The 123130-nt window shown below is 38.6% G+C and overlaps 3 protein-coding genes across 12 annotated transcripts; 2 read left to right on the forward strand and 1 right to left on the reverse strand.

The window, feature by feature from the left end:
• Nucleotides 1–475: 475 nt before the first annotated feature.
• Nucleotides 476–4916, forward strand: LOC127454689 (potassium channel subfamily K member 13-like). Its single transcript, XM_051722062.1, has 2 exons — nt 476–812; nt 4021–4916. Exons 1-2 carry the CDS (start codon nt 476–478, stop codon nt 4914–4916), a joined length of 1233 nt encoding a protein of 410 aa, XP_051578022.1.
• Nucleotides 4917–11828: 6912 nt separating this feature from the next.
• LOC127454687 (homeobox-containing protein 1-like) lies at nt 11829–39464 on the forward strand. 7 transcript variants are annotated; one of them, XR_007899594.1, is made up of 10 exons: nt 11829–12049; nt 29651–30196; nt 30334–30419; nt 31495–31605; nt 32134–32290; nt 33206–33288; nt 33395–33490; nt 34457–34578; nt 34747–34831; nt 36106–36196. XR_007899594.1 is itself a non-coding variant. In XM_051722052.1 (10 exons), the coding sequence occupies exons 2-10, from the start codon at nt 29652–29654 to the stop codon at nt 36247–36249; spliced, it is 1401 nt and encodes a 466-aa protein (XP_051578012.1). In that variant the 5' UTR covers nt 11829–12049; nt 29651; the 3' UTR covers nt 36250–39464. The 7 variants fall into 7 exon arrangements, 5 of the variants coding, with proteins under 5 accessions (XP_051578012.1, XP_051578013.1, XP_051578014.1 ...); XR_007899595.1 differs by having other exon boundaries at nt 34460–34578; XM_051722052.1 differs by having other exon boundaries at nt 34775–34831; nt 36106–39464.
• Nucleotides 39465–49658: 10194 nt separating this feature from the next.
• Nucleotides 49659–114648, reverse strand: LOC127454683 (kinesin-like protein KIF13B). 4 transcript variants are annotated; one of them, XM_051722038.1, is made up of 40 exons: nt 113466–114648; nt 108757–108841; nt 93958–93973; nt 93774–93834; nt 92055–92147; nt 90582–90762; nt 90402–90489; nt 90109–90243; nt 75660–75772; nt 74853–74964; nt 74202–74414; nt 73991–74101; nt 73744–73878; nt 73212–73342; nt 72256–72342; nt 71950–72137; nt 71360–71618; nt 71004–71166; nt 70772–70918; nt 68988–69137; nt 68601–68726; nt 68057–68230; nt 67296–67453; nt 66661–66793; nt 66198–66344; nt 66075–66104; nt 65642–65741; nt 64416–64542; nt 64051–64106; nt 63586–63710; nt 63297–63473; nt 62532–62624; nt 61167–61319; nt 60159–60236; nt 59993–60046; nt 59783–59903; nt 57815–57948; nt 56223–56288; nt 55072–55801; nt 49659–51931 (listed from the first exon to the last, which is right to left on the reverse strand). In XM_051722038.1, exons 1-40 carry the CDS (start codon nt 113533–113535, stop codon nt 51723–51725), a joined length of 5529 nt encoding a protein of 1842 aa, XP_051577998.1. In that variant the 5' UTR covers nt 113536–114648; the 3' UTR covers nt 49659–51722. The 4 variants fall into 4 exon arrangements, with proteins under 4 accessions (XP_051577998.1, XP_051577999.1, XP_051577997.1 ...); XM_051722039.1 differs by having other exon boundaries at nt 57815–57912; nt 61167–61322; XM_051722037.1 differs by having other exon boundaries at nt 61167–61322.
• Between the last annotated feature and the right edge of the window lie 8482 nt (nt 114649–123130).

Genomic DNA, 123130 nt, shown 5'->3' on the forward strand with positions numbered 1-123130 from the left:
GGCACAGCGAGTTCTTCCACCTTTTACATTAAAAGTTTAGCCTAAACTGCTCTTTAGCGCTTACTAAAGTTGTTTTAGCTCATGCACAGATGCAATGCCAAATTGCATATTGTAAGATCTTAAGCTTTTAACGCAAGCATCCACATACGTGAAGCCTCTTGATGGATATACCAGCGATTGAACTGGATTGTGAACCTCTGAAACAAGCTGAGACCCAGCGAGATGCATCACATGAGATGAGCTGAAGTACTGGATCCACCTACAATCTCATCTATGAAGATTTCAACTCGCAGAAACCTCATTCTCAGAGGATGGCATGAACATATCTCATCATTGCTTGTATGCAGTACATGTTTTGTACATGCATTCCAAGAAAGATGGAAGACGGGGTAGTTTCTCGAAGTTGCATGCCCACCACCGTAAAATGTAAGATGTGGAGACTTTATTACCAGTCGTGTCCAGCAGTAGTCACATAATGGCATGTAGAGGCGTGTGCTGCTGTGGCTTTGGTCCTGTAAATGAAGATAATGCCAGGTTTATGATGTTGATGCTCCTCATCATCCTTTACCTCCTGTGTGGGGCCGCTGTCTTTTCAGCACTGGAACATCCCAAGGAGAAACAAGCGAAGGAAAGATGGGCTCAGAGGTTTGAGCTGTTCAGCCAAAGGCACAATCTCAACAAAAGTGAACTGGAGAAGTTCTTGAGACATTACGAAGAGGCGAACATGGCAGGGATCCGGGTGGACTCCCTCAGACCTCGGTGGGATTTTACAGGAGCGTTTTATTTTGTCGGAACTGTCGTTTCCACTATCGGTAAGGACAAAAACATATTTAAACGACTAATGAGAGTCTAAGAACTATTCTTAAATATGTGATGTAAATCAGTGTCTGTTAAAATTGGGTAAATGACAAAGCTATCCTTAAGCAATCATTAAGGCAAGTCAAATAAGTATTTTTAAATATGAGATATAAATGTATATTCTTTTAATATTGAGTATGCAATGGAATAACAAAACTATCTCGAAAGCAAGTAAAATATATCAATTTAGAGGCTTAACATCAATGAACAGTAATGTGCAGTAAGTGAACGGTATTCTTATCAATCTTTTACTTATTCTTGACTAATGCAAGTCCACCAGGTCATTTATTCGAATTGCAGTGTTAATGTTACAATATTATTGCATAAGAGTAACTACTGAGTAATACAAGTAAACTACATGTACTTAGTTAAAGGTATAGTTCCCCCAAAATGAAAATTCTCTCATCATTTACTCACCCTCATACCATTCCATATGTGTATGACTTTCTTTCTTCTGCTGAACATAAACGAAGATCTTTAGAAGAATATATCAGTTATTTAGGTGCATTCAATGCAAGTGAATGGTGTCCAGAACTTTGAAGGTTCATAAAGCACATAAAGGCAGCATAAAAGTAATCCATATGGCTCCAGTGGTTAAATCTACAGTATATCTTCAGAAGCGATATGATAGATGTGGGTGAGAAACAGATCAATATTTAAGTCCTTTTTTACTATCAATCTCCACTTTCACATTCTTCTTTTGTTTTTGCCAATTTGCATTCTTCATGCATATCGCCACCTATTGGGTAGGAAGGAGAATTTATAGTAAAAACAGGACTTAAATATGAATCGGTTTCTCACCCAAACCTATCATATCTCTTCCGAAGACATGGATTTAACTACTGAAATCACTGAAATATAAATGTATATGAAAGTATAAATGTACTTGCATTGTATGGACCTACAGAGGTGAGATATTCTTCTACAAATATTTGTTTGTGTTCAGCAGAAGAAATAAAGTCATACACATGAATGGAATGAGGGTGTGTAAATTATGAGAGAATTTTTATTTTTGGGTGAACTATCCCTTTAAATTAACTTTCTTGTAGATACTTTATTTTGGTTAGCCGCCTGTTGAATTTTATTATAACGGGGTTGTATATAACAAGTGGAATATGTGTAAATAATTATATTTAGGTTAGATGTGGTATGTAAAACATGGACATATTGCACATATTGCAGCTCACTTTATGTTTAGCCACATAGTCACATAGTGTAAAGTTATTGTTTATGTAGGCAACAGGCCCCTTGATCTTTTATTATAAAGTATTTGGAGTGTGTATTGAGGGCTTAGCCTCAAATCTGACAGCACTGAAAACTTTGTCTCTGGCACAATGTCAGATCTGGACACCACAAGAACTGACATTTATACAGTGTGTTAAAAATGTAAAATACCATTTCCCATTTGCAGGTATAGAATTTGCCATTTGTCATTGAAAACCTGTTTTGTATGATCAGCATTCCATGTTGGCAAATTTTGCAAATGAGATCAGCCCTAAGACTTAATAAAGATGCTGTATATCCACATCGAATGGTACAGGATATGCAATTAAACATTTATTTACACAATTTTCCAGTTCCCTCTGCCTGTGTTCCTCACTAATTCCAAGAAAATTGCCCAAGTGGTTTACAACCCACAATCTCACAAATCCAAGAATGTTAGTTTTTTCTCTCCAAATGATGAACCATAGAAAACTATAGCTTATTTTGTCTTGTTATTTAGCACATTAAATTCTTCTAAATTGTTGTTTATCATTTTAATTTGTTGTATCTCTCATTTATCAAGTCTGGCAAAACGGATTACCAAAATAACTTTTCTAAGTTGCTATTGAGTTGGATCTTAACATAGTCTACAGACCCATGTTGAGGAGATGCATATGCTGTTGTCTTTACGATGTCCTCTCCAGTAATGGCTTTTATGTGGCTGATAAACATCCATGAGAATAATAACGACACGCTTGGTATTTGCATTTCAAACAGTGTGACAGAGGAAAGGTGGGAGTTGGATCAGGGTGTGTCACCAATGGCAACACTTTGTTCTCCAGCGTGGAGGAAGAAGAAAATAGTTTTTGGTGATTTCAGAGACAAACAACATTTGCACTGACCTCACTGAAGAGCCTTTGGCAAAGAATGCTCGCAATCAGGATACTGTTATAGGGGAGACCAGGACATGTTGTCACACTTTTTACATTAATAAAAGTTATGCTTAATCGACACCATTTGTGGCATAATATTGATTACCACAAAAATTCCTTTCGACTTGTCCCTGTTTTTCTTTAAAAAAAAAGCACAAATAAAGGTTACGGTGAGGTACTAACAATTTTTGGAGGGTTTAAAGGGAGAAATGTGAAGCTTATAATTGTATAAAAGCACTTTATTACATTACATTAATTCTTTTGTTAAAATGGATGTATTAGTTGAGCTGTAAAGTTGTTTAAATCGTCACTTTTACAGTCGTTTTAGGGTTTGTTGACATAACATCGTCATGGGAACGAAGTTGTAAAATTGGCTTTTACTTTACACAGAAAAGGTTAGTAAGCAATTTTCTCACACTAAAATCATGTTATCACGCATATTGTTTACGTGTTGTGGCTGTACTTTTAAAACAGCGAGTTTTATAACGTTTACACATTGGCCCATTCACGTCCATTGTAAGATTTTTGCTTTTTTAAACAAAAGGAGGGATGAGTCTTTTTCAACATGCCACAATTGCTGTCGATTGAGCTTAACTTGTATTAAACCCGAATATTCCTTTAAGAACAGGGTTCAATCTTTCAGTTAAAGTCTACCTTAATGATATAATTGACCCTTTTCTGAATCAGTGTATGCTAGAGTGGTTTTATTGTGTACACTTGGCTACCTAAGAGCTATATTAGAAATATTATGATACTGGAATTTTAGTCTGGAGCATAGAATTCACAAAGAATATTCTAATTCATGTTAGTTTTGAATCAGGTCTTTGAAACCAAAACACAAAACCACTGCTAGAGAAAACAAGCATTTGTGTAATTGAAGTTTTGAATCAGAACCTTATATTTATTGAGATATAGCCTTTGAGACAACTTCCATCTAGCCTCAGTCTCCCCTACAGTATGTCTGTTTTGTGTTCCAGAGTGTAGACAACCTAATAAATGAACTTGTTTCTTCTCATATTGCTTACAGGGTTTGGAATGACCACACCTGCCACTGTTGGTGGCAAAATCTTCCTCATATTTTATGGCCTCATTGGCTGCGCAGCCACCATTTTATTTTTCAACCTTTTCTTGGAGAGAATAATAACTGTGTTGGCAGTTGTGCTCAAGTCCTGCCACAAAGTCCAACGTCGACGCAAAGGAGTTTTACCTCATGACAGCAGACAAGACTCAAGCAACGTAATTCTAAATCGTGGAGACAGTCTTGCTGGATGGAAACCGTCAGTGTATTGTGTGATGCTGATCCTTTGTCTGGCTGCAATAATCATTTCCTGTTGTGCTTCAGCCATGTACTCCTCAATAGAGGGATGGAGCTACATGGATTCTCTCTACTTCTGTTTTGTGGCTTTTAGCACCATTGGTTTTGGAGATATGGTCAGCAGTCAGCGAGCCAGCTACGAAAACCAACCGCTCTACCGAATTGGTAATTTCTTCTTTATTTTAATGGGCGTCTGCTGCATTTACTCATTATTCAACGTAATCTCAATTGTCATAAAGCAGGTGCTCAACTGGCTCCTGAAAAAGCTAGAGATTACTTGCCGTCATTCGAGGTCTCTCCGACCTCGCAGGAATGCAGTCATGCCAGGCCATCTCCGAACACGTGTTCGTAACATATCTATAGACACGGACGCAGTCATTGAGAGTGAGACGGATGGACGTAGGATGTCTGGAGAGATGATCTCCATAAGAGACTTCCTAGCGGCTGATAAGGTCAACTTGGCGATCATGCAGAAACAGTTGTCTGAGACGGCCAATGGCCATCCCCGGCCATGCGGCTCAACTAATAGGCAGAATGGATTCTCTGGTGGGGTTGGAGCTCTGGGCATAATGAATAACAGACTTGCAGAAACCACTGTGGATAGATAAATATAACATTTACAAACACACAAACCAACAAAATGACTTTATGACAAGCCACATTGCACTGTCCATAGTTTAGCTATTTATTTAACTCACAAAACCTGTCAGAAACATGTCCAGTTCATATTTGACCCCATATTTCAAAAGAATGAAATAAGAAGTAACTTTTTTCTTGACGAAAATGAAGCCTATTTTTAGAAGTTTTGCATTGTGACTTTATTTTTGTGACAATTAAGCACAACTTCCCCTTGAATTCTCAAGACAAAAAATGCAAAAAAATGCACATTTTCATTACTGTATTGCAAAAAAAAAAAAAAGAAGAAATTTTAACTGTATCTGTTCTAAAATTTGTAACAATTATTTTCTACAAAGGCACGCACACAACGACAATGCTCAGCGTCAAAATTCTGCAGTGCCATGGAGCGCAACTTGCATAGTTTTCAATTCAATTCGACCCAAATCATTATCAAAGGACAAAGATTGTTTACTCTAGCCATCACTGGATGGTATATTGTTTATATGTATCTTTCATAGAGCCTATGCAATGTATTTTCAGTTACAAGCAGGGTTGGGAGGGTTACTTTTGAAATGTATTCCACTACAGATTACAGAATACATGCTGTAAAATGTAATTTGTAACATATTTCGTTAGATTACTCAAGGTCAGTAACGTATTCTAAATACTTTGGATTACTTCTTCAGCACTGGTAGATTTTTTTCACTTGTTTTGACTATAAAATCACTGCGAGTACAGTAAGACAAAATACACGTTAAAAATACATTCTCTGAAAAACCTAAATATATTATGCAGTGTTGTTTCTAAAATAAGAGAAATCAAATTGATCTTGTTTTAAGGATTTTTTAGATATTTTTACAGGAAAACAATACAAAAATTATTATCAAGAATACGATTCTCTAATATCAAAGGTCTTACTAGAAAAAAAGAAATTATGATCCAGCATGAATTTTTTTGATAAAAAAATAAGATCGTGCCTGGTAACATGCATGTAAAATGGCTATAAATAAAAATTTTAGCTTAGAGTAAAGCTGACAATTAAAACAAGGTTTATTTCTATTTCTTCTGCTCCAAACTTACTTCAAACTTACTTCTCTGTCTGCTCGTATGAATGTAACGCATCATAAGAAAGTGTTTCACCGCTGTTTAAATGCACTTTGGATTGCATCATTTATATGTATAAATGTTTTCTATCTGAAAGGACTAAATATTAAATGAAACAAATGACAATAAAATGCAAAGTAATCTCTTCAGTAATCAAAATACATTTTGAATGTAACTGTATTCTAATTACCAATGATTTAAATTGTAACTGTAGTGGAATACAGTTACTTATATTTTGTATTTTAAATACATAATCCCGTTACATGTATTCTGTTACTCCCCAACCCTGGTTACAAGTATGTCGTTTTGTGGTTTGACAGCTTGAATAAAATACCGATTCAAGTCTACATACAGAGAAACTGCATAATAAATGTCGCCATTTCTAATCGTTCAGTTTGCGCCGTTACGCCAGTTTCATTCATTAACCTGCAAATTCATCAATGTAACTTTGTTAATTCTTGAAGAAGTATAAAAACTTTTGTAACTTTGGACTGCCATCTGCTGCGCCGTATCAGTTCATCTTGTGTGTGTGATACCAGTGCCTTTCTTGTTTCCGAGGCGTTGGGAATCGAGAATCAACTCAAAACGTTGGAATCGACTCCAAAGCTGGAGTCGATTCCTTCCGGGGAACCCGGTTGATATTTTCGGACTGTGTTTATTTCCTCGACCATTGAACTACTACACATTTTAGAAGCCTAACAGCGCTAATACAATTTACAAAATTATTATAAAATGACTGCATCTTAACGATCATCAATCTGACTCTTGAGTCAAATCCTCTCTGTTTGTTCATCTGTATGAAGTAATCACACAAGCCCTTCAACACATCTGCTTTCCAGACCTGGATAGTCTGCCAGTATTTCACTTTGGATTAAACTAATAATCAAGTGACATGGCAAATTTGTGACAGTAAATTAGCATACAATAATAACCCCAATGTTACAACACAAGTCTGCAACAAGGAGATGGCAGAGTTGAGTCAGCTTCCCAGTTCACATCAATAAATCTGTATGTTAAAGTTTAAATGATCAATGTGCTGCACTTATAAAAGCGAGAATGAGTAGAGAAGCGCTAGATTCTATATATATATATATATATTCATGATGGTAGTATTTGTTGTTTTAATACAACAAATGCCTTTAATTTATTCTGATTTTAATAAAAATATTGTATTTCAGGAATTTTTTACTGTAATACATTAAAATGAATCTAATGAGAATCACACACACACACACACACACACACACACACAAATGTATTACAGTAATAAGCACATACAAATGTTCTTAATTGTCATAAAAATAATGTTACAATGCAAAAAATCTCAATGGTCCTAACATTGGCTTCATTTTCTTTATGCAAAATAGAATTTCTTTCTTCCTTTTTTCCTTTTGATTTTTGGGTAAAATTTGACCTGGACCTGTTTTCATGAGATCCACCCACAATTAACTTTATATTACAGATACAGATATAAGTAGGCTTCTCTAGTCTCTTATATGTGTGTATGTAGAATGCTGTAGTTAAAATATCCAATGTGCTCTGAAGGTAAGATTATGGAGAACTGAAGCTCAGGTCTGTTTTCAAGATGGAGGTCCCAGGAAAGGCTTTGCTGCACCACCCTTTGACTCTCTTATGATTGCAGTTTTCTCGATTGGAGGACATATCTAACGATTATCATAAAGATTATCATATTAGTTTGCCAAATTAGCACTTTTTATTATGACAGGAAAAAGAGAGGTAAAAGAGAGGCCATTTTGCACAGAGTTTGCACAATGGTAACAATACTTAAAACAAAGTACAGTGGGGTCCAAAAGTCTAAGAATACTAGTGAAAATGATACTATTTTGCACACATTTCCTATTTAAAACTAAATTATACTCATAGCAATTTGAGTGAAAGGTTTATTTGAAAAATGTAGGCTTACGTGAATTTCTGAATTTCTTAGTATTTGGTATGTCCCCCTTTTGCTTTAATGACAGTATGCACTTGATCTGGTATGGACGCCACACATTTAGGAAAGTATGATTGTCCATTTTAACCTAGCATGATTTGAGAATCATGTGCTGATGTAGAGCATCTTGTGTGCTTCAATGGATAATCTGACCTTTTGTACAAATCAGTTAACATGTTCAATGTCCCCAATTTGCAGTTTAAAAAAAACAACAAAAAAAAAACAGAACTTTGTGTTCATTTCCAGATTTAAATAAAAAAATCCCATATTTTCAATGAGGTTCCAGATTTTTGGACCACACTGTATTTCTATTGTTGTGTCTTTCTTCCTTTTTCTTATTTCTTCCTTTTGGATGGCTTCTGACACTTTCTAATGGAGTATTTTTCAGGGTCTGCAAGGTGATGCAAATTACATTCCCAGTAGCTTTTATCCTTTTCACTGTGCAGGTATGTAGATAATGGCATGAGACAACGAATACAACCACTATAGGAGCTATAGACATCTCACATTCCATCTGTTTTATGATGCTAATACTGCAGATACTTCAGAGTGTCTAACAGCTGTATAGAATTCATGGCTCAACAGCATATTGATTGCTTGAATTGCTTATCAGGTATTTAAAATGTTTCTTACATAATTAGAAATGCACAGAAGGAAACGAGCAAGATCATTTTGAACTCTTCATTAAAACATTTGCAATGCCAAAATGGGTATGATGCAGGACATCAGATCATTTTCTCGAGCACTTTGAATCTAGAACTTTGAAACCTGCTTACTTTATTTTGACATGAATGACTGTGTAGAAGTGTAATGCATGAATAATGAAAATATGCTTTGCCAGTTTTACTGGGAAATCTGACAGATGTCATTGTGTCTGATGTTTTTGTGTTTCAAACAAGCAAGTGCTTTTACATTCAACATTTCTTTGATTTTGATTTAGAATGATCATTTTTGAAAATGTATCTCTTGGTTTATACTAGAGATGCATGACACATCAACATATTTGTCATTATTGTATATTGCTGTTGGGCAATTTTGGGCAGTTTTTTTATTTTTTATTATCTGCCTGATTTCGGCAATATTGGAAGAATATAATATCAAGGCTTATTTTCAAACAGAATATTCTATGTCTTTTCTATAAATGGGACAGTTTAGAATAAGGTTGTATTTGTTAACATTTGTTAACTACATTCATTAACATTAACTAACAATGAACCTTCTATAGCACTTAATAATCTTGGTTAATTTTAATTTCAACAAATACTAATACAATTTTAAAATTAAAAGTTTTATACTGTATGTTAATATTAGATGAACAACCAACAGTCTATAGCACATTAGAATGTTTCCATGTCCAATTTTATGTAAAATTCTAAAGTGGGGGATTTATTGTGTACATTATACATTATTCTTTTTTCTCAAATGGTTATGTGTGGTTAGATACAGTACATACCTGTATACGTATGTATGTATTTTATAATATTATTTTCATTTTTGTATTTTGGACATTTGTGAACACAAAATCTGCTACAAAAAAGCTCTGAGATGATTATAGTTGTGCAAATGAATAACACTAAACAATGAAGGCTGTAGGGTTTTTTTTGTTTGTTTGTTTGTTTTTTTCTTCAACTGCAGGTACAATATCTACAGGGTGATTATGCCTGTCGTGATTCTATGTGTGTGTGTGTCATGACATACCCTCTATAAACTGTCACCACCGGACTTGTGGCCCTCACCAGCACTCACACCCACTTTTGTTGACAGTCAGCACCTGCTCTCACAACCTAGAGAGTGCTAAATTCAGAGGCAGTGCAATTTTAAGGATTATCAGGGAAGTTTAGAAAGGGAGGTTTCTAAACAGAATATATTTATATATTCTGTTTATCCTCTGAAACTATACTGTAGATTCTTTCCACCCACACTGTTCAAACCTCATTATTTGCTCATTTGTGCATTCTGTGCTTGTATTATTAGTGAGTGGATCAATGCACAAAACAAATCAATGATCCAAACCAAACATTGTGCCTTATCCTGATTTGCACAATTATAATAGAGCATATAGGGGAGACTGGGGCAATTTGTCACACTTTTTAGTACAGTGAATATTTATCAAAGTAGTTTAAAGTTAATTTCTGCATAGGCACATACATTAAGGTTTAAAACAAAAATGGCCAAAAAAAAAAAAAAAACAACAATAGTCATAAGAATTAAAACTATGTAAATTTTTTAATAACAATTATTATATTTCTCCATAAGTTCCCTTGTCTTGACCAAAAATACATAATTTATTCAAGTGCAAGGGTTTATGGATTTTCCACACAGCTGCAATTCTGTACTTGGTAATTTTGAGTTAGAAGTCCTCAAAGCCAAAGTTTAAAGAACGTATATATTTGAGTTATGATTCCAAAATGTGACATTTCAAGTACTGTTTAATTAGGACCATTTGATTGTTTTTATTAATGACAACTTTAAGGTTTAGAGAGTAACGGTAACTTAATTACAACTAGTGAGAATAGTAAAACATAAAGCTAAAGAGTCAAAAAAAAAAAAAAAAAAAACTACAACAACAACAACAAAAAAAGAAATTCTAGATAACTAGTATTTACAGTGTAGCAGGGCATGTTGTCACAATGGAGCCTGACATTAAATAGCTTATTATTTGCTTTTCTTTTTTGGAAAAAATGAAAGAGTAAAACTATTATAAAATAAAATAAAAATAAGTATTTGTCTTCTTGGACTTTTGACTCAAAACCTTATAGTGACTGTGACAAGTTCCCCATGACACAACAAACCCCAGTCCCATCTATGGACGTGTACGTATCCTTTACAAAAAATGTTTACCATGGTACACATAGTTTCAACCAAAATACTATAGTCATTACAATTGTTGTCAATAGACTGTAGGAACTTGGAATTATAGCCACCACTCAAAAAAGAAAAGACAGAATTATTTTGAAAGCATATGAGACTTTTTGAAATTAATGTTTTATTATTTTTTTATAGTGCCAACATAAACTGTAGCCTAGTACATTTGCTGTTTTGTTGGACAGTGGTTACCATAAAACATTTTTGTAAGGGAGTTTGATCAACTGGTGATGATTGCAGTAGATGTCCACTAGAGAGCACCACCATCAAAGAAGACGCATTCAAATTCGCCAATTGTACAAGGGTGCCTGGATTTGTTCCTGTCAGGCATCAGATGTCCTAACCCCGCTCCCATCATAATCCTAACCATATGGAGCCTGTAAGAAGGAGTAGCCTTCCAGGAACAACGTCAGGCATCTTTCTCCCATCGCGGCAAAATAAAATAAAATAAAAAATATTTTTGCAGGTGTCCAGAGAAAGTTGTTGGCAATTGAAGACATTTAAGCAACGTTTAAAAAATACATAAATACATTTTTTTCCCTTGTTTTCCTCATGCAAAAATTAAATCTCATAAATCTGACAAAAACAATCTAAAATGGAGAGTTTTCGGCTCTTTCTATACGATAACTTTTTCAATAATATATAAATAAGTGACACATTCGCGTCAACAATCTTTCGTTGTTTGAAATACGCAAAATTATTTGTATTAAAATAAGATAATTTAATCTTATTAATAAGATTAGTCTTAAAATGAATCCCTTTTTAAATAAAAGCAAATCCAACATTATGTCGTCAGCGAATAGGAAAAGTCAGAAAATACATTTTTATCTATGCAGCAGCTGGTGAAAAATGACCGAGGATGAAACTGTGCCATATTTCACTGGATTTGTAGTCCTGCGCTAGGCGAACTCCCGTTCAGTCCCAGGTTTCCGCCCGCTGTGGGGAACTACAACTCCCATGAAACCATAACAGCGCTTACCGTTAATATCAATATGGCTTCTGTCAGTCAGACAAAGGCGAATTAGTTTTTGCCTTGAAATGATATCAGATTAGGAAAAGGTAGCGGCAGAGTCGGACGCCGTCCTGTTTTGCTTGTTCATGTCTGGTAACGGGGATTAAAGGCAATAGCTGCGGGACTCAAACACTGTCAGTTTAGTTGAATAAATGCTGTGGTGCACGGAGGCCCCGCACGCGCAGAATAAGGTAAGTTTGTAATGCCAAATTATAAGAAAGGCGTCGTTTGTCCATATATGTTGGATCTTTAGGAAATTGAAACATGCATTTACATGCATATGACGTTTAAGATGGAAATAAGCTCGGTTCGATTATACTTTGCATGCAGAGTGTCTTATCTGCTCTCATACTGTGGTGGAATAGGGATTTAGAAAAGAAATGCACGCGTGCAACAACTGAGACTGTGTTGACATTAATGAAATGAACTAATAGAGCACTCTTTTCATTTTAACTTTTGTTCTTATTAGTATTAATAATATTTTGCACAATAACTGGATGCTTCATTAATCGGCCACAGAGACCATGCAATTACTTTTCTATATTACTCTAAATAATTCATTGCCTTCACCCTTTTATATGATTAAACTTGCATATTAAGCATAACTTATATGTGTGTAACCTCTAAATCCATCATTCAGACTTGCGTTCGTGGATATTATATAGTGAGGTTATGGATGAAACTTTCATTTTGGAACCACTCTTTTTGTCGTTTAGTTTAAATGACATGAAAGGGCTGTATTTTCATTGGTTAGTGGGCATGAAGGTGTTACCTAGGGCCCGACCTATATGGGATTTTTGAGACCGATACCGATTTTAGAGGGGGAAAATTCACCGATTACCGATATGGTGGCCGATATAGTTAATTTTTGACATGGAATGAAAACAGACCTTTTCTATGTGGATTGTTCACCGTTTTTGCACCGAAATATGACTATGCAGAGGTACTCAGAAGGCTGCTTCCTTAAAGAGCACCTATTATGTTTTTTAAACGTGCCTAATTTTGTTTTAAAGGTCTCATACAATAGATTTACATGCATCCAAGGTCAAAAAACACCTTAATTTGCTCATAAATTAAATTGCAGCATTACCTTTTTTTCCAGTGTCAAAAACAACTCCGTCAATGATCCCTTCATTTTAAACTCCTCCTTTCAAGAGCCTACCTTGCTCTGATTGGTCAGATGTCCCAGTCTGTTGTGATTGGTCTATTGCTTAGTGTAGTGTTTGAGGGTGGGTCAAAGCTATTTGCGAGCATCCAGTGAAGACCAGAGGCGGGTTTTTTGTTACCAAATTATGTAGGTTAGTACAGGAAGTAAGTCTGGAATTACTAACGACTCGTTACAGGTGTTCAGAATCGGTTCTTTCTTGGCTGTGTCTCCTTTGGAAGGATGCGTTCTCTGGAGGTAGCATCCTTTGAAGGCTGCAGTATACCGAGTGTCCTCCTTTAAACAAGCCTCATTTAAACGAGATGGCCATCGTAGGACGAACAGAAACGGAACGTTACATGGTTGCTATGACAGCACGCCACTCTTTAACAAGCGGAGCGCTTTGAGTGAGAAGGTAACAAATTCCCTCTTGAAGGGAATGTATGAGGTACATTTTAGGAGAGTTATGATGTAAAGAGAAAAGAACATTTATTTTACAGGTGTAGTTTTAGTCTTATACTTTATTCTAATGATATATTAATATAATTATACATATTATATACCCTGCACCCATCTACTGAGGTACTTCAACTTGGGAATTAACATTCCTTGCATCTGAACATCATATTTACGGGGAAATTGGCATCATTTTTTTTTAGTAGACATTTCCGTTGAAGCAAAGAATTGTGGGTTGTGAGTGCCCACGAAGGATACACCTCATGCATCCTCCTAATTCCCGTGAAAGATGGTCGCATTCGAAGGTCGCATTTGAAGTGTCCTTCTCGCTTTTATGAAATGAGACAGCCTTGATGACGTATGCGGCCGACAAATGCGATCTCCGGAGGACGCATCCTTCCAAACGAGACACAGATATTTGGAAGGATGTGTCCTCCGGAGGTCGCATTTGTCGGCCGCATACGTCATCAAGGCTGTCTACGTCAAACGAGACACAGCCAATAACTCCATTTTGCACTTTGGTTTTTTGAAACTTTTCAGACTTTTTTACATTCACAAACAGCTATATAACACACTACATGAAAGGTAATATTTGAAAAACCATAATAGGTGCTCTTTAAATATTTTTTTATCAAAGAATATTTGACATTATTATAATACATTGTCAACAAATTCTAGAAATGAACACTGAGAAAATAAAGACTAAAAAAAATATAATAAATAGCTTAAAAAACATCAGTACTGTATGTTTAGAATCAGTCAGTTGCTGACTATTAAAATAAAGAATAAATAAAAATAAAATAAATAGCTAAATAAACATTAGTACTGTATGTTTAGTATCAGTCAGTTGCTGACCATTAAAATAAATTAATTAATATAAAACAAATAGCTAAATAAACATCAGTATTGTATGTTTAGTATCACTCAGTTGCTGACCATTAAAATTAAGAATAAATAAAAATAAAATAAATAGTTAAATAAACATCAGTACTGTTTAGTATCAGTCAATTGCTGACCATTTAAATAAAGAATAAATTCAAATAAAATAAATAGCTAAATAAACATCAGTACTATTTAGTATCAGTCAACTGCTGACCATTAAAATAAAGAATAAATAAAAATACAATAAAGAGCTTAATAAACATCAGTACTGTTTAGTATCAGTCAAATACTGACCATTAAAATTAAGAATAAATAAAAATAAAATAAATAGCTAAATAAACATCAGTAGTACTGTTTAGTATCAGTCAAATGCTGACTATATTAATTCTGCCAGTCAATTATTGGCAGGTTGTAAAACAAGAAGCATTTACACCTGCCGAGACAAGAGATAAACAGCGGCAGCGGTGTTACACTATATTCTGCTATACAAGTTCAGGGGAAACTTTCAATGGTGGAAAACCAGACTTTTAAATATTACATTTTATAAATGCAATGACTGGAATTGTTCGGCTGAAGGGAGTACCAAACTGTGAATCCTGAAGAAAACAGTTTGATGAATACATGTTTACACATTAGCTTCCACTCAGCTGACAAGCAATGAAAGTAGCTGCGTGATTAGCTAGTTAGCTATAAGCTCGTTGTCACAGAGATTAAAAGATGGACCAGCATTGTGTCTCACCAACTAGGTAATAACATAGTGTGGAGGGAATGAGATGTTGTGTCGATTTAGTGACACTAGGGGTCACTCTTGGGAGCCCGAGACACCTCTGGTCTTTGATAAAAGGCCAATGAAAATTGGCGAGTGGTATTTGCATGCCACTCCCCTGGACATACGGGTATAAAAGGAGCTGGTATGCAACCACTCATTCGGGTTTTATGCTGAGGAGCCGATATAAGGTCTGGCCATTTCAGCGGGTAGTTCAGCGTTGTGGCAGGAGGGACACAACATCTCGTTCCCTCCATCAGGGAATGGAGGTTACACAAGTAACCATGATGTCCCCTATCTGTCACTCACTCGACGTTGTGTTGATGTAGTGACACTAGGGTTCCCTATATGAAACACCACAATTGGCTGAACTGTGTTACGTGAACTGGCGGTGTGTGGTGGGCAGACTACTGTGTGCCTCATAGCCAGGACACCAGGTCGACACGTAACCTCCCCAACATAGTTATGAGTGTCGAACGGCCCTTTGGGGACAAGTCGACTACCCAAAAGATAGAGCCAGGCTAACCCAGTCGTGGCCTCTTTCCCCTTCTTTTTTTCCACTCCCTAAAAAAGAAGGGGGATTATCTGACTGGGCCGCCAGGTCTAGTCGGGGGGTGTCCCTCCCAAGGGGAAGACACCGCGGAGACCACACCTCGCCCAAAGAGAGGGGGGGATGTTTAAGTGGAAAAATACATCACATGGTCTTTTCAACCATGTGGAGAGTCTTCAAGGTAGATCCTAGCCAAAGGGGGAGGAGTTACTACAAACATGGAGACTGGGGCAGAGGGGCTCTGCCCAAGGAAGACGCAGTTTGCCAACAGGGAAACGAACTAGCGGAAGATATATATCGCATGGGGTTAGCCTAACAGGGAACCGCCACATGCGGAGCACCTACCCCAGAACAGGACTCTTTGCATGTGTACTGGGCCGGCAGCGAGTCTCTCCAAAAACTCGACTACCACAGGGCTCAGAGGAAGTCAACCAGGGAACAAAGTTTGTGAACACTACTGGGAATTAATGGCACACGTCTTCAGCTCAAAAGGAGGTGGAAGGCACTATGTGCAAGCGATACACCCGGCCGGCTATCCCGGGCTTATCTGCTTGTATTGCATGCCACTACCTGGGACGAAACCAGTTCCACCCGGAGGTTGTAGAACCTTGCAAAGGTGTTGGGTGTTGCCCAGCCTGCTGCTCTGCAAATGTCTGTTGGAGAGGCACCCCTGGCCAGGGCCCAGGAGGCTGCTACACCCCTGGTAGAATGGGCTTGTAACCCTACCGGAGGCGGCATGTCCTGGGCGTGATATGCCATAGTTATGGCATCAATGAGCCAGTGGGCGATCCTCTGCTTGGAGACAGCGCTTCCTTTCCGCTGTGCACCAGAGCAGACAAAGAGCTGCTCAGAGATCCTAAAGCTCAGCATGCGATCCAAATAGATGTGTAAAGTGCGCACCGGACACAGCAATGACAGGGCTGGGTCTGTCTCCTCCTGGGGCAGCGCTTGTAGGTTCACCACCTGGTCCCTAAAAGGGGTCGTGGGAACCTTGGGCACATAGCCCGGTCGGGGTCGGGACCAAACTCCAGGCACGTTTCGCTGACAGAGAATGCTTGCAGGTCTCCTACCCTCTTGATGGAAGTGAGCGCAGTCAGGAGGGCAGTTTTTAAGGAGAGTGGCTTAAGCTTGGCTGACTGCAAAGGCTCAAAGGGGGCTCTCTGTAGACCCTGAAGAACTACAGAGAGGTCCGATGAGGGAACGAGGCGCGGTCTGGGGGGATTCAGCCTCCTGGCGCCTCTTAGGAGCCTGATGATCAGGTCGTGCTTCCCTAAGGACTTACTGTCGACTGCGTCGTGGTGTGCTGCTATGGCGGCAAAGTACACCTTCAAGGTAGAAGGGGACAGCCTCCCTTCCAACCTCTCCTGCAGGAAGGAAAGCACTGATCCGACTGCGCATCTCTGGGGGTCTTCCCGTTGGGAAGAACACCACTTAGCAAACAGATGCCACTTAAAGGCATACAGGTGCCTCGGAGAGTGATCGTGTCTACCACCTCAGGTGATAGACCGCTTAGGTCTTCCACGTCCCGTCCAGGGGCCAGACATGGAGATTCCAGAGGTCTGGTCGTGGGTGACAGATGGTGCCCCGTCCCTGAGAAAGAAGGTCCTTCCTCAGGGGAATTTGCCGGGGGGGCTGTCACGAGGAGCGTGAGGTCCGAGAACCACGTCTGGGCCAGTAGGGTGCTACCAGGAAGACCTGCTCCTCGTCCTCACTGATCTTGCACAGGGTCTGTGCAAGTAGACTCACTGGGGGAAATGCATATTTGCGCATGCCAGGGGGCCAGCTGTGTGCCAGCGCATTTATGCCGAGGGGGGCCTCGGTCAGGGCGTACCAGGGTGGGCAGTGTGGAGGATTCTTGGGAGGCGAACAGGTGCACCTGTGCCTGTCCAAATCGACTCCAAATCAGCTGGACAACCTGAGGGTGGAGTCTCCACTCTCCCCTAAGGGTAACCTGTCGTGACAGCACGTCCGCTGTAGTGTTGAGGTTGCCCGGGATGTGGGTGGCTTGCAGCGACTTGAAGTGCTGCTGACTTCAGAGGAGGTGACGGTGGGCGAGTTGTGAAATACAACGAGAGCGCAGACCACCTTGGCGGTTGACATATGCTACCATTGCTGTGTTGTCTGTCTGAGTGCTGAGTGCTGAAGCGGTCTCATATGCATCAACACGAACAGAGTGGCCACCGCTGAGGATGCCATATGCCCCAGGAGCCTCTGAAAAAGTTTCAGTGGAACCACTGTTTTCTGTTTGAATGCCTTCAAACAGACCAACACCGACTGGGCGCACTCATTCGTGAGGCGCTGTCAAGGAGACTGAGTCCAACTCCAAACTGAGAAAAGAGATGCTCTGAACCGGGAGGAGCTTGCTCTTTTCCCAATTGACCCGAAGCCCTAGTCGGCTGAGGTGTGAGAGCACCAAGTCCCTGTGTGCACACAACATGTCCCAAGAGTGAGCTAAGATTAGCCAGTCGTCGGGATAGTTGAGAATGCGAATGCCCACCTCCCTTAGCGGGGCAAGGACTGCCTCTGCGACCTTCGTGAAGATTCGAGGAGACAGGGACAGGCCGAAAGGGAGGACCTTGTACTGATATGGCTGACCCTCGAATGCAAACCGCAGGAAGGGTCTCTGTCGAGGAAGGATCAAGACGTGGAAGTACGCGTCCTTCAGGTCTACCGCCGCGAACCAATCTTGATGCCGGACGCTCACCAGAATGCGTTTTTGCATCCGCATCTTGAATGGGAGTCTGTGTAAAGCCCGGTTCAGTACTCGCAGGTCCAAGATCGGCCGCAACCCACTGCCTTTTTTCGGTACGATGAAGTAGGGGCTGTAAAACCCCTTCTTCATCTTGGCCGGAGGGACAGGTTCTATCGCGCCCTTCCGTAAGAGGGTAGCGATCTCTGCGCAAGGTAGCAGCGTTTTCGTCCTTCACCAAGGTGAAGTGGACACCGCTGAACCTGGGCGAAGGCCTGGTGAACTGAATCGCATAGCCGAGTCGGACGATCCGGACCAGCCATCGCGATGGATTGGAAAGCGCAAGCCATGCGTTCAAGTTCCGCGCAAGGGGGACCAAAGAGACAACGTCGTCAGATGTACCGGCAGGTGGGGCCTCGCGGCGTGGCGACACTCGAGGTGCCACACCATGTCGTGGCCGTGCTGAGTCTAAGGACATTGAAGCACTTACCTGGCTCCTTGTGACCACCCCCGGAACAGCCTGGGATGGGGAGGAAGAGGCCTGTCCTCGTGACCCTTGGAGACTGTCACATCGGGGGTGGATTTGTGCCACAGCTGGGCGCTCAGGGGCGGGAGACCGCCGCTGGAGCACCAAACCTGCCAAATAGAGTGGTGGACGGTGGTCGTGATGACGACCGTGCACACCGGATACATGACCGAGGGAACAAGGAAACCGCTCTTGCTGAACTCTTGAGTACTGTAGCCACTTGGGCATGCAGCGCAATTAAATGCAGAGGTAACAAAAAGATGGAAAGGTCTGCTTACCATCTCCAGAGCAGCGGGTTTCGTCGTCCCTGGGTCGCCTGTCTCAAGGGCGCTTTGAAGCCTTTCATGGGTTCTGGGTGGCCGCCAGACGGGTGGCGTCTGCTTCCTGCGGTGGGCTCCACGCCAGGGCCAGGCCAAAGGGGCGGGCTGCGGCGGAGCCCGTGCAGTCACCGCAGGGGATGCCCTTGGCAGGATAGCCTCCCTCTACTGCTCCACCGTCGAGAACTGCTGGGCAAAGTCCTTGATGGTGTCGCCGAATAGGCCAGCCTGGGAGATGGGGGCAGCAAGGAATTGTGTCCTGTCGGCCTCACCCATCTCGACCAGGTTGAGCTAAAGGTGGCGCTCCTGGACCACTAATGTGGACATCGTCCGCCCGAGAGACTGCGCCGTGACCTCCGTCGCTCGGAGAGTTCCTTTAGCGCCTTGGCGGACTTGCAGGAGAGCCATGGCGTGCAGGGCGGAGGCGGTTTGTCTAGCGGCACCATAGGCCTTGGCCGTCAGAGATGACGTAAACCTACAGGCCTTGGACGGGGGCTTTGGGCACCTGCGCCAGGTGGCGGCGCTCTGCGGGCATAGGTGCACTGCGAGCACCTTTATCCACCGGGGGATTGCCGAATAGCCCTTGGCCGCCCCACCATCGAGGGTAGTGAGGGCGGGGAAGCTGAAAAGTTCGGGACCGGGCAGTAAAAAGTGCCTCCCACGACCTTGTCATCTCTTCATGCACTTTTGGGAAGAAAGGAATGGGGGCGGGGCGTGGCTTTGAGCGGCGCCGCGAGCCCAGGAACCAATCATCGAGCCGCGAGGGTTCAGGGAAGAGTGGAGGGTTCCACTCTAGCCGACGCTCGCGGCTGCCCGGGAAAGCATGTCGTCATCTCCGCATCAGCCTGTGACTGGGCAGTCGTCCCCGAAGGGAGGAGCCCAGCTGAGGCTTCCGCGTCCGACTGGACGAGCCCGCTCTCCGATGCTGCGCTCGAGAGCTCATCACTTTCACGGGCTCCGAATAAGAGGTTAAACTCGCCGCGAGACCAGCCGGCGGACTCATCCGGAAGCCCGATCGGGGCAGACGAGCGTGCTGGGGAATGTGAGGTCCGCGAGGGGATACCCGGCGGAGGCGGTCCCATTGGGGTCCCCAAATCGCCCCCAGTGCTAGCCGCACTGGCCTCATACCCGTGGGTAAAAGGACCGAGGCGGGGAGCCTCTGGGGTGGCTTGCTTTCTTACGAAGGCGAGCCGCGACCGCATCGTTGCCATGGATATGTCCTCGCAATGAGAACATGACCATCCACGAACGCTGTCTCCACGTGAGCAGTTCCCAGACATGCAAGGCAGTGATCGTGACCGTCAGAAGGCGAGAGATAACGAGCGCAACCACGAATAACACACAATCGGAAAGGCATCTTTAAAAAGACGCGTCTTTAAAAAGACATTCCGTGTGTGCCGCTCTTTTAGAGAAATATACTCTTATTTCTGCCGAAGCGCCCAGGGGCATTCTCTGCAGTGCACCAGTGCAGAGGGGGGAGAAGCCGCTGAAATGTGCTGTCAGATCCAGCAGAGGTGAATGAACAGTCGTGGGAATTCAGCTCAGTGAGCATGACCGTTCGGCTCCGAAGAGAAAATCTGAATGTGGTTGCATACCAGCTCCTTTTATACCCATATGTCAGGGAGAGTGGCATGCAAATACCACTCACCAATTTTCATTGGCCTTTTATCAAAGACCAGAGGTGTCTCGGGCTCCCAAGGTGACCCTAGTGTCACTACATCGACACAACATCGAGTGAGTGACAGATAGGGAATGATGGGGTCATTGCTTATTAACTTTCCAGTATGTATTTCACAGACTAGTTTGCAACTTACCGCTTGACTCCGCCCTGTCTGCAGAGCCACGGTCAGCTCAGAGTCAGCTCTGTAAACAATGGAGTCGAAGCGCACTCTGCTGGACAAACTACATAATGACACCAATTCTAAAGCATTGTTTTCTGCATTATATGTTCTGAAACAAAGTGTTCATATCTGCGCATATCGGTAAACATTTACGCCGATACCGATATATCGGTCGGGCACTAGTCTTAACAATTACCTTCTGTCCAATAGAGGTAAAATGATATTTTAATGATCACCAGAAGTTACAAATGAACCAAATTTAAACTTTCTTTTAATGATGAAGAACAAGTGGCATATGGACAAAATCAACTTTGATCATGGTGCTCTGCAAAACAGATGAGCTTCTCAAATACATCTACTCAGTGGAGTTAGGAAAATATTCAATTCTATAGCTTAGTTCTTATTTTTCCATAACTATATCGATGTTTCTGTGCTCCATTCATGCCAAGTTATGAATGTGCAAGAAAAGACTCAAAACAAATAGACAATGAGTGACTTTGGAACTGCAACTCTGATAATTAAAATACTATCAATATAGAATGCATATTAGGAGACTTGCATTTTAATGATATTTTAAAAACCTTGATATTGCAAGATTCCATGTTTTAGTGATTGTTATTTTAATAAAATAGTGATGAATTTTGCATTGTTAAACATTTAGTTACTTGTCTTCAGAACAAAAAGCATGCTAGTTGCAAACCTGTGAGTTTGCAGTTAACCGAACTAATTTGTCATCTAGTGACAGTTTAATCTGAGGGTGTAGAGGCTCTTCTGCATGCATGTGGTTAAATACATCTCCATATGGGTGATTCAGAATTCCTGAGTGAGTTACTGTGGTTTATCAGCTAGCAGAGTAAATCTCAACTGGTTTTGCTTCAGGACCCAGATTTTACACTGGACATCGTGTGACGACCCAACACAGTACCAAAATTGTTTATTCTACAAAAGTAAACAAAAATTTCTTTAAAATCAAACATTGAAATTAATATTAATATAAATTGCATAGGCCTTGCAATATGCAAAATTATTCAAATGACCTAGACTGAATAGGAAAATTGTTTAATTTAGAATATGATACATGTATAAATGCACAGACAACAGCAGTAGAGTGAAAGTGCAGTTTTGTTCATGGTTTTCGAGGATGATGGCATTAGAGGTCGACTGATAGTGGATTTTGCAGATACCGATAACTTAGGTGGTGGAAAAGGCCAATAACCGATTAATCGGCCGATAGTTTTTAAAATCGATTCATAGAATGTTACAACATTTTCTTAGTCAGCACAGACATAGAGGTCAGAGTCCAAAATGAATACAATCCCAGATTAAGTTTATTTTTCAACCAAAATCCCAATGATAATCAGATAAAAAAGCTGATAGGGTGCATAACATGGGACTTTTAACACTAAACAAGCCTGAAACACACCTGGGACTTTTATTTTGAAATTAAGTAGACTTAGCTCCATTACAATGCTCTATATTAAGCTTTTTATAGCCTATATATATTATTATTATTCACAATATGAAGTTGGAGATACAGTGTATGTACTGATGAGGGACGTTTCTATATAGTCACATTTTTCTTTGCAAGCCCTCATTTCAATTTAAGAAGCTAAGTTTTCAGAGGAACGTGGAGAAATAAAAAAAAAATTATCAGCATAGTTTCTTGCCGATAAAGATAGTTCCGAAAAGCAACTATAGGCAACGAATAATCAGTAAAACCGATATATCGGTCTACCTCTAGATGGCATGTCATGCAACCTGTCCATGTTGGCATCTACCTAATTTGTCTAGCTTCTACCAAATGACAAATAAATTAGCCTTCACGCGTTGCGCAGCATTTGAGCACTACTCACGAACAACATCTCAGATGTAGATGCTCAGTAGCTCGGTTCACTTATAATATGCAGTTAGAACGGTGCTGGAGGTGCATTTTACCAGAATTTGAATAAGAAGCGAATTAAACTACTGTGAACTTGCTTACAAACAGACACATACAGGACATCCTGGAGAGTTCAGAATGTCAAAATAAAAGCCTGAGGGTTTTAAAATTAAGGTGCACGATTGAAATATATTACTGTTGTATTTCAAATTCTAAAAGTCAATAATAATAATAATAATAATTATTATTATTATTATTTGTTTAAAAATTAGAACAGTTTTTAAGTTTAATGGGTTCCAAAAAATGTGAAAGAACAAAAAAAGAGATCTGAATCCTTTAAAGTCCAGATACAAGTTGAATGTTTTTTGCAAAAACAAACAAACAAACTGCCTTTTTTTCTACTGAAAACTGAGACAGGAATTACTGTTAATTTTGCTCCTACATTATCCAGTATACTACTTAACAACAAAGTTTTTCTTAATAGGCTATACATTTATATAGAAATAATGTGTAGTTAGAGGTTTGTGTTTCTTTACATATAAAAGAGTACCCACAATTAGTTCCACACAATGAGGTAAAGATATTCTAAACTGATTATGCAAAAAAAAACAACATTGGTATCGGATCAGTATCGGAAGATACTGAGATTTCAGATATCTGATCGGAAGAGAAAAAGTGGTATCGGTGCATCCCTACTGTGAATACTAAATTTCTACAATGGCATCTGAAACGGAAAACTGTTGATTTTAAATGATGCTGCAACTAAGCTGCTAGGTGTCAGTGTAAGTCCAAGATGACACAAAGACAAAAGTTACTGAGTGCACCTTTAAACTGAAGCAAGGGCATGCAAAGAAAAATTTGACTATTATTGGGATTTTTAGTTGAACAATAAACTACATATGGGATTTTATTCATTTTGGACTCTTGTTTTAAATTGAAGTGAGGGCATGCATCTCGTATATACAACTTTATATCTTGTTAATAGTAATAAACCTTATTCCTCAATAAACCTCATCTTGTGAAATATATATATATATATATACAGTTCATTCAGTAAGCATTCAGACCCCTTCATTTTATTCACATTTTGTTATGTTGCAGCCTTATGCTAAAATGCTTTAAATTATTTATTTTTTTTACATCAATGTACACTCCATACCCCATTAAGACAAAGCAAAACCAGGTTACTGAAATATCACATTGACATAAGTATTCAGACCCTTAACTCAGTACTTAGCTGAAGCACCTTTGGCAGCGATTGCAGCCTCAATTCTTTTTGGTTATGATGCGACAAGCTTTCCCTGGTTTTGGGGATTTTCTGCCGTTCTTCTCTGCAGATCCTCTCAAGCTCTGTCAGGTTGGATGGGGATCGTTGGTGGACAGATATTTTCAGGTCTCTCCAGAGATGTTCGATTGGGTTCAAGTCCGGGCTCTGGCTGGGCCACTCAAGGACATTCACAGAGTTGTCCCTAAGCCACTCTTGGCTTTGCATTGTGTTGGCTGTGTTCTTAGGGTCATTGTCCTGTTGGAAGGTAAACCTTCGGCACAGTCTGAGGTCCTGAGTGCTCTGGACCAGGTTTTCATTAAGGATATCTCTGGATATTGCAGCATTTAGCTTTACTTAATCCCTGACCAGTCTCCCAGTCCCTGCCGCTGAAAAACACCCCCACAGCATGATGCTACCACCACCATGCTTCACTGTTGGGATATTGGGGTATTGTGCAGGTGATGAGCAGTGCCTGGTTTTCTCCAGACATGATGCTTGGAATTGAGGCCAAACAGTTCAATCTTCATTTCATCAGACCAGAGAATCTTGTTTCTCACAGTCTGAGAGTCCTTCCAAGCAAGCTTTCATGTGTCTTGCACTGAGGAGAGGCTTCCATCTGGCCACTCTGCCATAAAGCCCAGATCAGTGGAGTGTTGCAGTGATGGTTGTCCTTCTGCAAGTTTCTCCCATCTCCACACATGATCTCTGGAGCTCAACCAGATTGACCATCATGTTCATGGTCACCTCTATTACCAAGGCCCTTCTCCCCCGATTGCTCTGTTTGGCCGGATGGCCAGCTCTAGGAAGAATCCTGGTTTTTCCAAACTTCCATTTAAGAATTATGGAGGCCACTGTGCTCTTAGGAACCTTCAGTCCAGACAAAACAATTTTGTAGCCTTCCCCAGATCTGTACCTCGACACAATCCTGTCTCTGAGCTCTGCAGTCAGTTCCTTTGACCTCATGGCTTGGTTTTTGCTCTGATATACATTTTCAGCTGTGAGACCTTATATAGACAGGTGTGTGCCTTTCCAAATCATGTACAGTCAATTGAATTTGCCACAGGTGGACTCCACTCAAAGTGCAGAGACATCTCAAAGATGATCCAGAGAAATGGGATGCACCTGAGCTAAATTTGATGTGTCATAGCAAAGGATCTGAATACTTATGTCAATGCGATATTTCCATTTTTCTTTTTAATAAATTTGCTAAGTTATCAAAAATCAGGTTTTTGCTTTGCTATTATGGGGTATGGAGTGTAAATTAATGTGAAAAAAATAAATAAAAATAATTTAAAATGTTTTAGCATAATGAAGGGGTCTGAATACTTTCTGAATGCACTGTATTAATCTGGTGAATATGTAGGCTATTAAAAGCTTCATATGGTTCATACTTAAATAGAGATCTTTTTTTACGAAGCCAAGTCTTTGTCATTTCAAAATAAGAGTTCCACATGTGTTTTGGGCTTGTTTATAGTTAAAAGTCCTACGGTATGCACCGAATGTTAATTTTTTTAATTAATATTAGGATTTTTGTGTTGGCTGGACACACATGCATAAAATCCGTGTTGGGACAGCCGCATAGGATCTGTACAGAAAACAGAAATGATTAGTTCACCTCCCGAGTCGGTCTTCGGGTTCGAGTGTTTTGTTAATTATTCATGTGAGAGCCGGACAGGATCTGTAAATGAAACAGAATTGATTAGTTCACGTCACGAATGGGTCTTCGGATCTGAGTCTTTCTTTCTTTTAACAAGTGACAGCTGCATAAACTCCGTGTTGAAAACAGAATTTATTTCCAACTCCCCACCTTCCTTAAATATAAGCGATTAGTTAGGTTTTATCTTTGTCCTTGCAGTTACACAAAGCGTTTCTGGTCTCAAATTTTAGCATCTTTCTTGCAGTTCGTAACTTTGTGAATATTTCTGTAATGATGGTAACATAACATTGGATCTGGTAATAAAGTGTTATTAAAGCTTTACACTTTATCTATATGATAGGAAAATATAAGATGCTTTAAATTCAAGCCCAGTCCTAAACTGTTTATAATGGTTATACAACTTTTATCTTATCTTAGACTACAAAAGCTATTAGAAAACCCCATATTATTTACTTGACTATTTAATTGATTTAATTTGAATCAACTGTAATTTATTTTTCTCTCATGATGCATCCCCTTGTTGTAGGATTTATGTTCTTCGTCCTTATTGTGAACTGTAGACCCAAATCAAGTATGCCTTAAATAATTTCCCTTTGAATTTACTGATAGTCATCTAAGACCATTTTACTTTAATTTTACACTTGGCAGACAGTATCTTGTAAACACTTCCTGCATTAAATACATAAAAATAATTCATCATGACAATTTTTGTGATTTTAAAATGTAATTTATTGTCACACTACATGTTTTGATCGTGATACAAACAACTGCAACACAATGAACTGTAAGCTGTAAAGAGAAAAAATTAATGCAAGACCAGTAGACTAATTGTCTCTTGTGAATGAATTGTTTGTTTTCTATGCGGAACCTAGTAGTGATCACGTGATAAATGAACGAAAGATTCAGACCCAAAGACACATTCGTGAGGGGAACTAATCAATTCTGTTTCCTGTACAGATCCTATGGGTACCATATGGCTGTCACGTGAAAAATGAACAAAATGACTTGAATAAATATTAGTTCATTTTGCTGAACGAGATTCAAAGATTCAAGTCAGTAAAAGGATCCGATCTTCCCATCACTACTACAGTAACTATCCACGATTATGAGGCATTTTTATTATTTGCATTTTGCATATCAGATCAGACCTTCAACCCATTTTTGGCTCACGACCCAACAGTTGAGAACCACTGAGTTAGCCTGTGATATTTATTTTAATTGGCTATTATCTTTAGGATGATTTGTCAAATTTAGATTAAAATAGATTGACACCTTTGCCAGCAAATTGTACTGTATGCTAAGTTTATAAAGGCTTATTTATTTCAGTGATAATGTATAGATCCTCTCATAATCTGCATACCCAAATTAATCCTTAAAATAAATTCCTCACTTTCAGAATGAGGCTTTTTTTTTTTTTTTTTTTTTGTACAGAGAACGCTCCTGGATTTATTGTTATTGCCTCTGGACAATTAAACCTTTTGAAGCTTTTTAAGGATGCTTAAGTGAGCAGAATTATATGCCGCACATACCCTGGAGACAAAGCTGGCTGGGACTTGATCTTCAGCAGAATTTATTAGTTATTTTAACTATATTTCACAGGGAAGTTTATTCGGATGCTTAAAGTGAGTGGTTATCTTTTACGTTTGCTTTATTTTTTTTTATGATTTAACTCTAAGTAAGCCAATGGTAGGTTTATTCCCCTGAAAAGTGTAGACACTTTGGCTCAAAAGGTGGTATTAGGTGGAGGGGCATTCTTATTCTAGAGAGCAATTGATAGGACAAAAAATGGGCGCAGTGCAATGTGAGTCATCAATATTTTGGTCTGTTTTCCCAAAGAGAAAGACCATAATTTTTAAATTCATATGTCTGCTAAAAGTTCATTTTGGCAACTTTTTAGGAGTACACTAGCATATAGATGGCTTCAGAGATAACGGACATGTACTTAAAGGTGCTGTAAGTGATTTTAGCTGTTCTACTTCTACTAGACTGAGCTGTTGAAATAGCCACGCCCCCTCTTTCCAAAACCCTGCACATCAAAAGTCTCTTTTCCACCACTGGGTCGAACGGTTCTGAGCACAGTGAGAAATGGTTACATTAGCTTTTCCATCTGGGCATGATTCTGCACGGCAGGATTAGAAACCGTTCTCGGCCCGGAATTCTCAGCACGGTTAGACGGCCATGCTCAACTGTGCTGGTGGAATGCCTGTAGTGATGTCGCGACTCACGAATGGTCACTTGTCAGTTGCCAAGGTTACTCGTTTTTTTCTCTGTAGCTGGCCAAGCGCACTATTTGGGCAAAGTAAACACAATTCTCACGTGGTCCTTAAACTCTTGCATTACCAAGGTAATGACTGACGTATTTCTTGTGTACATTCGAAGTCTGTTTTCAGCACCACAGTGGGAAAAAAAATCTGTAACTGTGCCAGCTGGCCTGGATCATCACAGAATAGAACGGTTTCGCAACAAGAACAGTTCGGCCACATGGTGGAAAAGAGACTAAAGACACTGGTGAGACAGTTACTGAACAGAAAAGTTGCATTTGTGCGTGCTCCCACCATTGTGGGACCATGTTTTGTTTTTTTATTTCTGAAGTCTCTTCAACTTAACTGCATTGCTGGTTTCCAGAATGCACATTGCATTAGCACAAGTTGAGTGTGTGTGTGCTTGTGCATTGTCTTTTATATTTAATATAAAATATAAAGACAATACAAATGCATGCATGAACACACACACTATTACTGAATTGTTATACTGAATCATGCCATTTAAAATTCAGTTGGTCAGTGCCTGACTTTAGAATGTAAACAACAACCTGTACACCTGAATTGTGAACAGTATGCTCAGAGACTATTTAGCAGAGATGGGCCACTTCCATTTAAATGAATGGGAGAAATTGTAACGCCCAACGGCAGCCAACGGTCAGTGGATGTAGAAAGGAAGTCTCACCTAACAGGTAAAAGAGCCAATTACCTTTTAAATACAGATGTCGCCTGTCAATCAACTTGAGAATGTGCATGCACATTAGCTATACAAGCTGGGAATATTGCGTTTTTTTAGCATAATCTGAGGTAAAGAAATACAATTTATGATACCAGTGTTGTCAGATTTTACTGCTGCTTTGAAATATGTTCTTTGATCGTAATCTTGACCGAAAGATTTCGGTCTTTCCCCAGTAGATAGGAGCTGTACTGTCAAGACCGGAAATAGCTTCCCAAGAGCGTTCCAAACTTGGCCAACAGTGGACTGACTTGCTAGAAAGACTTTGGTGTGCTTCAGTATAATAATTCAGTAATAGTGTGAGTGTGTGAGTGTGTGTGGGGGGGAGGTGCATTTATAGAACTATTCTCGGACAAAACACCCATAATGAGTGATTCATCCTCAGTCTCTTTTGACTGAAAGTAGGTTGGCCGCCTTGGACGGAATTTTTCTTGGCAGTTTTCCCTAAAGTTAACCTCCTTCCCCCCACCTCATGTGTTTCAGCTCTCTGCTGTTTAAAGTCTATTAAAAATTCTGTGGTAATGCATGCAGTGTCTTTGCGTTGACCTCAGACTGGCTCCACACTTCTGTTTCAATGATTGGTCGATAAAGATCCGGTGACTTAGAGGTTTACTTAGAAAAACATAGCTTTAATTACAGCTTCTTCACTGTAGCTTTTCTCTGCCTACAACATTCCTCTTTCTGTGTATCTCTTATTATTATTACTTCTGTATTAGTATTCACTGTGCAACTGTGTCATGTTTCATCAGAACGACTTTAAGGATTTTATCTGACATCAATTCACTAATGCGCTAGCTCTCTCCCTCTCTGTCTCTTGGCAGAATGTCCCATTATACAGATGAGCCTCGTTTTACCATTGAGCAAATCGACTTGCTGCAGCGGCTACGTAGAAGTGGGATGACAAAGCAAGAGATCTTGCATGCCCTGGACACCCTTGAACGGCTGGACCGCGAGCATGTCGAGAAGTTTGGGCACCGACACGCCCACGGTGGAAATGGAGGCGGGGCCACTACCGTCGGCAACGGCAACAACGCGACCATTTCTTCTGACTCCTGCACTATCTCCTCAAATAACCTCTCAGCCTCATCTTCGAAGACCTCTATGGCCACGCAGACGGGTTTCCGTGGCAACGGCCTCTCCCCATCCCCTATCAACAGCTATGATACCTCTCCACCCCCGACAGTCCCTGCCCCCTTGCCTGTAGTAGCTGCAATGGTGCAAAATGGGCAGGACGGCCTCGCTGCTATGCCCAATGGGAAGCTCTCTCCACCCCGTTACGCTGTTAGCAACGCCTCTTTGCGGGCCTTCGGGTTCGAGCCCCCTGATGAGGAGATGGACATTGACGATAAAGTCGAGGAGCTTATGAGGTTAGTGAGGTCAATCACTCAGAATGGATGATGTCACTGGGCTCTTGAGGTGGAAAGTAAATGAGACCAGTTGTTTTTCATTACATTGCTTTATTTCCTGTAATCTCTCTCTCTCTCTCTACTGTCCTGCTCTGCAGAATGGACAGTGCTATAATTAAAGAAGAGATTAAAGCTTTCTTGGGGAACCGGCGGATATCACAAGCAGTAGTTGCCCAAGTTACAGGTTAGCATGCTCCAATGACACCGACTTTTTATGTTATAGATTGAAGAATTAAATGTCTATTATTTCAATCAATGATGCCATATAATATAAAATGTAAAAATGTTAAGGGATTGTTCAACCAAAAATGAAAATCTGTCATTATTTACTCACCCTTAATTATTTTCAAACCCATTTGCTGTTGGGTTATTCCATGTCAAATCAACCACATTTCAGAAACTTCCCTGGTTGAAATTTTAGATTTTATTCATACTTTTTCTGAAGAAAAATAAACATAAATGATGATAAAAGCCAAAATATTAGTAATCTATTACTTTAACTTTATACCTTTATGCATTTTTAGTCTGAACATTATTTGCACTTTAGACCTTTGTTTTGTTGGATAAGAATAACTAGCTTCATACCATGTGACCCACATTTGGTTTTCAACCATGGGAAATGGGTAAAATGTAGCAATTTATCCATAAAGCCTCATTGAAAGCCCCATATCTCTGGGATTTAACCATATAAGGCTTTAAAAATGAAGGGACAAAAATGAAATTTTGCTCTGAACCAGCATGTAAAAGGATGTTACGATATCTTTAATACTTCTGGAGTTATAGGCACTCCAACTTTGGAAAAGCACGAAAAAAGCAACACAATACTGGCATCTGATGCAGCAAGGGGCGCTCTGTGAAAAAGATAATAATAATGACGTTGCCACTTCTCTAAGGTTATTTTTTTTTACCTGTAGCTTTGCCCCTAGTGAAAACTGTCATTTTGAACCCTCTCTGCAAAATAATTGATTACTCAGAAAATATTGATCCATGGCATTTCATATTTTGGCTTTTTTTTTTTATCATTTATGTTTATCTTTCACCTCTGGTTGAGTTGACAGGATCACCATGTTATTTTTTTGTGTTATATTTTGTTCTTGCTAGGATGTTGCAATATTTCAGTAACATTCATACAGAAATGTCAGTTTTATGTCTGCCTTATCATTAAGGTTTGAGGATTTGAGATGCTAAGCCTTAGAAAGAACAATAAGGCATATGCAAGTCAAATTTTGCCCTCATATGCAGTTTGTCATTCTCCGCAGGTATCAGTCAGAGCCGGATCTCTCATTGGCTGCTTCAGCAGGGCTCAGATCTCAGCGAGCAGAAGAAAAGAGCCTTCTACCGCTGGTACCAACTGGAGAAAACGACCCCCGGTAATTTACATATTGCATTTGGCAAGATACATATTATATCAGTATTTGCATTCAAATCCATTGCTGTAAACCTTAAACCTATCCCTAAAATTAGAAGAGACTGATTGGTTGAAGGAACCTTTAAGCGGTTGGTCATCAAATACTTGCAGTAGGTTAATACTTAGGGTTAGGGGTTTAGAACAAACCCTTACCACAGTGTTTTACAGCGCTTCCTTACAAGTGCAGTAAAACACTGAGGTGGTAAATAGCTCATAAAATATTTATTCATTTTGGCCAATATTATTTTGAGAATGGAGGGCAAAACGAGAACCTTTTGTGCTCAATGAAGTTCATCTATGCTGATCTAAGAGAAGATATCAGAATAAGGTCACTGAATAGATTATAAGGTAATGGCACAATCCCCAGAACACCCATTTTCTCATCATCATTCTTCCACAGTGTACAGGCTTTGGTCTACCAGAAATTATTTTTGTCTTCAGAAAAATATAAACTGTTCCCCTGAGATGAAGAGATATGTTTGTGTCCCAGGTGCAACACTAGCAATGCGGCCCACCCCGATGGCCCTGGAGGACATTGTAGAGTGGCAACAAACTCCCCCTCCCATTAGCAGCACTCCGGGCAGCTTCCGTCTGCGGCGCGGCAGCCGCTTCACCTGGAGGAAAGAATGTCTGGCGGTGATGGAGAGGTGAGAGTGAGTGGGCGCTCAAGGGGAGGGTGGGTGAATTGTGTGAATGGTCAAGATGGTTTACTTTGGGTCATTCTATGTATGAAATAGTGTTTTCTATTTTAAATTGGTGATTTAAAAAAAAAGATTTTAGACTTTCAAGCTATCAGACAAAGATGTTTTTTTTTTTTTTTAGTTAATTGCACTATGCCTTCTCAAACTAAATTATGCAGTATATTTAAGGAATGTTCTGGGTTCATTTTTGACATGATGTTTAGTACCACAAAAATAATTTGACTCGTCCCTTGTTTATTTAAAAAATAAATTAGCAAAACTCATGGTCGTACAATGGAAGTGAATGGGGCCAGTCTAAAAAACACTAAAAATGTACAACGTTTCAAATGTATAGCCACAAAACAAACATTATGTGTTAACATGATTTTAGTGTGATAAAATCAGGGAAATTCCACAGTTACAGCATTTTACCAGGTTACAGGGTTTACCACCATTATGTTGTCATGACAACAAAGATGTAATATTGGATGTAACTTTACACAGATAAGGTTAGTAAGAAATTATATCACACTAAAATCATGTTCACACATATAATGTTTACATACTGTGGCTATACTTTTGAAACTGTTTTTTTTTTTTATGTTATGGACTATCCTTTTAATATACAGCGGGGTACAAAAGTCTGAGTTCACATTGAAAATCTATGGTTTATAATATAATTTAAAGCTAAAAATAAACAGTTTTAGATTTTTTATTTATTTAAAAGACACAATATGAAATATGTAAGATTATGCGCTATTTCTTATGTATAAGAATGTCTTATGTCTTATGTAACAAACTCAACAAATAAAGTGATAAAAAGTGCAGAGATCACTTCCAGTTATCTAACACATTTTCGTTGCTGCATGTTGATCTTTTAAGTTATTTCAATGACAACCAGTATCCTGATGAAGCCAAACGTGAGGAAATTGCCAATGCCTGCAATGCAGTTATACAAAAACCAGGTAAGACCTTTAAACACTAACCCCATAAACAAGAAGGATGCACGTGTAATTGTCTGTTATCGTGGCCTCAGACATTATTGATGAGTGTGGCTATTATTTGATTAAGGGAAGAAGCTGTCAGATCTTGAGAGGGTCACGTCACTGAAAGTTTACAACTGGTTTGCCAACAGACGGAAGGAAATTAAGAGAAGAGCCAACATAGGTAATGTTGAAGCCCTCTGGGGACAGAAAAAGCTCAAATTACATGCAACAATGCATTTTGAAAATGGACAACACAATTATTTCCATTGCATTGTAATTGTCCAAAATGTGCAGAAAATACTTAATATATAGTGAAATGTCTTTGAGTAAAACTGAATTCCATCATGTTGTGTACATTCAGGATTTCCATGGTCATGGAAAACATGGACATATTTGGGAATTTTAAAATTGTGTTTAAAAAAATAAATATTAAAAATAATGGACATTTCTATATAATGTTCTGTATACATTAAAATATTTTACAAATATTTGTATCACCATATTATACTGTATATAATACAAATATATATATATATATATATACACACACACACACACACACACACACACACACACACACACACCAATCAGCCACAACATTTTTTCCATAACTGCTGATCTCCTGGGATTTTCACGCTCAACAGTCACTAGAATTTACTCCTAATGGTGCCAAAAACAAAAAACATCCATTGAGCGGCAGTTCTTTGGACGGAAATGCCTTTTTGATGAGAGAGGTCAATGGAGAATGGCCAGACTGGTTCGAACTGACAAAGTCTACAGTAACTCAGATAACCGCTCTGTACAATTGTGGTGAGAAGAATAGCGTCTCAGAATGCTATTTTGAGATGCGGGTTGGCGCTGTTTTGGCAGCACGAGGGGGACCTACACAATATTAGACAGGTTTTTTTCATTTTGTGGCTGATCGGTGTATATGCTGTATATATGAATTGTTCTTTTTAAGTTTTGAGAATTCTTTTAAGTTCTTATCAATGAAAAACAATTGCAACTTTGTCTGTATGATTCATTCAGACCAGTTATCAAAAACAACTGGTAAGGCAATGGAAATTCATTGGTCAAAAAGTTTGAAACCCTGTACGTTGTCCTTCTGGGCTCAGATATGTTATGGCAAGGTCTGTTTTTTTCGAAGAAGCAGCAATCCTGGAGAGTCATGGGATTGATGTCCAAAGCCCAGGAGGTCATTCCAACAGCGACGAGATTGACGGCAATGACTACAGTGAGCAAGTACCTGCCGACCAAGTGTTGGGAATGGTAAGGAACCATGTTCATTATAATTCTTATTATCAACTATCTCACAGCATGTTTTTTTCTAGGATGGCCTAGTTTTTGATACATTGTGAGATGTTTAGGCAGGACCTTAGACCATTACCATAACTACCTTGCCTGAACATAAATGACTGCAAATTCAAACTATTACAGAGCTGTGATGTCATCTTTTTTTGAAAAGAGAGCAGTGGCCAGAACGTTTGGTTTCTGCAGAGGTGACCTGTCATCCACCATTCAGGTATGCAGACACACACAATTGGCAATATAGACAGGGATACAGTATGTTTGTGTGAACAAGGCTTTTGACACACTTCAAATTCATCTTATTTGTGATTCTACACTAATTTCTACCAATGACAAGTTTATTTCCTACCTACACTGACACTATGAAATTTAGGTCAGTAGATTTTGAAAATTACACACACATTTAAAAGGATAGTTCACCCAAAAATGAAAATTATCTCATCATTTACTCACCCTCATGCCATCCCATATGTGTACATTTTCTTCTGCAGAACACAAACAAAGATTTTTAGAAGAATATTTCAGCTCTGTAGGTCCATACAATGAAAGTGAATGGGTACCACAATTTTGAAGCTCCAAAAGCACATTAAAAGGCAGCATAAAAGTAATCCATTCGACTCCAGTGGTTAAATCCATGTCTTCAGAAGTGATGTGATGGGTGTGGGTGAGAAACAGATCAATATTTAAGTCCTTTTTTCTATAAATTGCCACTTTCACATTCTTCTTCTTATTTTGTTTTTGGCAATTCGCATTCTCCGTGCATATTGCCACCTTCTGGGCAGGGAGGAGAATTTAAAGTAAAAAAAGAACTTAAATATTGATCTGTTTCTAATCCACACATATATCGTTTCTGAAAATTTAGATTTAACATTTTTATGCTGCCTTTATGTGCTTTTTGGACCTTCAAAATGTTGGTACCCATTCGCTTTCATTGTATGGTCCAACAGAGCTGAAATATTCTTCTTAAAACCTTTGTTTGTGTTCAGCAGAAGAAAGTCAGTCATACACATCTGGCATGGCATAAGGGTGACTAATTCATGAGAGAATTTTAATTTTTGGGGGAACTATCCCTTTCAGCAGGAATTAATATGCACATGTGCAGTGAGCATGTTGTCTGATATACTGTAGAAGGCAATTAAAGTATAATGACACAACATAATGTCAGAAGACATGCTTCTGTTTATTACAAAGGTGGTCGTATACCTTTGTGGGATGTGACAGCACACCACTGAGTTTCTAAACAGTTTTCAGCCAAACTACACAGCAAATACATATATTTGTTTGGAATTATGCAAGTTTAAAAGGATTGTCCAGCCAAAAAAGAACACACTGTCATAATTTACTCGTGTTGTTCCAAACCCATATGACTTTCTTTTTTCTGTGGAACACAAAAGGAGACATTTTTAAGAATGTTTACACTACTCATACAGCAAGAACACTGCGGAGAGCTTCAGACCAATCAGCTGTCCCCTTTTTTTGTACTTCTAGGATGACACAACTGGCCCAAGTGAACACCAGGACCCCATCGCTCTGGCTGTAGAGATGGCCGCTGTTAATCACAGCATCCTGGCGCTGGCGCGGCAGGGCGGAGCCACCAGTAACATTAAAACAGAGGTGCTGGATGACGAATGAGAATCCATCGTGGTGGAGCGTGGAGGGAAATAAATGTGGGGTTACGAAAATAAAGCCAAACAGTTTGTGAACTGAGATTACAGAGGAATATTGCCAGGTCACATGACCAACGTGAATGCAGAGGTTATAAAGACTGTTAACCCAACATTCCCTCTTTCCACCTCCCTCCTATATGTGATGCCTCAGTAGTCTTTAAATTAAAGGGATAGCTTTCCCAGAAATGAAAATCCTGTCATCATCTGCTCACAAAAAGGAGATAAAGAAGATACAGAATTTAAAGATTGAAAGTCATATGGATTTGGAACAACATAAGGGTGATTATATGTTGACATAATTTTAATTTTTGGGTGGACTATCCCTTTAACACAGTTCTCACACAGAGTTTGGGAGAGAAGCTGCATTTAAAGGTGCTGTAAGTGATTTTAGCCATCCTGGAACTTCCACCAGATTAGCTGTTTAATTAGCCATGCCCTGTTTCGCGGGAGCAGGACACTGTACCGCCACTTATATGAGCATATTTGGGCTGCCCAGTGTCTTCTGATTGGCGAAACAAACGATCTGACGACAGCCCAACTGTTTACCCAGCCTAGGACTGTTACAGAGACAGGTGTGATATTTCATGGGTCCTATTTCAGTGATATCTGACAGGTAATAGATACGTTTTCTGCATGTCATTTTATTTAAAAAAAAAAATCACTTACAGCACCTTTAAACTGTTGATGAAACATGTTCACTACAAACTCTGTGCATACAACATACAGTATCACTCTGCCATTTCACACTTGGATAACGAACTTTGCCTCAGTTTTTCCTTCTTTCAGGAAGTCTTCTTTGCAGGATATAAGAGGTCAGTTTTATACTAAATGTTCACTGCCTCTTTCTCTCCAGGGAAAGTGTGTAGGGAAGCAGATTCTCTCTCACTTCTTAACTTATTTCTTTGTTATATAGGTGCAGTCCAACATTGCAGAAATTTGTGTTTGAACTCTTACTGTCACCAGGGGCCAAAGTTAACATTTGCCAAGCGCCAAATGCTAGTAAAAATAGGCTTTTTGAGTAACTTGCCAGTTGGTAACTTTGTTAGAAACTGCAATATAATACAAGGTTTAAGAACAACAGCCTTCCCACTTGCCTGATGAAAGTGATATTAGCGATTCCATTCAAAGCAATACAAATGGTAAAACACTGACGCACGTTATCAAAAATGTTTTCCTCAGTGTAAAATTTGACGTAAAATTTTTAGTTTGTCAGAACTTGTTCTAGGATGTCTGGTTAAAAGTTATTAGAAAAGTTAGAATAGTTGCTTTATTTTAGAACTCGTTGTGACATGTACACTGGCTGCCAGTAGTTTGGAATAATGTACAGATTTTGCTGTTTCGGAAGGAAATTGGTACTTTAATTCACCAAAGTGGCATTCAACTGATCACAAAGTATAGTCAGGACATTACTGATGTGAAAAACGGCATCATCACTATTTGAAAAATGTAATTTTTATTCAAATCTAGACAGGCCCCATTTCCAGCAGCCATCAATCCAACACCTTATCCTTGAGTAATCATGATAATTGCTAATTTGGTACTAGAAAATCACTTGCCATTATATCAAACACAGCTGAAAGCTATTTAGTTCCTTAAATGAAGCTTAACATTGTCTTTGTTTTTGTTTTTGAGTTGCCACAGTATGCAATAGGCTGGCATGTATATATTAGGTCAAAAATGGCAAAAAATAATCGTCTTTCTCTAGAAACTCGTCAGTTAATTCTTTTTTTTTTGAGGAATGAAGGCTATACAATGCTTGAAATTGCCAAACAAATGAAGATTTCATACAAAGGTGTACACTAGTCTTCCTAGACAAAGGACAACTGGCTCTAACAAGGACAGAAAGAGATGTGGAAGGCCAGACGTACAACTAAACAAGAGGATAAGTACATCAGAGTCTCAAGTTTAAGAAATAGACGCCTCACATGTCCTCAGCTGACAGCTTCATTGAATTCTACCGGCTCAACACCAGTTTCATGTACAACAGTAAAGAGAAGACTCAGGGGTGCAGGCCTTATGGGAAGAATTGCAAAGGAAAAGCCACTTTTGAAATGGAAAAACAAAAAGAAAAGGTTAGAGTGGGCAAAGAAACACAGACATTGGACAACAGATAATTGGAAAAGAGTGTTATGGATCTTAACCCCATTGAGCTTTTGTGGGATCAGCTAGACTGTAAGGTGCGTGAGAAGTGCCCGACAATACAGCCACATGCCACAGGAAGGGTGGGGTGAAATGTCACCCGAGTATCTGGACAAACTGACAGCTAGAATGCCAAGGACCTGCAAAGCTGTCATTGCTGAATGTGGTGAACTCTTTGAAGTAGTTTAAGAAGTTCTGAAATTTTTTTTCAAATTGTAATAGTCATTTTTCATGTTATTAATGTCCTGACTATACATTGCGATCAGTTGAATGCCACTTTAGTAAAAGTACCAATTTCTTTCCATAAGAGCAAAATCTGTACATTATTCCAAACTTTTGGCCGCCAGTGTGTGCAAAATATATTCCTTGAATTATGCCTCTAAAATCTCAAAAATCACAATGTCTCTCAGGGTCCCCATGTTCATTGAAAACCTGGAAATATCAGAGAATTTTAAAATTGTGATTTCCATGCCTGAAAGAGTCAGGAAAATAAATACAATTTAGTTATTTCTGCTACATAGCGATGTCCGATTTGTGAGCGATTTGCTATTTTGAGTCGATTCTTTTTAATGAGTTTATCGAATATCACGTATGATGGAATCGGCAACATATCGGTCTGAATGAAGCATTAGCAAAATGATCTGAAAACTACGGAGCCCCTTAGAGGATAAGGTAGGAATTTATTTTCTGAAATAGTTTTGCGTTCCCTCGCAAGAGATTTTGCTTTCCCTTGCAATAAATTTAACATTTGAACCATTCGTATTGAAACATAGTGACAATACTGGAAAACGTTACTATGGTACCATACTATGGTAATAAAAATAATAATTTTGTGGTTATTATGGTTTTGCTATACAAATACCATAGTTTAAAGGGATAGTTCACCCAAAAATGAAAATTCTCTCATCATTTACTCACCCTCATGCCATCCCAGATGTGTATGACTTTCTTTCTTCTGCAGAACACAAATTAAGATTTGTAATAGAATATCTCAGCACTGCTAGTCCATTCAATGCAAATGAAAGGTGATCAGACCTTTGTAACTACAAAAATCACATAAAGGAAACATAAAAGTAATCCATATGACTCCAGTGGTTAAATCTGTATCTTCAGAAGCGATATGATAGATGTGGGTGAGAAACAGATCAAAACTTAAGTCCTTTTTTTTTTAACTCAAAATGTCCACTTTCACTTTTACATCTGAAAGCCACATGAGCTGCCTGTTTAGTTTCACTTTCACATCTGAAAATGAAAGTGGAGATTTAGAGGAAAAAATGGACATACATTTTGATTTGTTTCTCACCCACACTTGGGGTTACTTTTATGTTCCCTTTATGTCATATTTGGAGCCACAAAGGTCTGATCACCATTCACTTGCATTGAATGGACCAAAAGAGTTGAAATATTCTTCTAAAAATCTTAATTTGTGTTCTACTGAAACAAGAAAGTCTTACACATCTGGGATGGCATGTGGGTATTACTATGAATATCAAGGTTAAAATTTGGTTACAATAGTAAAACTATGGTAAATTTATTGCAAGGAACGCAAAACTATTTCAGAAGAAATTCCTGTGCTCTCCTCTAAGGGGCTCCGTAACAAACAGCTGGAAAGGTCAGGGAAATATATCGGTCAAAAAGTATGGGAACCCCGGTGTATTCATGTTTTTGACATGGAGACTGGCTCTTCTCGTAATAGATTCTGCATTAAAAAAAAAATAAATCTGTGCTTTTTGTCACATTTGCAAGATTTTTTTTTTTTTTTTAATAAAGTAAATCTAAATATAGTTTCATGACCGGTAGTACATATACTCAAATAGATATTTTTAAGATTTAAGCATTTCAATCTTTAATAACATAAAAAAAAAAAAAAAAAAAGATATTTTAAGTTTTAGAAAGTTTGTTAAAAATTACACGGTTCGGGGGCCTGGGTAGCTCAGCGAGTAAAGATGCTGACTACCACTTCTGGAGACCTGAGTTTGAATCCAGGGTGTGCTGAGTGACTCCAGCCAGGTCTCCTAAGCAACAAAATTGGCCCGGTTGCTAGGGAGGGTAGAGTTACATGGGCTAACCTCCTCGTGGTCGCTATAATGTGGTTCACTCTCGGTGGGGCACAGGGTGAGTTGTGCGTGGATGCCGTGGAGAATAGCGTGAAGTCTCCACACGTGCTATGTCTCCGCGGTAACGCGCTCAACAAGCCACATGATAAGATGCACGGATTGACAATCTCAGACACGGAGGCAACTGAGATTCGATCTCCGCCACCCGGATTGAAGCAAGTCATTACTCCACCATGAGGAATTAGAGCGCATTGGGAATTGGGCATTCCAAATTGGGGTGAAAAAGGGGAGAAAAAGAAAATTACACAATTCAATTGGATGGAAATTTGTTATGAAATTAAAATGCATAAATCTTAAAAAAAAAAAAAAAAGGGTAATATATATATGTACAAATAAGCGGTTAATTAAACAAAACAGTTATTATAGCCACAAATTATTGCCATAGATTTGCAGCAAACCTTTGGCAACAATGGACAATTTCCCAAACACTTCTGTGGCAAACCTGTGACAACAACGGAAGAGTTTGGCGCAAAGCTCATTTGCATGTGAAAATAATGATTGGCAATGGGCATATTTGCCACAGTGCTTTGCCAAGACTCTACTTTTTATTTTTTTTGTAAGGGAAAGAGTTAGTTTTGGACCTGGTTTTTGCGGTATCAAAACTGGCCTGCTGGCTTCAGCAATTACGAATCACACTTTTAATTACTGGCAGCAGTAAATATATATCTTGTTCTTGCCGCAACACAACTGTGCATCTCTGCAGGGAGGAGTGAAAAGCTCGCTGGAAATTTTTCCTACTTGTGAAGATTGTGCCATTTATATTTCAGCATTAGCAGACTAGAAAATCAGTTTGGTTCTCCTGCAGTTCTTTCTAAAAGCAATCTGACAAACGGCAGTCTATTTGAACATATATAACCTCATAATATTCTATTAAGCCAGTTATTGTGCAAATGTATTCAGCAGCACAGGGCTGGAAATTATAGTAGCATTGGCAAATTCTTCATCTCAGTGAATGGGAAAACACTTGACAATCAGGGTCAGAGTTTCCAGTACAAAAACCTGTTGGTGTTTGCCCGTGTCCAAATACAGGGGTTGTTCTGGAAAGTGATGCTAGTCAAAAAGTCCTGTTCAGAGAGATTAATGGCCATTTTTCAAACCTAAAGTGGATTTAACCACTATAATAAATATCCCATGTAATTTCTTATTTTGCGTACTTAATAAATAATTGTGTTAAATAACTTCTTCATTTTTAAAATGTCACTTTAGGGAGGAGGGTTATGGTGCTTTGGGTTCTTTACCCCAACATATGTTTTTTTGTTTCCTTTCTTTTATATGGTACTGTTTTGAAGAAAGACAAGAGAGATGGACTAGTTCAGGTTATTTTTATTTGTGCTTCAGGATTTAAAAGGGAAGGAGATACTAAATACATACCCTCTCCCACCTTTTAGTGTCTTTCCTCTTCCTTTTAGGAAGCTTGTCCATGTGAAATGCACATCATTGCAGTCACAAATAAGCTTTTTATACTTTTGTTGTTATTAAAATAGCTATCGGATGACTGACAAGCTAATCTGTGAAAAGTATATGCTGCTTCAAAAAAGTTATCTTGAAATGTCTTCAAAAAACTCAGAATAATATCTTTCTTGACTAAACTTCTCTGTTAATGAGATTGCAATTAACAAACAAGGTCATAATGAAAACATTGTCACAGTGAATTTTTAATATATACTCGTGTTGATTAGGCTGTCGCCTATAATCTATATTTCGACACACGTTAACGAGAAGTTGCAGAATGTGTATAATCTGGCAACGCATGATTTCTGTGAAATGTAATTATTGCTGACTATGTGGTTAAGTGCTTTATTCCAAAAATCTACATAAGCTGAACGTTAACACACCAGAGGTCTACTTGGTAAAATATGTATCTTAATACAGAAATGTAATCTTGAAATTTCTTGCCTTAGAAAAATTCTGCCCAGCAGATAAACCCATCAAATGAGAACTTAATATCATTTTTTCCAGCCATGCCTTGCAGTATTTCCTCTTTTTGTCTTTTGTGTTCTTAATTGAAACAAATACCCTTTCTGAGCAAAAGAAATCCTATATATCACATAAAAAATACTGAAAAGACTGACTGCATAACTGTAGGGAATGAAGAAATGTTCCATTGCAATTTCTGCAATTAAGAACAACTTAATCTTGTGTAAAGACAGTAAGTGTCAATGTTTCTGTTGGTCTCATCCAAATTAAATCATAAGGCATTAGATTAGATTTTAGATTTAGAGGTTGTGTGGAAAGACACCTATTATAAACAATAATAGCAAAACAATAAACAGTATTGCAAACTGCCAATCATAGATACAGTGCATTCAGAAAATATTCAGACCCCTATATATATAAAAAAAAAAAAAATTCACATTTTGTTAGATAAACATTTTTATGCAAAGACGAACTTGACGATCAATTTGATATATGACTGATAAATGCCCCCTATTTTTGACCTAACATCCCCCTCCCTTCTAATTTGCTCTCAGCACCCCCTGGTGGGCGGTTCCGCCCCTGTTGAGAACCCCTGTGTTACAGCCTTATGCTAAAATGCTTTACAAAAAAAAGCTCTACACTCCGTACCCCATAAAGACAAAGCAAAAACCAGATTTTAAAAAGAAAAAACTGAAATATCACATTGGCATAAGTATTCAGACCCTTTGCAATGACACTTGAAATTTAGCTCAGGTGCATCCCATTTCTCTGGATCATCTTTGAGATGTTTGTCCACCTGTGGCAAATTCAATTGGTTGGACATAATTTGGAAAGGCACACACCTGTCTATATAAGGTCTCACAGCTAAAAATGCATTTCAGAGCAAAAACCAAGCCATGAGGTCAATGGAACTGCCTGCAAAGCTCAGAGACAGGATTGTGTCGAGGCACAGGTCTGGGGAAGGCTACAAAAAATGTTTGGCTGCATCGACGGTTCCCAAGAGCACAGTGGCCTCCATAATTCTTAAATGGAAGAAGTTTGGAACAACTAGGACACTTCTTAGAGCTGGCTGCCCGGCCAAACTGAGCAATTGGGGGAGAAGGCCCTTGGTAAGAGAGGTGACCAAGATGTCCCTTGATGGTCACTCTAGCTGAGCTCCAGAGATCATTTGTGGAGATGGTAGAAACTTGCAGAAGGACAAACATCACTGCAACACTCCACCGATCTGAGTGGCCAGACAGAAGCCTCTCCTCAGTGCAAGACACATGAAAGCATGCTTGGAATTTGCAAAAAAGCACCAAAACAAGATTCTCTGGTCTTATGAAACAAAGATTGAACTGTTTGGCCTCAATTCCAAGTGTCATGTCTGAAAAGAAACCAGGCACCGCTCATCACCTGCGCAATATCATCCCAACGATGAAGTATGGTGGTGGTAGCATCATTCTGTGGGGGTGTTTTTCAGCGGCAGTGACTAGGGAACTGGTCAGAGTTGAAGAAAAGCTGAACGCAGCAAAATACAGAGATATCCTTGATGAAAACCTGGTCCAGAGCGCTCAGGACCTCAGACTGGACTAAAGGTTTACTGTCCAACAGGACAATGACCCTAAGAACACAGCAAAGACAACGCAAGAGTGGCTTAGGAGGGGGGCCTGGGTAGCTCAGCGAGTAAAAATGCTGACTACCACACCTGGAGTCGCGAGTTCGAATCCAGGGCGTGCTGAGTGACTCCAGCCAGGTCTCCTAAGCAACCAAATTGGCTTGGTTGCTAGGGAGGGTAGAATCACATGGGGTAACCTCCTCGTGGTCGCTATAATGTGGTTCTCGCTCTTGGTGGGGCGCGTGGCGAGTTGTGCATGGATGCCGCGGAGAATAGTGTGAAGCCTCCACATGTGCTACGTCTCCACGATAACACGCTCAACAAGCCACGTGATAAGATGCGTGGATTGACGGTCTCACTCAGTCAGGCAACTGAGATTTGTCCTCCACCACCCGGATTGATGTGAGTCAGTACGCCACCACGAGGACTTAGAGTGCATTGGGAATTGGGCATTCCAAATTGGGGAGAAAACGGGAGAAAAAAGTGGCTTAGGGACAACTCTGAATGTCCTTGAGTCTGAGCCCGGACTTGAACCCAATCAAACATCTCTGGAGAGACCTGAAAATGGCTGTCCACTGACGGTCTCCATCCAACCTGAGGATCTGCAGAGAAGAATGGCAGAAAATCCCCAAATCCAGATGTGCAAAGCTTGTCGCATCATACCCAAAAAGACTTGAGGCTATAATCTCTGCCAAAGGTGCTTCAAGTACTAAGTTAAGGGTCTGAATACTTATGTCAATGTGATATTTCAGTTTTTTCTTTTTAATAAATTTGCAAAGTTATCAAAAATAAGTTTTTTTGCTTTGTCATTATGGGGTATGGAGTGTAGATTGATGTGAATTTTTTTTTAAAGCATTATAGCATAAGGCTGCAACATAACAAAATGTGAAAAAAATGAAGGGGTCTGAATATTTTCTGAATGAACAGTATAACTAAAAACTGTAGATTTGTCTCTGAAAACTAAAATAGTGCTTTTTTCCTTTGCCAACTGGTTTTGCCAAACAAAATGTATGTGTGGGGGGTATCATCACTCCAATTTATGCCCCTGCACTGCAATCTTGTAGTCTGTATATTTTATTATAGAATACAGACAGTCCAATCTCGTCCCCTCGTTAAACTTTTTCTTAGAAAAAGTATTAAGTTACAAAATAATGTATTATTGCCCTGTAAATTAAGAATTCTTTCTTAAAGTAGTGTTGAAAGGATCAGATGTCGGCCTTGAAAGAATGAGGGAACAGTTTGACTGTGTTTTTAAATCTGTCCATGTTCAATATGTGAATATATGAAATATATATAAATATATTCTATGAGTATAAAAAAATATATCACTGTTGTATTAACTTAAAATAGTCTAATCATGTATCTCTTATTACAGAATTTAGTGCCTTTTTTGGACAGTAGACTGTTCTGTAATTAACATGTAGTATAAAACAGATATGCTTTGTTACTTTTTTAGGTTTTGTTTCGAGACTTTTGGTTGTTTTCAAACTTTGTTTTTAAGCTGTTTTATTTTCAACTGTACCTTCTAGAGAATAAAGGCCTAATGAGCAGAAACAACATTGGTTAATTGCACTACTTTTTTTATACATTACTCAAGAACCATCTTGAAATTACAAAAAGTGGCACAAATTTCTGCATATTAATAATACTAAAAATTACAGATATTATTTTTTTTAATTTTTTTTTTACTCAAAATAAAAACCTTTGAAGACTTAAACAGGAACACATTTTAAGAGATTAGTTATGTCTTGTTGTATGAACTTAAAATTATGCCTATCATACCTATTACACATTTTCTTTTTTGTTTTAACAAGCACCTGCTATGGATTTATTTATTTTTTTAGAATAAATAACCATATTTTCATTTAATTTAGTACAGTACTAATAAAATGAACTACATGGAAGGGATATGTTGTACAGACATTTTTTTTTTTTAATCCAATGTGTCTGTGTCAGTCTGAATCCTGATTTCTGTACATCCAGTTAAGGCCTAAGAAAATTACTCATGTAGTTAATGGATCAAGTAAACTTCCATTTTGCAAGTTTAAACTGGTTGCACTTATGTTGATAAAATGTTGTGCATTAGCATATTTTAATGAACCAAATTGAGCCAGACAAATGTGTACATCAGTTCACTTTGTATTTTGTCCTTTACAGCCAGATTATTGTACAGTCAATATAAAAGAAATTATAAATGAAATATTATACACGATTATTCTTTGGATATCAGCATATAATTGCAGATAATTAAATTAATCAAACCCAACCTTGTGCTCAGATTGAACTCTAAAGATGCAACTATATACAAAATACACACATACACACACACACACATATATATACTCTGGTCCAAATGCTCCATATAATCAACAAGTGAAGACATATTTAATAACATAAAATCATCAAAAGTCTAGGATGAGGCACAAACCATTGCTACTCGATGCAAAGATGAAGACCTCTTACCAACTGCTCAGAAAGAGGGAGAAAAAGGAAACAAAACAGAAGTGAAGCAGCAACTTCCTGCCAAGAGCTTCTTCTGACATCTGTGTAAACAGTGACAGCAGGGCCCATAGATCCTTTCAAAACCTTTTTCTCATTGTGCCCTGAACGGAAAGGTTTCCAAACAGGTGAAGAGCACTAAAATCCACACCTGTATTAAGTCAGAAGAGTCATGCTTCGAACAGACTTCAAAAGGCCACTGTGTGGTTGCTCTGATATGGGTTTGGATCTATGCCACTTCAGGAATCCACATGATAGATAATTTTCTCATTAACACTACTGGAGACCTACTGACATTGACCACAATGTGTGTCTGACGTATTGACATGGTAAGAGAAATTATAAATTGCACTTATTAAAAAAAAAAAAAATATTAAAAACACCTAGTACACCAGTACATCTACAGTCGAAGTCAGAAGTTTACATACAATTAGGCTGAAGTCATTAAAACTCATTTATTAACCACTCCACAGATTTCATATTAGCAAACTATAGTTTTTGACAAGTCGTATAGGGCATCTACTTTGTGCATGACAAGTAATTTTTTTCAACAATTGTTTACAGACTGTTTCACTTTTAATTGACTATCACAATTCCAGTAGGTCAGAAGTTTACATACACTAAGTTAACTGTGCCTTTAAGCAGCTTGGAAAATTCTAGAAATGATGTCAAGCCTTTAGGCAATTAGCTTCTGATAGGCTAATTGGAGGTGTGCCTGTGGATGTATTTTAAGGCTTACCTTCAAACTCAGTGCCTCTTTGCTTGACAACATGGGAAAATCAAAAGAAATCAGCCAAAATGCAGACCTCCACAAGTCTGGTTCATCCTTGGGAGCAGTTTCCAAACACCTGAGAATACCACGTTCATCTGTACAAACAATAGTACGCAAGTATAAACACCATGGGACCACGCAGCCATCATACCACTCAGGAAGGAGACACATTCTGTCTCCTAGAGATGAACGTAGTTTGGTGCAAAGTGCAAATCAATCCCAGAACAACAGCAAAGGACCTTGTGAAGATGCAGGCGGAAACAAGTATCTATATCCACAGTAAAACGAGTCCTATATCACTAGTCATTTTTTAAATCTTTAAAAACATATTTTTATTCTGTAGCTTTTAAATAGATCATTGAATGGTTTAAAATGGATAAATACATGATGCTGTATTTAAAGGTTTTTATTTATTTTATTATGTTTTATATTTAACTTTAAATCAATCTGTTTTTATATCACTGTCATTATTTATTTATTTGTTTGATCTGTAAAGATCTGTTGTTTTTAAATGTGCTCTATAAATAAAGCTTGACTTGACTATATTGACATAACCTGAAAGGCTGTTCAGTAAGGGAGAAGCCACTGCTCTAAAACCGGCATAAAAAAAACAGACTACAGTTTGCAAGTGCGCATGGAGAAATAGATCTTACTTTGAGAAATTTCCTCTGGTCTGATGAAACATAATTGGCCATAATCACCATAGTTATGTCTGGAGGATAAAGGGTGAGGCTTGCAAGCCAAAGAACACCATCACAACCGTGAAGCATGGGGGTGGCAGCATCATGTTGTGGGGGTGCTTTGCTGCAGGAGGTACTGGTGCACTTCACAAAATAGATGGCATCATGAGAAAGGACATTTTGTGGATATATTGAAGCAACATATCAACAGCTCAGCTATTAAGTTAAAGCTTGGTCGCAAATGGGTCTTCCAAATGGACAATGACCCCAAGCATACCTCCAAAGTTGTGGCAAAATGGCTTAAGGACAACAAAGTCAAGATACTGGAGTGGCCATCACAAAGCCCTGACATCAGTCCGATAGACAATTTGTGGGCAGAACTGAAAGCGTGTGCGAGTAAGGAGGCCTACAAACCTGACTCAGTTACACCAGTTCTGTCTGGAGGAATGGGCCAAAATTCCAGCAACTTATTGTGAGAAGCTTGTGGAAGGCTACCCAAAATGTTTGACCCAAGTTAAACAATTTATAGTCAATGCTACCAAATACTAACAAAGTGTATGTAAACGTCTGACCCACTGGGAATGTGATGAAAGAAATAAAAGCTGAAATAAATAATTCTCTCTACTATTATTCTGAAATTTCACATTCTTAAAATATAGTTATCCTAAATGACCTAGACAGGGAATGTTTTCTATGATTAAATGCCAGGAATTGCAAAAAACTGAGTTTAAATGTCTTTGGTTAAGGTATATGTAAACTTCTGACTTCAACTGTAGCTAATAGTATCTATTTTCTGAAATGCAAGGGGATCAGCTCTTTGAAAATGTCTCAGATAAGACATTTCCCCTTTTATGGTGTTACAAGTAGTAGGTTCAAACTTAAAAACCAATGTTGTATGACTTCCTACAAGCATTTAGAATCATTATTGCTACTACAGAAATGTATTACACCAATAAACAGACATCGTTTGAGACTTCTGATTCCAAATAAAATGACTCCTCCAGCCCTGGTATCACTGAGAAGTTGACTATGGATAGGAAAGGACCAAGAATAGAGGACAAACAAGCACCCCAGAGCTCTTGTCTTACAAGAATAGTTTACCCAAAAATGAAAATTCTCTCATTATTTACTCACCCTTAAGTCATACCAGATGTGTATGATTTTCTATCTTCTGCAGAACACCAACATTTTTAGAAGAATATTTCAGCTCTGTAGGTCCATACAATGCAAGTGAATGGGTACCAAAATTGTGAAGCTACAAAAAACACATAAATGCAGCATAAAGGTAATTCATATGACTCCAGTGGTTAAATCTGTATCTTCAGAAGTGATATAAGTGTGGGTGAGAAACAGATCAATATTTAAGTCATTTTTTTTACAATCAATCTCCACTTTCACATTTTTCTTTTGTTTTTGCCGATTCGTATTGTTAGTGCATATCACCATCTACTGGGCAGAGAGGAGAATTTATAGTAAAAAAGGACTTAAGTATTGATCTGTTTCTCACCCACACCCATTATATCACTTCTGAAGATATGGATTTAACCACTGGAATCGTATGTATTACTTTTATGCTGCCTTTATGTGCGTTGTGGAGCTTCACAATTTTGGTACCCATTCACTTGCATTGTATGGACCTACAGAGCTGAAATATTCTTCTAAAAACAAGATAGAAAGTCATTCATATCTGGGATGACATGAGGGTGAGTAATTGATGAGAGAATTTTCAGTTTTTGGGTGAGTTATCCCTTTAAATTTACTAGGACAACTAGTCACTAATATGACCAGCAGGCCAATCTTCTTGTCTGAAGCCTTTGTGGTTGCTAATAACAGCAGCAATGGTGAAGTCGTGCTCCATGTGTGCGTTTCTTTTTTCCATGATGAATGAGGCACAGATCGAGATACATTAAAATATGGGAAGACCTCAACTCTACATCTGAACACACATCTAGACACAACTCTACAGGCAAACACAAATTAATAGGCAACTTGAAACTCGTTGTGCGGTTGTGGAAAAATGCATCTTTTCTTAGATCAAAATTTCAAAATGCTTTTGACTTTTGAGCACCAAATCCAGTGAAATGCAGATTTACAGTGGATCATCAGTTAGTTTAAGTTAATTTACAATAAAACTACTGTAAGTACCCTTTGGGCACATAAGCTACTACAAATCAAATGTGCAAATTAATTTTCCATTCATGGGATTGTTTTTTTTTTTTTTTTTTTTACACTTTATAAAATCAATATACATACCTACAACCATTAAAATATATTTTAAGAATTTGATATTGCATTAGATTTCAGAAATCACAAGAGGACTTCCACGAAAATAGAATATAAAAATGGAATAACGCGCCTTTTTTTCCTCCATCATGAAGTTCAGAGCATTATATGGAATCATGCTCCTTTTTAAAAACTCTATAAAATGCGCCCCCTTTATGATACAGTATGCTAAAAAATGAAATTAAATGACTTTTTTAATATAAATTATAAGATGTGCATATTGCCAGTAATCGGTTCAACACATACTACTTTAGCTCCCAAGCTAAAATGAAATCTGGAATGTGCTGTTGCTGTGACCTTGTCATGGAAGAACTTTCAAAACCAATCAAACAATCGAACTGAGCTACTTTTCGATAAATTGCAGCACAAATAATTTAAATTTGGCCTTTGTTTTTAAGTAATTGCAATAACAAAATTCCAATTAAAAGGCTGCTTACTAAAATGCACCCCAACCCAACAGATTGCATTTCAGTGTTGTAAATAAGCCCTTCTAAAATAAGTTTTTTTCAGTCCATCATCAGAACCATTAAGTGGGAGTCTAATTAAACTAGTTAATTAACCCTGAATGTGCCAATTCAGTCACGTCTAAAAATTCTCCCCATACAATGATGGATCCAATGGCCAGATCCATCTAGAATATAGTGTTCCAGTGATGCCATACTAAAATAAAATATTCTGGCGTGTGGATTTTGTCCTCTAATCACAATCCAAGTAATAGTAGCACTTCACAACATGAACAAACTGACATCACCTGCATTTACCTGCTCAGGGCAATGCCCAATTTTTTTAAACCAGAAGGATGCACTTAAATACACGCATACCCCCTCAATAGTGGCTTTGAGCTGAAAACCCCCCTGGACATCTAACACGTAATGTGTATCCAATAACTTTTTCTGATCCCTGAGATAATCTCTTACACACAGACCATAACCTTCATCACTACGTTCTTGCTAGTGTTACGAAGGACCAATGGGGGGTGACAAAAAGAGTTGGCTCAAAAGGCACATTCAGGAAACTTAAAATTGATAACTGACTAAGCAGGGAAGAGCATAATCAAGCATAATTTAAAATATCAGTCCAAAAATGGACTCTTGTTAAAACTAGGGCACAACAAGAATGATGGGTTGACCCCATAGAAGAGGGAGCCTCATTCACTCTGAATGACTATTTACGATCATCAAGACAACCCCTGATATGGCATACAATTTATAACAGTCATACCCCTCCCATATGCTACACATAGCACATAAATTATGTAAAGCCATAGAGGGGTGCGTGAAGGAATGTTGTACCACTTCCATGCAAATTTGGGTATCAGAAAAAAGATTAGCCCAAGCACAGTGATGAATTAATGTCAACTCCTCCATTAGATGAAGATTCTGGAGTTGAAGCTCAACTAACATTTTAGTTGTATCCAGGTCAACTCATTGTCAATTAGCTGGTCCAAGATTTGCGATTCTCCCCTTTCTTAATGGCAGTGCTAGCACCTCCCCGAAGTTGCTGAGTGAACTCTCCACTGCGGCGATTTTCGGCATGCCTTTTGGAAGCTTCCCGTCGACTCAACCGATCTGGACGTACTAGCACTCCGTAACAAGGGCTGCAACGGAAGTATTGGTGGCCCTCAATGGAACCATCATTTTTACCTGGTAGACAAAGGACACAAGGGGACAAGTTAGTCCTTGTCTCACCAAACAAACATCTCAGAAAACTTAATATATAATGGACCATTTTCATACAGTATGTTTACACGCAATTAAAAATTCCGATTTCCTTCGGATTAAAACAAGAATTTTTTGTTTTTAAAATGTCATGTATATGCTTTATATTGTACCGAATTTCCCAGTCAGTCTAACAGACCTAAATAATGCAACAGTAGCTTAGCTTCGTCCAGCATGTGTACACGTTAATCGGACTGCAAAAAGACTCGGCATTGTGCGCATACTGTACATGCTCCAAAAGACAGAGTTTATTTGCGATGTGTATTACCGGCACTTCAGCTGATGTTCTTCCACCAAATTTTCGATTACGCCTTGTGTCAAGTATACTTGGACAGACAAATGAAGACTGCAACTCGACTATGCAAAACCCCACTGTATCTAGATTATAAATGTAAGTGTAAGGACACATTAATCCAGATACATTTGAAAACTGCTTTTTTGTTAGTCTGCTTTCTCAGTCCACATTGCCGTTTTCAAGCGTTTTCCAAAGTTTCTTGTCCACACTGAAACGTATGAAAACCCTTAAATCCCCTTACTGCGCATGCAAAAAATCATTCCATGTACAGTCTGAAACGCAATTGTCCTCGTGTTCTATGCCGAACAGCAATTCCAAATAAATTCCTGTCATATTTGAAGGAATGCAATGTGAAGGTTGTACAAAGGAACATTCATCTTTAACAACGCTATCAAAGAGAATAGCAGGCACAACAACCCTGCTACAACATGGGCCGCCATCTTGATTGTTTTGGGTTGAATGGATCACATGACTGCATCGCATGACAACAAATACATCAACGTTTTCAGGGGCCGTTTACACGACAAAGTTTTTAACTAAAAATGGAAAACTTTTTAATGCGTTTGGGCTGTTCGTTTGCACGACAACAGCGTTTTGGGGCGTGAAACGCAACTTTTGAAAACGGGTTTCAAAGTGCAAGTTTTTGAAAACGATGCCGTTATCGTCTCCGTGTAAACACACAAAAACGCGAATTTGTGAAAACGACGACGTCATGCGCAAGCGTATTACGTGTTCGGTCTATAGGCATGCGCGCGACATTCAAAACTACAATGGCGGACTACAGGACTGTGTTTGTGCTGCTCAAGATTTTGAGTTTATTGACGCTTCTCCAGCAAAGTGTAGATTTACTGCATCACTACTACGACCAGCAATCGCCATCTTCATTGTTTGTATTCACCGCTCTGTGGAAGAATGCTTTTATGCGCAAGCGCAAAGAGTTTCTTTACAAAGTGACATCGACAACTACTGGCCTGGCATGCATAATATAGCATTTTTAGTCATTTTTGCAGATCCGTGTGAACGGGGATCGTTTTGAAAACGTCGTCATCTGTACGAGAAACGTTTCAAAAACGCAAAGGAAAAACTTTTCAGTTTTTAGTACATCGTTGTCGTGTAAACGTACCCTCAGATATCTCAGTTTTCCCTGTCCACACTACAATACGAAGACGCCGTTTTCAAATGTATCCACTTGGGAGAGCATTTTCGATCAATGGTAGTTTACACGACAACGTTTTCAACAAAAAAACTGAAAACTTATGCATTTTAGCCATTCGTTTACACGACAACGGCGTTTTGGGGCCTGAAAACGCAAACTTTTGAAAACGTGTTTCAAAGTGCAAGTTTTTGAAAACGATGCCGTTATAGTCTCCGTGTAAACATACAAAAACGATGAGGTTAATTTGTGAAAACGATGATGTTATTACATGTTATATAAAGAATGATGGATTGATAGGCATCAATTTTAGATGTATAATTATCAATATGAATACTGGTGTCTGTGCAAATAAAAATAATCAACAATTTATTCATTTGGAGTGTTTTGTTTGGAGTGTGAACATTGTTCAGTAGGCAGAACCTGCAATTTGAAAATCTTGAAATTAAAAGTATGGATTTAGATGGGAAAAATGTATTTGTTTTTAAATGTTATTTATTTATTTAATTTTATTTGATGTACCTTTACCCTGCAATTCATTCACCCACCGCTTATGTATATAGCCTATAGACAGAGATGTAATGCCATGTACAGTATTCAGTGATATGCTTAGAATATGAAAATGCATGTTAGATCCAGTGTACACAAGACATCTCTCTCCGTCAGAAGATATCCATATATCAGAGTTCTGTCTGATATCCAAAACCAGTTAACATCAACAGCTTGATATGTTAACTTACTCTCCTACCAGCCCAAGTGTCAGAAGGGGGAATACAGAAGACGGCAGGACATGAAGTGATGGAAAAATTAGCAGAGTTTACTGAATAATCTTGAGAGATCAGTCTATAGGCATGCACGCGAGTACTTCAAAATAACGGGCGAGACATTCAAAACTACAATGGCGGACTACAGGACTGTGTTTGTGCTGCTCAAGATTTTGAGTTCCATCCAGACAAAATTGCTGGATGCTTTCGTCATCATCATTGTTTGTATTCACCGTTCTGTGGAAGAATGCTTACGTGTGCAGGCGCGTAGTGTTTCTTTACAAAGTGACATCGCCAACTACTGGCCTGGCATGCATAATACAGCGTTTTTAGTCGTTTTCACGGATCCGTGTGAACGGGGAATGTTTTGACAACGTTGTTGTCTGTATGAGAAACTTTTCAAAAACGCAAAGGAAAAACTTTTCCGTTTTTAGTACATCGTTGTCTTGTAAACCTACCTTTAGTATGGAAGTGGCCTAAATGTACTAACAGACTGTAATGCTGCATTTCTGCCTTATTTAGCAGTGTAAATGTAGCAATTTTTTATATTAACAATGTTATTATTTAATGTAAAGTTCTAACATTCTTTGTGTTACATTACCATGATTTTTTTTTTTAAAAAGGTCAACACTGCTGCAATTAGGTTTCAAATACAGCTGCCAAGGGAGGGATAGACTCTCTTGGAATGTCACGGAGACACAAGTGTTTTTTCTTTTGCCGTTGGAGCAAATTGGAACGCAAAAGTAATATTTGCTTCACTCTCCCATTCACCACTGCAGTTTACTTCCACTTTCCAAACTCTGAAATATGAAGAGAGTCAATGGGAGATATGACAAATATCAATGAGACTAACCTGACGGAGTGTCTAGTTCCACCCCGACCCAGATGCCTTCTGAGAAGTGTGTTGGGCCGATGTAGCGGACAGTGCCGGACTTGCTTGTTCCCACGGTTACTCTTCCTCCTACCTTGAGCCAAGCCAGTTCCTTAGGTTCCACATCCTCATCAGATGTTATCTCAAGCTTTTCCAGACTGTTCGTTTGCGGACCTTGTGTTGTGGTCGCATTTCCTCCACTGTCTCCTTGTTCCTGACCAAGAATGCTAGTGAAAGACCTGAGTTCATTGGTTTTGAACTTCTGGAAGGAGAAAGGGTTGTCCGTGGTGGTACTTAACACTTGGGGAGGGGTTGTGTTTAGCTGTGCCTCTTGCTTGGAGGTGGTGACACCATTCCTGTGAGCTGCCTGGGTATCTTTAAGGCTTAGAGGTTCCTCAACAGGGTCGTATTTTAGCCCAGCTTCTACAGGAGCAACAGAAGCATTAACATGGGTTGGTAGATGTTCTTCATTGTCGTCGCCTCTTTGTCTGGATGCTATAGGGCCCACTTGTGTATTGGGGGTATGGGTAAGGTCCCCGCAAGCAATGGAGACGTCGGAAAGGGTGGCAGTGGAGACGCTAGTAGAGAAATAGCCACTGGAGGCCTCGCTGATGGGGCTCAGGAGCAGGTCATGCGGATCATGCATAGAGGATTGGGCATCAGGGCCATCTTGGTGTCTGTCTGAAGCAGGACTCTTCCCTACTACTGTAACCTATGAGGAAATGTGTCCAAAACCACAAGGAACATTTAACTACACCTCAATCTACCATCTGACTCTCAAACAGAGAACACATGCTTGGAAAACCACAGATTTAATAGCATGCAATTTACATCTCATGCAGGAAAGATAGACAGGGATCTCAAAATATCTTCCAAGTCTATACTTTTGCAAAATAAGTAAACATTTTACAAAGTTTGTAACATTTTATTCTTCATATTTATTTAAAGGGGTAGTTCACCCAAAAATGCAAATTCTGTCATTATTTATCATCTCCTATTGTGATCCACAGATGAAAAAGTTATACAGGTTTGAACAACTTGAGGGTGGGTAACTGATGACAGATTTTTCATTTGAGTGAACTATCCCTTTAATTTCACCAAAGACAGAGCATGTCAGTTTGAGATCTACTTACCGGTTCTATTCGTACTCTTCCTTCATCAGGGCTGCTGGCCATTTGCATCATTATTCGTGGCATATGCTGGAGAGATGAATGGAATGTATTAAATTAGTTTTTACGATTTCGGTAATGGTTTTCAGAGAGGCAGCACAGAGCTTGATTTAAGTGTCACAGGTTCATTTTTTTTTTATGTCGGGAGCCTTTGGATAGCGTTTGATCTAGAGCACTGACAGATCAAAATTCTGTGTGCGGGGAGGGGGAGTGGTTGGAGTGATATACTCGATGAAATATCACTGTCAGTGTTTTTTCCCTCTACGCCTCTATCGAAAGTATGCTGGGAAATATGATGAAATGGTACGACTTGACAATTAATCTTGGGGAAATTAAACCCTGGAGTTTATGGACTCCTGCCTAACATATAATCAGGTTTCCCTGACATGATTTATTTTGACAAAATGAGGACACTGTTTTAATCATAGAAAACCAAAAAAAGCCTGTTTTTCCCCTCACAAAAATCCACCAAGTCTTAAATTTAAGACTTAATTTGCCTCATACAAGGGGGATAACATATCATGGATATATTGGCAACGTAGTAGCATATGGAATTTCTGTCTATATGGAAATGAGGGAGCTAGGAGACAGAACTACATTAATCTAGTATCTAAAATTGACTGAAATTAAACCAGTCAAAAGCATTTGCATCCCTCTTCGATTACGTTGTGTGATTTACACATCTAAAGCTAGTGCACTTCTGATAGGCTTTGCAGGCGCTAAATCTGTGATTTTATAGCAGATGCTTCAAATCAATTTTTGTCATTTATGCATGAATCATCCTATTGAAGTACTGTCACTATGCTCCTTGGTAATTTACATACAGAAACATTTGCAAGCAAAGGTATTGCTCCTCTGATGAATAAAATTATTCATTCAAAAGCTTGCTGGAGCTTTTTAAAAGGAATGACAAATAATGAGTGGAATAAAATGTCATTTTTCACCCCAAAATCAAAAGAAAATGATATTTTGCAATAAGAAAATGAAGGCAAGTTTTAGGAACATTTAGATTTTCCATTAGAAACATTTAGAAAGCACAAATTGTTCCACCAAATTCTCATTACTGTAATGCAAACTCAATCTGATTCACATTACTCAAACATCCTGTCTGCATACAATTCTGTATTTTTTTTTTTTTTTTTTTTTTTTTACAAAAAGCAGCATTAAAGTATAACAAACACTACAATAATAATATTAAATTGTCTACATTAGTAGAAAAAATTATCTATAATTTTCACCTTAATGAAAAATAATGTATTATTATTATTGCATTAAAGCAGGTAATGCTTACTGATAATTGGAGGATGAGGGTTTCAATGTGTTTATTTTTATAATGTCACAGCTACAAATTTGCAACAAATTTTAATGGCCATAACATAAAATAATTATCTTCATGCAAAATATAAATGTCTCATTTCTTTGTTTTGGGGTGAACAAGGACCTGGATATTTCTTGCCAGTTTCATGGGATTAACGCTAAGCAAGCTCCATCAACTTTTAGACATTTGCATTTCTCATTGAAATGGTGACCAATAGAAGACAAATATGAAGCCAGACCTGTTGGGAGTGTGGAGAGACTCTCAAATCTTTCTTGTCATCGCGCACTGGGAACAGGGACTTGAGCAGTTTAGGCATCTGAGGCACCAGGGCCTTGACTGGGGAGATATAAGAAGCAGCAAGCCCTGATAAACCTGTGGGTGGGTCAGGTAGGAGGCAAACAAGCAAAGTAGAGGTGTGGAGAGAGACGACAGACAGTGAGAAAGAACAGATATGAAAGAGATGAAGCATGAAGTTGAAAGATAATGTCACAGTGGCAAAAATGTCACATTGACATTTCTGACCAATCACAAAGCGACATGGTGGAAAGAAGCTATAGTGAAACAAGACTGGGAGAGTGTGCTTTTATTCCAGTTTTATTGTGGTGCCGGTTTTAATCCTTTTTAGTTTTGCTAATTTGGCATCAGTAATTAACAGGAGTGAATTTTATCAATTTGGAATTTTTTGGATAATGAAAAGTGGGTGTTCCATACCGGAACAGCTAACAGGGCGTGGCCTTTATAATAGTGTGTTTAAAGAAATAGTTTACTGAAAAGGTTTTCTAATCATTTAGACAACATCGTGCCATCCCAGATGTGTGACTTTCTTGCTTCTGCAGAACACATACAAATGTTTTTTAAATAACTTTCCAGCTCTGTAGGTCCATACATGCAAGAGAATGGTGACCAAAATTTTGACGCTCCAAAAAGCACATAAAGGCAGCATACAAGTAATCCATATGAGTCCAGTGTTTTAATCCATGTCTTTTGAAGCAATCCAATCGGTTTTGGTTGAGAACAGACCAAAATGTAACTCCTGTTTTTTCACTGTACATCTTGCAATTTTAGTCTCTAGGCATGATCATGATTTCAAGCTCGCTTACACTTCCTAGTGCTTGATGCATGCGTAGAGCGCTAGATGGAACTAGGAAGTGTAATCGAGCTTAAAATCATGATTGCAAAGGAGACTGCAGATGTCAAGATTTATAATGAAAAGGAGATATATTTTGGTCTGCCTCACCCAAAAACTGATTGGATCACTTCAGAAGACATGGATTAAAACACTGGACTCATATGGATTACTTGTATGCTGCCTTTATGTGCTTTTTGGAGCGTCAAAATTTTGGTCACCATTCTCTTGCATGTATGGACCTACAGAGCTGTTATTTAAGTTATTTAAAAAACATTTGTATGTGTTCTGCAGAAGCAAGAAAGTCACACATCTGGGATGGCACGATGAGTCATATGGATTACTTTTGTGTTGCCTTTAATGTTTTTGTCACCATTCACTTGCAATGAATGGACCTACCGCGCTGATATATTCTTTTAAAATCTTTGTTTTCTGCAGAAGATAGTCATACAAATCTGGGATGGCATTAGGGTGAGTAAATGATGAGATAATACTCATTTTTGGGTTAATGTTTCCTTTAATGATGTCAAAAAAGGTAAAAAGTTGTTTCAGTGGTGGAGCAAGTTATTGCATTTTGATAAATTATGAAAACCATCATGCTTTTCTTTGTAATAATATGCAATAAAATGCACAAAAAGATTGAGAACATTTGTTTAAAAATACATAATGTCAATTTTGATTTAATGTTTATAGTAAAGATCCATGGCTGGCTCAGATATAAAAAAAAAAAAAAAAAAAAAAAAAGAGGGTTCAAATCACACAAGTGCCGATTCTTGAACTATCACGTTACATTGAGCAGCATCAGGTTAAGAGTACAGTACATCAATTCAGGTAAAAGCATCAGCTAAACAACTAATTAGTAAACCAGATAAGAAATGACAACACAAAATCAGGCGGAAATGAATCCAACACATTTCTGTACATATGGCATATGCAGAAAAGAACCCGGAAAGTTGAAAGGATAGTTACAGTAAATAAAGAATGAGTCATACTGGAAATGGAAGTGGAAAATTATTTCATTGCAGACGAACCTTACCGCATCTCGTATCGCTCACTTTATGAATGGCTATTGTGTCATACCTTGCTCAGGGTCTTGATTCTGACTCGGCATAGGAGGTGTGGGAGATCTGGATGGTCGTGGCAGTGTTTTGCTGAACTGGGAGGATGTCATGAAGATATCTTGCTGACTTTCCCATTGAGTCTTACATAAGCAAATTGGATACAAGATGTTATGCAAAATGAACAGTTTTCTGTGGTGATCCATGTCTTATCAGCTTTTTTTAGTCTTACCTTGTTGTCATCCAGTACAGAGTTTAGAGAGAGATCCTGCCTGCTTCCAGTTAACTGCAAGAGGGAGGCGTTTTGAGTTTAGAGAATGTGCCAGACTCTGATGTTAAATGTTCTTAACATTTCTCTCTCCTAAGATGAGCTTTTCAAGGTGTAGATGTAGACTTACACGGTGCACACTGGGAGAGCTGAGACTGCGTCTGCTGCCTTTGCCTTTACCTGCCAAATGCTCCTTCACTGCCACCTCCTGTTACGCATAATAATAATCAAAAATCTGAATTACAAGATTTACTTTTTTTTTTTTTATTTCTCCCCTTTTCTCCCCAATTTGGCATGCCTAATTCCCAATGTGCTTTAGGTCCTCATGGTGGCGTAGTGACTCGCCTCAATCCAGGTGGCGGAGGACGAATCTCAGTTGCCTCCGCATCTGAGATCATCAATCCGTGCATCTTATCACGTGGCTTGTTGAGCGCTTTACCATGGAGACATAGCGCGTGTGGAGGCTTCACACTATCCTCTGTGGCATCCACACACAACTCACCACGCGCCCCACCGAGAGCGAGAACCACATTATAGCGACCACGAGGAGGTTATCCCAACGTGACTCTACCCACCCTAGCAACCGGGACATTTGGTTGCTTAGGAAGCCTGACTGGAGTCACTAAGCACGCCCTGGATTCGAACTTGCGACTCCAGGTGTGGTAGTCAGCGTCTTTACTTGCCGAGCTACCCATGACCAAGATTTACTTTATTTTACAGAATTACTATGCAGAAAAAAAACAAAAAAAAAAACATGGAGGAATGTGATAAGAGAATTGAAGTGAGAAAGCTGTGCAAAAACACCGGGAAAGACAGATTCAGTCTGAATCTAGTGAATTTTTTATGGTTAGTTTTTTGCAGTGAAATACGTTTTTAATTAAATGCTGCAGTTTATCAGTGTTTTCTATAGATTAACTTACAGTAAATGTCATGTTTATGGTTTTAACAAATCACTCACCTCAAACAAAGCTCTCCCTTACATTTGAGTGTTTTAAAAAATGCTGTGTGAACAATTTTTAACTAAAGAAGCTTCTGCCTTAACTAACATCCAAACAACCGTATATTAAGCCCTTGCAAATTAATTTGTATAATAATAGCAAGCTTATAATAAACAATGTTGTGGAGATAGCGGTGTGACCTGTCTCAGTCGATCCAGCGTGAGGATGTTCTCCACAGCCAGGACGCTCCGCAGGTACTTCTCAATAGCAGCTTCATTGTCTGAGGATTTGGGGTTCTCTGCACTGGCAGCCACACGAGCCAACATCTCTCTGTCCTCTGAACTCTGACTGTCCTGCTGACAAACACAAACAAGACAGAAATGTTGAGAGTAATCAGGACAGCTTTAGACAACAGTTGAGCATCTTTACAAAAGCAAAAAGGCACTTTTGCTGAATACATTTTAATATACAGTACATAAAGTATAATGATTACAGATTCTTGTTTAAAATGGCCTGCAATCATGACTATATATGACAGTATCTTGTATGAGCTTTAACATGCATCACTTAGAGTCATAGACCCATGGTACTCAACAGGCAGCCCGTGGGCCGCATCTGGCATGCAAACCATCTTTTTGTGGCCCGCGTGATGTTGTCATCACATAAAATTAGTGAATGAGTATGAATTTGAAGTGTCATTTTTCTAGAGCATTTACGGTAATTCTCTGCTGAACCATTCTAGAGGAAAAGAAATGGCAAACGGATAAAAACAATTAATTAAACTAGAAATTCACTAATATAAATCTGATTATAAGCCATTTTATATAACATGGCTGGCGCCAGTCTGCTCATGCGCACTGATAACAGTTTGTGCGTGCTCTCTTCCACACCTTTTCATCACTGCCACAGTGCGAATCAGAGTGTTGGGTGACAAACCTTGTTGCGAACAGTAATAACAGGAAAAAAAGGGGTAATCCTGCAATAACGGCGTTGAGACATCTTCTCTCAAATGCTTAACTTTAGTCATTTGCGTTACTTACCTAAAATAACTAGATAGATAATGATGCCTCGAAGCGCTTTTGGAGCTAGTAGTGGATATAAATGTCTTGTTTTGAGGGCACTGTATCTCTAGTGTGGGTGTGGTTTTGGGTGGTTTACAAGGACATTTTTTTAGGTTACAAACTGGTAATTACAAGGGTTATTATGCTATAAGCGTGGTTTATAAGGATATTTCTAGTGTCCCCATAACTCAAATCACTTAAACTAAACGATGTTTTTTTTTTGTTTTTTTTTTTTATGTAAAAATGCAGAACGTTTATTGCGAGGGTTAGGTTTATGGGTAGGGTTAGGGATAGAATCTATAGTTCGTACAGTATAAAAATCATTATGTCTATGGAGAGTCCTCATAAGGATAGCCGCACCAACGTACGTGTGTGTGTGTGTGTGTGTGTGTGTGTGTGTGTGTGTGTGTGTGTGTGTGTGTTCACTAGGTGGCCAGTGTCTTTCCAAAGATGAGTACCCCTGACTTAGACTGTTGATGTTACTGGCACATATTGCATGCTTACCCCTGGGATGTTGGAGACCACCTCGAAGGTCACACCACAGCCAGGTATCGTGCTCCTGGTAGACATTCTCCTCAGGAAGTTTTGAGCAAATCCCTATGCAAGTTAGAAAATAAACGTATAAAAATTGAATTTTTTGAAGGAAATACCAGTGTTCGCAAGTTATGAGTGATTAAAAACAATCACAATTTAGTGTGCAAATATTACAATGACATCACTGCCACAAGTTACATATTGCATGTCAAATATTCTGTCAGTGTAAGTCAAATTTGAGGATTTAAAAAATAATCTTCAAAAAGTTTGAATGGCTGAATAATTGTTGAAGTTTAAATAATTGCAGAAAAGTGTGAGAAGACAAAAATCACAAATGAGTTCTTTAAGTTCTGATGATAGTGTAGGTTCCTCCCCTCTCTCCCCCACCCCCCTTACAAATAATAATGTCTGCAGCCATCCCCATGCAAAGAATGCAAATCATCAAAAACAAAAGATTCTGACTTTGAATGTGAAAGTGGAGAATTATAGTAAAAAAAAGGAATTAAATATTGATCTGTTTCTAATCCACACTTATCATAATCGCTTCTGAAGATATGAATTTAACCAATGGAGTCTTACGGATTACATTTATGCTGTCTTTATATGCTTTTTGGACCTTCAAACTTTTGGCCACCATTCACTTATTTGGACCAACAGAGCTGAAATATTTTTCTAAAAATCTTCATTTGGTTGGGAACCACTGGTGTAGGTCATACAGAACAGATTACGCCGCACCTGTCGTCCAGTGAGGTTCACACAGATGCGTTTGCGCAGGACTAGCTGCATCTCTGCAGGGTGGCTGAGCTGCACCACAGTGCGGATGATCAGATACACCCTCTGATCTGGGGCAGTACCTCGACTCAGCTGCGGGCACTCGTGAACAGTGGAGTCCCAAGAAGCTTCGGCTTTCACCTGGAAGAAAGAAGGTTTTAACAATTCATTCCTCCTTTACATGGTATTAGGCAATGGATGCAGCCTACAAGAGCCCTGAGGGTTATGACTGGAGTGTGTGACACATTCTCACCTCTCCATCATAGTGTTTGACAATCTGAAGGTCAAAAAATTCATCCTCATCCTCTGCGCTAATTGTGGCATCCCAGCCGCCTGCCTCTGGAACGTCCAGGTTATCCTGAGAGCTGAAGTCATCGGCTGGGGGAAGGAAAAATCAAAGGCCCTGTTTACACCTGGTATTAAAGGAATAGTTCATCCAAAAATAGACACAAAATGAAATATTTAGCAGATGGTTTTTTAAATACAAAAAAGGTGGATAGCGACCAGGGACAGCCGTGGCCACCATTCACTTTTAATGTATGGAAATAAGCAACTTGATCATTCTGCTAGATAATTCCTTCTGAATATATGCATACAGTATTTAAGACTGTGAAAATGAGCGTTAACAAGATAAATAGAAGAAATGTGCAGGGGTCACAGAGGACATTGCACTTCTGCAGAGAACATTGCTGTTCTTCAGCAGGCAGTGAAAACATACCGCTCAGGTCGAGGAAGAGTACAGGAATGTGAGTTTCCATCCCAGGCACTGGTACCCTGCCAAGAGAGACATATCAACCCAAGACCCAAATACCTACAACTAAACATTAGTAATACTGTTTAACGGGTACTGGCATCAACTAACAATGTCACAAATGTAAATATCAATCTATCAAAACACATAATTAAAACATTATAACAACCTTCTTCACTTTAAACACAAACTACACAGAATTTGAGATTGAATTGAGATTAAATTTCTTTAAAATCCTGCACAAGATATAGCTGGAATCTGTACCCTTAATTAACTCTTCAGATTAAACTGAAGTTAGCATTATTGTTATAGGTTTGTTAGAGGCTTCATACCACTCAGCAGGAGCTCCTGGTATTCCACTGCCAGCAGAGGGCACCATCACTGCATTTCTCTCCTCTGTGAGCGTCAGACGCCCCTCAAGTAGCTGTGCCTCCCTCTCCACGTCATCCTCTGACTTATCTAAGTGAAGAGAACAGACTCATCACCATCACACAAACACACATATATATATATATATATATACACATACAGTACTGTGCAAATGTCTTAGGCACATAAGATATTTCACAAAAACATTTGTCTTAAGATGGTTATTTATATCTTCAGCTTTATTGAGTCAAAATGAAATATACATTTTAGACTCCCAAACATTCCTTTTACAAATAGAAAAGAAGAACAGGGAGCCCTGCAACAGATTGCATAATCCCCACAAAGCCCCCCACTGAACATCAAGTCTGGGATTACATGAAGAGACAGAAGCAACTGAGACTGTGGCAAATTCTCCAAGAAGCTTGGAACATCCTATCTGCCAACAACCAAGAAAAACTGTGTCCAGGTGTACCTAGGAGAAATGGTGCTGTTTTGAAGGCAAAAGTGGTCACACGAAATATTGGTTTAGTGTTTTTTTTGTTTACTGGTTTTGTATAACGTTAATTTATAAATGAAAACTATTCATGGCATTATTTTTGAAGAAATCCTCACTAGGCAAAAATTTTCACAAGTGCCTAAAATTTTGCACAGTACTGTGTGTGTGTGTATATTATATATATATATATATATATATATATATATATATATACACACACACACACGTTTCTTAAGCAAAATATCAGCTCTACTAATGAAATATTCATGAAATAACTGGGCATGTCACAAGTAATCACAACTAAAAAAAGAAAAACACTGCATGAAACAATCACATACATTCTGAACATATTTTATGCTCCTAACTGATGGGCTGAAAAAGAAACCAAGTAACTTAGAAATATATTCTCACAAAATGCTTTTAGTCATCACAGGGTGTTAGGACACAGTGTAACAGCTAAGAACCCACTACACACAAAATAAACTTACAGAACACAGAGTAATATTCTCTCTTTTTCTGTCCGCTCCATACATTAATCAGTTGGTTTCACAAAGATTGTGTTGTTTAAATGCCTTAGTTCCCGCTCAAGGACAAAATGTCAATATGTAACAAACTAAAGAGGACAACACTGTTCTGTAGTCCATTTCTTAAGCTGAAGGATACAGAGCAGCAAATGGTCTGTTTGGGCTTTACCTGCTTTGCTGACCAAGCTCTGAAGATGCTGGTCCAGATACTCTTGTCTTTTAGTGAGAGCAGTGAGCCACTGACGCCTCAGGCGCTCCAAATCTCGCTCCTACAAGATAAATCACAAAATTAGTTGACATTGACCAATTTAAGGCATTTGTTGTGTTCATTTTATTTTATTCATTTATGGGCTTTAATGCCTTAATTGACAGGACAAAGGATCAGAACTAAGAAGATGCAGGCTGGATTGATCTGAACCTGCAAGAGCACCATGAGTGCTGACTATTTTTTGTTTTTTGTTTTTGTTTTTTTATGCAAGAGAAATATAACAAAGTAGTGATATAAAGGTACATTAAAGTTTAGCAGATTTGTCATCACAGTCTGTGAGCAGGGTCCATTGAAAACAAAAGTCAGATCCATATTATGTTAAAATCAAACATACCTGATAACTATCCATTTCATCACCCTCAGGCTAAAAAAGAAAAACAATCAGTAAACATCAGTTACAGACTCTCAACCATTGATGGACATTATCTCACATCATATAAATTCATTAAGCTTCTACCTCTTGTGGGTCATTGGCTTTGGTCATCCGCGCCTGTCTGATCTCCACACAGCCGATGGACACTCCAAGAATGATCTCTGCAATCAAAGGCATCGTGCCGGAGTCCTGCACGGAACGCACCTCTACCTGCACCCGCCGGGACTGGCCCTGTAACACACACCATAAATATACATACAGTACCTCATTACAAAAACCTTAAGGTGAAATGTTAAACACACTGCTTTGATAGAATAGCAAAGCACAAGTGAAATTCAAAGCTCACACAAGCCTAGGAGCCATTATTAAAGATACAAAAAACAGCAGTCAAAAACATTACATTATCCATTCTTGTTAAGCATGTGAACAATTAGTCATAAGGTATTTCATGCCATGCATTTTTCTGCTAAGAAATAAAGCCATCACACATGTGCAGTGGTTTATTTCAAAACTGCACAGAAACATGTGGAATTTATGCACTGCTCACCTGTTTAAGTTGGAAGATGCCTCCCGTTCGAACATCTCGCGCAGGTACTACTTCAACAGACATGTACTCTCCATTCTCATTCAGCTCCAGAATCTGCACCCACATTTCCAGTTTACGTGTGACCTCACTCCACCTGGGAAAGTATAAGAGTCAAAATAATATCAAAGAATGTGTCAAAGCCACTACTACAACTATGTGTGTAGCAATTTCAAAAATGACTTATGGAGTGTTCCCATACATTTTTATCAAATGATTTCCATAACTTTTTCAGGAGTTTGTGATTAATGGAAAAGCATTTTTAAAAACATTTTTGACTGGATTATGAATCATTCAGACTAATTTGTAAACCAGCTCATTGAAAAGAACCAAATCAAGAGAACAATTCATCACAAAACAGACATCAATATGGCTTGCCAACAAGTTTTACTGCACATAACAAGCAATATTTAGCCAATTAAATGGTTTCGAGCTGAGCATAACAAGAAAAATGTCTCCACAATTTCCATGACCACACATTGAAAACACACATTTTAAATGGCTTGATATTTCTAGGTCTTATTTGCAGGTGGGAACCCTGGTTATATCAGGATAATAAGACGTTTGAAGAGGGTTGAGGGCTGGATTTTACTCTGCACCTATCACGTAATGTGCGTGTTTTGGCCTGGATGATGCTGAGATCCCACAGTGCAGGGTTCCTGCCAGGATCAGCCTGCCTGTGTCCGTACACCTCGATGGCCATTGCACCCTCCGTCAGGTACTCGATAAAATCCTCCGTCACAGTCACAGCATACTCCTATCATAGAGTAAAACCCATGTTAATGAACTGATCACTCATTGCAACCACCATTACATGTTCCTTGACTTTCTTTTTTTTTTTCACCCAATTTGGAATGCCCAATTCCAAATGTGCTTTAAGTCCCCGTGGTCGCATAGTGATTCGCCTCAATCAGGGTGGCGGAGGACGAATCCCAGCTGCCTCCGCGTCTGAGACCGCCATCCCACGCATTTTACCACGTGGCTTGTTGAGCGTTGCCACGGAGACATAGCGCGTGTGGAGGCTTAACGCTCCATCCACGCTCAACTCACCACGCGCTCCACCGAGAACAAACCACATTATGGCGACCACGTTGAGGTTACCCCATGTGACTCTACCCTCCCTAGCAACCGGGCCAATTTGATTGCTAAGGAGACCTGGCTGGAGTCACTCAGCACACCCTGGGACTCGAACTAGCGAACTCCAGGTGTGGTAGCCAGCGTCTTTACCACTGAGCTACCCAGGACCCCGTTCCTTGACTTTTTTGATAGGAATGTTGTTCCTGGAACAACAAATGTTGTTCCTACATCACATTGTGTTAACTCACAATAAGATTGTAAGGACACATGGCTTGACTCGTACCTTACAGCTGTCAAACACAACCATGCAGTGGGGGTCTTTGCTGTTGGAGAAGGAGGCTGAGGGATCTACTTCCGGTGCGACAATGATGGGCTCTGGCTGATCCCAGAATGAGTACTGACAGAAGACAAAATTGGACAGGTACTGCGGGAGACCTGTAGCCTGTAGGATCTTAATCTGTTAGAGAGTCATGAGAAAAAAAAAGCATATATTGTGAAAATATAACTAACATCTAAGCCTAACAGAGCTGCTTAAGATGACTGAATCCTATCCCAAATATCACAAGCCAAAGCATTGCTTTTAAAAAGTGGACAATTTATTGCCTCTCTGTGGAATTCTGTATTCAAGAATTATGTAAATTATTTCATACTTGGGAACCTTTTTTGACATATTGTGAACACAGCAATTAATATTTTTCTGCCATTGTAGAAAATAACATGCCATTGTAATAATAGTAATAAACATACTTTAAATACGATAAAAGAATGAATACATAAAAACAATAAAATCATTTAATGTAGGTGGCCCATAAAACTTCAATCCTCACCATACAGACCAGCTTGCGTTCCTGTACTTCACCCTCTGGGCTTCCATCACTGTCGTCTCCTCCGGCTATGCTGTCATCAAACCCCCCACCCACTCTCATCACCTCCACATGCAGTCGCCCGGCAACCTGACACCAGCAACAAATGAACACAACACTTCAGTGGACCACTGGAGATAAACTGTACATCTGTGCTTTACATCATGACTCTATTAGATCCAGTTTCACGGGTCATATTGCAGTTGATTTAATTTATGCACCATTTCATCGCCATGAAATGGAATTTCCTTGAGGAATGAAATGAGTCAGTTATGAAAAACTCATACCTTATCAAAGCACTGATTTCATTTAGTTGACTGCTGCTGGCAAATCTGAACAAATCATTCTCACCTCTCCTTTCTGATTGATTATGGGAATGGCGTATTGTAGTTTCACGTCGTAGAAGAGGCAGGAGAGGAAAACGTTGGCCACGCCGATCAAGCTGTGGTTCACTTGCTCATCGAAGAAAGGGTCTGCTCTCTTGAAATATGACCGCATCACCTATGAGACAGAGAGAAAGACTATGCCTTTAGCAGCTCTTTTTCATCTCTTCCCTGATAAAAATGGGGTTTGCAGCCTGAAGACCAGCTTGGCCAAGCTGGCAGACCAGCTAAACCAGATTGGGAGACCAGCTTAAACGAGCCTGGCCAAGATGGGAGACCAGCTAGACCAGAATGCGAGACTAGTTAGACCAGGTTAAACTAGCTTGGCCAGAGAGGAAGACCAGCTTAAACCAGCTTTGCTAGGCTTGTAGACCAGATAGACCAGACTGTGAGGCTAGCTTAAACCAGCTTGTCCAGACTGGTCTTACCCCCCTACACACACACTTACACCCACACAAAAATGAACTGGTGACACTATAACACAGAGCATTTTTTTTTTTTTGTAGTTTGTCAAAATAAAATCTATAAATCAGCCACAATGCAGAACACACACACACACACACACACAAATGAGGGGGTAAGACCCTAGCACACACACAATGCAGCGCTCACACACACACACACGCACAAAGAAATACATGGGTGGGACTAAATCCCAAAGTACACTTCGATTTTGCCGCGAACGCTCAGTGTTTGCGTACAGTCGAATGTGGGCCTGTCAAAGTATACGCCATTTGACAGTGCGCACATAACAGGCTTTTGCAGCATGCGTGCTACGACTGCTGTGAGAAGCCAGACAATTTCTCCTCGGGAGTTTAGCCCATAAAGATTTCTTTATATTCCTTAAGACTCAAGTTATACAAATGCAGGTATCTCCTAACCTCCTCACACACACGCTCTTGACGTGGATATCTACTGTTGTTGTTTTAACCTTTGTCTCCTGTTATTTACCGGCGATTATGTCTTCTAGCGTTTCTTCGTGACAGCAACGGCTGTGGATCCATTTATTCGTGCAAATAATTCCAGGCGCATGTGTGGTAAGAAAAATTGGGCTGCATGCGTTCAGTGCTCGAGCACTCTGCTGATGACGAGATTTGCGTCACACATCCTGTACGTGAACGCTCAGCTACTTTGGGCTTAACACAGCCAGAAAGCAGAATGCAGAACACAACACACACCAACACACATGCACACAGAGAACAAAGAACAAAGTCTGAGACTTCTGTTTTATACACTAATTGAATTTTCCAGTCCATTGTTGTTCATTTCTGTTTATTACTGTTCATTTTCTTGACATTATTATTAATTTACTTTATTACATTTTGATGTTTGAAATAAATTATTGGCAACAAAATGATTTTGTCTTCTCTTTGTACCACCAAGTCAGGTTTGAATGTAAACATACTGTGACATTATTGCAAAAACTGACACTTCACAACAGTTAAAACAAAGACAAATGCTAAACTGCTAAATTTTACTTAATCAAAATAGGAGGGTTAAACCAGCTTGACCAGACAGGAAAATCAGCTAAACCAGACTGCAAGATCAGCTAGACCAGCTTGGCCAGGCTGGGAGAACAGCTGTGCCAGCTTAAACTAGCTTGGCCAGACTGGAAGATCAGCTAGACCAAACTGCGAGAACAACTAGACCAGCTTAAACCTGCTTGGCCAAGATGGGAAACAGCTGCTTCAATCTGTTTTATTTCAGAAGAGTTATTAAATAGTAAAACATATATGATGAATAGGAGCTTACAGGGTTATCCTCGTCACAGTCCTTCCACTCCTGATAAAGCTCTCTCATGTCCACCAGCCGGTTTTCCATCTTCTCAAGGGCCCAGATCTGCTTCCCTTTGCCTTTCCTCCTCACTTGAATGGCAGGTTCACTCAATACAGCATCTCGCTACACACAAACACACAAAATGTCAATGAAACACATAGTGGCTGATGCTGGGAACTGATGGTTATTGGTCTAAATAGTGACTTACCTTTCTGTTGGCGTTGAGGTTTGCAGCAGGGATCTGCAGGGTAACTTTGTACTCTGTCCTCTTGTCCAGCTCTTCAGCAATGAAACTCGCCTCCTGCACTATCATATTAGCCCTCACAATCTGCTCCCTCAGCTTTCTGAAACTCCGCGTCAACACTGCCTCTCTGGTGTCAAACAACAGTTGTCATTTTCACAACGTACCATCAAAATTACTACAAGATTTCACCTTTGGAGAGTAATAAATTCTCTTATTTTCTATCTATGCATCCGTCTATCCGTCCGTCCATCAGGTAAACCCTGAGATATACATAATTATTTCTCTTTCAATGCTTCTTTTAACAGGGTAATATTCCTCACCTCTCCTCACTCCACTGGCGCAGGCGATGCTGGGCACTGGGTGATGAAGACATCCCTCCCTGGCTTAGTCTCTCCAAGCTGCGGTAGTGTGGCTGCAGGGGCTGTGACTGCGGTATCTGCATGCTCTGCCTGTCTGGGGTGAGCTGTCTGCGCAGCTGCTGCAGTTCCTGCTCGTACATGAGCCGCTGGCGCTCCAGAGCAGTCCTCTTCTCCTCCTCATGCTGCCGCTCCAGAGACTGAAGTACAGCTTGCATGGGGTCTGAAATATGGTGGAAAAAAAGTGTTAGTAAAAGGTTTGTTTCGGCAAAACAGTTGTCATTTAGATTTACATGTATGTTTTTGTTACTGTACCTTTAAGACTTCAATATCCAAAATATCTTTTATAATTAGCTAACTTATTTGAATATGAAATGAGTAACAAAACCTGGGCCAAGTTGCTGAATCCTGTATTCCATGCTATATCACCTTTGGCAACATGGAAACTGTTTTCTGATTATAAGAGCTAAATGAAATCTTTTCCTTTTACATAAATGAATATTTAATTCGTATTGTGTTTTTAATGCAGCAATGCTCATGTGTCTAAAACTCACCATTGCTCCCTAGAGCCTTCATCATGACTTCAGTCTGAGCAAACTCATAGCTGAAGCTGACCTCACTAGACACCTCACTGGCTGTGTCTCCCTCTCCATCCAGCTGCTCGCTGCTGTTACTATTCTTCATGTTCCCTCCCTCACCCTCCTCTTCCTCACCCCGCAAGCGCCGCTTTGGGAGGTTTATCCTGCATAAGACATGGACTAAGAGTCATCATAAAAGCAGACCCACAATGCTCCTTCACAAGGAGCAAGTTTTGCTAAATGCAGATTAGCACAGATGTTCTTAAACTCTGCAACACTGACCTGAAAAAGTGGTTGTTTCCCCATAAAACACGATCACCATGGTGAAGCTGTTGCCTACTTGTGACTGGAGATCCATTAACACAAGTTCTGCCACAACAGACACAACAGAAGGTTACTTTAGCACACAGCTACAACTTGAAGGGATTGTTCACCAAAAAATGTTCATGCTATCCCAGATGTGTATACATTTATTTCTTCTTCTGAACACAAAAGAAGATTTTTAGAAGAATATTTCAGCTCTGTTGGTCCATTCAATGCAAGTGAATGGTGGCCAGAACTTTGAAGCTCCAAAAAGCCCATAAAGTCAGCATAAAAGTAATCCATAAAACTCCAGTGGTATAATTAATATATTAAGAAGCGATATGACAGGTGTGGATGAGAAACAGATCAATATTTAAGTCCTTTTTTTTACTATAAATCTCCACTTTCACTTTCCTAAGCGCTCTTCTCAGAGTTCTTCTTTTATTTTTGGCCATTCACATTCGTCGTGCATATCACCACCTACTGGAGAGGGAGGAGAATTTATAGTAAAAAAAGGACATCAATATTGATCTGTTTCTCACCCACAACTATCATATCGCTTCTGAAAATATGGATTTAACCACTGGAGCCGAATTGATTACTTTTGTGCTGCCTTTATGTGCATTTTGGAGCATCAAAGTTCTGGCCAATATTCACAATTCTTCTAAAAATCTTTGTTTTAGTTCAGCAGAAGAAAGTCATACACAACCGGGATGACATGAGGGTGAGTAAATGTGAGAATTTTCATTTTTGGGTGAATTATCCCTTTAACAGTCTAGTTAATTAAAGAGGACGATTTAGATGATTTATATGTTATTGAACAGAAAGCTATTATTCAAAGTGATTTAAACTGCCCCCACTGGTATTTGAACCCAAGACCTTTAGATTACCAGCCCAGATCTTTAACCATTATGCAACCACCACCATGGTATTACCTTGAGTTTCTGTAAGGGTTGAGAAAGACAGCTCCCTCAGGAGTGATGTTAATTACACAATGCTCTGCCTGGATGCCCATCCCACAAAGCTGGATGTCCTGAGAGTCTGCCGATCCAACCTTAGTGTGTTCCTGCAAAACATGCCAGCATTAACTGCTGTTAACACTATTCAAGGTATATCCATACAGGCTTAATGGAATTACAAGCACTTAACACACGCCATATTGTCAAGCACTTAACATTTAGCAAATCTATCAAGACAGGCTGCATGTACATTATAATGTCCATGACATCAGCAATCAGAAACAAATTAGTACATTTAGATTTCAGCCAATTTTGCCACTTTTATTGATCATAGAGGGGAGAGGATAGGAAATTATGGAAAGAGGATGAAATGTTGCAAGCCAGATTTGAACTTGCATAGCCCACATGCGCACCAAAGGTCAACGTGTCTGAGCATGTGCGCTAGGCCACAGAACTGGCTCAAAACACATCCCATGACTAAGCCTTGATATTTCTAGCTTGTTGTTACCTTCAGGTAATAAACCAACAGTTCATTGAGAGCAGGGTCAGCGTTGAGGTTGACCAGGAAGCACTTATCTTCACCAACCCTGATGCCAGATGACTGCAGAGAGATGCCAAGACTCTCCAACTGTTTCTGCCTCTCCTGAGAAATAAAGTTTTTTTTTTTTTTTTTTTTGACTGATGGTGTTATGAAGTTACAACACAAATGTTGCATTGTAAACAACCCAAGTGAAAAAAATGATTGAGGCTATTACTTGTGCAATTTCCTCAGTCTTCCTCAGTTTCTGTTCCCAGGTGACCGTCATCTCCTGGATCAATTTTTCAGACTCTTCTAACCTCTCCTTCAGCTCAGGCGCCTTCATAGACTATGGATGAGCACAACTGTTTATTTATTGCACCTTTGACCATTTGCAAGGACACAATATCAATACAGCATTAACCAGGAGTCTAAGTTGTAATGTGTACCTCAGCCTGCGTCAGCTGATCTCGCAGTTTCTCCACTTCCTCCCGGAGTTCTCTGATAATTCTTGCATTGGGGTCTTCATTGACGACGGCATGGTTGACTATGCTCTTTGCTCGGTCTGCATAGCGCAATGTGGACAGTGTCTCATCGTAGTTATCTGCCGCCGGGCTCACAGTGGCAACCATGGCGGTCCGACTGTTTCCGCCTAAACTGTCCTACAGTTACACAGTGGGGAGATGTACATAAGCCATAAATGAGGTCACTTTCAACAGAGCTGACCACTAAAAAGTATTTTGTGTGTAAACTGCTATAGCTTAGTATATAGCTAAAGTTTAAGGACAAAATTGTCCCAAAAAGTTAGCCAAATCTGATATAACCTCCCTCTGAGGACATTCAGGGACATCCTCAATTGGAAAAATTTTTTTATTATAAATGAAGCACATAGGGTTTGGGTTAGGGTTAGTCTATAGAAATAATCATTAATTTTTTATAAAAACAATGAAAGTCTATGGTATTTCCACAATTTAGATAGCTGAGTAAACATATATACTGTATGTGTGAGTGTTGGAGTGGACAGAGGACTGGAAGAACTGTAAAAAACACTGTGGAAATTCCCCTTTCACATGTTTACTGGACAGAATGAGTGTCCGTACCTTGAGCAGCCATGTGAGCACTGAATCTCTGTAGGGCACAAACTTGTTCTTGTTCTTTCCAGCACCCTGGTCTGCCAACGCTGAGATCACCAAGCCCAGAGTGGTTAAAGATCTGTCAATGTGTGGAGAGGGAAGAAAGAGAGAAAAGGAAAATTTAAATAGCGGAAAACAGACAGAAGAGGAAAGAGCAACACATCAAACAGAGAGGTATACAACGACAGGCCAAAAGCCTTCACCAGATTTATAAAGCTTCTTAAAAAACAAATTGTGCCCCTAGATTCCGCCTGATTTTCCACAACCTCTTTTAGCCACATAAATAGAAACACTGCAAATAGAAATAAATCGTCGTAAGGTGACTCATACATTCAGAGACACTTTTTAAAGGAAAAGTTCACCCAAAAATGAAAATTCTGCTATCATTTATTCATTTTCAGATTGCTCCAAAACAGCATTACATTCTTTCTTCTGTGGAACACAAAAGAAGATGCTTGGCAGAATGTTAGCCTCAGTCACCTCTCATTTTCATTGCATATTTTTTTCCATACAATGAAAGTAAATGGTGATTGAGGCTAACATTCCACCTAGCAAGTCCTTTTGTCTTCCACAGAAAAGGGAAAGTCATATGGGTTGGGAAAGACATGAGGGTCTGAGTAAAAAATGACAGTAATTTCAGTTTTGGGTGAACTATTCCTTTAAGATGCCTTTCTCACCACCTGAAAATAGGACTAGGACCAAAACAGATACATCAACACAAATGGAGGTACAGGGAGGAAATCATTTTGCAGAAAGAGTTCAGAGCTTGCATACTTGTTGATGTTGCTGCCTTCCTTGAGCCGCTCGCCTGCAGCACCCGTCTTAGCAGCTCGCTCACTTCCTGCCAGGTCCACCAAACTCAACTTACTAACCTTTTCCCCACTTGTCTACAGAAAGAAAGGGAGTAAAAGAAGAGAAATGAGAGAAATTAGTGGCTACGTTCGAAACTGAATACTAGCGGACTGCTTATTGAATAATGCACAGTAATGAATAATGCACAGTATACAATAAATACTTATTTGTAAAAAAACAAAAAAACAAACAAAAACAAACTGGCAGAACAAACTATGCAACTAAAAACATTTCAAATAGTATGGTACACTGCGGTGTCACATGACCCATAGCATGCGTGTTTAATTCCAAGAGTAGTATCCAGGTTATTTTGCATTTTTAATCTTAGCACTTTAAACATTTTCTTAGAAATGTGAAGGGTCATACAGTATATTGGCAAAGTAAGTACATTTAAGCGCATTGTAAGTATACAGTTGTGCTCAAAAGTTTGCATACCCTGGCAGAAACTGTGAAATTTTGGCATTGATTTTGAAAATATGACTGATCAAGCAAAAAAAAAAAACTGTCTTTTATTTAAGGATAGTGATCATATGAAGCCATTTATCATCATATAGTTGTTTTGCTCCTTTTTAAATCATAATGATAACAGAATTCACCCAAATGGCCCTGATCAAAAGTTTACATACCCTTGAATGTTTGGCCTTGTTACGGACACACAAGGTGACACACACAGGTTTAAATGGCAATTAAAGGTTAATTTCCCACACCTGTGGCTTTTAAAATTGCAATTAGTGTCTGTGTATAAATAGTCAATGAGTTTGTTAGCTCTCACGTGGATGCACTGAGCAGGCTAGATACTGAGCCATGGGGAGCCGAAAAGAACTGTCAAAAGACCTGCGTAACAAGGTTATGGAACAGGATATAAAAAGACTTCCAAAGCTTTGAAAATGGCAGTCAGTACTGTTCAATCACTTATTAAGAAGTGGAAAATTCGGGGATCTCTTGATACCAAGCCAAGGTCAGGTAGACCAAGAAAGATTTCAGCCACAACTGCCAGAAGAATTGTTCGGGATACAAAGAAAAAACCACAGGTAACCTCAGGAGAAATACAGGCTGCTCTGGAAAAAGACGATGTGGCCATTTGGGTGATTTCTGTTATCATTATGATTTAAAAAGGAGCCAAAAAACTGTGATAATAAATGGCTTCATATGATTACTATTCTTAAATAAAATAGTTTTTTGCATGATCAGTCATATTTTCAAAATCAATGCCAAAATGTCACAATTTCTGCCAGGGTATGCAAATTTTGAGCACAACTGTAAGTAAATACACTGGCAAATGTAGAAGATCATCTGGGTATTTCATGCCAAAAGAATTCATATATTCTGCACAGTATACATACTGCAGAATTATTAATAGTATGGAAGTATGCAATTCTTAACATAACCAGAGAGGCAGACAGGAAATGGTTGCACCATCAAAAACATGGGCCAGCCCGATTAGCCAGCGAACTAAAGGTGCCTTGAGCAAAGAATTAGAGGTAAAACCAGCATTATCTTCTCTCGCTTATGAACATTTCCATGCTTGTCAAGCCTGCCTGTGCTTGTTCTTTAAAACACGGGGAAATGGCTTTAAACTTTAAATTTGTGTATGAATGACCATGCTGGACATATTCTAGTGGGCTGTCCTATATTACGAAGGAACAATGGTAAGAGAGACTACTGCAGGCCGTAAAACAAGCATCCATTGTTCTCCTCTCTATTGCACAGCACCGGAACAGTATGTGGGGTGGGGCTCCTTTATAAGAACCAGCACCAGACCTTACTGTACACAACCCCCCTGTTTGAGCATCACATATTAGGTTTAATTGAGAGGAGAGGCAGAGAGATGTGAATGAGGAGCGGAGAAGAGGATATGGAAAGACGTGTGTGGGGGGCAGGGGAGCTGGACTGAGATTGCAGTGCATTAGAACAACAAAGAGAGCCCTTGTGCAGCAAAGGCTTCAGGCTCCACATGAGAATATACAATCATATAGAGCCATAGTTAATTCTTTAGCTTTTAAAAGGGGGATAATTAACACTTTTGTTTTGTTTTTTTACATAGAAACAAAAATTCTGTCATTATTTACTCACCATTCTCTCTACATTCCAAGTTCTCTGAAGCTATACACTCACTGTGCATTGAACAGAATGAAATTTAAGTAGTTATTCACTCTCAAATCAAAAGATCAATAAAGTGCTTAAATCAAATGTGGTGGCTGCGTTAATAACATCAAACATCCGATAAAGAACAGTAAAAGCAATTGATATGACTTATGCACTATTTTTAAGTCTTCTGACACTATACGTGACCAAACATCATGACGTCATGTCATACGTTTGATCACATATCGCTTCAAAAGTCATGGTATATAGTGCAGTACTGATTACCTTTACAGTGCTTTAATGTTTTGTTTTTTTTTTACTTTTAAAACATTTTTGAAGACCTGAACAAATAAAGTTAGTACCATATGTCCATACCAGAACATACCTACACAACCTCAAAAAAAAATCATGTATCACAGATTATTTTACTTTTACAAGGCCTTAGAACTTATAACACTATTTATCAACAAAACAGGGTATTTGCAAGTATAAAATGTAAAAATACATGTTTTCCATTTACAGTTTCACAAAATTAGTTAATGGAATATATATATATACAGGTGCATCTCAATAAATTAGAATGTCGTGGAAAAGTTCATTTATTTCAGTAATTCAACTCAAATTGTGAAACTCATGTATTAAATAAATTCAATGCACACAGACTGAAGTAGTTTAAGTCTTTGGTTCTTTTAATTGTGATGATTTTGGCTCACATTTAACAAAAACCCACCAATTCACTATCTCAAAAAATTAGAATACATCATAAGACCAATAAAAAAAAAACATTTTTAGTGAATTGTTGGCCTTCTGGAAAGTATGTTCATTTACTGTATATGTACTCAATACTTGGTAGGGGCTCCTTTTGCTTTAATTGCTGCCTTAATTCGTGTGGCATGGAGGTGATCAGTTTGTGGCACTGCTGAGGTGGTATGGAAGCCCAGGTTTCTTTGACAGTGGCCTTCAGCTCATCTGCATTTTTTGGTCTCTTGTTTCTCATTTTCCTCTTGACAATACCCCATAAATTCTCTATGGGCTTCAGGTCTGGTGAGTTTGCTGGCCAGTCAAGCACACCAACACCATGGTCATTTAAACCAACTTTTGGTGCTTTTGGCAGTGTGGGCAGGTGCCAAATCCTGCTGGAAAATGAAATCAGCATCTTTAAAAAGCTGGTCAGCAGAAGGAAGCATGAAGTGCTCCAAAATTTCTTGGTAAACGGGTGCAGTGACTTTGGTTTTCAAAAAACACAATGGACCAACACCAGCAGATGACATTGCACCCCAAATCATCACAGACTGTGGAAATTTAACACTGGACTTCAAGCAACTTGGGCTATGAGCTTCTCCACCCTTCCTCCAGACTCTAGGACCTTGGTTTCCAAATGAAATACAAAACTTGCTCTCTTCTGAAAAGAGGACTTTGGAACACTGGGCAACAGTCCAGTTCTTCTTCTCCTTAGCCCAGGTAAGACGCCTTTGACGTTGTCTGTGGTTCAGGAGTGGCTTAACAAGAGGAATACGACAACTGTAGCCAAATTCCTTGACATGTCTGTGTGTGGTGGCTCTTGATGCCTTGACCTCAGCCTCAGTCCATTCCTTGTGAAGTTCACCCAAATTCTTGAATCGATTTTGCTTGACAATCATAATGCTGCGGTTCTCTTGGTTGGTTGTGCATCTTTTTCTTCCACAACTCAACTTTCTGTTAACATGCTTGGATACAGCACTCTGTGAACAGCCAGCTTCTTTGGCAATGAATGTTTGTGGCTTACCCTCCCTGTGAAGGGTGTCAATGATTGTCTTCTGGACAACTGTCAGATCAGCAGTCTTCCCCATGATTGTGTAGCCTAGTGAACCAAACTGAGAGACCATTTTGAAGGCTCAGGAAACCTTTGCAGGTGTTTTGAGTTGATTAGCTGATTGGCATGTCACCATATTCTAATTTTTTGAGATAGTGAATTGGTGGGTTTTTGTTAAATGTGAGCCAAAATCATCACAATTAAAAGAACCAAAGACTTAAACTACTTCAGTCTGTGTGCATTGAATTTATTTAATACACAAGTTTCACAATTTGAGTTGAATTACTGAAATAAATGAACTTTTCCACAACATTTTAATTTATTGAGATGCACCTGTATGTATAATATATATATATATATATATATATATATATATATATATATATATATATATATATATATATATATAGACACACACACACACACAGTTGTGCTCAAAAGTTTGCATACCCTGGCAGAAATTGTGAAATTTTGGCATTGATTTTGAAAATATGACTGATCAAGCAAAAAAACTGTCTTAAGGATAGTGATCATTTGAAGCCATTTATTATCACATAGTTGTTTGGCTCCTTATCATAATGGTAACAGAATTCACCCAAATGGCCCTGATCAAAAGTTTACATACCCTTGAATGTTTGGCCTTGTTACAGACATACAAGGTGACACACACAGGTTTAAATGGCAATTAAAGTTTAATTTCCCACACCTGTGGCTTTTTAAATTGCAATTAGTATCTGTGTATACTTATTAAAAAGTGGAAAACTCTGGGATCTCTTGATACCAATCCAAGGTCAGGTAGAGCAAGAAAGATTTCAGCCACAACTGCCAGAAGAATTGTTCAGGATACAAATAAAAACCCACAGGTAACCTCAGAAGGCTGCTCTGGAAAAAGACAGTGTGGTTGTTTCAAGGAGCACAATACTTGTTGACCCCTCTCCAAACATAGCGCTTATGGTTGTGACCATAAAGCTCTATTTTGGTCTCGTCACTCCAAATTACAGTGTGCCAGAAGCTGTGAGGCATGTCAAGGTGTTGTTGGGCATATTGTAACCAGGCTTTTTTGTGGCATTGGCTTCTTTCTGGCAACTCGATCCATGAAGATCATTTTGGTTCAAGTATCGTCGTATTGTGCTCCTTGAAACAACCACACCGTTGAAGTCAGAAGTTTATATCCACCTTTCAATTCCTGACATTTAATCTTAGAAAACATTCCCTGTCTTAGGTCAGTTAGGATCACTACTTTATTTTAAGAATGTGAAATGTCAGAATAATAGTAGAGAGAATTATTTATTTCAGCTTTTATTTCTTTCATCACATTCCCAGTGGATCAGAAGTTTACATGAACTTTGTTAGTATTTGGTAGCATTGCTTTTAAATTCTTTAACTTGTGTCAAACATTTTGGGTAGCTTTCCACAAGCTTCTCACAATAAGTTGTTGGAATTTTGGCCCATTCCTTGAGACAAAACTGGTGTAACTGAGTCAGGTTTGTAGGCCTCCTTGTTTGCACACGCTTTTTCAGTTCTGCCCACAGATTTTTTATCAGACTGAGGTCAGGGCTTTGTGATCGCCACTCCAATACCTTGACTTTGTTGTCCTTAAACCATTTTGCCACAACTATGGAGATATGCTTGGGGTCATTGTCCATTTGGAAGACCCATTTGCAACCGAGCTTCAAGTTTCTGGCTGAAGTCTTGAGATGTTGCTTCAATATATCCACATAATTTTCCTTCATGATTTTTTTTCTGAGGTCTTGGCTAATTTCTTTTGATTTTCAACTGATGTCAAGCAATGAGGCACTGAATTTGAAGGTAGGCCTTAAAATACATCCACAGGTACACCTCCAATTCAAGCTAATTGGCTAATTGTCTAAAGGCTTGATATCATTTTCTGGAATTTTCCAAGCTGCTTAAAAGGCACAGTTTAGTGTATGTAAACTTCTGACTCACTGGAATTGTGATATACTCAATTAAAAGTGAAACAATCTGTCTGTAAACAACTGTTGGAAAAATTACTTGTGTCATGCACAAAGTAGATGTCCTAAACATCTTGACAAAACTATAGTTTGCTAATATTAAATCTTTGGAGTTGTTAAAAAAAAAAAAAAAAAAAAGACTTCAACTGTGTGTGTGTGTGTGTGTGTGTGTGTGTGTGTATATATATAAATAAAAAAAAATAAAAATAATTATATATATATATATATATAAATAAACACACACGGCCAATAGTTTGGAATAATGTACAGATTTTGCTGTTTCAGAAGGAAATTGGTACTTTAATTCCCCAAAGTGGCATTCAACTGATCACAAAGTATAGTCTGGACATTACTGATGTAAAAAACAGCATCATCACTATTTGAAAAGTGTCAATTTTGATCAAATCTAGACAGGTCCCATTTCCAGCAGCCATCACTCCAACACCTTATCCTTGAGTAATCATGCTAAATTGCTAAACTGGTACTAGAAAATCACTTGCCATTATATCAAACACAGTTGAAAGCTATTTGGTTCGTTAAATGAAGCTTAACATTGTCTTTGTGTTTGTTTTTGAGTTGCCACAGTATGCAATAGACTGGCATGTCTTAAGGTCAATATTCAGTCAGAAATGGCAAAAAAAGAAACAGCTTTCTCTAGAAACTCGTCAGTCAATCATTGTTTTGAGGAATGAAGGCTATACAATGCTTGAAATTGCCAAAAAACTGAAGATTTCATACAAAGGTGTACACTACAGTCTTCAAAGACAAAGGACAACTGGCTCTAACAAGGACAGAAAGAGATGTGGAAGGCCAGATGTACAACTAAACAAGAGGATAAGTACATCAGAGCCTCTAGTTTGAGAAATAGACACCTCACATGTCCTCAGCTGACAGCTTCATTGAATTCTACCTGCTGAACACCAGTTTCATGTACAACAGTAAAGAGAAGACTCAGGGGTGCAGGCCTTATGGGAAGAATTGCAAAGAAAAGACACTTTTGAAACAGAAAAACAAAAATAGAATAGAATCTTTATTGTCATTTTACATGTACAACGAAATTAAATGCAATCCGATCAGTGCAACATTAAATAAAGTGCAGTAGGTATAGAAATATAAAAGAGCCTCTAAAAGTATCTTTAAAAAATATATAAAAAGAAAAAAATTCTAAAGGAAATGAAAACACATTATACCACACATACACAACAGTTCATTGCACGATACATCTCCTTAATATTCAAGTAGTGTTTAGTGCTGCTATTGCTTTTAGATAAAAACTGTTTTTTAAGCTATTTGTTCATGTTTTCATTCCTAAAATGTCTGCCCGAGGGCAGCAGTTCAAATAGTGAATGTCCGGGGTGAGATGGATCTTTAAGTATATTCTGGGCTTTTTTGAGGCAGCGGGAACTGTAAAGATCTTCCAGGGAGGGGAGAGGGCAGCCAATAATCTTCTGGGCGGTGATGACGACCCTCTGGAGCGCTTTCCCCTCTGTTTCTGTGCAGCTGGCAAACCACACACAGATACAATAAGTCAGTATGCTCTCTATGGAGCAGTGGTAGAAGGACAGAAGCACTTTTTGGGTGAGGTGGTTTATCATAAGGATCCTCAGGAAGTAAAGTCTCTGCTGTACCTTCTTTACCAGAACTGTGGTGTAAGTGCTCCAGGTTAGGTCCTCCTCTATGTGCACGCCCAGGAACCGGAAATCCGTGACCCTCTCCACACATTCTCCGCTGATGAAAAGGGGATGAATGTCCATTTTATTTTCCCTTTAGTCTATTATCAGCTCCTTTGTTTTGGTGGTATTAAGGACCAGGCTGTTATCCGTGCACCACACAAACAGCTGCTCAACCTCGTCCCGATAAGCGGACTCATCCCCCCAGAGATGAGCCCCACTACGGTGGTGTCATCCGCAAATTTAATGATGCTGTTGCTGGAGTGGGTGGGGGTGCAGTCATGGGTGTACAGGGTGTAGAGTAGGGGGCTCAGCACACAGCCCTGTGGGGAGCCAGTGCTGAGACTAAGGGCTGAGGAGATGTGGGGGCCTACTCTCACCCTCTGGGAGCGATCTGACAGGAAGTCTTTAATCCTAAGGCAGATTTAGTGAGGTAGTCCCAGGTTTACTAGTTTGGTCACCAGTATGTGAGGGACTATGGTATTAAATGCAGAGTTAAAGTCCACAAAGAGCAGCCTAGCATAGCTCCCCCGCTTCTCTAGATGGCGTCCTCTGTGGACCTATTAGCTCTGTAAGCAAACTGGTATGTGTCAAGCGTGGGTGGGAGGTTTGAGATAAGTCTGGACCAGTTTCTCAAAGCACTTCATGATGACTGGGAGTAAGTGACACTGGACGGTAATCATTCAGGCAGCTGATGTTGGTCTTTTTTGGCAGTGGAACTATGATAGAGGACTTCAGGCATTGTGGGATAGTGGACTGGAATAGGGACCAGTTGAAGATCTTGGTAAAGACCCCAGCCAGCTGGTCCGCACAGTCCATCAACACCCGTCCCAAAACAGCTTTCCTTGGGTTCACCGCCCTCAGTATGCGTCTCACCTCATGCTCCTCCACAGTGAGGATGTGGCTGCTGTGGACTGGTGGCTATGATGTGGTTGCCTCCGGTTGCTCCACCTCGAACCGGGCAAAGAAGTGGTTCAACTCCTCCGCCAGTGAAGCACCATCTACCGCAACTGAGAGGTTTTCAGATTTGTAACTGGTGATGTGCTGGACCCCCTGCCACACCTGCCTTGTATTATTGAAATAGTCCTCAATCTTCCTTATATAAACAGCCTTGGCCTTCCTGATGCCTCTTTTCAGGTTGGCTCTGCCAATGCTGTATTGTGCCCCATCACCGGACCTGAAAGCGGTGTTTCTGTCCCTGAGCAGGCACTGGACTTCTTTAGTCATCCAGGGCTTCTGGTTGGGATTTACCCGAATACACCTGTCCACAATGACAGTGTCTGTGCAGTGCTTAATATAGCACAGGACAGTTGTTGTGTATTCCTCCAGGTCCTGATGCTCAAAAATGTCCCAGTTTGTTCTCTCAAAACAGTCCCGCAGCTGATGAGAGGCACCTTCGGGCCACATTTTAACAGTCTTAGATGTGGTAAGAGCACTTTTCCTGAGGGGGGTGTATGCCGGGATTAAAAGCAGGGACATATGGTCAGACTGGCCCAGGTGTGGTAGTGTTTTAGCCCTGAGCCCCTGTTTGATGTTAGAGTAAACCTTGTCCAGTGTATTTGCTCCTCTAGTAGCACACCTTACATGCTGATGGAATTTAGGGAGCACTACTTTTAGATCAGCATGGATGAAGTCCCCCGCTATGATGTGAACAGCCTCAGGATACATGCTCTGTTGCCTGCTAATGATGTTATATAAATATCCAAGAGCCGAGTTAGCATTAGCATCCGGTGGAATATACACAGCAGTTATCATGACCACAGTAAACTCTCAGGGAAGATATATCGGCCTGCATTTAACAGTCACAAACTCCAGATCCGGGGAGCAGTGACTGTCTACAGTTTTAGTGTTAGTACACCAACTGCTGTTTACAAACAAGCATAACCCCCCTCCTTTGCTCTTACCGGAGTCTCTGGTCCTATCATGCCGGTGTACTATGCGGTCTGCTAGCTCGATAGCTGAATCCGGAATGAGTGAATGAAGCCAGGTCTCTGTGATTAACATAATGCAACTGTCCTTAAAAGAAAAGGTTAGAGTGGGCAAAGAAACACAGACATTGGACAACAGATAATTGGAAAAGAGTGTTATGGATCTTAACCCCATTGAGCATTTGTGGGATCAGCTAGACTGTAAGGTGCGTGAGAAGTACACGACAAGACCGCCACATCTATGGCAAGTGCTACAGGAAGCGTGGGGTGAAATGTCACCTGAGTATCTGGACAAACTGACAGCTAGAATGCCAAGGATCTGCAAAGCTGTCATTGCTGCACATGGAGGATTTTTTGATGAGAACTCTTTGAAGTAGTTTAAGAAGTTCTGAACATTTTTTCAGTACTTTTTCACATTATTATTGTCCTGACTATACATTGTGATCAGCTGAATGCCACTTTAGTGAATAAAAGTACCAATTTCTTTCCATAAGAGCAAAATCTGTACATTATTCCAAACTATTGGCTGCCAGTGTATGTATGTATGTATGTGTGTGTGTGTGTGTGTGTGTGTGTGTGTGTCACTTGTATGTGTGTGTGTGTGTGTGTGTGTGTGTGTGTCATATGTCACTTGACTGAAATGTTTCTCATGATCTTAAAAACTTTTAGATCTGAAGGCGTATTCTTTAATGTCTCAAATGAGTTTCGTAGACAAAAATATAATTGTGCCAACATATTAATTGATTTCATTACAAAACTAAAATTGTATATAAAATAAAAACAATTTTTTTTTTTTTTTAAATGGATGACTTTGACTGAATAATAAAGAAAAGTAGCCAATAAGCGCCAGGCATAGATGGGAACTGCATCAATACTGTTTAAAAAGCATCCCAGGCTCGAATTGGTTGAGAAAATGCCAAGAGTAAATTTCTGCAAATTCTAGGCAAAGGGTGGCTATTTTGAAGATGCTAAAATATAACACAGTTTTGATTCATTTTGGATTTTTATAGTCACAACATAATTCCCAGTTCCATTTCTGTTATTACATAGTTTAGATGACTTTACTATTTACTATTATTCTAAAATGTGAAGAAAAAAAATGTAATTAAAGAATAAGTGACCCTAAACTTTTGACCAGTAGTGTGTGTGTGTGTGTACACACACACACACACACACACACACGACACACACACACACACACACAGTACTGTGCAGAAGTTTTAGGCACTAGGAAAAATGTTGCATAGTGAGGATTTCTTCAAAAATAATGCCATAAATAGTTTTAATTTATCTGTTAACTTCATACAAAGTCCAGTAAACAAAAATACTAAATCAATATTTGGAGTGACCTCCTTTGCTTTCAAAACAGCATTAATTCTCCTAGGTACACCTGGACACAGTTTTTATTGGTTGTTGGCAGATGGGTCGTTCAAAGCTTCTTGGAGAATTTGCCATAGTTCTGTTTATTTAGGCTGTTTCAGTTGCTTCTGTCTCTTCGTGTAATCCCAGACTGACTTGATGGGCTTTGTGGGGGCCATACATGCCACCTGTTGCAGGGCTCCCTGTTCTTCTGTTCTATTCTATTTGCAAAAGGAATGTTTGGGAGTTTAAATGTATATTTCCTATTGACACACTAAAGCTGAAGATATCAATAACCATTCTAAAACAAATGTTTTTGTGAAACATCTTATGTGCCTAAGACTTTTGCGCAGTACTGTGTGTGTGTATATGTTTATATATGTTTATAATAAGAGTCCCCAAATTTTTCAGGCTTGTTTATCGTTAAAAGTCACACATAACGACATTTATTTTTCATCTGGTTATCATTGGTATTTTGCTCTGTTTATATATATAAACAGAGAAGCTGCGCCCTCTCAGCTGCTTCCTTTTACAGTTTAATAATCGCATAAGGCCATAGTGATTCATGTTTCTCTATAAGACCTCTTCAAATTAAAATTAAGACTTTTGGTATATCATTTAAGTTATTTAAGACTTTTTATGGCCTTAAATTATGAAACCCAAATTTAAGACATTTTAAGACTTTTTAAGGACCCGTGGACACCCTGCAGACCTGAGTCACTATTCACTTGCATTATGGAAAATAAACCCTATAAAGACTAAAAATGTTGTGTTCCATGACAGAAACAAAGTCCTATGGGCTTGGAGCGACATTAGGGCGAGTAAACAAAAGACAGAATTTTAATTTTTGGGCGAACTGTTCCTTAAAGCTCCCTTTTAATGTTTGTCAAGGTTTCTTGTACCAAAAACCCTTTTAATTTATTTTTACATGACCCTACATTTTGCATCTCCTCTCAGAGTCTTTAGCAGTAAATGGGTGAGTTTTGCTACTGTACCTTTAAGACTTGTAGGTCAGTGACCACTGCTATGATTGGCTACTTTCTTCACATGTGAAATGAGCAAGGGAAAGGGAACACCACAGGAAAATTGTTAAATACAGATTTGGTGTTGATATGTAAACGTGGGCAGTTCTGACACCATAACCGTGACATGTTCCGAATAAGCTGTTTTGCAGCTTAGTTTGCATATATGAGCTGAGTGGACTGGAGGAAGCTTTGCGTTGTGAACGAGTTTATTGAGAAAAAAAACTAAAATGTATTAGGCGTATTTGCTAAGGTGAGCAGACTTACGAATTTATACCTATGATACATACTTGAGACCTGAGCCATATCCAGGGACCAGAATATCATAGAGACTTGACTTAATGCCCTAGCAACCACACAGCAACACACTGACAACCACAGATAAAGCCCTAGAAGTATGGAAGCCACTTTTGCAAAGGCAATATCTCCATTACTTTCAGAAAAAAATTTAAACTTTATTTTAAAAGAGTTGTTTTGCATAATTTATGGCAGAGCACCCATCCACCAAAATCCAACATAAAAAGCAATGCAAGGAATATGGAAATCAGTGCCCTTCCTGCCTCTCCTACAGTCATATATCCCTACAGAGCTGTTTGCATAAGAAACCATGACATGCAAAGGCAACACTGATCACTGCGCTGGAAACACACACACCACTACTTATTGATGTCTGAGCTGGCAAACAGCACTTAGATAAGGCACGTAAACTAAAACTTTAGAATTGCTATGTTTTAAAGAGTTCAATAGTCGGGTTCTGGAAATAAAAATCCCATTAATTTTCTCTATAGAGAAATAGATTTTAACAATAACATATAAACCTTTCAATTTAGACCTACCTGTGCTCTGAGATTAAGTGATGGTATTCTTCTGAAGTCACAAGACAGTGTGAATTCAAATTCTTTAAACAAAGAAAACATTTTTTAGGTGATTAACTACACTACCCATAATCCCCAAGAGATCCACCAATCAGAGAAGTCGCTGTTACCATGAAAACGTAAATCATGGTAAAATAGCTCAGCAGAAGCTGCTCACTCACATGAAGCATTGCAGTTGTTCTCCCTACACTTTCAAACTATATTTTTGCACATCTCTGTATATTTTGCAATAAACTTAAAATGTATTGTTTTTATACTTATCAATGACTACAATTCAATAGTTTTACACTGTACCTGCATTTCTGGTTTGAATAAGTAATTCACAATGCTTTATTTGAAGAGTAGTATGCAGCAGTACATAATGTTGTACCTTTGTATTTTTTTCTGCATCAAATACAAATTTGTAATGTTATGATTAATCTGGTTGGTTTGGTTTATGGCTTAGAAATGGCTTCTTGAAATCCTTCAGGAAGAAACTGAATGGAAAATATATTTCCGGAACCAATTCAGCTGAAAAAGTGGGTGTTCACAGTTGTGCTCTATTTGACACTGTGCTAAGTTTAGATCTCTGTGGTAGTCTTGCATGACGCACCTGTTGAGTGACCAGCAAAGTCCTCACAGTGGTGAATTATAGATAAGAAGCTGGACAAGAATTGCGACAGGTGATTGTGACATTAGGCACAAAAGAAAGGCACAGTGACACCAGGACAGAGCGCAAGGAGATCAGCTGACGGCTAAACTCGAACACTCTATGATTTATTCATTCATTTTCCTGACATTTGCATGTGTACTCTCTGCGTTCATGATGAAGCAGACAAGGGAAGGTTTCCAAGGCCAATAGGTTGCTATAAAGCAGTAGATCTCAACTGGTGGGTAGTGAGTGACCCAAAAAAAGGGTTACAGGTCTGTTCATGGAAAGCATAGAAAAAAACCCAATGCTAAATGCAAATAATAAATAATTGAGATGAACGAAAAAACTGAAAGAAAAGACTATTAAATAAATTACCTGTAATAGTCCAAAGTGGATGAAACAAAAGCAAGGGTGGGCCAAAAAGCCTAATAAGAACACTTGACTGTGCCAAAACAGGGCAGAACAGGTTGACGGCAGCTGATAAAGGAATTCAAATACAATCCATCCATGAGATCATTAGGGCTGGACACTATGACTCATTCTAAGACTCACCCCTCCTACTGTACTCAGCTTTAGTTCATGAAAACTCTGTAAGGACTTCAGGACTGAGTTTTATTGGCACACAGCAGCAGCAGCACTTTTCCCAAATTAAATAACTGGTACACAGTTAAAGGAATTTGAAGGAGAACAGGATATGCCTTGCTCTTTTCAAATAAGAGTTTGATGTACTATGAAGACTCTAACATTCATAACGCAAAGCTCCCACTACCCAGTCCACCAAGATCATTTATTCAAAATAAACAGAAAAAATGAGTCATAGATATCAATGTAAGAACCATAAGCACATTAAAATGAAATCACCCACATTCACACATCAATGGCTATTCAGTACCTTGGCCGACCCTGATGAATGTCAGGGTGAACTGCGTTGGTACAAAAAGTGTCTTTTAAGTGATTTTCCACTTTTCTATCTTGCATCTAAATATTAATCTATGAAAATGAGTTCTGAGCTTCAGAATGGCATGTGTGTCCTTACCCCTGACTGCAGATCCTTCAGTGTGTGCGTGAGGATGATTTTGAAAACTGCATGGGAGCGACTGCTTTCTTCATTCATATTGGTGGCGGCAACGGTGCGGGATTTATTCCCCTCAGACATCAAGGACTCAATGTCCTTTAGGTTGGAAAAAGGACATGATTCAAAAATCCACCATGCTTTAAAGATCAGGACAACTACACACTCTTTCTGGGGGGAAAATGCTATCTATGATTGCACAGAGTATCTCATTAAGTAAAATCTTTTTAGATATTTTGTTCTAAATGATTCCATACCTTGTAACTTTCTACTGCAAGCCTGGACAGTCCATCTACATAAGGTCCCAAAACGTTATGCTCTCTCACTCTCAAGGCCTGCCGACTCCTGCAGAAACAAGGCAAACAGGAGTTGTGTAAGATCAAAATCAACATTAGAGTGCTGCTCAGAGATTAAACATAAGACACAATAGGCTTCACCCTTTGGGGTCCAGCAGGTCCCGGACTTTCTCATTGTAGATTTCCATATAAGAGACTTCTACGGTGAAGCTCTCCTCCTCCCGTTGATGTTGTATGGTCCGTTCAAACAGGGAGCTACAGAGGCGGGGAATCAGACCGGGCTGGTCCACCGAACCCATCATGGTGTACGACTTCCCAGAGCCTGGGAGAAATTACATCAAAACAAAGGAAATTATCTCATAATAAAAAAAAAAATAATTAAAAAAATGACATTGACAAGTCACATTTAAAGTCAATATGAAATCAAAATTAACTAGGTTTGGGATAGATGCCATTTTCACGTATAGATAATCAGAAACATTTTCCAATTGAATATCAATATATATCATGATTTTCTATTTTTTTTTTAAGATATAAATAGGGTTGCTCATTGCACAATAATCTTCTTGTCTTTCAAACATATTTCTCAACACAACTTTGGTAAAGTGTGAGCGACAGAGTTAATTAAAGTGGGTCGCACACGGACGTGTCTGACAGACGACATGGCGCATTCTAAAATTTGAAACTATTTTCTATGAATGTATGTACGCAAACACCGTGGCCTCACCGTCTCCGGAGGCTGTTAAAAATATCAGTTTCAGTAAATGTTATGCCACCCCCCTTGTGGTCTCCCAAAGCTATTACGTCAGACTACATTCAATGGAATGCAACTGGCATTGAATTGAAGGCACACAAATTAGGCTTCTAATTTTAATGTCAGCTGATGTTAATATATTTATGCCTCAAATATGTATCAATAAAATAATGTGTAGATCATTAATCGATATTTTAGGACATCACTCAAATCTACCCTTTTTACTTTCTTAATAAACATTCTTGGTCTTGTTGTAAACAATTCATCAGTGCACATTATTCCAAAGAAAAACAAATATTTGTCTCTTTATCCAAAATATAAAAACTCCGCCTCTGAAATTACTTACTTTTATAGCTGACGTCATCAAGCACTCTTATTTATTAACCCCTCCCCTTCAACCACCAGTCATTAAAAGACCACTTTTCAAAATCCAGTAAATTCCAAATGAATAAAATCAAGTCCCATCCTGCATTCTTTCTTGAATCGGACATACATTGTTAGTGATCGACTGATATTTGTAAAAAAAAATTGTTTACAATCGATGCGATTCATTTTATGTTTAAATGTCCAATAACCAATATGCAGAAGCGATATTTAATAATTATTTCATTTTTGCACAATGGTAACTAAACCATTAGAACATAATAGTATTAGCCTATGAATATTTGAATAATACCAATATAAGTAATACTATATTAGATAAGTATACTATATTAAAACCGATTATCAGTCAATCTCTATTTTTTATCTCTATAAAATGGCTGCGTACGTCATTTTTAAGTTAACTTTAAAAAAAAAAATAAAAAAAATTGGCCACCATGAACATAACCAAAGGTCACTGCATACTAAGCATTACTTACCAGTCTGCCCATATGCAAAAATACAGGCGTTGTAACCCTGAAAAGCGTTGTGCAAAAGACTCTCCCCAAGGCACTGAAACACTACATCCTGACCTGCAGAAACACGATCGAAGGACAATTAATCTAGAAGTCTTGAAGTACTGCAACAGAAAACACAGTCGAGTCTGTCAAACAAAGCTTTGCTTACATGTTACAATAATCCATTCTAAGAAAAAATGGGTTTGCTTTTAGCAAACATAAAATCATTTCAAGACAGAATTCTTGAAATCAATCACTTGTCCTAAAGAATGTCACAACTTGTCATTGTAAACATTAAAACCATGGCTCGAGTTGAGGGGGGATGCGAGGGGATGGCATCCCCCTTGTTGCAAGAAATACCAAAAAGCATCCCCCTTGTAAAACCACCATCCCCCCTTACCATCCCCTTTAGATTAATTGTATCATGTATAACTTAGAACTAATCATACAAGTAAAATAATAAATCTTCTACGTTTGATAAATAACAGACTTTAAATAACAGCGATTTGCCGGTCAGAATTAGATTTTGACATTGCCAGATTTCTATAGGTGAACTCCCCCAATCAGATCTTGACACATGTACAGTTTGGAAATATTCTGCCAGGGTGACACTTTAGTCACACAATCTGGCAACACTGAGCATGTGAGTTCTCTCTCCACTGCGAAAAGTTGCCGTTTTTTCTGAAAACACTGGCAAACAGGTATGTCAGAGTTTGATTTGTCCTTCCTAGTGTTCACATGAAACTTGCGCCACTGAAGGTAATGCAAGATTTCAAAAGTTTTGCGCACTTTCAAAAATGGCCAAGAGAACACTATAAGGAAAGGTTTTGTTTTACTTTAAAAAAAAAAAAATTTAAAAAAAGAGAGAGAACAGAATGTAAGGTATGACAAGTGTACAGTTACAACGTGTACATGTTTTTAACTCAAACAATTTTCAGGGTTTCACCCATAAAACGCTTTTGTGTGTAGAACAACTTTTCTACACCACTGTTTAAGCATCCTTCATAGAAACAGCCCAAACTTCCTTTACTAGTCAGTTATTGGAGTAGAAAAAAATGTGTGTCTGTGACAGTGGGCGAGAGATCTAGAAAAAACCCTTTTTCATGATTATAACAATTATAAGAATTATAACGATTATAATTATTTTCACAAGATTCATCATAATACAATAACAGAGGGTAACAGTTGCATATTATGGCCATGTGTCCTAATGGTCAATGATGAAGTGATGTTAATTTTTGTCCAGATCTATTAAATGAAAAATACATTTAAAAAAAATGCAATTCACACAAACCATTTACTTGAATACATCTCTTCTATGATGAGCATATCATCATAGTTTAGAGTCATACAGATATTTTTTCTGGGGCTTAAAAGTGAAAAATGTCATGTGGTGTCCAGAGACAAAAGCTGAAATTCATAAAAAAAAAAAAAAACAGTGAAACTTTCACTTTTTCAACATTGTTTTTTTTTTTTTTTTTTTTTTTTTTTTTACAAATTGACCACTGATTAAAACTGAAGGTGACACAGTGCTCATGTCCTGAAAAATGTCTCTTTCAACAGAAGGTCTTGATTTGACAACAAAACTTTATCTTCACTAGCACCCCCAGCACAAGAACCACCATGACAATAAGATACAGGTGGATACTTGGTACTGAACCAAGAAATAAACAAAAAGGTTGGTTGCTTCCAGGAACTAACCAGCAAACTTCTTGGTTTCTGACTCATCCATGGACCAAAAACAGTGATCGTAGGCGAATACCTTGACAAAACAGAAAGCAAAAGGTAAACACATTTCTGCTTTGCATTTCATTTATTCCATTCATAAAAAAATAAAAAAAATAGTCTTTTCATGATAAGAACGTGGCAGAAATGAGTGCTGTACCTTTGGCTGACCCCTGCTACAAGACGATCCAACATGTCGGCGAGAAGGTGCACATGGCGAAAAAAAGGGGAAAAACAGAATTTGTTTAAAAGTAGCAAATCACTGTTATGCATACAGTTCATTAGAAACCAATGTACAAGATGAGATAACATTCAAACACACAAATACCATAATAATCACCATGGTTTTATAGTTACAGTACCATATTTTTAGACATGTACCATGGTAACACAATTGTTCTTTTTATTTTTTTTTTTTTTTTTTAAGTACCACATTTACATTTATTCAATTGGCTTATCTAAAGCAACAGTGTTTTCATGGTATCCATTTTATTAGTATGTGTGACCTTGTTGTTAGTGCCCTACTATACCGGTTTAGCTATAGGAACACTGTACACTGGTAATACTTGGCTGTTGTTGTTTTTCTGGTCATGTACCATAGTAATATCACATATTTTAAGATACAGTACAGCGGTGAAATCAGATGGTAATACTATAAATACCATGGTATATAAATATGCTAATCATTCAGTACATTGGTATTACCATCAGATACAATCACTGAACCATGGTACTGCCACAGTATTTTTGGTCTAAGGGAAGAAGCCTGTCAATTTCTCTTACATCAATTATTCCAGGCACTTTAGACTTCATAAATGCTATGTTAAATGCTAATTCTACAAATTCTGTGGACCCACTGACTTAAGGCAGACCAAAATAGCATGTCATCACCATGAACGTACTCAAATGGGAACTAGGAACTGCCAGCTCTGCACACAATCACATATCCTGAGTCCATGTCATCAGCTGTACTTTGCTCAGTGGACCTGAACACAAACACACCATCTCTCAGTGAGAAAGCCCTGCCGTTTACAGGGTAAATATGAATTACAATGCCTAACTCAAAGTTGTGTTATCTGTAGAGGGCACCTCAATGGCTTTGCACTGCACTCTGTAAACACAATGACCTATATAAGTACTACTGACAGACTGTGGGAGCGTATTGAAGGATCCTAATCACTCACAAAGGGATGACTTTCTAGACCCAATTAGATTCATTTCTAATGTTTTTCTCAGAGTATTGAAAACAAACTGAAAAAGATGACAGAAAACAACTATATCTAATTAAAAATCAATTAGTCCACCCAATATTTGTGTTCTGTACACTATGCACTTTCTGTGCTATTTAGAGTAAAGTATCAAGCCAATAGCTTAGCAACATGCTAACATCATGCTAACAATGCATCACATCTTTCTTTAAACAGAATATTCAACAAGAAAAATAAATGTAGGACTGGATTTTATCCATCAGTAATTGACTGGACTTACAAAAAGTAAATGTAGGGGTGGGGCTCAAAAATGAGGTGAAAAAGTTACTTCACTTTGATACAAAGACAAAAAAAAAAATTATTTGTAATAATGCACTGATGAATTGTGCACAATAAGACCAGGAGAATGTATTAAGAAAGTAAACACGGTCAGTTTAGATTTTATGATGACTTTAAGAATCCCATCATTAATGAGTTCTTCCACAATGTACAATAATTGCCATTTTTTATGCCCGCTGCACATATAAAAAAATAAACCACCCTTAACAAACCAATCAGCATTGGTGACTCTTTCTCTATTCCCAGTCAAGAAAATGTACATCAGTTATGCAAGTCACTGAAGCGTATATAGCACTGGCAGTGTACAGTGAGCAAACTAACAAGCAACGGAAGGAAAGCTGGGGCAAAATATGCTCAGATTCAGTTCCAATGACCCCGGGCTCAGCTTGTCGTTTAAAATCAGGCCATGCCACACTTGTGGTATAATAAGTTGCATGATGACGTCCCCGTTACACCACACAGAGAACTGGGGGAGATGTTGCCCCCCGAAGGATGTGTCAGGCTGAGCTTCATCTTGGTTTCCTGGAGGAGGTCTGGCACATGGTGTGGACACACATACACGGCGATACACAGAAAGCTGCTTTGGAGGAAGCTATACATCCACCGCTAGAAAAATTTCAAGTTTTTGAGTGACAGCCCTTCAGTTCTGACATACAAGCATAGATCAAGATCAAAATAAAGTGGCGACTATTCTTAGAAAATAATCTTGCCTCTGTAAAATCTATATTAATTCATTCCGGTGACTGCATCCAAAATCTGTCCACTCTATAGTTTTTCCATCTCTTCAGGGTATAAAGTGTGTGTTACGCCTTCCAGATTTTTCAGGGTACAACAAATCGGATTACAAGCATCACGGGAACATAACGCATGTTTTCCAAGACACCTATGGGCAGATTTCTGATTCTTAAGGAGTTCTCCAAAAACACTCAACACTAGTTTTGAGAGTGTGTGTGAATAATGAGTGTAATTATGAGTGGGTTCACTGGGTGGTGTTCTACACCCAGACTACTGTTCATGCTTGTAGCTCACACTGGTGGCACCACCTTTCCCAAACAATTGTTCCAAGCCCTAGTGACTTTTACCTTGTACTATCTGGAATATCCTACAGCTAAACCTCTAGTCATCTCTTATCATATCTGACTCTCCTATATGACACACAATCTATGACAGAATGGACAGAGTACCTACATTAATCATTCTGAAATAAAGACACGGAGTAGCAACATTTCTGAAGGCTTATCTATCTTAGGCATTCAAAACATTTTAAAAAGCCTGCAAAGCTTTTGCAAAGACTTCGTACATTAGGTGCATATTTCAGGACTAAAGGTACTGATGCTACTAAATGAATTACATTTAACTTATCTACATTTAATGGAACAAATATAACTTTTTGTTTGTTGTGTAGCTGGGTCATTCTGTGTGGACTCAACCAGAGGTCCCCGGCTCAAAATTTTGCTTTAGATAATGTTTTACATAAATTATGTTGAAAGGCAAATATTAAATGCCATAGATTAGTAGATTAATCCATTGTTTTGTAGAATGGGGGGTGGGGTTGTATTTTTAATTGTCAAAATGACAATTTTTACCTGTGATTTTACCTGAAGAAAAAAAAAAAAAAAAGTATAGCTTTGACTAAAGTTTAAAAAAAAAGGGTCACTATTTTTACACAGACAAGTACGTCCAAAAATGGGAAAACACACTTTGTGTTGTTTTATCCAAAGTTGGATTGCCTATGACTCCCAAAGTATTAAATATATCCCAATATCCTTTTAGATTCTGGTTCAGAACTTTCCAGTTTTCAATTTCTGACTATTGTTTGTTGGACAAGAAGATAAACTAGCTCCATACAGTGTGACCAACATTTGGTTTTCATCCATTGAAAATGTGTAAAATTCAAGGATTTAACTATATAGGGCCTTACAAATAAAGAGATACCAAGTTTATTCTGAACCAGAATCTAACAGGATATTAAGATATCTTTAATACTTCTAGATTTATAGGCACTCCAACTTTGGAAAAACACCCCACCCTAAATATTTGGACTCCATTAGTATATAATGCAACAAGTGGTGCAGTCAACTGATTTTAGTAATAGACATACTGTCTGTGTAACATGACACTTACACCTTTGTTAGGTTATTTTTTGACATGTAGTTTTGCTCAAATCATAGACAAAATTTGTCATTATGACCCCTTTCTACAAAATAATGGATTGCTCTGTAAATATTGATCCGTGGCATTTAATATTTTGGATTTCATTATTTATGTTTATCTTTCTTCACAAAATCTAACATTTCAGCCAGGGACGTTTCTGAAATCTGGTAGATCTGACTTGGAATAACCCAGCTAACTACTTTAAGTGTAGCTTGTCTAGTTTAACTACTTTAAATGATGAGCTGGTTCAAAGCAGCTTCTTATAAGGTCTTACACAATGTTTAAGCAGATATGCTGTTTTAACTGTCCAATGATGGCGGTCATGACAACAGAGTTACAACCTCAGGAAAGCTGGCAGCTGCTCCCTCTCCAACTCAAGATTTCCAAATATTACTCGATTAATCCCACAATGCATCACTGTGTTATTCTAGCACGACAGTCTTGTACATCTGCACAGGGAGAGATCGTCTGAGCCAACTGTAAAAATGAAAAGTGTGTATGCACTCTCTCTACACCGTCAGAGCCTGTGTTCCCAAAAGAGTCTCATTGTAAAACACGTTAATCCAAAGATGCAGTCATGTGGTTATTACCCCAAAAATGCCTTAGTGACATGTGAGACCAATCGCTAAGAGATACCGGGATCAGTGGAGTGTTTTGGGTCTTGGCTTTGGGGGGCTTTTCAGTCCGTTAATCACACAAGCTCTCTCATGATGTCATCGTGTAGCCTCGTGAGTAATCCTGTATGTTGCTTAATGACAGTGTTATTGTGGGAGTGAGTTAGAGGGCTTCCTGATATGAGGCAGAGCATAGTCCTCAGCTGCTGTGGCAGACACATACTCTCACTTTCTGTATCACTTGCAAAGACAAAAACATTCATTTCGAGAGTGACAGTTTGGCAGTGGGCAACACAGACTCGCAGCGCACATTCCCTTCCCCCAAACCAGCTATATTAAGCAGCTCTTGTAGCCCATTTAGCAAACCTTTTACAGCCAAACAAATGAAATTATTATGTAGCTATGCGATAATGTGCAGGAATAATGTCATGCTTCCAAATGTGCATTAAATAAACTATATTTGTACATTTTCTGAAGAAAATCCATGATGCTAGGGTGTTTTGCAGCTGGCTGCAACTCTGGTCCCTCTGTCTCCTAAATAAGCCACGCCATCTGAGGTATCATTCATTTCCTTCGCACAAACAGTAAAGATACATGCTCAAGTTTAATATACATTATAAGGGGTTTATTTAAATCCCTAACCCTAAGTATGAGCAATAATAATAGTGATGCTTGCCTTACCAAAAACACTAATTATCTAGTAAAAATACTTTTATGTTGTGGCAAAGTTGTGGCTGAACATCGCCTCAAAGCTCATTCATATGTAAATACACAAGCTTGCAAATGGTTTTGTTTGCCACAAGTTTACCACATAATAACTGCAAGTTTGTCACAAACAGGTTTCCAAGGGTATAAAAAATAAAAAATTAGGAAACTTTAAAAAGAACTAGGCTTTAAGAGGAGGAGGCTCCTACGAAAGCCTTTGTCAAAAGTAAATAATGGCTATTTTTCTTACCAGGATCTTCCCTTCCCCCACTCACTCCACTGGCATTGCCAACAATGAGGAAATCACCAGTTTGGTTCAGTGCTATAATAGGTTACAAATGAAATCAAGACCAAAGTGCCACTGGTGGAATATAAAAACCACAGTGTCACCATTGAGGGAAAAACCCTCCATATACAAGCTAAAAAGTGGTGGTCTATTTGAGAAAGTCTGAGCTTGCAAATTTTAGTCAAGCAAAACAAGCTACTGGCGTCAATCTGTCTTCGAACGACATCAAACGCACGTTTAATTCCATTGCATTCAATCAAGCTTTCATGCAATGTCAGGAAGCATTCCAGAACCGTTAGGAGAAACATGCTTGCAATTCCATTTTGTGGTTGCTAATGCATTTGCTTGCTGCCTCATCTGCACAGACTGTCCTAATATTCTTAATAAGCCTGGATGCTTTGAGAAAGTATTTCCTACAGAAAATCGTTTAAATCTCTTCTTCTAAAGAGTGTATCGACCACTTTGGGCCAAAGTGTCGACTCAAGGCCAGGAACATAAATCCTTTGTCTGCATTCTTCAAGAAACTCAAGTCTGAGAATAAGAAGGGAGCCATGAACCTCAAGTCAGGGTGTCAGTTAGCTGGTAAATACTGTTTTTATGACTGTTAAAATGGCCCAATGTTTGACAATGTTGTGGCTCTATGTTTGAACTTACTGCTCTTGAACAGGCCGAGGGCAACCTCCTGCTCTCCAAGGCACATTTTTCACATGACGTGAAGCTGATTTTTCTCAGCTGAAGCTCCCCAAGAGTGACAGAATGCCCAGGTTATTTAAGGGGTCATGACATACTCTTTTTTTAATAATGTTATTATCTTCCCTGAGGTCCACTAAGACTGTTAGTAAAGTTTTTGTGCACCAAAGAGTCATAATTTAGTCACATATAATAATTTTACACCCTGTCTCTGACCCTCTGTCTGAAACGCTCTGTTTTAAGCTGCCTGGCCCTTTAAGACTTCAATGTAAACACCCACTGTTGTGATTGGCTAACACTGTGCAGCCCTTCCAATACAACCATATTTGAAACTCAATCTGAAAATAAAATGAACAAACTCCACACAACATAAACTAAATTTCAGGGTTAACACATAATTTACACCCAACACATTTTATCTGAATGTATCAAACTGTTCGCTCATTCATGACATATAAAAAATTCATGAATGAAATTGGTTACTTACAGTTTTTCATCCAATAGTAAAATTGTATCTGCCCCATCTTTCAATAACAGTTCCTTTGCAATACCTGAATCATATTGTGACTGTTTCACAAGCAATTCACACCAAAATCTTCTGAATACACAAATGTAATTCAACCCACGGTGATGTTGGGTGCTTCAACAGGCCAAAGTGGAGACACTGGTCTTCTCACATTTTCCCAGTTTGTTAACACACAGAAGGGCATGTGTTTCTCCCAGTCAGTGGCAGCAGCAGACATGTATTTGCCGCTTTTAAAACACAGCGCACATCACCAAAAACACATCAAAACAATCAAAGACTTCTATCGAGTGTACGTTTACAAAAGACCAACAATTAAAAATAGCACAGATGAGTGCAAAAAAGGTACAGGACGCCTTCCAAACAGCAAGACAGCGCAGCTGAATGTAACACAATTGGGGTCTCCATTTTAGAGTTATAACTTGACATTGCGTGTTTTAAAAGCGGCACGAGATGTATCCTAGTGGTCAAAGCAGTTCATCTAGTGCAAGTTTATGTAGAAAAACATTTAAAACCAGACAGGCACATGAAGGTGTTCTATGTAAGTCCACTTTGGATGAATCTCCCATGACAGGCCCAACTCCTCTTCACCTGTGTGACTGACTGAGCACCAATGGACGGGGCCAAGGGTGCAACGATGAAAAATAGGCATTGCATATGCAGATGTATTTGGTCCTTGTGGCGTCACAAGTTCCACAAATTCCAAATGAGCCGTTTTTGCTGCTTGGTTTAAATAAATGCTCTTTTTCTATTAAGGAGGACGTTTTCAGTTCTGAAACTTACAGTATGTTTTAATAGTACAATGACCTCTTATTAGTGCCTGACTGATTTATTTGTCGGCCAATATTATCGGACAGTGGTTCTGCAGATAGTGCGGTGTTAAGCTGTGTCTTCTCGGTAAGTTGCAAACTAGTTTGTAAAATACATACATACTGGAAAGTTAATACAAAATGACCCCATCATTTTCCTTTTTCAATATAACTAATTTAACATTAACCCTGTCCCTGACAACCATGTCACTCATGTTTATCACATCTGTTTGTTGTTAGCCAGCTATAGTTTGTCAGTGCAATCAGTAATGTAGTCGACTGAAAGGTAAACAGATCATCAGCAGACAATGGTGAGATGGTCGACTGTGTCTGTTTAGTGTTGATTTCATGCTACATTGTTACCTAGTTGGTGAGAGTCAATGCTGGAAAGTAAATAAACAACGTCCATCTTTTACTCTCCGTAACAACGAGCTTATAGCTAACTAGCTAACCACGTAGCTACTTTCATACCTTTCAGCGGAGTGGAAGCTAATGTGTAAACATGTATTCACCAAATGGTTTTGTTCAGAATTCGCAGTTTGGTAACCCCTTCAACCGAACAATTCCAGTCATTGCATTTACAAAATGCAATATTTAAAAGTCTGGTTTTCCACCGCTGAAAGTTTCCCCTGAACTTGTATAGCAGAATACGGTGTAACACCACTGCCGCTGTTTAGCTCTTGACTCGGCAGGTGTAAATGCTTCTTGTTTTACAACCTGCCCCTAATTGACTGCCAGTATTAAAATAGTCAGCATCTGACTGGTACTAAACAGTACTACTGATTTTATTTAGCTATAATTTTAATTTATTATTTATTTAAATGGTCAGCCATTGACTGATACTGAACATACAGTACCGATGTTTATTTAGCTATTTGTATTTTTATTTATTCTTTATTTTCTCAGTGTTCATCTCTAGAATTTGTTGACAATGTATAATAATAATAATAATGCCAAATATTCTTTGATAAAAATATTTAAGAAAGCAGTCTTCTGAGTACCTTACACATTCCACATAGAAAAGGTCTGTTTTCATTCCAGCAAAAAAAATTTACTATTTACATATCAGTAATCTGTGAATTTTCCCCCTCTAAAATCGGTGTTTGGTATCAGTCTCAAAAATCACATATCGATCGGGCTCTACCTCTTATATGTCAAAAGATCAAGGAAAATTTGATTCCTCATGTTTAAAACAAAAAGTTTAATACATTTCTGTAACATTTTTAAAGGTCCCCCCAGTTATAATTGTTGCCACATACCTGTACTGTAAGATTCAAGAGTCTTTTGTAAGAAGGCTGGCATATAACATTTATAGACTAAGAGGTAGTACATGATGCATTCCAGATAATGTGCTATTTCAGCTACATCTGTGATCAAGGGAATTTTTAATAGTATTTCATGTTATAAAGAACTGGTAATGTAATATGTACAGGCTATTGAGAATAAGGCTTGTCTTCTTAGATACACCTAAACTCATTCTGACTACAGTATGTCTCACTGTTTGTAACTTGTTTGGTGCTTTCAGGTGGGATGGTCATAGTCTTGATGTGTTGGCAACTCCTTAAATAACAAAAAAACATAACCTGTGAAAACTGAGCAAAAAAAAAAAAAAAAAATTTAAAAATACAATAAAAAAGATAAAATAAAATATCAACCATTTGAGTTTCATAAAAGGGCACAGCTCTAAAATAATTTCAATGACATAATGGTGATGTGTGTATTTTTGTCAATGCTGTTCTATAGCAGTTTAATGCAGAGACAATTATACAGTAAGTAAGCCAGAGACAGCAATAATGGCTCAACGAATGGCATGAGTTTGGGGCGGAACTATGTTTGACCAACCAATGGCTGAAAACAGTCATTATTTTAACTATGGCACTAATGGCAAAGAAATGACACTTTATTTTGCAAGGACATTTAAGGCACAGTCACATTTACCTTTGCACGGCAAAATTCTGCAGGCAAAGAGAGGATGTTGAGCACATGTGAAACCAGCAAAAAACTAATGCCAAGAAGGGCTGGACGATACGTCTTAAATTACATCTCGATATTTTTCTATTGACAATATTCGATATATCTCTCTATAATTATCTATTTGCTCTAAAATGCCTCAAAAGTGTTTTTGTTTTGTTTGTTTTATCAGAGGAACCATCATTTCATCCAAACAGCCATTCTAGCCAAGTAGACTAAATATTTTAAAGACATTAAATAAAAACCAAATAATTCGTTTTTCATTAAATAAACACAAGGGAGAATGAAATTCAATCATTTTCATTGATATGCATTTTATATTTATATTGCATACACAGTGATACATAGCAGCTTAATTATTAAAATTATTTAACTTCAAATGTTTTTACTGTGCAAAGCTACTTCACTGACTTATTTTTGAAAGCCCTGTTAAACATTGCATAATACTAAATTATTACTGTGGGACACGTCAGGTTGATTATTATAAAATAATGCTGAATTATCATTATTATTCTGATTATTAGATTTGCGTTATATAAAAGTAACATATTTCTGTCCTGTTTACTTCATATTCACCTGGGGGCTTTTATTTTGACACTTAAAGTGCTGCAGTATTTACTTCAACTTCACAAGGATCTTTTATTTCCACACAGAAAAGACAGTAGACCTTTTTCAGGCTCTGGGTTTTGGAACGTGGAAGTAAACAATTACAGAGTAAACTCTGACAGTGGTTAATGGGAGTGAATGGGAGATCACAGCAAATATTATTTTCATTTCCCATTTGCTCCAAGACCAAAAGAAAAAATCCACTATTACATTTGAATGACTGTCCAAAAAAATAAAAAAATAAATAGAGAGCGGTGGATTAAGTCAGATGGGAGAAGATGACAAATTTACTGTCACTCTCTCAGCAGCTGTAATAGAAACCCCCTCGCAGCTGTGGTAATTCATTTTTTAAAACTGATTCCAGGGTAATATAACACAAAGCATAATGTTATAAACTTACACACAATATTTTAAAAAATTACACTGCTAAATAAGGCGGAAACACGTCATCACAGTCTGTGAATAAGGTCTGTGTATTTGACAGTTTACAATGTTTTGCATTTCATGAAACGCTGTAATCTCCTCCGTTTCTGTTAATCTGTGCCGCGTTTGTAGATTTGTATAATAACTTGTAACTGTTACTAATATTTGGAATTGTTCGAATGCTTGAACCTGCATTACTTTGATTTCACAATGCTTGTGAACTGATCTGAGACCGCCGCCATGCGCGTGCACAGATCAGCGCGTCACAGATTTGTTCTCAATCACACAGACCGTGTTTATCTGTCCTTAAATCATAGCCTTTTGTGGATTAATAATCACGTATGACCAACTTGCCATTTTGATGTTATTTTAATTGTGCAGCCCTGAAGAATCGTGAAATTAGTCTACTCTATGAAACTTAATGGCCAAATGAAAGCACATTAAAATCATTGCGATATTGGTCAATTTTACATCGTCAGAAAAATTCTCGATTATATCGTTAATATTCGATATATCGCCCAGCCCAATTGCCAAGCAGCCTCTTTATAATGCTACACTTTATACTCTGGGAGAGTGAAGTTATAAAGAAACTCGCTGCTTAAATGATATCCTTGTCCACTGTGAATATTCAGTGTAGCTTTGTACAAAGAACCACTCAGAGGTCACTACCAAACCAAGTAACTTCCTATTGGTCAACTTGGCGAATTCGCCTATCAAAGTTCACCGAACTTGAACTCCACACGAAATCCACAAGGGGAAATTCTTCACCCCCAGAAGTCCATCATGCAAAATTCACGATCGCATGGATTCCCATTGAGATAACTGTATTTCACCCGTAAGATTTCACCATGCAAAGGTAAATGTGATTGTGCCTTAATGATATGTTTCTTTTCTAAAGATGCCATCCTGATAACAACAGGGAAATTGTTTCAATTTAGCAACCTAAACCATTTAGTCATCACTGAAGCATTGTCGATATTTTCAAAGCACATCTGAGAACAATTTTTTAAGGTTACTAGTTACCACTTTAAATCCTGAAAAAGAAAAGACTAGATCTGGAGAAATAAGATCAAGGAACAACTAGCCTATTCTGATGATAGAACAGTACAAGACCCACATCACAACCTGTTCTGCCTTGAACAAAGACCTCCTGAAGGTGCGGTCACATTTACCTTCGCATGGCGGAATTCTGCAGTACATCACAATGGGAATCCGCACAATCGTGAATTTTGCGCTAAGGACAACCAGTGGTGAAGAATTTCCTTTGCGGATTTTGTGTGGAGTTCACGTTTGGTGAACTTTGACAGGTAAATTTGCCACGTTGGCCAATACGAAGTTGCTATTCCCATTAAGATGACTGTATTTTGGCCGTGGAATTTCGGCCTGCGAAAGTAATTGTGACCGCGCCTTTACAAACTTCAACATGCCATACAATTTGAGGTTTTATTTATGTCTGTAGCACAAACTGTGTGGGCAAAATTAAATCAAAATTCTGTCATTAATTACTCACCCTTTATGTAGTTCCCCAAACCTGTATGACTTTCGTTCATAGAACACGAAAGGAAATGTTAGGATATGCTTTAATTTTGTGAAAGTGAATGGTCACGGAGCATAACATTCTCCCTAACATCTCTTTTTGTGTTTCACAGAAGAAAAAAAAGTCACATGGGTTTAGAACAATATGAGGGTGAGTAAATTGTGACAGAATTTTCATTTTTAGGTGAACTACCCCTTTAAGTATTGTAATTACAATATTAATAGTGATACATGCCTTAGCAGACACCACTTAAAATAGCCTTATTTTCACTGATTTGTCAGGCATCAACAAGCATCTGGTAAAGATGCATTTCATAAGCATCCGTATTGTGCAAGCCTGTGTGTGTTCAAATTCATTCCATCGAAAACACCCCTAAGAGCTGCCTTGCAAACATACAACCTTTCAAATGTCATTTTCATTCATTACAGTAAATGGACAGGCACTATGATTCATTCAGTCTTAGTATGTAATGCCATTAGACAAGCTGATAGTGGTAGAACCACACAAGGACCAAAAGACAAGTATGCATTGGTATGTAAATATGCCATGTACACCTTCATTAAAATATTAAAGGGATAGTTCATAATTTGTAATGAAAATTATTGTCATTTATTCACCCTCATGTTGTTCTAAAGCTGTATAACTTTCTTCCATGGAACACAAAAGGAGCATGATAGCCTCAGTCACCATTCACTATCATACATAAGTCAAACAGGTTTGGAACAACATGAAGGTGAGTAAATGACAGAATTTCCATTTTGGGTGAACTCTCTCTTTAAATCTAGTTTGGTCTGGAATAATGTCTGACAGATCATAATTAATATGAAATGCCCACAAGAATCTGCATAAGTAGGTTTATTATCACTATGTGAACCTTGCCATTTGAGGCATCTGCGTTGCTGGGGCCATCAACGGGGCCGGCGATTCAGCGCTGCACGACACATGAACTCAACGCTGCAATTAAACTGTCTGTTGTGAGAAGGCAGCAGGCGGTTCAACCATTCACTTCCAAGTTTAAAACCTGTTCAACCTCTGTCTTTGTTTGCACTTCACGACTAGAGAAAAAGAGACAAAAATAATAATTGTGCTCTCTTGTTTACCTGCCATTAAAGTCAGAGGAAATGTTTATGGTTGACAGATGCTAAAGCTAGCTTGTATTTTCCCCTTTTTCCAGACACAAGAGTTCCTTCACTGTGGATGACCTAGGGTTAACCCTCCTTTTGCGTTTCCGTGACAACGGAGGGCAGAGAGAAAGAGAGGAAGTCAGACGGAGGAGAGTTATGCCCCGACACACACGGCAGGATGGAACGAACAGCAGGCTGCGTTAAAGAGAACCGCACGTCCACATTCCTGTTTTCCCTCAGCCCCCACTATACAATCCTATCGACAAAACAGACAAGGATACACGTGTTCTGAGAAAGACCCTCCTCTTACAATCTTTTAAAGGATCCAAAATATGTATCTTCAAACTCAAAACCCATTTTGTCCAAAACATTCCTTTTATGATTAAGAAACAACATGAAAATGAAATGCTGCCCTTGAGATGTTACAATGGGGTTCAAGATTACATTGAGGCCCAGTTGCAAGACTGTAAGTAATAGGCTGTTCGGAATAGAACACTGGTGCTTACTACACAGTATAAACTAAATACTCCTTGCTTTTTTTTATTGTTTGTGAAACAGTACACATTTGAAACAATAAACATTTAAATTGATAGTACACAACATTTTTGTCACATGACCTTATGACGTTTGTTACATTAAACACCAATAGAGTGCAACTTCATGTTCCATTGGGGAGTTGATTTTTAATGATAACTATTAAACCTTTAAAAACATCAGTCATCAGTCCATGTTATTTAATCATCATTTTAAAAAAATCATGTTTAATAAAGGAATATCTGGTAAAGAACTAAACTACCCATGATCCACCGATCAGAGAATCAGTAATCATCTTGAAAATAAGTTATTTTCTATTTTTTAAATAAAATCAAATTTTAGGTTAAACTCTTGACAATCAAATAATGCATCAAGATAAGTTTAAAATTGCAGCGTATATTATTTCCGGTTCATTAGCCACACTGGAAACTGAAGGTCAAGTGTATTTCAATGTGACATACAGTACCCAGCGCAGTATGCATTGTTGTATACTGCTCATTTTGGAAAATATAGTACTGTACATCGATCAGCCACAACATTAAAACCACCTGCCTAATATCGTGTAGGTCCCCCTTGTGCCACCAAAACAACACCAACCAGCATCTCAGAATAGCATTCTGAGATGCTATTCTTCTCACCATTATTGTACAGTGCAGTTATCCAAGTTACCGTAATTCTATCAGTTCGAACCAGTCTGACCATTCTCTGTTGACCTCTATCATCAAGGCGTTTCCATCTGCAGAACTGCTGCTCACTGGATGTTTTTTGTTTTTGGCACTATTCAGAGTAAATTCTAGAGACTGTTGTGTGTGAAAATCCCAGGAGATCAGCAGTTACAGAAATACTTAAACCAGCCCGTCTAGATAATCACATGGATGATTGTTGATCTAATCAGCCAATCGTGTGGCAGCAGTGCATAAAATCATGCTGAAACGGGTCAGGAGCTTCAGTTAATGTTCACACCAACCATCAGAATAGGGAAAAAATGTGATCTCAGTGATTTAGGCCATGGCATGATTGTTGATGCCAGACGGGCTGGTTTGAGTATTTCTGTAACTGCTGATCTCCTGGGATTTTCACACACAACAGTCTCTAGAATTTACTCTGAATGGTGCCAAAAACAAAAAAATATCCAATGAGCGGCAGTTCTGCGGATGGAAACACCTTGTTAATGAGAGAGGTCAACAGAGAATGGTCAGACTGGTTTGAACTGACAAAGTCTACGATAACTCAGATAACCGCTCTGTACAATTGTGGTGAGAAGAACAGCATCTCAGAATGCTATTCTGAGATACGGGTTGGCACTCTTTTGGCGGCACGAGGGGAACCTACACAATATTAGGCAATGTTGTGGCTGATCAGTGTATGTCATCCGGGTATTCTATCTATACAGAGTGGTATTTCAGCAATCCCAAAGTATATAAAATTCAACTTACCTGGAATCTTTTGCCAGGTTTGCCGGGTAAAGAAAAGTTTGATTCCCCTCCATTTCCACAACACATTTTGTGTTCAGGTCCTTTTCTGTTTGGGGGAGGAAAAAAAAAACTTTAGGGCAGTTTAAAGATCTTGTGCTACATCACCTCCAAAGAAACAGGTCGAGATGTTCAAGAGGACCCAGTAAGCACTGATGATATTTTGTTTTGTGACTCCAATACGTTTGACCTATGTCTGTCACTTAGACGGCTAAGATAAGTCAATCTTTTGACCTATTGAGTTTCCACTTTTCCCCATTATAGAGAACAAAAGATTGAAATCAATAGCAAGGGTTTATTTCACAGCAGGAGAGATGCTCAAGAACTGGAATCAAACCAACATACCACCCTGTCGCTCAAGACCGGTTGCTCACTGAAGCTAAGCAGGATTGAGCCTTGCCAATACCTGGATGGGAGACCTCCTGGGGAAAACTGAGGTCGCTGCTGGAAGAGGTATTAGGGAGGCCAGCAGAGGGTGCTCACCCTGCAGTCTGTGTGGGTCCTAATGCCCCAGTATAGTGACGGGGACACTATACTGTAAAAAGGCACTGTCCTTCAGATGGTCCTGACTCTCTGTGGTCATTAAAAATCCAAGGGCACTTCTCATAAAGAGTAGGGGTGTAACCCTGATGTTCTGGCCAAATTACCCCCATTGGCCCTTCTCAATCATAGCCTCCTAATAATCCCCATCCATTAATTGGCTCTATAACTCTACTCTCTCCTTTGCACCAATAGCTGGTGTGTGATGAGCATACTGGTGCACTATGGCTGCCATTGCATCATCCAGGTGGATGCTGCACACTGGTGGTGGTTGAGGAGAGTCCCCTGTTCACTGTGTAAAGTGCTTTGAGTGTAGTGTCAAAAAAGAACTATATAAATATAACATTCATTCCTCAGCAAAAATCTGTTAAACTGAAGCAATGATTCAAGCTTGGCCTGCACATGTTAGATGACATATGGGCACAATTAATTGTGTTTTCCAGCTAACACATTAGATCCAAATCCCCAAAAAAATGTGTCCAAAATCTAATCAAATGACTTCAATGTTTTGATTTGAATATTGCAATCAATGTGCAATAAACTCATCAGCATGCCATGCACTTTTTTCATGTCACATTTTCAACGACAATAAGCAAACAAATGTTGCAAATAAATGCTGTCAAACTTGGCCATTATTTGTTGTTTATAACCTGTGGTAAGCCATAATATACTGTAAGTGATAAGACTTTTTGATCCAATGAAGGATATTCTGGCATTATAGCAGCTAAAGTTTGATTGCAGGTAGTAGAACAGACCCTAAACCTAAGAAATAAAAGTAAATAAAATTATTTCACAGCTCTCTGGAATACTTGATTATGACTGGTGTATCATGTATCTAGTAGGGGTTGCACAGACTAGTTGACTACAACTAACGTAGTGGGCACCGTCAGCCTGAAGTCGACTAGTCGCTCACCACGTGATTTATAAAACTTGTCTGTAGGAAATACAGCAGGTGTGAAGCCCGGTGGATGAGCACTGAAAAGGCACAGTGGCTCAAATATAGGCTGTGATGTTCTGTCGAAATAAAAGACGCAAATACAGAATGAACTTCAGAACTAGAGTTTGTTCACTGTGTCGCTCTGCTCAAGAACATAACACATCAACGTATCAACAACAATCTTACATATTTTTCGTATGTATTGTGGCTATTATTATTTCTTGATTGTGCATTTGAATTCACAGGTTTTTTTATATATATATATATATATATATATATATATATATATATATATATATATATATATATATATATATATACAAAGTGTGTTACTGATTAATTATAAATCAACCATTGGTTTTTCATATCGCTGTTTTCATGCTTCTAACCGATATGCAGATGGTTTTAATTTGGTCAATAATTGGCCGATAAATATAGGTAGCCGATTAACAACGGTGCATCCCTAATTTATTTACTTAGTAAAGAGCCGTGTAATAGCAGGAAAAATGTTTATCACCCTGTGAAGTTTTATTTTAACATGCAGAATAGTTTATTGTGCTTTTCACTATATTATTCAATTCAAAACACTGACGTTTTATTGCATTTATCAAATATCCATATTTGGACCAAGCAAGCAAGCTGAATGTACATTATCCATAACACTTTTGCAGTGTATATTGCAGATGGAAAGTGACTGTGCAACATCCAAACAGCTCAAGTCTCAGCTTGGGCAGAGCTGTCACCCTCATAACAACAGGAAGGACCTGTGAAAGCACTCCCTAAAACACTGTGTCAGAAGTAGCCTGTTGCTAAAAGGACTTCCTGTGCAGTTACATACAATACAATTTCAAGGACAATTACTTTGTGGTTCAGAGTCAGCTGAATGTTTATGACACACCGATGACAAACACAAGTCACACCTTTATTTTAACACTCCCAATACACTCCCCGAGTCGACGGCAGGCCAAAGCATGTCTGAAACAACCATAACAGTCCTGCTGGAAACGACAGGGAAGTGGAGAGCAGCTGACTCAGAAATCCTTGGAAAGGATGTTCACTGAAGCCACACTAGCTGCAACAACTTCCTGTTCGAGCAGGAAACAACTGGTTTCCTCCAACCATTGGTGGCCAAGGTCTAATAAGGAGGCCCAGCTGGTTTTATAGGAGTGGTCACTTACCACATCTAGCCATTCAAAATCTGAATTTTCTGCATTATGTCACAAAGGTGATTAAAGGGATAGTTCGCCCAAAACAAAATTCTCTCATCATTTACTCACCCTCATGTCATCCCAGATGTGTATGACTTTCTTTCTTCTGCAGAACACAACCAAAGATTTTAAGAAGAATATTTTAGCTCTGAAGGTCCTTACAATGCAAGTGAATGGTGGCCAGAACTTTGAGGGTCCAAAAAGCACATTAAGGCAGCATAAAAGTAATCTATAAGACTCCAGCGGTTTAATATATGTCTTCTGAAGTGATGCAATCACTTTGGGTGAGAAACCAATCCATATTTCAATCTTTTTTTACTGTAAATCTTTATTTATTTATTTATTTAAAGTTAAAGTTTTATAGTAAAAATGGACTTAAATATTGATCTGTTTCTCACCCTCACATACATATGGATTACATATGGATTACTTTTAACCACTGGAGTCATATGGATTACTTTTATGCTGCCTTCATGTGATTTCTGCAGCATGACCGGTCTGGTCACCATTCACATGCATTGTAAGGACCTAAAGAGCTGAGAAATTTTTCTAACAATCTTTGTTCTCGTTCAGCAAACAAAGAAAAGAAAGTCATACACATCTGAGATGGCATGAGAGTGAGTAAATAATAAGAGAATTTTCATTATTGGGTGAACTATCCCTTTAAGAGAAGCACATGTAATCTTGCCAACAGTGACTGACTGGAATGATTGACAGAACCTAATTCACACAAACACAGATCAAGCATCACATATAATCTACATAGTGAACAAAATGTAGCTTCTATATAAATCTTTCAGTTTACGGAGGTAAAACAATCAACAATGCACAGTTCAGTGAGTAACATGAAACTACAGGCCTAACTGAATTCTTCTTGCCATGCCAGAAGGGAATGAGGTAATAGGTGTTTACTGGTGCTCCACTTTACTGATGTGGAGCACCAGTAAATCATTAACTAGTTAAACTTCACCTCCCTTTATCCACCCATATGGTTTTCATGGAGTTAACTTTACGAAGTCATAGGGAAAAATATGAACAACTTCTTAGAAGGACTCAAACTCATTCGGCCATGGGAACATGCTCTGTTATGCAACGTTGGCATTTTAGTCCATTCAGACTCCCTTCCTGCCTTTGTCCAATAGAGAGGCAGACAGACAGAGGGGGAGAGAAACAGAAAGTGTCATTTAGAGTCTTGAACTCCGATTAAAATGCAAGTTCTCTCTGTCATGTGTCATGGGGCCAAAAAATGACGTCTCTAAAACTATAGCCTAATGGGTTTGGAATCATATATTAAAGAAGGGTCTATTCAACGACTCCAACATTTAAAAAGGAAACTAGGGGAAATAATTTGTTAAGGATTAAAAGGATATTTTGAGACTTTAACACAGAGTTCACAGTGCTCGAGTCTTGTGACTGAATGTTACGCTCCAGTCAGACACGTGACCACATCGCCACAATGTAGCAAATATTTCGCGCTTCAGTGGCTTTACGAAGACACATGTTCTCCCACGTCAAGATCAGCTTTAATGTCATGTACTCATGTGAGAGACAACAAAGTCATCGTGCAAATAATCTATAACTCTAAGAAGATAAAGAAGGAAAAAAGTGTTTTAAGGTATAAAGAAAAACATTTAAACAGTAGTATGTATGACACTATGGGTTTCCATAATGGATGGATGGAGAAGCGGGTCCCTTTCTCCTTTTTACACGGTCCAAACCGCATTGAAAAGTCTGGAAATATGAGGCAATTTTAAAATTGTGGTTTCCAGGCCCGGACAAGTCGTGGTAATCAATAAGATCTTAGAAATTAATGGAAAAGTCAAGGAAATGTACATAGTCCATGTATATATCTACATGCTCAGCTGCAGATATATCGATCGATATATAGCATTTTAGCCATCACAGGTGCCATTAGTACATTCAAACGCACCAATGATGTGCAAAAATTTAGTTATGATATAAAGTGTCAGATCTGAAATTAAACTCACCTCTCCGGTTCATGGGCCGAACCCGAACCGCCACCTTCACGTTAGAGTCGTTCAAATTAGTGTCGCCCATGATGAAGGTCGGTATATCCACCAAAATAAGTGTTAAGAAGCGACAGAAATGCTTTCTGGCAGTCTTGAGTTTATAAAATAAGATGCATTTAGATATGCCTAACTCAGGAATCCCGGATATTTCGTGAAGTTTGAATCGTATCGTATCCAAAAATGTCCAGCATCGTCCTTACTGGGTTGTTTTTCTGTGTTTCCAACAGCACAATGAAGACATGTTCGTTTTCATAGTTAAAATGAAAGTTCAGTGCAATGTCTCAACAGCTGGAGCTTTAGATCAAAAACAGTGACCCTCCTGGATTCTGGTCACACACTCACACTGGGTCAAACTGCAAATGTCAAGACTTTTGTCCAGCAGGAAACCAAGTATCTAATAAGTAATCAAGGTTTAAATAATTCATGCCTAGTTGTGGCAGTCTAACTGCGTCTTACATTTGAAAAGAATATCCCTGCTGGAAAGGATACACTAAATAACCATTTAACTGTTGGTTTTAAAAATCTTATTTGACTTGAGAAATGAATGATTGCACTACATGCATGTGCTCTGCTGTAGTGTTTATCCAAATATAATAAGCAATTATTTTGTAAAACAAACCAATGTTTGCAATGCACAGGACTGTTAGACTAATATTAGACGGATTTAAAATGCTGATCTGTCAATGCAGCACTTTCTCATTGAGAAAATGGCACGAAAAAAAAAAAGATTACGGTTGAAATAAGTCTATAAATGTAAACGATTGGAGAAAAAAAAAAAAAAAATCCTAATCTGGCAATTACTTCCGGAATTTGGTCGCGAACTGTTGATGAAATAGTAACGGATCCCTCGGTATCTGGTATTTGTTGAAATTTGGTTTATTTTCAGGCTGGGTCCAACTTCACGGGCTGATTAAAACAATGGTGCTGCTCTCCATTCCCATCCAGATTGACAGATCTTCCGGTTTAATAGCCAACATCACCAAAACACGACATGCGTGTTGTACAGAATCAGCGGGCCCACGAAAATGTAGACTGAAGTGATTTAAAGACTGCAGCGTGGATGTTACTGTGGTCATAAGCAGCCGCTTTATTTCATGACTGACCAGCGTGAAGTCAGTGATATTAACGGAGATCACAACGCCCAGCGGAAGTTAAAGTTTCAAAGTAAAAGTCTCTAAACTACCAACAATAAATAAATAAAATAAACAAACGCACACTACCACCAGCAACAAACACAATTATTATAAATGTATATTATTAATTATTAAAAAATTGCATATTCACCATGTAACTTATTATCATATAATCCAGTAAATAATTATCATATAAATATAATTTAAAAGTTTTATTATTATTATTATTATTATTATTATAGCAGTCACTGTACCGTTTTGGCTACTCGCCTGAAAATAAAAAACAAATCTGAACTGCGCCTTCCGATGATGAAAAGCAGGTTTTTATGTATAAAATTCGTGCCATTGTGGTGATGCCGCATGTATTTTAGAAGATACATGTATCTATTTAAATCGATCATTTTTCTCGTTTACTGCCGTTCTTCGCGTCAGGTTTTGTTAGTTTGTATATAATTTTAGATTTTCCGAATGCTCTTGTAAACATAAATATGTTGGCTAGTACTTATACTGCTAACAAACTGCACACACATCCAGCAACTTTTTTAAAACCCGTTTACTGTTTATACCCAGCAGATCAAATTCTCATTACTCGCGTTGTGGCGACACCTGCTGGTCATATTTACGAAATAGAAACAGTGGGTAGAATGGCAGTAGCCTTAAACGGGCGGGGCATAGCGGCACGAAAGTAGTGTATTGGATCTAAGTAATAATTTTGCTATTTTCATTTTTTATGTGTATTTTTAATTCAATGGCTATAAAAGTTTGTCAGTGTCATTATTCAGCTGTAAATTATTGGATTCAGACCGTTGTTAATGAGAAAGGCGTTGTCATGTACCCGTTATTTTTCTCAGTGCTGATAGGATGGACCAATAGAGCGCAACAGTGGCCGCCCACTTTTTTTGCCGTCTGGGTTCCGGAAGTATTTTCCCCATTCATTTCTTCCATAGACTCTAAAAAAAATCCTTCATAAAAGAGTTGTGAGCCACGAACTAAACTAACCAGCTCCGAGGTGAATCACAACATCACGAACTTTGTTGTGAGGCAAAAAGTATTTGAAAATCGGACATAAATACAAAAGGTACAAGGCTGTGTACTTATCGTCTTTCATGAAGGGACAAACTACAATCCCATAAAGCATTGCGAATGATGTCGTTGAATATAAAACTATGGAAATATATAAAACTATTTATTTTAGGTTGTTGTTTATAATTATTATATTGCAAAATATCCCGATATGTACAAATATAGCTAGAAGTATTTTAAGGGTGAAGTGAGACCGACTCGATTACGTCATTCACAGAGCGTCATGGAAGCGCGCGGTCGTTCCGAGCTACGTTTCGCGGTTTTCGTTGCCCGCGGTTCTCTGATTGGCGGATATTTCTCTGATGTACCATGGGTAATGTAGTTGTTGACTACATTGAGATACGCGGACGGATGCTCAAGGCAAGTAGGTTCCATCCATGAACAACTTCGTAGCGCACAGTAGGTCTGTCTTTAAAGTTTTATATGTTATCGTTGAAAATCAATTCAACGATAACATCATCCCAATTCATCTATGGGATAAATTAATGGGATTTTACTTCCGGAACCAGACTGTTGTGCTCTATTACAGTCATTTAACAGTCACTGGATGAGAGTATTTAAAAAAAAAAAAAAAAAATCTCAATTTTTATGTTTGGAACTAATTCGGGTAGCAATTTATACATTTTAACTATGGTACTTTTTAGTGTAAAAATGTCTCCATTAACAAAAAACAACGTACTGAGATATGAATGCAGCTCAAAGAGAGATTGATTTTATGAGCCGCCAATTAAGCATCTCCTAGAACAGCGTTTCAAAACATATGAAAGAATTATGGTGTACCCAGAGCTGAGTTTACATGTAACTGATTACATGTAATCAGGTTACAAAAATCAACTACTTGTAATTAGGTTATATTACATTAAAATACTACTGTAAAAGATCTTAGTTCGGGGGAAATGGAGGAGTCAGGAGACAACAAAGTAGGTTCAAGGACAGTCCTTTTATTCTTCTCTCTTTAAGAATATAATCGATGGGCACCGTCGATAACAAAGAAATGGTAAATAAATGAAAGCACTCAAAATAATAAACACTCTCTCTCTCGGTTCAAGGCTGTCGTGCTCTCTTGGTCACTCTCCCCCTCTCTGAGGCTTTGGCATGCCTTTCAGGTCTCCCTCTGCCATCACTAATGAGAGACAGGTGTTAGAAATAATTACGACCCAGGTGACGAGCCTTACAGCTCTCCCTCTCCCGCAGACACATGACCATGGCTACCATGCCACAACTAGGTAATCAGATTAGTTACTTTTGAAAGATTACATGATTACAGAATCAAGCAAATGTAGTAAATTGTTCATAATTTATTGATTCCTTTATTTCTTCTTTTTAAATACTTTACATTTTTCATTCTAAATCAGTCTACAGCTGATATCTACAGTCTTTGAGTGTTTTTAAAAACTCAAGACCTCCCCCACCCACTACTAAATATGGAGTGGTAATCCACACATAAAAGCCGAAACGATTGTAGTTTTGCAATTTGCTTTTGTGCACGACTTCAAAAATGTACGTGAATGCATTTTTGTGACAACTTTATTTTGTTACGTTGAATCACAAATATTACTGGTCTGATCCAGAGGTAGATAACTTTTTATTTTTTTTTTATTTTTTTTTACAGATTAATCAGTGCTGATAGATTGTTCATTTTGATTGAAGAATGAACTGCATCTGGGATTCTATTCATTTTTGAGTCTCGTAGCTTTTAAGTCTGTATCCATCATAGTAAACAAAAGCAAAGATTTGTTTTTAACATTCTATAGATTGATTTTAAAAACTATCGGTGGATTATCCGTTATCGGCCTTTTCCACCAATTTAGTTAATGGCATTAGCCAAATCCACTATCGGTCGACCTCTAGTCTGATCTATTAGCACAAATGAATGTGTTTGTATTGCCAAAATTGCTGGAGTAAAAACATTTTTAGTTCCTTTTTTATTTCACTCAGAAAAAGACAAATAGTGAGTAAAATCCACACAAAAAAAATCATTACAATTCTCATATTTTGATCCATATTTCTTTAACAGAGCATTTCAAAAGGGTACACGTTTAGTCACTTGTTTAACAAATGAAGGAAAAAGAGTACCTATAGAGAAGGCTTTACTATGATCTAAATCTATATTTCAGCCTGAGCAGTGCTAATTAATGTCTTGCAAGTTTATTATTTTCTGAAGCTAACTTCCACAGTAAGCCTTCTGCTAGGTCAGCTATGTAATAGTTTACACTAGAGGGCACTGAATTCTCAACAAAACAAAGCCAAATCTACTTTTTTGCGGCCGAAAATATAGAATATCAAATTGTTGGATGTAATGAATTTTTCCAAAAATTCTAAAACAAAGCCAGTTTGTCTACAAATGAAAAGAACATGTAGGATTATTACATTACAATGTTCCATACACTGTAAAAGTGCAAATAATTGTGGATTTTTTATTTATAAAGACTTGACATTAAGTTTGTTTGAAGCTGAGTCACTGCACTTACATGAGTGAAATGTCATGGTCCACCCTATAGACCAAGGTTTCTAAAGGTAGAATAATTGCTTATGGAGAAATGACTGTACTTTAGTAAGAGTTTTCAAAGTTCAATATGAACATCCTTTGACAGAGAAAAATAAATCTTACAAATATAGATGTATACACATGTTCATGCTTCAGCATTGCAGTGAAAATATGTCAAGATCAAACAGTCACAATATGGAGAAAATCTGTTCACAGTATTAATGTAGCTGTGTATGATAAGGGTTGAAGTGTAAATACAACAAAGTGTAAATTTGAACTTTTCATTCAAATTGGAATTGTATCATTTATCTGTTGTGTAATTTTTCTTCTCTATTTTCAAAGTAGGTTAAGGAAAATTCCACAGTGAAATTGAATCCTTGCAGCTTGTTCAGGACCTAGGACTTAATCATTTCAGGCTGGGTACATACGGTGCACTTTGAAGCTTGGTAATTTAGTGTAAATGTTAGAGCGTGAGGGGTCTGACGGGGCCTGAGAGGGACTTCTGTGATCTGCGTGGCTGAGAGAGGAGGGGCCTTCCAGGGGATAGGGCATCTGCTTTGAATCCCACCACACGGGCAGCCACCACCCCACTGCTCTGCTTTCACCTCCTGTCAGACCTGAGGATACTGTTAGATGAAGATCAGCAAACCACATACCCGTGACACCATTATTAATAAGCTCTTCTCTATTACCAAATCGAAAATTACACTGTAAATACTATTAGTCATCTCAAATTAAAAAATAGCTGACTCAACTCAAGCTTTATTTTTTACTATTCTTACTTGTTTTAGTTAAGTTACAGTTACTTTATAAACCTTAAAGTTGTCATTAATAAAAACAACCAAGTGGTCCTAATTAAACAGCACTTGAAATGTCACATTTTGGAATCATAACTCAAATATATACGTTCTTTAAACATTGATTTCAAGTTCTACTAACTCAAAATTATCAAGTACAAAATTGCAGCTGTGTGGAATATCCATATGCCCTTGCGCTTGGATAAATGAGTATGTTTTGTCAAGACAAGGGAACTTATGGAGAAATATAATAATTGTTAAAAAATTATATTGTTTTAATTCTTATTACTTTTATTGTTGTTGTTTTGTTGTAGCTGGTTGATAGTTGTTATTTGTCTGAAGTCACCATTTGGGTGATTAATGTTACCTCTGGTGAACTTGGAGCCTGTTCAATTTAAGCCATTCTTCTTTACTCAACTGTACTTTACAAAAGCGCAGATTTATGTGCACAAAGAAGTACTGATGAGAATCAGTGTGCCATATGGCTAACCTAGAGTCCAGTCCAACCTAGAGTTCCCTTATACTGTATAAGATGTGCTTTAACTCAATTTAAATCATTTAAAGAAATAACAATGATAATTTAATCACAGATGAGTTAAATTTACTTGTAACTAGTTAACTGTACTTAAATAATTAAGTTCACTTTACTTGATCCAAATAGCCATATTTACCTAGAAAAAGCATGCAAACCGATTACCTTAAAAAATCTTAGTAATGTCAATTAATTAGATTTTATAGTGCACAAAATTTGGACATGATGACTGGTAAACCGAGTTACTAGAATCACAAAATGACGTTCTTGCTTCAGCAATTGTGTTTTCATCTCACATTTGCTTTCTATGACACTATCAGTTAGGTTTAGGGTAGGGATGTATGTTTTGTTGATTTAAAACTCAATATAGCACTAACCTTAAAACATCATCTGTTCGGGACAAATTTTAACTCGCTTATAGCGCCACACAGGACATTTCACAGGACATTTCATACATGTAAGGAACAACGTAATGTCATTTTGCAGGGAGATAACCAGTTGATTACATTCACCTGTGATTGGTCAATGACACGTGACAGCCATGAAAATATAAAACATTTTTATCTTTAATGATTCATTCCAAAATAATCGAATCAGATTGAATCGAATCATGAACAAATTTCAGATTTCACGATACAGTGTAATCATTAGGTAAAGAATCTTAATCGAAACGAATCATTGTCAGAGCGAAACATTACATCCCTAGTTGCCACAGTAACGTAATTTTCATGAGATCAGGCTCAATATCATCAAAATGTAATACTTGCCCTGCCTCTGAAACGTCTTTCCTTTTCGACTGACATTATCTAGGTCTCGCTCGCTATTGGATAATGTTCATCTAGTCAAAGAGTTTTTTAGGCATTGTTTTGTAAACTCGCATTCAGGTGTGGCATTGTTCTGGTATGGAACGCCCACTTTTCGTGATCCAATAATTACATATTGATAAAGCCAACATTTTTATCCTGTTTGACTCCATCCACTAAGCCCAGCATCAGGCTCTGCTTGAGCTGTATGTGGAACAGGAGCAGCGGATCCAGGTGCTCTTCCAAGCTCAAGCGGAGGACCGGCAGGTGCTACGGAGCTTGGTACACCAGGAGGGGTCTTCAGCCGTGACCCTGGACCCACCTATGGCTGTGCCACACTATGGCTGGCGAAGATGGAACCTCAGGACGACCCGGAGTCGTTCCTCAAGTTCTTCGAGCAGAAGGCTGGAGCATGGAATTGGCCCAGCACTCAGTGGGCAGCCTACTTCCTGCCGCTGTTGTCCAGGGAAGCCCAGCTCGTGGCCCAAAAAGCTCCTGCGTTGAAAGCCATTGTGCAACGGTTCGTCTCAGCGAGCTTGGCCGCCTGTTCGCATTCGCTCGACAGCTCCGTGACACCTGCCGACGGTGGCTGCTGGCTGAAGATCACGATGGCAAGGAAGTACTCGATCTGGTGGTACTGGAACAATTCATCTCCTGGCTACCAAAAGGGACAGCGGAGTGAGTCCAGTGTTGGTGAATCCATGGGTGTGGGCATGAAATCTGGGCCGGTCTGCTGGAGCTGGGGGGAACCTGGGCACTTCCAGGACTGATGTCCCTCCATGGAGGTGGAGACATTGGTCCGGATCCCCAACGCGCCACAGGCCGCCCCCAATCAAGCAGGAGCATACCGGATACCTGTGAGTATTAAGGGGGGTACATATGTGGAGATGGGTGCGTGCCGAGCGACGTCTGTGGAGAGCGAGGCTGGGAGAGGATATAAGGGCATTCCAGACCGCCGGAGGCGACAGAGAGAGAGAGACGCATGCAGCCGTGTTTATGTGTGTGATCATTTATGTTATTCTGAAAAAAGAACCTTTGTGTAATGCTGAAAAGTATTAAAAATAAAGACTTATGTGGATTGTTTATCCGGCTCCCACTTCCTCCTTCCCAAGAGAGCAAGAGATCTGTCACAATTGTATTACTTTGTACTTGTTGAAAGCTTCACAAACTGTATGAATGTATAATAAATTACCCTAAAATGTACCATATATTTTCAAAAATTTAGTTTATACTATTTTTCCTCCACTTTTGTTTAAAATAAACAAATAAAGTGGTACATATAAGGATAGTCACATGTTTTTTAAAAAGTGATTGAAACATTTGGGCATCATGGTTTTAGAATACATAAAAAGGCCTACATTTTGACTGAGTATGAATCATGTTTTAAACTTGAGGTTAAACCAGAGGAAAAGAGGTGGATATATACATCAGTCTTTTTTCATGAAGAAACCTTAAATTAAATGTGGTGTCCTGCCCTTCTTCCCGATAGAGAAGGCAGAGAGAGAGAGAGCGATGCTGGTCCGTGTGTTAGATGATGAGTCATACCGAGCAAGAGGGGGATTAACAGATTGGAAATGGGCTTCTGGAAAATCAGAGCTGAGCAACCATCATCTTCTCAGCACAATGTTTTGTTTTATTTCTCAGTTTTGTCTTTCTTCAAGTTTTTTTCCCTTGATTTAATGAGGTCAAGTTCTAGTTTAAAAACAATAGAAAACATGAGCCACACTGAATACTTTATATAGATTGCTAGTTAAGCAATGATTGGCCACTATAATTTGAGTGAATCTTGCAAAAACTCAAGAAGTGCCTGGTTCATATTTCACCCCAAAATAAAATAATAATAATAATAATAAAGATATTTTGCATAAAGCAAATGAAGACTATTTTTAGGATAATATAGTAATATTTTTTCATGACAATAAGGCATTTAAACCCCAGAAGCCTAAAGAAAAAATAATAATTTTGTAATATAAACAAATCATCATATCATAATCAGAATTTCGGGATTCAATTTCAATTCTATAAAGAATATATAATTATATACATACATTTACTTTAGGATTTTGATCCATATAACAATCAGTATTTCATTACGGAATAACAAAAGATTTTTGCTATTGATGCATACCAATAACAAATTTCATATATCGATGCAATAGGTCCATCAGTGAATTTCCAGAGAGATGCAATTTATGTGGATGTCTCAGGGGTCAAGGTGTATTGCAGTGATTTTATGACCATCTCTAATGAGTCTTGTGGCAGAATATTGTCTCACATTATGCAGGACTCTGTCAAGTCAAATGAATTGAGTGTTTATGGGGAGGGGTCATAGCCTATGACGAAGAACCTCATCTGGGCCTTTACCATACGCAAAATGGCTGAAATTAGATTGCGGGTGATGTAAGCTCTACTAAAATCAGTAAGTAGCCCTCAGGATCTTTTCTATTCCAGCATTATTGAATGAGGTGACTGAGAGGTTTTGATCTGATATCATATTTAGGTTATTACTGTATAAGATTTGAGTTATTATTAGACTAACAGCCACCAGAAAGTTTTGTACATCCAATTCCAAAAAAAAAAAAGACCATACTCAAATTCAACATGAAATAAAAATTGAACCTTTTCTCAATACACATTCCTGGTCTTCTTCTGAATGATTTCTGTCTCTCTTTATTATTGACTTTTCTTTTCGGCAGACGTCACCAAGCCCTCTTATTTTTCAACCTCTGCACTCCAACCACCTATCACAGAGGCCACTCTTCATGACCCAGTCAGTTTCAGATGGAC

Source organism: Myxocyprinus asiaticus, chromosome 17 (assembly GCF_019703515.2).
Source record: "Myxocyprinus asiaticus isolate MX2 ecotype Aquarium Trade chromosome 17, UBuf_Myxa_2, whole genome shotgun sequence".
Taxonomy (NCBI): domain Eukaryota; kingdom Metazoa; phylum Chordata; class Actinopteri; order Cypriniformes; family Catostomidae; genus Myxocyprinus; species Myxocyprinus asiaticus.

Bases quoted from the DNA above. Each gene is read 5' to 3' on its own strand.
- LOC127454689 (XM_051722062.1), top strand. From the start codon at position 476: ATGGCATGTAGAGGCGTGTGCTGCTGTGGCTTTGGTCCTGTAAATGAA. The intron at 813-4,020 runs GTAAGGACAAAA...TATTGCTTACAG, and splicing joins AACTGTCGTTTCCACTATCG to GGTTTGGAATGACCACACCT.
- LOC127454687 (XM_051722052.1), top strand. From the start codon at position 29,652: ATGTCCCATTATACAGATGAGCCTCGTTTTACCATTGAGCAAATCGAC. The intron at 30,197-30,333 runs GTTAGTGAGGTC...CCTGCTCTGCAG, and splicing joins AAAGTCGAGGAGCTTATGAG to AATGGACAGTGCTATAATTA. The intron at 33,491-34,456 runs GTAATGTTGAAG...TTTTTTTCGAAG, and splicing joins TAAGAGAAGAGCCAACATAG to AAGCAGCAATCCTGGAGAGT.
- LOC127454683 (XM_051722037.1), bottom strand. From the start codon at position 113,535: ATGGGCGACACTAATTTGAACGACTCTAACGTGAAGGTGGCGGTTCGG. The intron at 74,965-75,659 runs GTATGCAAGCTC...ACACATTGACAG, and splicing joins GAAGGCAGCAACATCAACAA to ATCTTTAACCACTCTGGGCT. The intron at 65,742-66,074 runs GTATGTTTGATT...TTTATCTTGTAG, and splicing joins ATGAAATGGATAGTTATCAG to GAGCGAGATTTGGAGCGCCT.